The sequence below is a fragment of the Anabrus simplex genome, chromosome 6, assembly GCF_040414725.1.
Source record: "Anabrus simplex isolate iqAnaSimp1 chromosome 6, ASM4041472v1, whole genome shotgun sequence".
Taxonomy (NCBI): Eukaryota; Metazoa; Arthropoda; class Insecta; order Orthoptera; family Tettigoniidae; genus Anabrus; species Anabrus simplex.
In genome coordinates this window covers 140167196-140311374 of record NC_090270.1, presented here as the reverse complement: position 1 = coordinate 140311374, position 144179 = coordinate 140167196, and the positions used below count along the sequence as shown (strand labels likewise).

The window sequence follows — 144179 nt, the reverse complement described above, 5'->3', positions numbered from 1 at the left end:
ATTTTGTAAATAATATTCAGACATAAGAATCAAATGAAGTGATACAAAATTAATAAAAATATAAATTTACCAGATTCATCCATTTATCTTGCCACCTACTCCATAACTTTTTCTGGGCATTTCGCATTTGATAATTCTACTCTTCTTGGTCCCATAAATACTTCCTGTCTTGTACCAAAAATTTAGCTCTTCGTTCGAAAAATCCGAACCAATCTGGATATTTTGCAGCTCACAAGTATTCGTGCGTTCACTGACGAACAGAACCGATTGTAATGGATGCAGTCCAGCTTGACCCCAACAGTTTGGATCGTTCGGCCGTTTTCGTGCGTGCTCGTAGGAACTCCTCGTCGCAACTTTTCGCAGATTTCCTTTTCCAATGGATGAAAGCCCTTGCCCAGAGTTAGAATATGGGGCTGACAACAGGCGCGACTACGGACCCCCTACTTTTCCATTCCCTTTCCACGAAGTCTCGCCCAGCGCTAGGACACATCGTTCCGTTATCGTTTCCGTATGAAAAAAAGTAAGGGAGATAAGTGACAGGCAATACTATTTATTATAGTCTTAGTCATACACATTACTTCGGTTAGACTAATATAAATCTAACGAGTTGGCTACGCGGAACAGTTAGATTGCGTTCGTAAGATATTCGTGTCCTTTGACTCAGGTAGATAATACCGACTCCGAGCCGAATACAGCTGGGACGAGGCAAGATCGCGAGCCGCTACTGTTGTGAAATGGAAACAGTTTCAAGAAAAAAGAGGCATTTCACCAGAAAAATGGACTTCACAAGTTTGATATCGATGGAGAGTGATTAGCGTATTGGATTAGCTCCTGGCTGAGGTTCATATACCTACCGGTGGAAAGATCACGTGGCGTCAAGAAGACATGCGGCCAGGCTGACACGTGAGTGCTCAACCGAAGTGGGGCGGCACGTGATATGGTTCATAACCTGACAAGTTACAACTACAGTTTAAAGTTTAAGGCAATGCATACAAATGAACCATCGCCCTGTGAACTCGAAATACATCTTCCGTACGTTAACTTTTCTTAACTGATGCTCGAGAAACAGAAGGCAGTTGATATGGTAAAGTCACACATTACACCTTCCACGTTTTCAATTGCGAATTTGTTTCTGCGCTTGATCTACTGCGTATTTATCAAAGAGGACATGTTCAGCATTTGGATTGTGGCTAGAATGTAGGCCGAAAAGTCAGTAGCTGCGATTAGGGGCGATTATACATTTTTATTCCATTTTTGCCGGCTGAGACTAGGAATTATTTTAAAACAGGAATTTCTACAAGCCCTGTTGTCTTTCTTTTACTTTATTTAATTATTAACAAAATTATTAACAGAAATACGCACAAAATGTCGTTCGTTGCGGCTAACCGACTTGTATACCGCCACAGCAAGCAGTGGAGACTTTGCATGTGCTGTGAAGAAGGGTAGCAGGTTGGTGCTTCTTCTTCTTCTTCTTCTTTTTTTTTTTTTTTTTTTTTTTTTTTGTAAGGTCATGGACAGTGAGGTTTGATCAAATACACTAAAGACAATAGGCGACACTTCCGGATTTAACCTTGTTAAAATGGGAGACAATTCGCAAGTGGCGCTCCTAGTGGCGTAACCTGAAAATTCGCGCTAAATTCAAATATCAATGGAAATGTATATACGGAAATGGATCGATAAATTACGTCTAGAAAGAAAGTGTTGCTAAAATATTAATTTCAAAGTTGCTAAAGCAATTCTGCATACATGAATGAAGAATTATTATTTAACAGGTTATTACATATTTAAAGACTGAAATTAGACATATAATCAAGATGTGAAATGGACTGCTGTGAAAGGGCTTGATCTTTAATTTATGCATTACTTTTTTAGCTCTGGCATACCTGCCTGAACTTTCACGGCTAGATTTGACCTTTTTCTCATTTAAAAAAGCATTTACATCACATTAGGACATTTGCCAATAAAAATATCAGCAAATTCCTTGCACACATGATTCAATGAATTTTCATTTTAAGAAAGAAAATCTCTAAATTTAGCCGCAAAAACATTCAAAATTTCCCTATAAGCAATACTTGCCATTACATTAGGGTAAAGCAAATTTGCATCATTACATTTCTTAAATCACCCATATTTTCTTCAGTGCTTTACAACGCATTACGGCATTCCAAATGGGGTAACTTGAAACACAACCAGCCACACACATTATGCATATGCGTTTTCCCGAATGAAATCAAAACCCACAGATCACACCTACAACAACACATCGGTATTGAAGGTTAACTGCTGCTCTAATACAATAAAATAAGCTTATTATATTTTAAGGCAGTTAAAATATGGGTGGCACAGGTCAGAAGTTTAGGAAGTACGCTTTCTATAAAAATCTCTTTGTAATTGGAAGAATATATATGCAAACACAGTATTTACTTACATTTTCTTGTCACGAGGGAAACGGAAGACCGCGAATCCTTCTGCACTTCATAGTTATTTCAGCCAAACGCGGCACATATCTTTCCACTCACATTGACAGGAAATATAAAGGAATGACACACGCTACTATTTACTTATGTCAACTTAATGCAAACGCATAAATAACCCCAAAAACAAATACACGTGCTCTCCGTCACTCCGTTAGATAGAGCTCTAATCGCTGTCCCTCGATATCTCGCAGAGTGTCGCGTATTGTCTCTACTGTAAAAGCAAAGCAAAGTCACCTCCGTACAGGAGTGGAAGGTAAAGGCTTCCATCATTGTTAACCTCGGCACGTGATGGGGCAGAGTGGTTAGCTCTACGCCCGGCCGCCATTGCCCCCAGGAATTAACCTGGCACTCATTTTTGGTGTAGGCTGAGTGAACCTGACGGGGATTCGAACCCACGTCCTTCCGGGCGAACCGAGCACGCCTTTACCGCCTCGGCCAGGCAGCCCCTGTCTCTACTGCATTTGGTTTGATTCACACGCTTGCCGCGCGCATTCGTCAGTCTGGCAATCTCTTTAGTGTTCTGTATGTTAGTTTCTTAGTGTGTAATCAAACACTAAATGATTTTAATTGTATAATCATGCCGTACTTCTATTTAATTGTAATTTATGTGTAATATTGTTCCTTTGGTGAAAGGTTTATTTAATAGTATTAATTCAAAATCTCAAGAAACCTATTAATACCGCACCTGAATTGGTAAACTGTGAACCTTTACCTCTGAGTTGAAATTCGCTCAGAAAGCATTTAAAAAAACATAACACTTTGTGTTTTTTCCAGTTTTGATCTTTACAACCCCCCCCACTCAGCCGCTATATCCCACAAACCCGGGTACTTGTCTGTAGATTCTCCCCTACGTCTAATTCCCAATCGTCGCCACTGGAAAAAGTGGTATCAAACTTCCCTAAGTAATTTAAAAGCTCTTCAAGTCTGTCGAACACACAGGTTAAATACATTTTTTTTTTTTTTGCTAGTTGCTTTACGTCGCACCGACACAGATAGGTCTTATGGCGACGATGGGACAAGGAAGGGCTAGGAGTGGGAAGGAAGCGGCCGTGGCCTTGATTAAGGTACAGCCCCAGCATTTGCCTGGTGTGAAAATGGGAAACCGCGGAAAATCATTTTCAGGGCTGCCGACAGCGGGGTTCGAACCTACTATCTCCCGAATACTGGATACTGGCCGCACTTAAGCGACTGCAGCTATCGAGCTCGGTATTACAAATATTACCGTATACTATAAAATCATCATCATCATCATCATCATCATCATCTGTTTACCCTCCAGGTTCGGCTTTTCCCTCGGACTCAGCGAGGGATCCCACCTCTACCTCCTCAAGGGCAGTGTTATGGAGCTTTCAGACTCTTGGTCGGGGGATACAACTGGGGAGAATGACCAGTACCTCGCCCAGGCGGCCTCACCTGCTATGCTGAACAGGGGCCTTGTGGAGGGATGGGAAGATTGGAAGGGATAGACAAGGAAGAGGGAAGGAAGCGACCGTGGCCTTAAGTTAGGTACCATCCCGGCATTCGCCTGGAGGAGAAGTGGGAAACCACGGAAAACCACTTCGAGGATGGCTGAGGTGGGAATCGAACCCACCTTTACTCAGTTGACCTCCCGAGGCTGAGTGGACCCCGTTCCAGCCCTCGTACCACTTTTCAAACTTTCGTGGCAGAGCCGGGAATCGAACCCGGACCTCCGGGGGTGGCAGCTAATCACGCTAACCACTACACCACAGAGGCGGACATACTATAAAATAAAAACAAAAAGCAAAGTCACCTCCGTACAGGCCATGAAGGCCCTTGGAGGAGTGGAATGTAAAGGCTTCCATCATTGTTAACCTCGGCACGTGATGGGGTAGAGTGGTTAGCTCTACGCCCGGCCGCCTTTGCCCCCAGGAATTAACCTGGTACTCATTTTTGGTGTAGGCTGAGTGAACCTCAGGGCCATATGCACCTCTGGAAGTGGAAATCTCGTTTCTTAAATTTCTTCCTGACGGGGATTCGAACCCACGTCCTTCCGGGCGAACCGAGCACGCCTTTACCGCCTCGGCCAGGCAGCCCCTATACTATAAAATACCTGTAAAAAAATATTATTAGACAAGGGATAAAAATACACACTATTATCGGTTAACCCCCAAGTTCTAAGACATATTTATGTCAAAATAGTGTCAAATTTCCCTTTGAAAAAAATTAAAATCTTTCCATAAATGAAACTCAAATTGATAACGATTAGTTTATTTGCACCTAATGTCCGACTCGTTGGCTGAATGGTCAGTGTACTGGCCTCCGGTTCAGAGGGTCCCGGGTTCGATTCCCGGCCGGGTCGGGGATTTTAATCGCTTCTGATTAATTCTTCTGGCTCGGGGACTGGATGTTTGTGTCCGTCCCAACACTCTCATCTTCATATTCAGACAACATATCACACTACCAACCACCACAGAAACACGCAATAGTGCTTACATCCCTCCATATAGGGTTGGCCAAATCCACATGTGCGACGCAGGAAAAGAAGAAGTTTATTTGCATCTAACGAATCTCTATAGAATTTAGAGTCGACATGTGTAGGATTTAGTGCATCGAAAGTGGGGAATTGACTCAGGGCCTATGAAACTACCACCAGTTCTCTATAGTATTATGAGATGTGGCCTTCTACAATCTGCATGTCTCTCAGTCTTGGTCATCCATCAATACTTCACATCACAGTCCGCAAGGTTGCTAGATAACATCACGTCGCACATTTTGTATCACTAATTTCAGATGACCCCCAGCTATAAGAAATATTTATGTCAATATAGAACAATTCCCAGGAACTCTTAAGTATTGTAGCGTAACGGTTAGTGTTATTAGCTGCCGTCCTCGGGGGCCCGGGTTCGATTCCGGTACTGCCAGAAATTTAAGAATGGCAGGAGGGCTGGTATATGGCTCAAATGGTACACGCAGCTCACCTCCAATGAGGGTGTGCCTGAAAAGAGCTGCACCACCTCGGGATGAGGACACGAGTTTGTCCAACTCGCTGGCTGAACGGCCAGCGTACTGGCCTTCGGTTCAGAGGGTCCCGGGTTCGATTCCCGGTCGGGTCGGGAATTTTAACCTTAATTGGTTAGTTCCAATGGCACGGGGGCTGGGTGTATGTGTTGTCCTCATCGTCATTCGCCTACGGGCGTTACTTTATGAGATTACAAAACAGATCAACTTACTTCTGAATCTCCCCAAGTCATGGGATAATGGTCTAACGCCATACTAACTGGTTTACAGAAACGCGAGGATGGGAAAGGACCGGGACAAAGCGGCCGTGGCGCAGTCTGAGCCTGGTATGAACATGGAAAACCACGGAAAATGGTATTCAGGACTGCTGACGATGAGGTTCGAACACAGCTTCTCCCAAATGCAACCTCACAGTTTTGTAACGCGAACCGCGAATCCAATTCATTCGGTTCCCAGTCAGAAATTGAGTGATTTTTCATCAAGTGGTCACTAGACAGACGCCAAATGTGTCAATATCAATGTAATTACTCACGCCACTACTACTACTACTACCATAGATTTACTAGTAATAATACTTCCGTGTGGTTATTACTAGCCCAGTGTAGCCCTTGTAAGGCAGACACTCCGACGAGAGTGGTGGTGATGGTGGTGGTGGTGGTGGTGATTACTATTTTAAGAGGAAGTATCAGAGGGGGAGGAAAATGGAAGGGATCCGACACTTCGAAAAATGAAGGTGACGGCCAAAGAAGGACAAGGGCCACGATGGGCGTGAAAATGAAAGACTCCCTAAGGCTAGAATGCTTTAATACCGTCGGGGTCGGAAAAGAACAAGAGTTGATGCTTGTTGCTTGTTGTTTTAAGGGGCCTAACATCGAAGGTCATCGGCCCAGAACAAGAGTTGACCAAGGGAGGTCGGATAGGATAGATGAAGGTGAGGAGCCTGGCACAAGTAATTGGAAGCAATGCCAGGACTCAGCTGAGGGCCCCGTGGTTGCCAATCCACGCTCCCAAGTTAAAAGCCCCTGGGGTCCCTTTTAATTGCCAATATCTCCCGAATGCAAGCTCACAGCCGGATAAAACACATCTAGGCCATCCTGCCGAAGAGATACGGTACACTAAACTGAAAGCGACGGAACTCGAACTTTGGATATCTGAGTGGTGTATGTGCTCTTATCGCCTAAACTACGCAAGTTGATAAGATGAAACAGAACGGGGTCCTTCAGATCTCAGAGTTGGTGAACATGATGCCACTACAGACCTAGCATTTCATCAGATCGAGTCAACCTGTGCTAATTGCGTCACCTTAGCTTGTTTAAAAGACACCAGTATGTGAAGTACCTGACACTCAAGTAAATTCGCACATCAGACTTGGACACCATGGGCCACTTCTGCCTCTGTCATCGTGGTCCTTCTCATCTCTGGTTTTATGGACTGCGCCACGGCTGCTCGTGTCATTATTATATCAGACCAGGTAATAATAATAATAATAATAATAATAATAATAATAATAATAATAATAATAATAATAATAATAATAATAATAATAATATTTTTTCCTTTCTCCCACATTTGTGGGGCCGCGGGTGCGAAGTGTGTCGGACATATGTACTTCGCCCTGTTTTGTGGCCCTTCCTGACGCCAACCCTTTACAGATGGACGTGGTCACTATTGCGTGTTTCTGTTATGGTGGGTGGTGTAGTGTGTTATCTGAATATGAAGAGGAAAGTGTTGGGACAAACGCAAACACCCAGTCCCCGAGCCAAAAGAATTAATCACGCGCAATTAAAATCCCCGACCGGCCGGGAATCGAACCCAGGACTCTCTGAACCGAAGGCCTCAACACTAGTTGGGCTATAATAATAATAATAATAATAATAATAATAATAATAGTCTAATAATAATAATAATAATAATAATAATAATGGGCTATCTAGCCGAGGTGGTAAAGGCGTGCTCGGTTCACCCGGAAGGACGTGGCTTCGAAACCCGTCAGAAAGACGACAAATTTAAGAAACGAGATTTCCATTTCTGAAGGTGCACATGGCCCTAGGTTCGCTCAGCCTACACCAAAAATGAGTAGCAGGTGAATTCCTGGGGTTAAAGGCGATCACTTAGCGCAGAGGCCTTCATGGTCTATATCGAGTTAGCATTGCAATAATAATAATAATAATAATAATCATAATAATAATAATAATAATAATAATAATAATAATATCATACATCTTCATTATAGACCGTTATGCCTTTCAGCATTCAGTCTGCAAGCCTCTGTGAATTTACTAAACGCCAGCGCAATCCTCTATTTGTAACCAGTCCTGTGGCCTCGTTTAGTTCTATTCAGTAGCGGCGATTAGGGGGGGGGGCAGCAGTCGCCCCCCCCCACTTCGTGGAGAAAACATTACATTTTTGCATTTTTGATTACGTTTTATTCGAATGAAACTAGGATTTATAGGAAATATTTAAAAAGGCATTTGTGCAAGCCCTGTTGTCTTATTAGCTAATTCTTACCTTTATTTTCTTTATTAGGCCTATTAAAAACATTAGCGGAAATACGCACAAAATGTCTTCCGTCGCAGCTAACCAATTTGTATAGCGCCACAGCAAGTAGTGGAAACTTTGCATGTGCTGTGAGGAAGGTCAGCAAGGTTGTTTTTTTTTTTTTTTTTTTTTTTTTTTTTTTTTTTTTTTTTTTTTTTTTTTTTTTTTTTTTTTTTTTTTTTTTTTTTTCCCAAGGTCATGGACATTCTTCTGGCAGTCTGTCAGTTTCTTAATGTTTAGTCAAATACTAACTGATTTTAATTGTATAATCACGCACCGAGCTCGATAGCTGTAGTCGTTTAAGTGCGGCCAGTATCCAGTATTCGGGAGATAGTAGGTTCGAACCCCACTGTCGGCAGCCCTGAAAATGGTTTTCCATGGTTTCCCATTTTCACACCAGGCAAATGCTGGGGCTGTACCTTAATTAAGGCCACGGCCACTTCCTTCCCACTCCTAGCCCTTCCCTGTCCCATCGTCGCCATAAGATCTATCTGTGTCGGTGCGACGTAAAGCAACTAGTATAATCACGCTGCACTTCTATTTATAAATTTATAATTGTAATGCATGTGTAATATTGTTCCTTTGGTGAAAGTTTTTTCATTGTATAGTACTGAATCAAAATCTCAAAAAGAAAAAAAAAGAAATATTATTACCGCACAAACTGTCAACTTTTACCTCTCTGTCGAAATTCGCCCAGAGAGCATAAAAACTTACAGTTCTGTAGCATTTTTTTTTTTAGTTTTGATCTATATACACCCCCTCGCCCCACCCACCAGCTATATCCCACAAACCCGCGTACTTTTTTATTTCTGTACATTTTTGCCCCCCCCCCACAGACACACACACTTTTAATTCCCAATCGCCGCTACTGGTTCTACACCTCTTATCTTTAAATCGTTAAAAATAAGTCTAACCATCGTCTTCTTATCCCCCTACTCCAGTTACCCACCATAACAGAGTTAATTATTCTCCTAGGTAAACTATCCTCCTCCATTCGCCTCACATGACCCCACCACCCAAGCCGCTTTATGCGTACTGTTTCATCTATCGAGTTCATTCATAACTTAGTCCTTATCTCCTCATTCCGAGTACCCTCCTGCCATTGTTCTCAACTGTTTGTACCAGCAATAATTTTCGCTACATTTATGTCTGTTACTTCTTAATCTGCTTACCCTCCAGGGTCGATTTTTCCCTCGTACTCGGCGTGGGATCCCACTTCTACCGCCTCAAGGGCAGTGTCCTGGAGCTTCAGACTCTGGATCGAGGGATACAACTGGGGAGGATGACCAGTACCTTGCCCAGGCGGCCTCACCTGCTATGTTGAACAGGAGCTTTGCAGCGGGATAGGAAAATTAGAAGGGATAGACAAGGAAGAGGGAAGGAAGGGGCCGTGGCCTTAAGTTAGGTACCATCCCGGCATTTGCCTGGCGGAGAAGTGGGGAAACGACGGAAAACCACTTCCAGGATGGCTGAGGTGGGAATCGAACCCACCTCTACTCAGTTGACCTACCGAGGCTGAGAAGACCAGCCCTCGTACCACTTTTCAAATTTCGTGGCAGAGCCGGAAATCGAACGCGGGCTTCCGGGGGTGGCAGCTAATCACACTAACCACTGCACCTTAGAGGCGGATTCTGTTACTTCTAATTTATGAATAAGATATTGTGAGCCCACTCTCCTTTCACTCCCGTAAAGCAAGGATGGTCTGAAAACAGACCGGTGTAAAGGTAGTTTCGCCCGGGAGCTGAATTGCTTCGTACAGAATACTGTTGATCGTAACTGCAAGCTCAATGGATTCGCTTTATTGCACCTTGATTCAATTTCGCTTACTATACTACCGTCCGGCTCCATGGCTAAATGGTTAGCGTGCTGGTCTTTGGTCACATGGGCTCCGGGTTCGATTCCCGGCAGGGTCGGGAATTTTAACCATACTTGGTTAATTCCGCTGGCACAGGGACTGGGTGTATGTGTCGTCTTCCTCATCATTCCATCCTCATCACGACGAGCAGGTCGCCTACGAGCCGACCTTGTCCTTGGACACTTCCGGCACTAAAAGCCATACGCCATTCCCTACTGTACTACCACCCTGAGAGAACACACATCCTAAATACAGAAACATTATCTACCTGTTCCAACTTTGTATCCCCAATCTGCCATTCAATTATCTTGGAATTTTTACCTACTGACATCAATTTAGTCTTCTTCTTCTTCTTCTTCTTCTTCTTCTTCTTCTTCTTCTGACGCCGTCTCCCTCCGAAGGTTGGCGATCCAATTGGTTATGATTACACGCGGAACGGCAGCACGGAAGATTTCTATCGACGTATGCCTATACCACCGCAGCAAGTCTTTCAGCCAGGAATTTCTCCGTCTTCCCACAGATCTTTTCCCATCAATCTTCTTCCCTTGAATGATCAGTCGGAGAAGTTCGTATCGTTCGCCTCTCATGATGTGCCCGAGGTAGCTGAGCTTACGCTCCTTAATTTAGTCCTGGAAAGGCTTATTTTCATACCATACTCATTGCACCTATTTTCAAGTTCCAGTAGTATTAGACCAGGCTTTCGGCACAAACTGCCATTAAGACTAGGTCTTCAGCATAGGCTAGACTGCTTTACTGCTTACTACATTTCCACCTAACTGAATCTCTCCCTGCCACTTTATACCTTTCATAAGATGATCCAGATTATTATTATTATTATTATTATTATTATTATTATTATTATTATTATTATTATTATTATTATTATTATTATTATTATTATTATTATTATTATTATTATTATTATTATTATTATTTCCGGCTCCATGTCTAAATGATTAGCGTGCTGGCTTTTGGTCCACAGAGTCCCGGGTTCGATTCCCGGCCGGGTCGGAGATTTTTACCTTCATTGGTTAATTCCGATGGCTCGGAGGCTGGGTGTGTGTGACGTCTTCAGCATTAAAATTCATCATAGGTAGGACCCCATCTTCACAGGTCGCCTATACGGCGTCAGCTTGAAAGACCTGCACCAGGCCCCTAAGGAGGCCACGCGCCATTTATTTATTTATTTATTTATTTATTTATTTATTTATTTATTTATTTATTTATTTTTACGCGTTTGCTAGAATATGGGCAGGCGTGTTCATTTTCTGAAATTGGCGCAAAGTCTCTGCGAAACGTAAAGGATTTCTACTTTTTATTCTTTGACCCGGCAAAATCAGAAAGAAAAGTTTGTTCGTTTCACAATTTGCTTTACGCTGCACCGACACAGATAGGCCTACGCCTTACGGCGACGTTGAGATGGCTAGGAGTGGAAAGGAAGCGACCTTGGCCTTAATTACGGTACAGTACCAGTATTTGCCTGGCGAAAATGGGGAACCGTCTTCAGGCTGCCGACAGTGGGATTCGAACCCATTATCTCCCGAATGCAAGCTGATAGCTTTACGTTGCCACTTGCTCGGTCGAGATCCTAACGTCTAATGACTATACTAATGTCCGCCTCTGTGGAGTAGTGGTTAGTGTGAGTAGCTGCCTCCCCCGCCCTAGAGACCCGGATTCGATTCCCGGTTCTCCCACGAAATTTGGAAAGTGGTACAAGGGCTGGAACAGGGTCCACTCAGCCTCGGAAGGTCAACTGAGTAGAGCGAGGTTTGATTACCTCCTCGGCCATCCTCCAAGTGGTTTTCCATGATTTCCCACGTCTCCTCTTGGCAAATGCCGGAATGGTACCTAACTTAAGGCCACGGCCTTGTCTTTCCCTTCCAATCTTCCTATCCCCCCACAAGGCCCCTGTTCAGCACTGCAGGTGAGGCCACCTGGGCGAGGTACTGGTCTTCCACCCCAGTTTTATCCCCCCACCCATAGTCTCACGCTCAAGGACACTGCCCATGAGGCGGTAGAAGTGGGATCCCTCACTGAGTCCGAGGGAAAAACCAATCCTGGACGGTAAACGGATTAATAATAATAATAATAATAATAATAATAATAATAATAATAATAATAATAATAATAATAATAATAATAATAATAATAATAATAATAATAATAATCCCTGCGGTTAGGGGCACGCAGCTGTGAGCTTGCATTCGGGAGCTAGTGTGTTCGAACCCCATTGTCGGACGCCCTGAGGATGGTTTTCCGTGGTTTCCCATTTTCACATGACGCGCAGGTCGCCTAAGGGAGTCAAATTTAAAGACCTGCACCTGGCGAGCGGAACATGTCCTCGGACACTCCCGGCACCAAAAGCCATACGCCATTTCATTTCACCAAGCAAATGCTGGGATTGTACCGTAATTAAGGCCACGGCCACTTCCTTCCCACTACTAGCCCTTTTCTATTCCATCGTCGCGTAAGACCTGTCTGTTTCGGTGCGAAATAATATTAATAATAATATCGAAATACTTTTCTAGTAGCAAGAATCATTGCTGGTACAAACAGATGGGAACAATGGCAGGAGGGTACTCGGAATGAGGATATAAAGGCTAAGCTAGGAATGAACTCGATGGATGAAGCTGTACGCATAAACCGGCTACGGTGGTGGGGTCATGTGAGGTGAATGGAGGAGGATAGGTTACCTAGGAGAATAATGGACTCTGTTATGAAGGATAAGAGAAGTAGAGGGAGACCAAGACGACGATGGTTAGACTCAGAACTGAATGAAGCCACAGCACTAGTTGCAAATAGAGGATTGTGGCGACGTTTAGTAAATTCACAGAGGCTTGCAGACTGAACGCTGAAAGGCATAACAGTCTTTAATGAAATGGCGTATGGCTTTTAGTGCCGGGAGTGTCCGAAACATGTTCGGCTCGCCAGGTGCAGGTCTTTCGATTTGACACCCGTAGGCGACCTGCGCGTCGTGATGAGGATGAAATGATGACGAAGACGAAACATACACCCAGCCCCTGTGCCAGAGAAATTAACCAATCATGGTTAAAATTCCCGACCCTGCCGGGAATCGAACCCGGGACCCCTGTGACCGAAGACCAGCACGCTAACCATTTAGCCATGGAGCCGGACAGTCTTTTATGATAATTAATGTATGTATGTATGTATGTATGTATGTATGTATGTATGTATGTATGTATGTATGTATGTATGTATGTATGTAAGGAATAAATTGCTCGTTTTAAAATGATCGCCTGTTAATATACGTATTCTACAGTCTATATTTGGGAACATGTATTAGCTTCAAGTTCGTATATACCGTACTATATTTCATACACTATTGAACATATAAATAAAATATTTATGAATTATGTTGATTTTTTTACGTCCGGCTCCTTGGTTGAATGGTCACCGCAGTGACCTTACGCTGGTAGGCCGCGTTTGGTTAATCCCTCTTATCTCGGGAGCTGGGTATTTGAGATAGCCAGAAAATATGCAGTACCTCATATATATACAACATCAGACGAATACATCCCTCCACATAAGGTTGTGTCTGGAAAAGCTTAATCCAGGTGACTGGAACAATGCAGGCAGAGAAGAGGTAGAAGTTATTTTTATTTACAGTATAACAAATGCTTCCGTTCTTAGTAAGTGAAGGGCACCAGGTCATGAAACCTGCATGCTTTATGGTCCATGTTGTAAGTTCATTCCTAGACTATCAATTTCGCTCACCATTTAAAACATCGACTAAAGTGAAATACATACATAGTATCAACTGGCCGGCCCGAGTGGCTCAGGCGGTTGAGGCGCTGGCCCTCTGACTCCAGCTTGGCAGGTTCAATCCTGCTCAGTCCGGTGGTATTTGAAGGTGCTCAAATACGTCAGCCTCGTGTCGGTAGATTTAGTGGCACGTAAAAGAACTCCTGCGGGGAAAAATTCCGACACCTCGGCGTCTCTGTAAAACCGTCAAAAGTATTTAGTGGGACGTAAAAGAGGTGCGACATTTGAACTGTCGGTCTAAGCAATCATCTTCAAAAATTTTACTCCCATCTCAATTGGCGTAGGAGAAAATAAATCACGACACTTGTTTTTGAACAGTCTATAGGTACTGGATACTTTCCTCTGCTAACCAGAACGTCAACACAGTTGTGATTTCCCTAGGTCACCTCGTGGTCACCAACGCACTTCCTCAAGTCGAGAGTGGTGGTGATAATTTTTTTTAAGAGCAATAATAAGTAGGCAACCATCCTCTATTTACACTAATCAGTGGGGAAAAAATGGAAGGGGTCCGACACTTTGATAAATGAAGGTATCGGCCACAGAAAGGCAAAGGCCACAAAGGGCGTGAAAATGAAAAACTCCCTGGGCCTCGAATGCTCTAATACCGTCGGGATCGGAAAAAACGTGTGTACAAGGGAGGTCGGATAGGACAGACTACAGTAAGTGGAAACAATGCCAGGACTCAGCTAAGAGCCCCGTGGTCGCCAACTGCCACTCCCAATTTGAGAGCCCCTGGGGCCCTTTTAGTCGCCTATTAACGACAGACAGGGGATACCGTGGATGTATTCTACTGCCTCCACCCAGAAGAGGATCCCAAATTGAGAGTCTCTGGGGGTTACCCCTTTTAATCGCCTCTTATGACAGGTAAGCGACACTGTGAATGATGGTAGAAGACTCAATCTATAAACAGCTTATAGGTTTATTATCCTTAGTCTTACTCCTGTCAGCCCCGTGGCGTAGCGTGCCTGCCTCTTAGTCAGAGGGCCGGGATTCGATTCCTCGTCAGTCCAAGGATTTTAATTCTGGACTGAGGACTGTACAAATGTTCAATCAGATTCTTGAGACACACTGAAGAACTGGCTGATAAGAAAGGCAGCGAAACCGATCAAGAAAGCCGCTCTACGTTCAACTCCTTTGCTGAATGGGCAGCATAGTGGTCTTCGGTTTAGAGGCTTCAGTTCATGGCCCGGCCGTAGTGTTTAGCAGCATATAATTCGTCTGGCTCGAGGAGTGTATGTTTGTCTCAATACACTGCTCTTCATTTACATACAACACATCACACTACCAGTCACCACAGACACACGCAATATTGAATACATTCTTCTATAAAGGATTGGTTTCAGGAAGGGCATCCAGCAGGAAAACTGGCCTTAATCCACTTATACCATAAATCTCAAATAACTATGAAACTGCCATGAAGAAGAAGGCCACGCTGAATTCAAATATTTACAGGTCATGTAGCTGGGCAGTTTTATGTGCCACTAGGGTTCTCCTTTCATACTAGCTCTCGTACCGTCGTTGATGGATTAGTGTTTGCATAATTGCAACAGTATTCCCGAGTAACGGAGATGCGTGGCAGCACACCTCAACTAGCCAGGGCAATGTTATCGTTGATAAGTTTGTAAGATCGAAAATTATATTTTGCATAACATGAACAGTTTTTTGATGCAGTTAATAATAACGGAGAAGTTTAACATTTCCTGTTTCGGTTCCCCTAATATTGCTGCCCCACTAATAAAATAGTACATAAGTTGAATGTCTATAAGTTACAACTATTTACTTTCTATATACAAAGCGTACAAGGTTCTAGGTTTTGCAGGCCTTAGATCTTGCCAACAGGGTTACGTATAACGTGTTCCCATCGACGCGGAAGCCTAATCTCTGGATGGTAGGGAGTTAGCGATCGATTGCCTGCCGAACGTCTTCACCTGTTCGGAAGCGACTCCCACGCAGTTGTTCCTTTATCTTAGGGAGCAGTTCAAAGTCGCAGGGATACTTTTATGCGTAACCCACCCATCTTTCTGCACGACAGTGCAAGGGTGCCTGCAGATGCAGCAGGAGCGATGTCTGAGTTGTTCAATCGTTGGAGCTGGGAAGTACTCTACCACCCCTATACGCTCCGGAATTTAAGTCTCTGAGACTTTTGTATATCTAATCCTAGACAAAATTGAAGTATGAGGGAACAATTGGAAGTGTACAAACAAAATTGTGATTGTATTTATATAGGTATCATTCAAACAATGACCTGCATTTAGTGCTGCCGCCCAGGTAATAGATTTCCTATCAATTGTTTACCTATATTTTTTTATGTTTTCAGAGAACTTAGAAATGTATCGAAGAATTTGATCATTGTTTCCAATCCCTTACTCCTCGTCCTATAAAAGAATGTTTGCCCCAATTCGTCCTCTTTAATTCCAACTTTATCTTCATATTATGATATTTCCTGCTTTTAAAAGCTCCGCTCAAGCTTTTTCGTCTACTAATGTCATTCCACGCCATCTCTACACTGACAGTTCGAAACATACCACATAGAAGAGCATCTCGTCTCCTTACTTCCAAGTCTTCCCAGCCCAACGTTCGCAACATTTTTGTAACACTACTACTTTGTCAGAAATTGCCCAGAACAAATCGTGCTGCTTTCCTTTGGATCTTTTCCAGTTCTCGTATCAAGTAGTCCTGGTGAGGGTCCCATACACTGGAACCATACTCTAATTGGGGTCTTACCAGAGACATACGCCCCCTCCTTTACATCCTTATCAAAATCCCTAAATACTCTTTTAACCATGTGAATAAAACTGTAACCTTTCTAAACAACTTCGTAAATACCTCGTACGATAACACCAATGTAGTTCATTCGTAGGTACTTAGTGTTCCCCATGAGGTATCAACCCATCAACACAGTGGATATTCCGTCAAAAGTGTTTACGTTTATGCTACATGTTTCCAGCAGAAACACATTTATAAAATTTAACAGATAAAAGATCTGATACAAATATTGGTTTCTCGCCGAACATAAGCCATTACGGCCAAAATTACAGTTAGTATAAGTATTCCACTGCAGTTCATCCTTAAATTTTTCCACTTCTAGTGTCAAAATGTTATTTTTTCAGGTTGCCATTCAGTATGTGTAAACCATCACCGACCGCCCTTCATGTTGTTCTCCATGGTGCTACTGATCGAAGCTTTCAAAGTCCTTGGACGTGTCCTATCAGCACTGTAAGTACGATAACGTGACTGAAATCCATGACATTGCTATACTTTCTCTGTATGCTGGTAATGTATGTAACGTATTTTCGAGTTGTTATCGACTTCATAAAGTAAAAAAAAAAAAAAAGCAAAATCATCTCTGTACTGGCCATATAGGGCTGCTATAAGAGTGGGAGATGCAGGCTTGCATTAACCATAATCTCAGTATAAACAAGTAGTGTTAGGTTGCACTAGACCAATTAGGTATAATAATAATAATATTGGCTTTACGTCCCACTAACTACTTTTTGTACGGTTTCCGGAGATGCCAAGGGGCCGGAATTTAGTCCCTTAGGAGTTATTTTTACATGCCAGTAAATCTACCGACACGAGACTGACGTATTTGAACACCTTCAGATACCACCGGACTGAGCCAGGATCGAACCTGCCATGTTGGGGTCAGAAGGCCAGCGCCTCAACCGTCTGAGCCACTCAGCGCGGCAGATAAATTAGGTACAATGAAACTTTGTCGGATGAGCAATGAAGACGTCAGAACAACGCAGAATAGAATAGAATAGAATAGAGTACTCCTATCCCCCAGTTCCTTATCACCTGAAACTGCGGAGAGAGTAATCATTTGTTGTAATGCAAATTGTTTCGTGATATACATGCCTGCTTTTTTTCTTATTACAATTAATTTACCTGTTACTAAATTAAACATTAAAATTAAACTTAATAACTAATTACACCCAATCTCTAAATTATCTTTTTTTAATTTATTTATTTTTGTCCTAAATGTTCTTCTTCTTAGTCTTTTTACTCTCCAGGGTTGGTTCTTCCCTCGGACTCAGCGAGGGATCCCACCTCTACCGCCTCAGGACAGTGTCCTGAAGCTTGAGACTTTGGGTCGTGGGATACAACTGGGGAGGAAGACCAGTACCTTACCCAGGCGGCCTCACCTGCTATGCTGAACAGGGACCTTGTGGAGGGATGGGAAGATTGGAAGGGATAGACAAGGAAGAGTGGAGGAAGCGGCCGTGACCTTAAGTTAGGTACCATCCCAGCATTTGCCTGAAGGAGGAACGGAAAACCACTTCAAGGATGGCTGAGGTGGGAATCGAACCCACCTCTGTTCGTTTGACCTCCCGAGGCTGAGTGGACCCCCATTCCAGCCCTCGTACCACTATTCAAATTTCGTGGCAGAACCGGGAATCGAACCCGGGTCTCCGGGGGATGGCAGCTAATTACACTAACCACTACACCACAGAGGCGGACTTGTCCTAAATGTTAACAATGTAATATACTGTAAGTTAGTCTAGGACAACATGTATCCTACCCTTCATAAGTTGAATTAGTACTTACTTTATTCCCTTTTGCCACGTACATTTTTACTGTAGCAAAAAATGTTCCTATCCAGCCTGCTGCGATCCATTCTTTGTTTAATAATTTTATAATATTGTATATAATTATTTCTCTCTTTCTATTTTGATGTCACCGTACATCGTCCTCATTGTCCAGGTTGGGTCAGTGGTATTTATGTTCATGTACTCCGTCTTCTCAAAAGATATTTGCAATCCTGTTTTGTCTGCTGTTTCTTATTATTGTTACGGAGATATCCGTGGATCAGAAAGAGGTGAAAGAAGGTGCTGGGGTGAATGGGTCTATCTACAATACCAAAATTAATTTAAAATTTGAACTGAAGGTTGTATTTCTTCAAAAACAACAAACTTAACAATTTTTCACTTGGTGAAAATAACAATGATATCTCAGGTACAACGCCAAACAAGGGTGTAACACCCCAGAATAGGGAATTTAACAATTTTGGGCTTCAAGCCCTCGATTTACAAGTTCTGAGCTACGAGCTCAAGTTGACAAAATTTACAATTCAAAATGAGGAATAATTTAGTCAAGGGCAGAAACGCCCCCCCCCCCCCACCCCCCTCCCAATTCAAGAGCACTTGCTCCAAAAATTACAATCTCTAGCCTTCCAGAGGCACCCTTCACTATTACCAAAACTTATGAAAGAGCTTACATGCTCTCAATTTCTTACAGCCTACTCAAGGCAACATTACATCCAAGTCTTACACTCTCCGGTCTCACAAGGCACGATTTACAAATGGAAATAGTTTTAGACAGGGGTATCTAGTATCCAACCTACTGGGCCTTTGCGGAAAAAGAACAGGTTAAATAAATGGCCCGAACACAAACTGAATGGAGGCGTACACTTGCGCTGTTAGATAATGAAATATTAAAACCCTAATAGGGCTCTGGACCCGACGAAACCGGGGCTAGTCCCAAGCTACTGAGGTGACTCGCATGGAAATAAATTTAATACATTACAGTAAGAAAACAGTTACGAAATCATAGTCACCTCAAACCAAGATGAAGGAGAGCTCGAAAGGGTAACTCACTCTCTATCCCCGATTTACAGTTAAAGACTTTATTAAGTTTTACATTAGCCGAAAGAAAATTTACACTTTGGAAAAGTTTTGTTGCACAGTTAAGAATTCAGACCTTCCCCTCGGATAAGTCTGCGGAGGTAGCTACAGAAAAGAGAATTTAGTTGGCCATAACCTGGCTGATGTACTGCCTGCCGAAGAATGAGGCGTCCCGCCTCCTGCCTGAACACACACACTCAGAAAGACAACGATCAAGAGACAAGGAAACTTGAAAAGCCGCAACTTATATACCCTCAGGGAAGGTTCGAGAGGATTCTGGGCTAATCCGGACACACCCTCTCAATTTTATTGGCTGAACCCAAAAGTAACACTCAAAACCGAACAAGAAGCATGTGATAGGCTGAAAATGAATTACAGAAAATTTTCATTGGCCATATTCAAAACTGGCGGAATGAGACAGAAGTGTTGCAAACCTAGAATTACATAAAAAACAAATGAAAGTTGAGGAAACCTATAAACACAAAATTTCTTTCAATAACAACTTCCTTTACCTTGCACCAGAGTGCATGACCATAGTTTTTTGGTAATGACATCAGTGGAAAAATGTCCAAACTTCTTGATGTACGGCAAAAACAAAACCAAGAGAAATCCAATCAGTTTAGGAAACTTCAGAATAACACAATTACTTAATATTTCAGTAGTGACATCTTCTGATTAAAGTCTCAACTTTATGTAGTGGCCAGTTCACATTATAGTCGGTAGAAGAGTTCATTAAGGCGCTTATATTGAACGTGCGGAGTTGAGGTGTAGGCCTACCTCCCGGTACTATTATTATTATTATTATTATTATTATTATTATTATTATTATTATTATTATTATTATTATTATCTTCTGTGTAGTGTCTTTACTTTTTCAATGACTTCTTCCTGTCTCCTGCAAACCTCTGAACTCTATGATTTGTTGCCTAAATCTGTCTCAGTTCGCTCCCTTCCTCTTTCACCCCAATCACAACAACGTCAATTCTCATTTCCTGAAACTATTTTGACTCCGTTTTTCGTTGTTCGAAGAACTCAACGATTCGCTTTGTCAGCTGGTTTCTGTTCATCCTCATTAGGCGTTCACAGAACTGTACTCTTCTCTTCCCATCAGTTCAATCACTCCCATCTCCTGATACAATTCCATGTTAGATCTAAGTCTCCTCTTTCCCATTTTTCATTTTTGGGGCCAGAAATTTCCTGAACACTTCCTTTCTCTCTTTCTAATACCTTCCAGTCCACCGTTCCCAATCATATCCGATGTTTCTGCTGCGTACAAACATTCGGGTTTCTGTACGGTCTAAGTGCCTTTCTGCTGTAGGTGCCCTTCGTCAACTGACAGGGTAGTTCCATTCTTCTCACTCGTTCTTTAACTGCATCCTTCCCCGACACGATCTCGTATATTATTTCTCAGAAGTGCGTTAAACTTCTTACTCTCTTAATTCCCCCTTCTTTCAACTCAAAAAACTGGGAGACATCTTTAATACTAGTCTTGAACTCTGCATATTATTTTTTCTCCTAAGTACGTTAAACTCTTTACTCTCTTAATCATCCCTTCTTTCAACTAAAAAAAAAAAAAGAATAAAAACTGGGGGACATCTTTAATGCTAGTCTTGAACTCCGTATATTATTTCTCCTAAGTACGTCAAACTCTTTACTCTTTTAATCCTCCCTTGTTTCAACTCAAGAAAACTGGGGGACATCTTTAATGCTAGTTGAACTTTCTCTTCTCTTGTAGCCTACTGTAATTTTTCTTTTTTCTGGATTCTTCAACCCGTTTCCTGGCTGTTGCCAGATCGTTGATGAGTATAACTATGTCGTCTGCATAAGCCAAACAATCTATTCTTACGCTGTCCTTCCCTCGACCAATCCTGAACGCCTCTTTATCCGAAATTTCCTTCTTCCATTCTCTAATCACTTTTCCCAGGGCACAGTTGAACAGGATTGGCGAGAGCCCATCTCCTTGTCTTATTCCAGCCTTGATCTCAAACGGCTGTGAGGTCTTCTCCATGAACTCAACTTTCGCCTTGGTCTTGTTGATTGTCTAGCTGATCAGATTCTTGTCTTATTGTTAACTTCAAATTAATTACGAACCCTTCTAGGATTCTGATAAGTTTTTCTATCTATGGAGTCTTATGACCTCTTGAAATCCATAGACAGAGCTGCATATCGCCCCAAAATCTTGTAATGATGCTCTTAAATTTGAAAATCTGTTGGATGCATAATTTGCGCTTTCTAAACCTTACTTGGTACTCTCCCAGCTCTTGATCCATCTTCTCTTCTACCCTAGTTTGTAGCGCTAACTTATATTGAGCCGTAAATATAGAAATTATTTCATAATTGTTAACATCCCTCTTGTCACATTATTATTATTATTATTATTATTATTATTATTATTATTATTATTATTATTATTATTATTATTATTATTATTATTCAGTCTGCTTTACGTCGCACCGACACAGATAGGTATTATGGCGACTATGGGATAGGAAAGGCCTAGGAGTTGGAAGGCCTGGTGTGAAAATAGGAAACCACGGACAACCATCTTCAGGGCTGCCGACGGAGGAGTTCGAACACACTATCTCCCGAATGCAAGGTGATAGCTACGTGACACAAACCGTACAGCCACTTGCTCGGTTTATTATTATTCATCTTGAGTTCATACTGGCTTCGAACGATGTTGAGACAGGAAAGGACTAGGACCGGGAATGTTGTGACCAAGTTCTTATATTGAAGTATAGCCCAGGTGTAGAATAGGGAAACCATAGAAAACCATCTTCAGGGCTATCGACGGTGGAATTAGAACCCACTATCTTCCGAACGCAACCCGTACCGTGCATCCAACTCGCTAGGTATTGCCGTTATTAGTTATTACTGGCTTATTAATAATTATCGTAATAATGGTCTTACGTTCTCCAAACTACCTTTTACGGTTTGCGGAGACGTCATGGTGCCGGAATTTTGTCCTGCAAGAGTTCTCCTTACAGTAAATCTACCAACACCAGGCTGACATATTTGAGCCCGTTCAAATAACCACTGAACTGAACCGGGCTCGAACTTGGCAACTTGAGCTCAGAAGAGTTCGGAACACTTGCACGGAACCAGCCCCATACTGATTACCGAGGGATCTTGACAGGGTCATAGATCGGGTTGTAACACTTGCTTGGAATAGCGTGAATGATACTGTATTTGAATGCTCTGTTTAAAGGAGGGAAGCCATGTAATTAGCTTAGGTTAGGTTCTAACTTCACTTGCTGCGACTTCTGGGAAACAAAATAATATGGAATTATTATTATTATTATTATTATTATTATTATTATTATTATTTATTTATTTATTTATTTATTTATTTATTTATTTATTTATTTATTTATTTATTTATTTATTTATTTATTTATTTATTTTCCACTAATTGTAGGTAGGCTACAATTTAAGGATAGTGAATGGAGAAAGGGCATAGGCCCACATACACGAAAGTGCCTCCATCACCACTTAAAATTACAATATTCAAATATACAATTACATTCTACATAGTGTGCTTATAAACAGTTACCGTATTTACATAAGTATATTTACATAATACTCACAAGACCTGTTCAACATTCAAGTAATTCCACTCTCTCTCTAGAATCCCCACATATACTTTAACTAGGCCGACTCACTCATACCTACATACAGTCTCACTCACTCGGGATCCCATAAACTTGCATCCGTCCTCCCACTCATACTGAACATTCACACAGTAGAAAAATTACGTTATGCACAGAAGGTTTCGTTATATATTCATCCTTTTTACCTCGTTACAAATTTTTTATCTGTGGTGGGAGTTCATTCCACAACCAAGCAGAACGATTAAAGAAGCCACTTTGATATGATGCTCTCCTAAAGCTGTATTGTTTATGGTTGAAATCCGCCCCTTGCAATTCTTCTGAAATGGCGTATGGCTTTTAGTGCTAGAAGTGTCAGAGGACAAGTTCGGCTCGCCAGATGCAGGTCTTTTGATTTGACGTCGTGATGAGGATGAAATGATAATGAAGACAACACATACACCCAACCCCCGTGCCAGCGAAATTAACCAATCACAGTTAAAATTCCCGACCCTGCCGGGACCCCTATGACCAAAGACCAGCACGCTAACTATTTAGTCATGGAACCGGGCGTGTAGTCTACTGTTGATAGTAGACGAACGCAACTCAGGATCAAGCAAGTGAATAAACCACCGAGCTCGATAGCTGCAGTCGCTTAAGTGCGGCCAGTATCCAGTATTCGGGAGATACAGTAGTAGGTTCGAACCCCACTGTCGGCAGCTCTGAAAATGGTTTTCCGTGGTTTCCCATTTAACACCAGGCAAATGCTGGGGCTGTACCTTAATTAAGGCCACGGCCGCTTCCTTCCCACTCCCAGCCCTTTCCTGTCCCACCGTCGCCGTAAGACCTATCTGTGTCGGTGCGACGTAAAACAACTAGCAAAAAAAAATTTAAAAATGAATAAACCTCTCAAAACCACTTTACTGTCTTACAGGCAATCGTCAACTAACAGTTAGCAAACAGTAACATTACGGGTAAGTCCAATTTTTGCCTACCCTTTCCCTTATATTTGGCAGTTCCATAGTCGAAAGTAGCCGGCCCCGTGGTGTATGGGTAGCGTGCCTGCCTCTCGCCCGGAGGCCCCGGGTTCGATTCCCGGCCAAGTCAGGGATTTTTCTCTCGACCTGAAGCCTGATTCGAGGTCTACTCAGCCTACGTGATTAGAATTGAGGAGCTAGCTGACGGTGAGATGGCGGCCCCGGTCTCGAAAGCCCAGAATAACGGCCGAGAGGATACATCGTGCTGACCACACGACCCCTCGTAATCTGCAGGCCTTCGGGCTGAGTAGCGGTCGCTGGGCAGGCCAAGACCCTTTCAAGGGCGTTGAGTGCCGTCGGATTTTTTTGTTTTATAGTCGAAAGGATTCCCATTATCTCGAACCCCAATCAGAGCAACCCCGCACCCTCCACCTTTATTCTCGTGCAAGTGTCGTTGTCTTAATTGTCCAAACCTCAGATTTCCCACGACAATGACCATTTCGTGTAAGTGTCAGTAAATTCCATCTCCGTGCAAATGTCACTCCGTACAGTGTTAGAAACTCGCTCAGAAGGCCAACACTCTACCGCCTGAGTCACTCAGCTCGTCATCCTGTTTTGATATAACGTGCGTTGACCTCTCCGAAGCGTAAGTTCGTCCGTCCCAGTGTCGTTGATATTCAGCCCACTTCTTAAAGTCCATTTCAGCTTCCTAAATACGTCTTCTATGAGACTTAAAAAGGTTTCGGAGCCCCATAGTCGGTTTTTTTTTTCCCCCTTCCAAAGTCTTGCAAATTTCCAGGTGCGATTTCATATTCAGTGCCGCAAGTACGAGGTCATTAGTGTAAGTATAGACTTGAAAAGATGTATACATAAATTAAGGCCACGGTCGCTTCGTACTCAATCCTAGCCCTTCTCCACCCCATCGCCGCCAAGTGACCAGTCTTATTTGGTGCGACGTTAGACCACACATACCAACACACAAAATGAATATGGATATAATATATGACGAACTCGGTGAATGCTTTTAAATTTATGAGAAACCCGGACGCGTAAAAGAATCGTTTCCAGGATAAAACTGTCACTAAAGCGTCCCCCTCAAGGCCACCATTAGTACAATAGAAATTAACCACACATAAATTATTATTATTATTATTATTATTATTATTATTATTATTATTATTATTATTATCGTTAGTAGTTTAATGGCGCAATAAGTCAGGTTTCCGGTGACGATGGGTAGGAAAGAGCTAGGACTAGGAAGGAACTGGTCGTAGCTCTAAGGTACAGCCCATAATTTGCCTGCTATGAATGTGAAAAATCATGGAAAATCATATTGAGGGCTGCCGATGATAGGGTTCGAATCTACCACCTGCCGAATGCAGGCTTACGTCTTCACGGCCTGTACCATGTAACCAACTCGTTCGATATTATTATTATTATTATTATTATTATTATTATTATTATTATTATTCAGGAAATTCATACGGCAACGCCTCCTAAGATATATTTCATATATAGTCGACATTTCTCCTTATAATTTATAACTTAATTTATAATGTAGGATAGTGGTTGTTCATGGTGTTACTGAAATCGAATTTATTTTTGTAATTGGGAAGTCTTGACACGGATTCCTGTGCAAGTTGTTTGTCTTTCTTTACCCGTATGAAGATAGGAATTACGCATCTTGAACTAAAACTTCACAACAACTCTTTTTATGATTTGTTCTTCGACCTTGTTTACAGCAAAGACTACTCAATGTCAAGGATATCCAGCTGGCGTGGAGAGCAGCAACACCGACCTGATACTCAAAGCAGCAACTGATGTTTATGAAAGACGTTCTTCGAGTCAAACCCATTAGTCTACTGAGCATTATGGACTACCTCAGCATGGTTCCAAAATTCATCAACCATGAGTAGATGGTCATCCAACTATGTGCCACCACGCTCAAAGCTACTTACATTCGGAAATCTCTCAAAGTATCACGAATACTCAATACTGGCCGCGACTGCAGCTATCGAGCTCGGTCATTACCTTGTTGGTGGCATGCTGTGTACAGTGAATATTTTACTTATTCCTGTGAATTATCTTGGAAAATATACTAGTACTGAATTTTATTATTATTATTATTATTATTATTATTATTATTATTATTATTATTATTATTATTATTATTATTTGTAGTATATTATGTAAGTGTTATGTAAAAGAAGTTTGTACCATATTTAGTAAGTATTTGTATATAAACGAAATGAGTGTAATTAGACTTGTATTTTTGGCTCATTTTGATATATAAATTATTTTTACTACAGATTTATTTTAGGCACAAAATGAATGAAATTTTCAATATAGCTTCATAATAGGTTGTACCATTCAATAAATATGTTTGCGATGCATATTTTTTTTTTGTTTTACCTAAATTTTATTGCTAAACTTTTGTTTTGTTTTATTTTTAATTAATATTTTAAGGGTTTTGGCTGCCAAATGTTTACTAAAGGTCATAAATGAACTGGATAAGGCATCATTCGTATAGGCAATCATATTAGTAAAAAAATAACGAAAATTTCAAGTCTCTACCTACAATAATAGCTGAACTGTGAGTGATCAAACAAAAGCTTGCAAAAAACAGAAACTGGCCTTGGCGCTCAGCGATAGGAAAACAGTAATAGCACGCGGCGCTCAAAGGGTTTTGAACATGGAAACATCAAATAAACTAGTACAACAAACGAAGGAGATGACAAAACTATTTGAAAGTCGAATACTTACCGACCAAGTGGCTGTGCGGTTTGGGTCACGCAGCTATTAGCTTGCATTCGGGAGGTAATGGGATCGAACTCCACTGCCGGCAGCCCTGAAGGTGGTTTTCCATGGTTTCCTATTTTCACACCACACAAATGGTGGGGATGTACCTTAATTAAAGCCATGGTCGCTTTCTTCCCACTCCTAACCCTTACCTATCCCATCGTCGCCATACGACCTATCTGTGTAAAGTAGATTTAAAATTAAAAGTCGAATAAATACTAAAGTATTTATTTTTGAGGTGGAAATAAAAACCGGCCATTTGAGATTCCAGGATTGAAGCTTACACAGACAAAGCAGAAAAACAATTCCTGGAAGAGCGTTTTAAAAAACTTCATTTCAGAATTCGAAGAAAAACACTTGAGCGAAAAGAATGTTCTAGGTAATTAATATATACTACTTTTACCGGCCGGGAATCGAACATGGGGCCGCCGGGTGACAGGTGGACGCGTTGCCCCCTACACCGCGGGGCCGGACTCCAGAATGTTTAAATAAACATGCTGGTTCATGGTAATGGTCACCTCAGTGAGCTGGCCCAATCCATGATACGAGAAACACCCCCCAAACAACATAGACACACCTCCGCCTTGAACCTGACCTTGCACACATCCAGAATGAAATGCTTCATTTGGCCTTTGGTTCATTCGATGACGTGCGTCATTGGAATACAGGCGAAAACATGATTCGTCAGGCCTCATTACGTTCCGCCAGTCAGCTACTGCCTACGTTCGATGATTTCTAGCTCATTGAATGTGCCTTTGTGAGCAATAGCTAGAGCCCTACGCGGATATACAAAATAGTATCCGCATCCGCGAATGGTTATCTGCTTCCGCGAATGCTTATCCGCGGATATTGTACATATTTAACTACAGTATACTACACCCAAAGTATTGAAACGGATAGATCTGTTAACATAATACAATGGGCCTGATACCTGGCACCAGAACCCCTACAGCCACAGGTTAATGAGGGATTTTCTCTTGCGACAACTACTGACGAATTAACTTTTTTTCCTTCCTTCCATTAATTGCGGGTAGGAGCCAGTTACGCTTAGGTCAGATTTACTGTTTTATGATCTCAAGGCTCTTTATATAATAACCATTCTCCCATACCATTGTCAAGGGTCGCCTAACCACAAGCAAAGTAAGAGTATACCTGAGTGAAAATCAATAAACTTCATTATTTAGAAATTAACGGCAAAACTATCCGGACTGCCATACAGTTTGCACCCGCCAAGACACTAACTTTGCAGATATCCGCGGATCCGTGCAGGGCCCCAGCAATAGCCTCTTGCGAGGTGACCGACTCCAAATGTTCATTGCATGCAGTTTCCGTCACGATGTTCTCTCGCTAACAGGTTGTAATGGACCTTCATTCACTGACTGCAGCAATTCCTGTCGGATTTGGAAGCGATTTTGATTCACAAGTCATGAACCGCGTTCCCGGTCCATCTCAGTCAGGATATTTTTCTGACCACAAACGTCGTGTTTCATGGCCACGTGTAAACACGTTGAACAGTCCCCGTATGGCCATGGGAATGGCCAAATACGATTGCCCCTTTTTGCCACTCTGTCACATCCTTACATGATGACGTACACTGTCCGCTTGAAACATTAATGTCTCACTGATCGCTACTGATTTATGCTTCTGATTTATGTTTCTGTCTTCCTTGATCTGTCAGCGGCCTATGATACTGTCTGAAGCTCATCAAGATTGTACCTTGTCTTAATGTGATTACTCTCGTTGATAATGTATTGAGTAATCGATTATTCCAGGTATTCTCTGAAAATTCCAGGAGTAGATTTCACAAATTGAATAACGGCTTACCGCAGGGTTCAGTCTTGGCCTCTATACTGTTCAATTTGTACATCCATGATTTCACAGAAACTACAGATCGGAAATTCATTTATGCCGATGATGTAAACCTAACAGTACAGAGATCTACTTTCAAGGAGGCTGAGGATATACTGTCTGAAGATCTACGGGTGATGGATGAATACTTTAGGAAGTAGCCGCATTCCATCTCAACAACTTAAGAGGCTACTTATCAACCTAGGATATGGTTCAGGAATCAACTTTTGAAATACAATAGTACACCAAAATACCGAGGTGTAACATTAGACAGATCACTGACATATCGAAGTCACATAGAAAAAACAGCCGCCAAACTTAAGACCCGGAATAACCTGCTGAGCAAGTTAGCTGGAACTTCATGGGGAGCTGACGCCAATACTTTGCGAACTACCGCCTTGGCTATGGTGTATTCTACAGCTGAGTATTGTGCCGGAATATGATTAAATAGCTCTCACTGCAATCTAATTGATATCCAACTTCGCCAGGCTATGCGTATTGTATCCGGCACGCTGTACTCAACTCTAGTGCAATGGTTACCTGTCCTTTGCAATATCTCTCCCCCCTTCCGCCTCATATAAGGAGACAACAAACACTTAGTAGCTTATAGTGCAGAACAGTGAAGGATGAGGCCCTTCCTGTACATTAGCATATAAAGCAGCACACTACAACTAGGCTGAAATCAAGAAAACCAGCATGGAAGACAGCTTTGGACCTGTCATGTCCTCGGTTCAATCCCAGGAATGCCTGGAGAGAAGAGCGGAGGATGTCGTCTTCCAGTGGCTTATGTGATATCTCCACCCCAGCATGAAACTGGCTGCCCCGTGCTGTTTGGTCAACCCTGAACAGGATCCGACGCTGTGTTGGTAGGACTGGCGCAGCCTTACATCTGTGGGGATGGGTAGATTCTCCCTGCTGTGACTGTGGTGCTCAAGTGCAGTCTGTCAAGCACATAGTTCAAGAGTGCCCCCTACGTGCATTTCCTGGCTCTGTGGAGGAATTTTTTGAAGTAACACCAGAAGTGATTACATGGATAAAAAATTTGAAGATTAAAATATAAAAGTGAAGTCCTGATGCTGTCACCAACTTGTATATTTGCATATTTTGATTGTCATGTACACATCATACGCTAATAATAATAATAATAATAATAATAATAATAATAATAATAATAATAATAATAATAATAATAATAATAATAATAATAATAACTGATTTATGCTCACGTAGAAGCAGTGCGCGTGCGGTTGAGCACGGGACTCGTTCGCTTCGCCATCTGTACAGGCTTAACGATCCATCTGTGCGTGATCACAAGGGTGACTAATTTTTTGTCCGGTGAGCTTTTTACATCCTGACATCTTACTAATAACGAATCTTCCCCACTTATGCAATAATACATGTATACAGTACTGTTGGATTCAGAAGCATGGATACGAGAATTTGAATGTCAATAAAAAATCGATAGGTGAACCAACCTCACACCTAATCGCACCAAATTATAGTTGCATCACTGAGCAAGTTGGCCGTGCGGTTAGGATCACGCAGCTGTGAGCTTGCATTCGGGAGATAATGGATTCGAACCCCACTGTCGGAAGCCCTGAAGAGGGTTTTGCGTGGTTTCTCATTTTCACACTAGCCAAATGCTGGGGCTTTACCTTAATTAAGGCCCCGGTCGCTTCCTTCCCACTCCCAGCCCTTTCCTATTCCGTCGACCTACCTGTGTCGATACGACGTAAAGCAGAATTGTAAAGATCCCCCTTTTCGAAATGATAGGCTAAGTTTAAACGGGAGATTCCTTTTATTGGGACTAGAACAGTGACAAATAATATGATAAGTACATCACTGACGAGATGGCTAATTCAGCAGAAAAACATACTCTTCGCTGGCCACCATACCACTGCGAAACTTATCCTATCGAAATGGAATTGGCGCAAGTAAAGAACTATCTAAAAACGAACGTCTCATTCAGAAAAGAAGAAAATGTAGAATATAATTTCGGCTGCATACCAACACGCGACAATATAAAATTGAGCAAACTACATGGATCACATGAAGATAATAGAAAATGATCTCTGGAAAGTAGGCGAGATTCATCATGGCGACGAACAATTATTTTTAATACCTTTATCATCTTCAGCTTCTGTTTTGAGTAACAATAAAAAGAAGTTCCCGTTCCAACATATCATCGCCAAATGGTTCCGATCCGATTTTACCTGGACCATCCAGGGACGCGGAGGAATTGATGGAAGGAGAAACACCACAATCTGAGTATAGTGGAAAAGCCTGAAGGTATTTTAGGTATTTTAATTCTTCTTCTCGTCGTCTTCTTCTTCTTCCTCACCTGTGGAGTCGCGAGTGTGAACTGCGTAGTACAAGCGGATTTGGTCCTGTTTTACGACCGGATACCCTTCCTCACGCCAACTCTATATGGAAGGATGTAATACCTATTTAGTGTTTCTGTGGTGGTTGGTAGTGTTATGTGTTGTCTGAATATGAAGAGGAGAGTGATGGGACAGACACAAACTCCTAATCCCCGAGCCAGAATAATTAATCAGAAGTAATTAAAATCCCCGAACCGGTCGGGAATCGATAGATGAATGTACAACTAGTGACTGCTGTAGTTTGAGTTTAGTTTCCCAGATTTTCTCACTTTTATAGGAAAAATGCAGGATATGAATGTATTATTTCAGATTCCTGGGTACTTACCTTAGTCCAAGGCCCAAACAGTTACAATGACACTAACCAGCGAGTTTCTTATTCGCCGGTACAGCGGGATAGCAGTCTTGTCACAGAGCCCTAAAATACATCGTTATCGAGCAAAACAAGATTGTAGTTTTGCGAGATAGTTGATATGATTATCATAGCCACGGAACCTCCAGTTTTACGTGGAATCCGAACCACAGGGATATGATTTTCATTTAAAAAATTCCCACATGCTTAAGCCGAATTCGAACCGCGGTCGCCTTGGTATGAAGCCTCTGACTACATCACTCGGCTATTAAGCCCCTAATTATTATAATTTCCAACAACAACAACAACAACAACTCAAAAACACAATATATTCATGCTCCTGTCACTCTTGTTTATTAGTAGTCTGTCCAGTAAGAAGACCTGTCTCGTGTTCGATTGAGCATCTTACTTGTATGGGAATAGTCCAATGTAATTAGAAGTTATTATCTAAAAACCATCTTCCAAAATTTTATTATAACTATTAATTACAATACGATACATACTACTTAACTTTCCTAGGACATCTGAGATGGTGGTGGTGGTGGTGGTGGTGATTATTGTTTTAAGAGGAAGTACAACTGGACATATGAGGTAACTAGATTTAGGTTCCCAGCAAAATAGTCAAATCTTATAAATTAAGCTACAACTCTTCAGTACCAGTTGAAAAATGATTCCAACCACTTATCTTGTGGATCTTCTGGGGTTCTCTTCACAAACTTTCGACTCAATGGACAGCCGTGTTTCCCTGTAACAGACAAATTATTTATGAACGAAACATATTATCAGCTATTATTTTAAGAAATAAGTATGGGCATTTTTAAATATAAGATAAATGTGTAAGTTGGGCCTTTTATCACTTGTCGGTCTTATATTTGAGTTTTGGGTATTGTCTCCCTAATGTTAGTAATGTAATTAATTGAACATAAGTCCAAGTCTTCGATACTTTACTTCAGATGAAATTTGAAGCTTAATATATTACTAAAATGAAGTCTCCGTTTGATTTGATTCCAGTTCACGCGACCGATTAGAGTATAAAAATAAAACTAGCGCCCATATATAGAAACGTTCTAATAATAATAATAATTTCGTGTGGCTATTTCTAGCCGAGTGCAGCCCTTGTAAGGCAGACCCTCCGATGAGGGTGGGCGGCATCTGCCGTGTAGGTAACTGCGTATTATTGTGGTGGAGGATAGTGTTATGTGTGGTGTGTGAGTTGCAGGAATGTTGGGAACAGTACAAACACCCAGCCCCCGGGCCATTGGAATTAACCAATGAAGGTTAAAATCCCCGACCCGGCCAGGAATCGAACCCGGGACCGTCTGAACCGAAGGCCAGTACGCTGACCATTCAGCCAACGAGTCGGACAACGTTCTAATGAGAAAGACATGTTGAATACCTCCGAGCCGAGAATAAATGAGAGCAACAGCTAAATATCATTCATCGAACGAATAGCGTTACTGGCATCGCTCTTTTCTCAAACTGTATAGTCATAAATTCATTATAAAACCCACATTAATGTTTGAATTCTAGAGATCTGTTTCATTAAATCTTGTGTGTTTTACGTACTTTCTACTTCTACTGTATTAGTGAAATAAACGTTAGTGCCATAATTTCGCTCTAAAACACACAAGATTTATCTTTAGTGCTATACGAATAAATCTGTGAATGCCCTGCTACTCAGTACACTTAATGGGGTAACTATTGTTTGTGTGTATATACTGTAATATATGTTCAGTCTTCAACCCGAAGGCTGGTTGGATCCTCAACAGGTCCACCATTAGCTGCCATAGATGGCCTAGACATCACTGAAGATGAGTACTAGGGAAATGAGAAGTGAGGTAGTTTCCCGCTGCTTTCCTCACTGAGCCAGAAGTTGCTGTTACATATCAGTCTGCCAAGGAAGAATGGCATTACAAGCTCATACATGCTTGTAGGATGCTAAAATTTATTATTTAACCACCTATTCAATATATTAAATTTTTTATACAATTAGAAATTGATAATTGTTACCTTAAAAATGTGAGACATGTTTCGCCTTTCATAGAAGGCACCGTCAGTCACTGTACCTCCTCAAGATTAAATCAGGCACCTGATTTAAAATTAAAGTATAATTACTAAGATCTAATATTAACATTTTTACAATAGGAGTAGTCCAAGGAAAAGAATACAATATTTGGTATTAATGTGTATAACAACAATATCAGCCGTTGGCTGTTGATTACTAGTTGTGTAAGGAACATATACAGTGCTTAGTAGCAGTGGTCTGATGTGAAAATTATTTAAATGTATTTAAATTTATTTACATTTAAATTATTTAAATGTTCAAATCAGACCACTGCTACTAAGCACTGTGTATATGTACCTTTGCCACAACTAGTAACATTGAAGTATTGTATACATATTAATACCCAACTTGCATTCTTTTTCCTTTTACACCAAGTTAAATCACCAATTACTTATTGCAAGCCATAATTCTCGAACATAAGACTTCAACCAGATAGTTGTTCCAATATTACGACTTTACTTCGGAGTAAAGTCTCACTTAACATTCTCTCAAATTGCTGGTTTATTTTTCCTAACATTCCAAATAATGTAATATTTAAATTTTCAAATCAGACCACTGCTACTAAGCACTGTATATGGTCCTTACATAACTAATAATCAACAGCCAACGGCTGATATTGTTGTTATACACATTAATACCAAATATTGTATTCTTTTACTTAGACTACTCCTATTGTAAAAATGTTAATATTATATCTTAGTAATTATACTTTAATTTTAAATCAGGTGCCTGATTTAATCTTGAGGAGGTACAGTGACTGACGATGCCTTCTATGAAAGGCGAAACATGTCTCACATTCTTAAGGTAACAATGATCAATTCCTAATTGTATAAAAATGTTAATGTATTGAATAGGTGGTTAAATAATAAATTAATTAGCATCCTACAAGTATAGTATCTTCAATACGGAACCATAATGATCACTTGCAATAGCTCTGGGGCAAATATTCATTTATAGGAAGGGGAGTTAGGGATTGGAATAACTTACCAAGGGAGATGTTCAATAAATTTCCAATTTCTTTGAAATCATTTCGGAAAAGGCTAGGAAAGCAACAGATAGGGAATCTGCCACCTGGGCGACTGCCCTAAATGCAGATCAGTATTGATTGATTGATTGATTGACTTTCATAATGTCAAATCCAAGGAAAAGACTGAGACAGATCAATGAAAGTAACAAAATTGCTCTAGCCCATACCAGAAGACATGGTGCACTGTAAACACTAGATCTCTCCAGCAAAGGCATGGGGTAACTATTATTTCCCACTAAAACAATCATCATCAATAAACCATCTCACTACCGTGAGTGGTAGTAATTTAGTGTGTGTGTGTGTGTGTGTGTGTGTGTGTGTGTGTGTGTGTGTGTGTGTGTGTGTGTGTGTGTGTGTGTGAGAGAGAGAGGGGGGGGGGCATAGTTTATTTATGAGGAAGTTGGAATTACTTACCTGGACCATAGCCGTGGTGCGCCTTATCGAACCAGTGAGGTGGTGGGCCTTGAAATCGCCAGTGAAATGGGAAGCCACCACGAAACTGGTCTTCCTGAGATGACCAATGTTGACGCCAGTCATGTGAGAATCGCCAGTGACAACCATGATTATGATGATGGTGGTGACGATGCTGATCTGATACCTGTGATTCTTCTTGATGATGACGCCAGTGATGTGCAGCAGGGCTATGATGCCACCGATGAAATGGTGGCTGATGATTCCTTGGAGCTTGTTCGTCACTAGTAGTCATTTCTGTAGAAGCAAGTAAAATACAAAGTCCAGTCAGTCAGGATATACCGTATTTGAGGAACAGACACATTATAATATTTCAAATAAATAAGCAAATGATGACGTGGAAACATCGTAATTTACATTTAAACACCCTTTACTGCCAACCGACCGCGCCAATATTCGATCTTGCAACTTTCATCACAGAAGGCGAGTGCGCAATAAACTAAGGCTTGAAATTAGTCAAGAGATTAACTGTCTTATTATTATTATTATTATTATTATTTCCGCCTCCATAGTGTATCAGTTAGCACGATTAGCTGTTGTCCTCAGAGGTCTGGGTTCGATTCCCGGTATTGCCAGAAATTTAAGATTGACAAGAGGGTTAGTATGTGATTAAAAGGGTACATGCGGCTCACTCCATTGGAGGGTGTGCTGGAAAAGAGCTGCACCACCTCGTTACGAGGCCATTAATTTATATTTTCACATCATCAATTATTATTAATAATAAAATTATTTTATTATTATTATCACCATTATCATCTTGCTTAAAACTATTTGAGCTCAGCAAATTTCTGCGCAGTAGGTGCTACCTTACCTACACAAACCCGGTGGGAATATCTCCTCTAACGGTTAAGGGACCACCAGTGAATCGTGCAGTCCTAACCACCTGAACACAAGGAGGATCACGAATCAGAATATGCCCACTCCTGTTCCCTAGCGACTGATTATCCTTACTCTCAGGATCACTTACTTACTGGACCATTTAGCCAATGCCCAGGATTCACGAACTAGGACGTGGCTACAGTAACCCACACCACGAACCGTATTATAATATTTGAGTTAATAAATATTTACACTTAGTACGGCAATAAATATGTTGTTACCAAAGACTTAGGACGAAGTATATAAGGTTTGGCAGTGATTCCTCCGTACAGGAGTCCGCCGAGTGTGTGTCTGGAAGTGAACCGTAATTCAATAACTCTAGATCTTAAAGAGATGGTTCAGTACAACCATCTAAAAAGAAAGAAAAAATGGCATATGGCTTTTAGAGCCGGGAGTATCTCGCCAAGTACAGGGCTTTTGATTTGACTCCCGAAGGAGACCTGCACGTCGTGATGATGAAACGATGATGAACACGACACATAGACCCAATCTCCGTGGCAGCGGAATTAACCAATGATGGTTACAATTCCCGACCTAGCCGGGAATCGAACACGGGACCCCTGTAACCAAAGGCCAGCAAGCTAACCATTTAGCTATAGAGCCGGACAGAAAGAAAGAAAGAAAGAAAGAAAGAAAGAAAGAACGAAAGAAAGAAAGAAAGAAAGAAAGAAAGAAAGAAAGAAGCTGCAGATGCAAACTCGTATTCTCATCCTGAGGCGGTGCAGTTCTTTTCAGGCATACCCCCCATTGGAGGTGAGTTGCATGTACCATTTCAGCCGTTTACCAGCCCTCCTGGTATATAGAACCCGGGCCGCCGAAGACGGCAGCTAGCAACATTAACCATTACGCTACGGAGGCGGACAGCTGCAGATGTACAGTAGTAAGAACAAATATAATGCTAAGGAGCGTTTGTACTCACCTGTTCCCGTTGTAGAGTTCGCCTCGATTACGAATCCCACTTGCCGTGTACCTACTATAAATACCTCCCGCTGCATGATGCAATCTCTGGAGATAATATGTACACACATGACGAAACAATCCTCTTGATATCGAAATATAGTACGGATTTTAACAATTTCAAAGTACATCCAAAACCGTGCATATTAAGATGTACTAGGAATAAGGTAGAAAGTCGAAGATATAACGTTCAATCCCCTGCCATACGGACTATCATGCTGATCATTCATAAATTATTTTCTTGCATATTTTTTCCACCAACCATTGGAAAATTCTTCGATTTTACAGTGTTTCAGGAAATATTTTCTAACCAACTGAGTGGCACAGTCAGTTAGTCGTTGCCCTTTTATTTTCAAGATTCAATTTTGGATGAGGTTAGTGATATTTGAAGAAGTTTGAATGCAACAACATAGCGTCGGTAGCTTAGGAATGAAATTCAAACACTCTGGCCTCTCTTAAAATCTACAGCAATTGAATGGACATATTATTATTTATTTCTTAATTTGTTTACCCTCCAGGGTTGGTTTTTCCCTCGGACTCAGCGAGGGATCCCACATCTCCCTCCTCAAGGGAAGTGCCTGGAGCGTGAGACTTTGGGTCGGGGGATACAACTGGGAAGCAGGACCAGTAGCTCGCCCAGGTGGCCTCACCTGCTATGCTGAACAGAGGCCTTGTCGGGGGATGGGAAGATTGGAAGGGATATACGACAAAGAGGGAAGGAAACAGCCGTGGCCTTAAGTTAGGTATCGTCCAGGCATTTGCCGCAAACCACCGAAAACCACTTCTAGGATGGCTGAGGAGGAAATCGAACCTCCCTCTACTCAGTTGACCTCCCAAGGCTGAGTGGACCGCGTTCCAGCTCTCGTACCACTTTTCAAATTTCGTGGCAGAGCCGGGAATCGAACCCGGGCCTCCAGGACAGCTAATCACACTAAACACTACACCACAGAGGCGGACATTATTATTATTATTTTTATTATTATCGTTGTTGTTGTTGTTGTAAATGTGTAAGAGTTATTGGATTACTTGTAACGATTACATTTTCAGGAACTTTTACTTATTATCTCATACAAAAAGTAATTTTTACTTTAACTTACTTCTTGAAATAAAATTATAATCCTTACATTCTAGTAATCGTTAATTTCTAGTAATTATATACCGGTACATCGCACGGAAGCAGAAACGAAAAAAAAAATATTGAAGATAGCTTTTTCAGTTCTATTACAGTAAAACCAGCAACTTCACCAATGCTGAATGATGTACTTTTGCCTCTCCAGTTCTTCCAAAGACATCATACTTATCCCAACGATGTTGTTAAAATTAAACGTAGGTATTCCTTCAAATGCCCCTGTAAGGCGTCTTATCAGTAAATGTACTTTCCTCCCGAGAGGTCTAGGCTTAGCAATGAGAACCGCCTCTGTCGTGCTGTGGTTAGTGTGATTAGTAGGGCCCGTATTTTTTTTATAAATTGTATCATAAATATATCTTTCGTGAATCTGCATATGTGATAATATTGTATAACTGAAAATACACTTACCAAATGCATTTTTCTTTGTCTTCAATTACATCAAAATGTGATTTAAATTCTAAGTAAACTTCACGCCAGGCATTTCTTGTCGCATTTCGATCTTTATAAATGCAGTAGCATTTATAAAGAGTGGCCGATGACCTCGATGTTAGGCCCCTATAAACAGCAAGCATCATAATCATCATCATCAATTATGATCCACTTTGTGGAGAAAACATTACAGTTTTATTCCATTTTATCCGGCTGAAACTAGGAATTATTTAGAAAAAAACAATTAGTACAAGCCCTGCTGTCTTATCACCTAATACTTTCTATCATTTTTCTTTAATTATCAATAAAACTATTAGTGGAAATTCGTAAAAATGCCGTTCATCGCGGCTAACAATTTGTATAGTGCCACAGCAAGTAGTGGAGACTTTGCACGTGCTGTGAGGAAGGGTAGCAAGAGTATATACACATTTTTTTACCATTTGCTTTACGTCGCACCGACACAGAGAGGTCTTATGACGACGATGGGATAGGAAAGGCCTAAGGCTAGGGCTAGGAAGGCCTGGTGTGGAAATTGGGAAACCACGGAAAGCCATCTTCAGGGCTGCCGACAGTGCGGTTCGAACCCACTACCTCCTGGATGCAAGCTCACAGCTGCGCGCCCCTAACAGCACGGCCAACTCGCTCGGTGTTTTTTTTTTTTTTTTTTTTTGCTAAGGTCATGGACACTGAGGTATGATTCACCCGCATTCGTCAGTTCTGGCAGTCTCTTTAGTGTATTAGTTTCTTAGTAAGTAGTCAAATACTAAACGATTTTTAATTGTATTATCACACAGTACTTGTACTTTAGTACATGTGTAAACTTGATCCTTTGATGAAGGGTTTACAGTATAGTATTTAATCAAAATCTTTTATAAAATCTATTATTAATTTGGTAGTCTGTCAACCTTAACCCCCTTCTAATTCCCAATCGTCGCTACTGTATAAATGTCTGAAGTTTTGTCCCACAGCGCAGAGTAATCAGAATTTCAGAATCTACGTCAGCCATTTCTCATAACCAACCATAAATCCTACAAAGCAAGGCACTGAAAATTTTAACAACAAAGTAAAACAATAAAATACTACTATACTAATGCGTATAACTTGTGTCTAAGATATCTCTCGCGTTATCTCCTCTACAGCTGCTCGAGAGCTGCCGTACGATTAAAAAAACCGTACAGTGTGAAAGCACGCATTTAGCTGCGTGCGCCAAAGGAATGTCGCCGTACGGCTCCTTTCACACTACACGGTTTCGACCTACAACAGCCGTGACTTGCCGCTGGAATGGACGGCTGCCGTTGACTCAGTGGCGTACACAGCTAAATGCGTGCTTTCACACTGTACGGTTTTTTTAATCGTACGGCAGCTCTCGAGCAGCTGTAGAGGAGATAACACGAGGGTATCTAGACACAACTTATATACGCATTAGTGTCGTAGTGTTTTATTGTTTGCCGGGCTGAGTGGCTACGCTGGCCTTCTGACCCCAACTTGGCAGGTTCGATCCTGGCTCAGTCCGGTGGTATTTGAAGGTGCTCAAATAGGGCAGCCTCGTGTCGGTAGATTTACTGGCACGTAAAAGAACTCCTGCGGGACTAAATTCCAGCACCGCGGCGTCTCAGAAAACCGTAAAAGTAGTTACTGGGACGTAAAGCCAATAACATTGTTTTACTTTGTTGTTAAAATGTCCAGTGCATTGCTTTGTAGGATTTATCGTTGGTTTTGTGAAATGGCTGACGTACATCCTGAAATTCTTATTACTCTGGTCCATACTGGGACATAACTCTAGACATTTATACCGTAGTGTGATTGGGTATTGGACGTGTGTGCTGGGGGAGGGGGGCGAAATGTACAAACAACAAAACGTACCCGGATTTGTGGTGTATAGCGTGGGGGATGGGAGTAGGTACATAAACCAAACTAAACACCACACTAAAGAGATTGCCACATAGACGAAAGCGCGCGGCAAGCGAGTGAATAATACCCCAGTGCCCATGACGTTGGCAATAAAATATACCCCTGCCACCCTTCCTCACAGGACATGCAAAGTCTCCACTACTTGGTATGGCGCTATACAAATCGGTTAGCCGCGACAAACTACATTTTGTGCGTATTCCCGCTAATAATTGTATTGATAATTAAAGAAAAGAAAAGAAAGAGTTATCTGATAAGGCAACAGGGCTTGTACAAATTGCTTTTTTAAATAATTAAAATAAGTCCTAGTTTCAGCCACCTAAAATGGAATAATAATGTAATGTTTTCTTCACAAAGTGGGACGGGGCGACTGCACCCCCTCGTCCCCCTAATCGACGCTACTGCATTTATAAAGATCGGATTGCGACCAAGAAATGCTGGCGTGAAGTTTACTTAGAAATGAAAGCAGATTTTGATCTAATTTAAGACAAAGAAAAAAATGTGTTTGGTAACTTAAGTGTATTTTCAGTATATATTATATATGTATATGTAGTGTATATTATTACATAATACAGATTCACAAATATATACTTATGATACAATTTCACAGTTTAATGTTCAGTCACAAACTACTAATATTAAGAAATCATCCTATTATTAATATGACTCTCTTGTATGACTAGCATCAAACATGCACTGAGCTTCCCACGGCAAAAAAAAACCGTACGGCAAAATAACTGTTGCAGTGTGAAAGCAACATATCCACGGCAAAGAGCCGTACGGTTTTTTTTTTTTTGCCGTACGGTCGAAACCGTGTAGTGAGAAAGGAGCCTAAGGGAGACTGACAACATCTGTGCCATTTGTTTGACAAACGGTTTGCTGATTTGTCAGGTCTCCGAAAACATCAACGAAGAAGCCATCAGTTACTACTTCCCTCGTTGATGATTAAGAATTTGAGTCGTTGTATTTGCGATTTTACAGCACCTACAGATAAAGGCATGATTCAGCATTTCGGAAAGAGATCCATGATATTCACCTAGCCTCCGAAGAGAAACACTTTACTTCCTTCACAGATTTCAGGTCCTGGAAAGAATCCGTCGAAAATCAAACGAATTCTTCCTTCATAAGGTGCACTGCTGTGAAAACACGAGCAGATGGAACAAAATTGTACAGTTACTGCTGCCATCGTTCCGGTACATACGTATCAAAATCTACAGGCAAAAGACATGTTATAACCCAAGGAAGTTGCAAGGTAAATGGATTTTGCCCAGCAAGCATGAAAAATGACACTTCCGCAAAACGGAACATGTCAGGTTTCTTTTATAACTACACATGTAGATCATAGGTGATCTGGGGCATCTACGACTTAAGCAGCAAGAACGCGAAGTGATAGCTTCTAAAACTGCAGCTCATATTCCTATGGATACGATTTTGGACGAAGTTCGAAATTCTTTTGTAGTTGAGTTAGACAGCAGACATCTTATCACTAGGAAAGACCTGCATAATATCGAACAAAGTTTCAATTTGAACAGTGATGTGATGCGACATCAAGATGATGGTATTAGTGTTAGTGCATGGGTAAAGGAAATAGAAGAAAGTGGCAACATGTGTGTATTATTGTACAAACAAACAGGAGAGGAGTACCCTGGGCTCAAGAAAGAAGACTTTCCTTTGGTGATAATGAACGATGCGCAACGTAGTATGCTTGAAAAATATGGAAAAGACTGTGTGTGCATGGGTGGCACACATGGACTTAACAGTTATGGTTATGAACTTATTACGCTCTTAGTACTGGACGACTTAGGGCAAGGATTTCCCTGCGCCTTTTTAATTTCGAACAGGTCTGACCAAGGTGTGTTATCTAGTTTCCTACAACATATCCGAAAAGAAATGAACAAAATATCTCCCAATGTGTTTATGTCCGACATGGCAGATGCTTTTTATAATGCTTGGTGTGGTGTTATGGACATACCGAAGAAGAGATTATTTTGTACCTGGCATGTTGACAGAGCCTGGAGGAAGAACCTTTCAAAAGTGACAAACAAGGAAAAACAAGTTGAAGTATGCAAGTTGTTAAGAACAATCATGGAAGAAAGAGAATCGGCTTCGTTTGATGTTATGTTAGATGCTGGTTTGAAAATGTTGTGAAGATCCTGACACGTCAGAATTTGGCAGCTATTTTCGAGATTTCTATGTTCCAAACAAAGAGATGTGGGGCTACTGCTATAGAAGGCACTGTGATTTAAATACCAATATGTATATAGAAGCAATGCATAAGACAATTAAGTATACAGTATATATCTGCACGACAAGAGCGTAAAACACCTTGATAAATCGATACACGCCTTAATGACTTTTGTCAGGGACAAGGTTATTCATCGACTGGTCATCATCCACAAAGTCAAAATAACTTCTAAGATCACAGACCTTCGGCAAAGACACAAAGCAAGTACCACAATGTCTGAGGAACTTGTCATGGAAAACGATATTAACTCATGGGACGTGAACTCTTCTTCCTCAACTACGAAGGAAATGTACAAGGTGCGGAAGATTGTAGAAACATGTGACTGCGAGATTGTGTGCAACAAATGCAATGCATACAGGCACAAATACATACAGTGCATAATAGTCTTATTTGTACACCAACTTATTGCAACGAAATAACTGTTGAACTTTTATATACAATTATTGTGTTGTATTTTATTGTCATATCGTATTAGATACACTGATAAACAATGTAAGTAATAAAAAACAGATCTGTGATCTTATAATTTAACACAATTACAAGCAATCTACCATAACCGGGCGTTTCATCGTGCAACAATCTTGTTTGTACACTTACAGAAGAAAATGATAAGTTCACTAAAAAACATTTGTTACCTTGGATTTAATACCCCGATGAGTATCCTCTGACCTTGAGAACTGCCTTGCACCTTCACTGCATGGAATGAACCAGTTGCTCACATCTTTTTGGGTCGGTTTTACCGCATTCTTCGTTGACTATACTTCTTAACTGCTCAAGAGATTGAGGTTTCCTTGCATAAACCCTAATTTTTAGATCGACCCACAAATGTTTTATGGGGCTCAAGTCAGAGTATTGGGCAGGAGTTAGCAGTTGCATTGGTACGTTCCATATCAGCCACTGCTTGCAAATATCAGCTATGAGCTTGCGGTCATTGTCTTGCTGAAAGATGTAGCGGGACCTCAAACCAGTTTTTACTGCACTCTGTTTGATATTGTTCTTTAAAATGCTTAAATAACCCCATCTGCCCATGATGTCATTGATGATTTCGATATTTTCCACTCCACAACGCGACATGCACCTCCAAATCATAATTCATCTATCTCCATGTTTTATGGTGGGTAGCGTATTTTCAGATTTATTGGCTGTCTTTACTTTTCTCCATACATAAACTGTTTCCAACTGAACCGTATAGAGATATTTTGGTCTCATCGGACCAAATAACTTTGTTCCAAACAAAAAAAAAACAAAAAAAAAAACATGGCACTACAACCCTTGAAGGGCCTTGGCCTACTAAGCGACCGATGCTCAGCCTGAAGGCCTGCAGATTACGAGGTGTCGTGTGGTCAGCACGACGAATCCTCTCGGCCGTTATTCTTGGTTTTCTAGACCGGGGCCGCTATCTCACAGTCAGATAGCTCCTCAATTCTAATCACGTAGGCTGAGTGGACCTCGATCCAGCCCTCAGGTCCAGGTAAAAGTTCCTGACCTGGCCGGGAATCGAACCCGGGGCTTCCGGGCAAGAGGCAGGCACGTTACCCTTACACCACGGGGCCGGCCATAACTTTGTTCCGGAACGTACAATTCATGTTTTCATACTCTGCAAAATGTCATTCTAGCTTGTCGAATTTTCTTAGTAACAAACGACATTTTCCGTGGTGGTCTACCGTGATAATCATATTTCCACAATACCGTACGAATTCTCTTGACATTTTTTCTTCGTACTTCCTTCCAGAATTACGTGGATCTTGGCGCGCTTAATTGTAGATTCTGTTTTACTTGTTTCACAATATAACGTTCATCTCTCCTATTCAGTATCTTTTCTTTTGCTTTTATTGGCAAATTCTTTGTGGTTCCTCTATATTTGAACTTGTTCAACACATAGTGTATTGTGGAATGCGCTTTATTTATTTTGCGTCCAATTTCATCCAAAGAATACCTTTGCAATTCGAGAGATACAATTACATTTTTGTTTAGTTCGTCACTTAACTCCGTTCTTTTACCCATTATGTAACACAGGCCTGGTGCACTAACTGCGAAACTATACACACTAGCACTGCACAGATACACACTAGCTAAGGTGCATACACACTGGCGAGCATCTTGCGAGCCGAGCGGCTCATGGAAAACATCAAATGTCTGAGCGGCTCATGGAAAACATCAAATGTCTGAGCGGCTCATGAGCGCTGCTTGAGCCATTTGCTCGCCATATCAGTCTGAATTCCATGCAAAGATGTCTTCCATTACCAGAAGAACTTCCGGGTCGTCAAATGAAGTTGTCGTACTTTTTCGTAGGTTATAGTGCATTTGCACTCAGCGAAAATGTTATGAAACCGTACCCGGGAGATCATGCCTCTGAAATTTACAAGAGAATCTTCAACTATCGATTAAGCAGAGCTCGACGAGTAGTGGAAAATACCTTTGGTACGGTATATCAAGTTCAGTGTTTCAAGTTTTAAGAAAACCAATGCTTTTGGAGCCCCCCAAAGTCTGTAGTAGTTTTGCATAATTACCTGAGGATCCATTCCCTTAACTTATACACACCACCCGGTTCACTAGACCATGAAGCGGAGAGATTATTGAAGGAACATGCAGACACAATGAAGATATGACTTCCACGAGACAGCTACGAAATGTTCCTAGGAGATCTTCTGCTTATGTAAACAAAATTACGAGATGAAATAGCTGACTATTGCAAGAAAGAAGGAGCTCTGCCATAGCAAAATACATACGCTTGAAAAAGATAAAGAAAAGGAAAAATACTCTCTGTGTTTAGCGTCTTTCTTGGCTTATATCTTTCATTGAGGAGCCCCAAAGCTTCATACGCAAACCATCGGCTTTTGTAAATTTCCGTAGCTCCTTTAAAGCAAAAAAAAAGTACGAAATATGTATGATTGAATACGGTATTGTATAGGTACTACCTATTGAATTGCAACCTGTGTTCACTTTTGATATTTATTGGTTATTATATCATTACTTGTTTAAGCTCAGTACCCCGTACCAAAGCCTACTAGATACTAGAAGGCCTGGACAGCAAGCCAATTTCTTGCATTAAAAGCGGGGTAATAAGTTTTCTCTTTTCCACCGCTAGGTTCGCGTTTATGTTCTGTTGTTTGGCGCGAATTGTATGATTACGTGTGCTACTGCAACATGTTTTATGAGAAGAAATAACATATTAAACTCCATTTTATAAGGTAAGGTCTTGTCTAACATGAAATATGAAGAATTTGTCGTTTTTTAATTTATTTGATCTTACGATTTGCAATATATGGATGGTTGCTGAGATGCGTTTAACATTTGTTTAGTTATGTGCTTCCAAATTACTAACAAGGTGGTGGCGGTGATTATTGTTTTAAGAGGAAATACAACTAGGCAACCATACTCTATATAACACTAATCAGAGAGAAAAACTGGAAGGGACCCGACACTTCGAAAAATGAAAGTATCGGCCAAAGGAAGACAAGGACCACGAAGCGCGTGAAAATGAAAGACTCACTAGCTCTCGGAAACTTAATAGCGTCGGGGTCGGAAAAGAAATAGTTGACCAAGGAAGGTCGGATAGGATAGATGAAAGTGAGGAGCCTGGCACAAGTAAGTGGAAGAAATGCCAGGACTCAGCTAAGGGCCCCGTGGTCGCCAAACCACGCTCCAAAGTTCAGAGCCCCTGGGGCCAATTACCGTCAAGTTTCTCTTTCCATTCTGTAGGTTAAGGTGGTTTATTGTCGCGTGCCTAACTGCACATCTGACACATCGAAGAAATATATAGAAATATAAATTTTCATATTTTTCCTAAAGATCCGAGTTTACGGGAGAAATGGAGGCTTGCTATTTCTCTACAGGACCGCAGAAAATGATCTCCTTGGCCTCCGAATGATAATTCCAGGATATGTAGCTCGCTCTTTGTCGAATCAGATTACAGTGTAAGTACTGTGAAGGAAATCCTGCTCCCCGACAAAGTGCCAACGCAATTCGTCTTCTTTTTAAAAATGTATTAATATTTACAACACGGGCGTTAGGATATCTCGGAAAATGTAACCTTGTCCGAAAGCTGAAATTCCTTACTGCTCCAAACTTTAAAGAGACGTTTCAGTGCCGCGACTGTGATCAAGCACACATCATATACGTTATACTTACACAATTATTCAGGCCTGTTCCTGATAACAACGCAAAGGAAGTGACTAATGAGTGTGATTTATTAAACAAATTCAAGAGCAAGCCTCTGAGCAGAAAAGTGTTGAAATTATACAAATAGGTAAAAATCGGGTGAGTAATTCTATTTGGGCCTATTTCACTATTCTTTATTGTTGTGTGATAAACAAGTGCAAAATGAAATAAATCCATGAAGTGTAGTATGTTCCAAGTTGTTTTATATATTTATATTTGATTAACACCGAGTATAATGGTAATAAAATGTATTATTTCGCGTTATTGTATGAATCTTCAATAGGTATAAGGATATAGACAGAACATGAGAACAACAGAACATAAACGCGATCCAAGCGGCCATTGCCTGAACTACTTTGTTCGCCCAGATATGTGTCGGCTTGTCCAGGCCTTCTATTATAACGTAGGCAACGCCCGTGATCCCGTACGCACTTGCGAGGCTCGCAAGATGCTTGCAAGTGTGTACGCACCTTAACTAGCAGTGTTCCCGAGCGAATACGAGCAAGTGAACGTGTGCAAACAAGACTGTTGCAAGCAAATAGGCCACAACACAAATTATTTCACTTCTATTCTTTTAAAATAGTGTACCGAGACTTTTGATCGCTAACATCAAGTTCTCAACACATTGTGCAATAACTTATCCTAGTCTCGTGCATTGGTTATGTACTATTTAAAAATTATAATAATAATAATAATAATGTTATTTGTTTTACGTCCCACTAACTACTTTTGAAGGTCTTCGGAGACGCCTTAAAAATTATAAAGACATTATATCTGCTAAGTGGGGTGTACAGACAAGACTGTTATGCACTGTATGCAACTGTCCGGATTCCGCCGTCAAATGAAATATGTGTAAATATATTCATTTGATTTGCCGCGTGCAGAACCAACAACGAGAGCAGTTCAAGGAAGATGGTGTGACGGATAATCTAACGATGGACATACATGACGCACATGAAAATGAGGCTCGTATACTTACGGAGACATTGAAACAGCCTGAAAGTTCTGCTATGTCTGTATCACGGCAAATAAAAAAATAAATAAATAAATAAATAAATAAAAATTAAAAAAAACAGCAACTGTTGCAGACACTAACAAATATCATAAACGATACAGAGACAGACGAGGAAGTTAAGGCCATAGAAAAGCAAATGGCACCAATAAATGCCATACTGGCTGCTATTCGACAGAAGAAGAATAGAGAACAACACAGAATAAGCACCAGCGCTGAGCCATCTAACAAAAACATACCCCGCCAAAGACTGTTTCAAATAAAAAATCTATGAAAAAATCAGGAGAGAGCATATCGAGACCTACCACCCAAGAAGCACAAAACATTCCGGCAAATTTAGTTCTCCATGCTAGTGCTGAAAATTATGAAGATGACCAGACTTAATGTTAAATGTTTAAGGACAGGGACTATTACATTCTCTTAGTGATATTATCAGGGGCTGCCTGGCCGAGGCGGTAAAGGCGTGCTCAGTTTGCCCGGAAGGACGTGGGTTCGAATCCCCGACAGGAAGTCGTAAAATATAAGAAACGAGATTTCCACTTCCGGAGGTGCGCATTGCCCTGAGCTTCACTCAGCCTACACAAAAAATGAGTACCAGGTTAATTCCTGGGGGCAAAGGCGGCCGGGCGTAGAGCTAACCACTCTACCCCATCAAGTGCCGAGGTTACGGATAGTGGAAGCCTTTACCTTCCACCCCTCCAAGGGCCTTCATGGCCTGTATGGAGATGACTTTGCTTTGCATTTTTTTTTTTTAAGTGATAGAAATTTAATGCGATGAACTATTTCTGGGGAACTTGATGGTTTTGTTATCGTGAGTGACAATCAAAATTAACCTAGTTGTACAACTGATAGTGTTTAGTGATAGTGTTAATGTTTATTGTGTTACTAATTTTATCTGAATGTTTGGGAGCGAGGATCATTCCTTCATAAGACGCACAGCTGTGAAAATACGTGCAGATGGAACACAATTATATACAGTAGTTACCACTGCCGTCCGCCTCTGTGGTGTAGTGGTTAGTGTGATTAGCTGCCACCCCCGGAGGCCCGGGTTCGATTACCGGCTCTGCCACGAAATTTGAAAAGTGGTACGAGGGCTGGAACAGGGTCCACTCAGCCTCGGGAGGTCAACTGAGTAGAGGTGGGTTCGATTCCCACCTCAGCCATCCTCGAAGTGGTTTTCCGTGGTTTCCCCACCTCTCCGCCAGGCAAATGCCGGGATGGTACCTAACTTATGGCCACGGCCGCTTCCTTCCCTCTTCCTTGTCTATCCCTTCCAATCTTCCCATCCCCCACCAATGCCCCTGTTCAGCATAGCAGGTGAGGACGCCTGGGCGAGGTACTGGTCATCCTCCCCAGTTGTATCCCACGACCCAATGTCTCACGCTCCAGGACACTGCCCTTGAGGCGGTAGAGGTGGGATCCCTCGTTGAGTCCGAGGGAAAAGCCAACCCTGGAGGGTAAGCAGATTAAGAAGAAGAAGAAGAAGAAGAAGAAGAAGAAGTTACCACTGCCATCGTTTCTGTACGTAGGCTACGTATCAACATCTACTTGCAAATGACATACCAAAACCCAAGGAAGCTGTAAGGATGTCCGTTTTAAAATGGTGAGTGAAATTATTCAAATTAACTAATTACTTTTAAAAGATCCTGGTTACGTCACTGGCTGTAGAAATTAGCATTTCACGCCATATTGCTTCTTACTTGCATGTCCATCCCTCAGTCCCGTTTCCTGATACGGGGTCGTTGATGCATGGAAGTTTTACGGCTGCATGCCCTTCCTGACGCCTACCTTAGTTCAGGAGTTAATGAAAATGCAATGAACGAGGGTGAATAAAATTGGGTAAGGAGATGGAAGGAATCGGTTGTAGCCTATGAACAGGAACTGCCCCGGTATTTGTCTGGAAGTGAAAATGGCAAACCACAGAAATGAAATGAAATGAAATAAAATGAAATGGCGCATGGCTTTTAGTGCTGGGAGTGTACGAGGACAAGTTCGGCTCGCCAGATGCATGTCTTTTGATTTGACACTCGTAGGCGACCTGCACGTCGTAATGTGGATGAAGATGACACATACACCCAGCCCCAGCGTCAGCGGAATTAACCAATGATGGTTAAAATTTCCGAACCTACCGGTAATCGAACTCAGGACCCCTGTGACCCAAGGCCAGCACGCTAACCATTTAGCCATGGAGCCAGATACCACAGAAGACCATACTCAGGATATCTAACAGTGCAATTCGAACCCACGCGTCTCCCGATTGCTTGGCTCCATCGCCGTAGCGCGTTAGCACGCGCGGCCACTCCGTTCGGTATCACTTCTTACCTGTAGTATTTTTTTAAAATCTGAAAACAAAATAGTCGTAACACGTTGAAATATGGAAGATAATTTCGTTTGGCTAAAAGTATTTACCGCACTTATTGTCATTAATTATCACCTAAGTTTGGGTTTTCATTATCCTTTTCCTTGTGCATTTATGTTTAAATGTCTGTCAGCCGCTAAATCAGCTGATCATCTCTCGTAATGGAACATCTCTGTCTTGTGGAAAGACAAGATTTCTTCAGGCAGGAAGAGGAGGTGGAAGTTAGGGCATGCGCCCTCTCTGTTTGGTGCAAGGACTGGACTACCACTAGATGTTCGTCTTGAAGTGATCGTAGCTACGGACCCTCTGTGGATGGGGGCGGTAGAATAACAGCCACGGTATCCCCTGCCTGTCGTAAGAGGCGACTAAATGGGCCCCTGGGGCTCAACTTAGGAGCGTGGGTTGGCGACCACGGGGCCCTCAGCTTAGTCTTGACATTGCTTGTCCCAGGCTCCTCACTTCCATCTATCCGACTTCCCTTGATCAACTTGTGTTCTTTTCCGTACCCTTCACTCCTTTCACGTCCTTCGTGGCCCTTGTCTTTCTTCATTTTTCGAAGTATCGGAACCCTTCCAATTTTTCTCTCTGATTAGTGTTATATAGAGGATGGTTGTCTATTTGTACTTCCTCTTAAAACAATAATCACCACCACTCTGAGCTACGGCACCTTCAGTGTCACGTGGAAACCGAACCACAGGGACGGGACTTTTAATCTCAAAAATCCCATGGGTATTAGCCGGGATTTAAACTGAGGTGACTATGCCACTTGGCTATCATCTTGAATACACTCTCCAAAATATATATATTTTTATTTCTATACGATAAATGCTCTTTTTAATTAAGTCATCACCATTTTATTTCCATCTACGAATGGCCATACAGTCGGGCAAATCTCAAACAGGCCCGATTTAATTTCTCTTAGACTGCTATACTAACAACATAGGGGCAAAAGATCCACTGGGTCGACGCCCCGAACAAATAGAAAAAAAATACTAACAACATGGGATAACACAAATCCTAAGTACTTGAAATAATCCACCTGTTCCAGTTTTGTATTCTCTACCTTACATTCAATCCACAGGTTTCTTCCCTACTGACATAACTTAAATCTTGGAAATGCTAATTTTTAAGTTATACCTACTCTCTGCACTGCTTATCAGGCTCCAAGATATTAGATTACAGACTTTTAGCTTAGTTTGCAATTAACAGCAAGTCATCGGCATAAGTGAAGACTGCTTATTGCATTTACACCCACCTGAATTTCTTCTGGCCAATTTATACCTTGATCCATGCGAACTATGAGAAACAAGGCTGCTAGTTTACAGCCTTTGTTAAGTACTCTGAAGCAAGAATTCATTCTATAAAAGAGCGTTCCAACCTAGCGTAGATGGAGCGCGCTGTTGCGAAATCGACTCGTGAAGATCACGCTCGAGTGTGACTCAAACAGGGCGTCACAGTTTCACATTTTTCGTTTGTAATTTTGTAATTTTAAGTTCATTCATTAATTAATTAATATTTGTAGGATGGTAAAATAAATACAACATACCTTAAACACTGGCGTTGCTCTCAGACATTGGACGTACACCTTCTAACATTTCTGCAAGGCCTGATGTTCCCGCTTTGGATGAAACGGGTTCGGGATATGAACTTGAGGATGATCCGGACGATGAAGAAAGTCGTATTAAAAACTTTTCATCGTGGACATCGTCCTGTAATTCGTCTGCTTTCCACAAAACTCTTTCATTTTTCTTTACTTCGTTCACGTAATTTGCCCAATTGTCTTATATTTTTATGGCATAAAACTTTTAGTTCAGCATTTAGAACAAAACCATGTTCATTACCCACGTGGACTAAGGCAAATCACGGTCCTCGGCTTTTCGGTGGCCTAAGTCCCGAACTCACCCCTTCAAAAGCGGCCTGCCGTGCACTTTTCACTGTCGTATCCTTCCATGCCCAATATTTACCCACGATTCATCTGTGTAAATTATAGCTTTATTTTGTGCTCTTAAACGTTTTATCTCCCTGAGATATCTGTGCCTCCAATTAATAATTTCATCGGTTTCAGTGAAAGCTGCTTTATTACCCCGTCTTAAATTACGGAAGCCTATATCATGTAAGAAGCGATTCAACGGAGTTTTGGAAAATCGTGGCAAAGAATCTTTTCCATTTACGCGACTCAAAATCACGTTCAATGTCGGTGGCATGTTAGCAAATAAAAGAGTGAACCACCCGACGCATCCACTTCTAACAATTTCATCCTATTTAATTTTTCTGTCGTCCTTCTCTTTTTTTTCGAGAGAGAGTTCGCAAAGGACCATGTGTGTGTTCCTTCCTTATAGCATAGATTGTTCTTTCGGAACAACCTGTAGCTTTAGCTGTTTCACAGATTGCGCTGCTCATATTCATAGTCTTTAAAAAATAATCCAGGACACTCATTATAATATTGCGTTCTTTTCCCCTGAGTTTACCTACGGAACGTTTCTTTTTAATTTGACGATCCATTATACATCTTTCTGCACTTTTTCTTCGAACTAAGAACTATACATACGAGCACGAACTGACAACTACACAGACTACACAAACACAATCCATTGTCCTCAAGAACTATACATTTATCACTGGTCTTATCCGGCTCCATGGCTAAATGGTTAGCGTGCTGGCCTTTGGTCCAGAGGGCCCCGGGTTCGATTCCCGGCCGGGTCGGGGATTTTAACCTTCATTGGTTAATTCCAATGGCTCGGGGGCTGGGTTGTGTGCCGTTTTCAGCATTAGAATTCATCACAGGTAGGGGCCCCATTCTTATAGACGCGCAGGTCGCCTATGGGGAGTCAACACTGGAAAGACCTGCACTCGGCCTCTTCGGAGGCCAAACACCATTAAATATTATATATATATATCACTGATCTTTATTTAATCAATCTTATAATACTGATTAAATGAGCACCACTGCGCACGGCTGCCAGTATATTTAAAAGCTCAGCCAGCCGAGTCACTCGTGAAACGTAAACAAAACGAGACGTTCTCCCTGTCATAAATTAAAAGATAACGAGATAGGGACTTGAGGAATGATTTAAAAATAACTTCCATATTCGAAGAGTGTTTGCTTTGCTTTAACCACGCCATGATCCTTCTGCACATTTTCTTCGAAATTAGATCCCCACGCACGAGCACGAACTCACGAACCACACAAACGAAATACACTTTCCCTCAAGAATTGTACATATGTCACTGATATGTATTTAATCACTATTATACATACTACTGACGAAATGAGCACTGTACTGCATGCGACTGTCTGGAAATATTAAAAGCGCATGTTTGGGAGATGACTACCGGTACTTCAGCCAGACAGACAGCCAGCCGAGTCACGCGCGAAACCAAAATTCAAGGAGATATTCTTCCTGTCACAAATTAATAACTAAGCAAGATAGGAACTTCGGGATTGTTTTAAAAACAACTTCCATATCCGAAAACCATTTGCCTCGCTTTGACCCCCCATGCAAATTCAACAGGAAAGACGCTGGCCAGCGACTGACTTTTTCGTGCCTGCACATAAAATTTCCTGAACATGACTGAAAATAAACGCATATACTGCATTTTCTTATCATTTAAATTTAAAAATAAACTTATCTACATCGAGCTGAAATGTTTCTTTACCAGCAGTGAAAAAATTAGGAAAATAATGAATATAAAATAGGAGTTATGGCATGATAAGTTCTATGCAATGAAGATTTTGCATTTGGCGAAACTTTCCATTATATTACCATTTTCACACTAAATTATTTTTTTACAATTTTTTTTGTTAACGGCATCAAATGCGCCTTGAAATTCTGTACATAACACGATATTCACCCATTTTAACCGATAACATTCTGATTCACGGATATTTGGCAAACCCGCTGCGTTAGAGTAGGACAGCGCTACCCGCAAAACATGGGAGAAGGAAAGAGACGGAATTATCCCATTACTGCTGTACTGCAATTTAAGGTTGGAACGCTCTATACCATTCTCACTGTAACCCAATGATCAACAAGCCTTTGACTACCTATAATAACCTACCCCTGATCTCATAATACGCATCTCATTATGGACAACATCCATTTCCTCAGTACTCGTCAAATACCTTCTCTAGACCTACGAAACAGAACTTCCTATTCCTTTCCTTTGGTTAATTAATCACACATACTGAAAAACTAATCCTGACAACCCTCTGTGGTCTTATCGTACATTTTTTTTCTTCTAAAATGCCTTTGAATATCCTACCTGGTATCTTCTTCTTCTTCTCTTCTTAATCTTACCCTCCAGGGGCAAAAGATACACAGGGGTCAATGCCCGAAAAATGAAAATGAAAATCCTCACTGTTTCCAATCATTCAACTGTGTCACGAATGGGAATGGAACGAATGAAGCCCCCACACTTGCGGTGAGGATAGGAATGTGCTGGTTGCCAAAGCCAGTCACACTAAAGGCTGATAGATGAAATTAAATGATATTGGAGTGTGTCGCAGGAATGAAAGATGACAGGGAAAACTGGAGTATCTGGAAAAAAAAAACCTGCCCCGCCTCCGCTTGATCCAGCACAAATCTCACATGGACTGACCGGGACTTGCACCACGGAACCCAGTGGTGAGAGGCTGGCACGCTGACACCTGAGCCACAGAGGCTCTAGCAACCACATTATTGTACAAATTTCATAGCAAAATAAATGAACATCACAAAAAATGTTTTTAATCAGAATCCTACTATAGTATAACCAAGTGCATTACTGCAATCTACAGACTTACATAATGTATGGAGCTATCATGACATCATTCGCTTTGACTGCACGAGCGCCGGCAGTAATTACAAAATGGCTGCCTGTGAAGTTCTTGTTAATTTGTCATTTAATTTCTTGTTAAAGAGAAAATTTACTACAGCTAAAATCCACCAAATACTTCATTGTGCATAAGAAGATGTGTGTATGGGCACTAGACTGAAACATTTCAAAAATGAAAATAGAAGCATCCAAGATCAGCCCCATAATTGACGCAACAGAATGCAACATGGAGAGTTGGCATCACTAAAGAATACAGGTGGGTCAATGAGGCTACAACTGCAACAAAACTTGCAAAAGGACAAAGTGTAGTGCATGAAATGATAGTAAGCTTAGGCTTTGTAACCATCGAGAAAGTTGGCTGTGTGGTTTGGAATAGGTGCAAGTATACTTTGCATTTACATACCCATGGCAAGTAGGCAATAATTATCGGTCTTTGTATGTTAAAAGAACAGCGTAAAATTGCCAAAAAATGAATATATATTATATTCCATTATGGCAAAGGAAGAACTCTGTCTTCAATTCCATTTACCTTTTACTTTTACTAATGCAGTTTTTCTGGAATAGCTGTAACAAAATCAAAGTTATAGAGCTCAACTCAACATCAAAAATGAATAATAATATAATAATGTTATTGGTTTTACGCTATAGTGTACTAGCTACTTTTATGACTTTAGGAGATGCTGAGGTGCTGGAATTTTGTCTCACTAGTAAATCGAACAACAAACTGCAGGCGTATATGAGCACCTTCAAATATCACCGGAGTGAGCTCACTAACTTGAGCTCACATGACGTAACGTTTATACCATCTAAGCCACTCAGCCTGGCATTAAAAAAAGGAAGTGTGTGTTGCAATACTTAAAATTACACTCAGTGTAATTAAGGATAAGCAGATTCATCCTTCTCATTAGGACAGTGAAATTGAATACAAATACCAAATGTTCATCATCATCGTTTCCTTTCCCTCCCCATCTTTTCATAAAACATCCAATGGATTTTCTTTCTCTGGGTTGATGATGTTTAATATTGAAAATTCTTATACTTTGTATGTAAAGGGCAGGCAAAACTGTACCTCAAGACAAAACTAGAAAAGGAATCATTGTCCAAGGGGAAGAAATGATATTATTTTAACTGATTCTAAAGGGGATCAGTATAGTTATTGTAATAATAATGTCTTGTTTAAAAAAAAACAGGTAAAGCTTTATAACAGACATCACTGATATGCATTTTCTGAGTAATTTGTAAACATAAATATACTTTCAATATTTCTTTGCTGCATTAAATTACTTTTATAACTTTGTTGTTACTGAATTTTATTTCTCTACCTAAAGTAGTAACTTACTTATCATACACACAAGAATCAGAATACACCCAACTTATAATCGTAACTGCCATTATATGATCAGCAGGAAGAGGGAGCCACAGATGTCAAGTTTGGGAACCACTGGCTTAAATGATAACACTATCCAAAACTAATCTTCTAACCTAAATATTGCTGAGAAGTTTTGTTCCTATTTGGACAGTAGCCTAGTTACCACCGTACTCCATTTCTCCATTCTTATCAGGAGAGAAGATTAACAAAAACGAACAGACATAACAGCTAGTCTAGTATGCAATAATTTTTATAATACAATATTGAACTAAACCATTTTCATGTGATGCAAACTTGGACGATTTCTTTCAACCAACTCGTTGCACTGTGTGACGCTGAAGGCCCTTAAGGGGTTTCTGATTAGGCTGCCACTAACATGGGAAAACAGACCTCTTGTAACTGCCCTTAACATGGAGAACAGACATTGCAAGATGGTTTTCAGTGGCATTTCCTCACATCAGGGACCATCAGCCCACCTAAAGAGGTTCATCTACCTGAAGCTGTTGGCTTAACGAGACTTGCACCATGTCACCAACGTTGAAGTAAGGAAGATTCTTGGCGTCATATCGAAACCTGACAAATTGCAAGAAGCTTGCCTGAGATGGTATGGGCATGTACTACTGGTGAGGACATAGTGGCAAAAAGCACTGCAACTCAGCATAGAGGCAAACGACCATGAGGGCGACCCAAGAAACAATGGTTTGATAAAATCAAGGAAGACATGCGAGTGACCACTGTCAATAAGCAATATGCTGCATACTGTACAAAATGGAGAAAAATGTGCAGAAGAGCCAACCCTGCTAGGCAGGATAACATTTAGGCTGAACACAGAAGAAATCAATATCAAATAAAGATATTATATTCACACATTTATTTCATAGCATACATCTTTACATAGCAATATGATTCTCAAAATATACTGTACATATATATAAATTTTTACATATAATAAAAAGGCACAAAACAGAGGTATATGATAAAAAATATAAGAAAGCAAGAACTTTCATTAACAAGCAAAGGAAAGTTCTTATGAACAATATATCAAGATTTCCTCTTTTAAACCATAGAAAAGACACTGAGTGAGCAAAATCGTTAGCAATATTCATGAAAACTGTTGTTTCTTTTTGACAACATTCAAGATCAGACTGAAAGATCAAGTCATGCTAATCCTAGAATATCAATTACAACAGTTCACATTGATGAGAAAAATGTAACCATGTTTTGAGTTCTGGCACTAATTTAACTCCTCAACTCTTTTTGTAGCAGATATGCTGATCCTGAAAATGTTATGATCAGAGATGAATTTTGTGGTATTATAAGGAATTGTTACAGAAATGGAAAAAGGCACACATCAGAACAATTCTTTATATGACCATTTTTGTTGAACTGATAAGTGATTATATATAGTTGTTGGAGAGATCTTACAAGATAATATGCCTTGTCACTAACACGACTGGTATCGCCTGTTGTAGGGGCGAGGCAATGAATTGTTAACTCTGAACTCTGAATTCCCTTTATGTCTGCCTCTAAGTACAAGAGAATCTATTACTTACAAGCAGCTACCAATATTGATAATATTTATACCACTCAGTTTATATGCCTTTAGTGATGATTACAGAATCTAAATATCAGTACTGATTCTGCATAATTATTTTCTTTAAGTATATATCTCTATATATGTAGGTATTTAGTCATAGAAACCACATATTATTTATCACAGTCGCAGACATACAAAAATAAAGCATAGCTGTGAAAAACACGCCTTAAGAGTTAATGATTAAGGTCATTGAACTCTTTGTCAAAAACCACAAAACAGAAAACTTTAATACACATTTATACTATTTAAATGGAAAGGAACACCCTTCAGCGCCTTAATAGCTAAATAGGTGTTGATAAAGTCATGGATATAAAATGTCAGACTGTCATTTCCAAATCCCACTCATATCTTTCAACAATTTGATTTCCATATAAATTCACCGTTATTACTTTCTTTTAAATAGATTCACAGGTTTCAGCAAAACAAAGATTTGATTTCTGAGGGCAAAACAGGCCATAGACAATGTAAACAATGAACAGATACTGCAATTGTCTTCAGAGAGATGCAAAATGATTATCAACCCCAAGGATTTTGTCAAAGAGTGGGAAAATTCAAGACAAATGTACTACTATGATTGGCCTTCATAGAGTAAAAAAAATTATCAACTCATAACTGGAATTCCAGCGACAAGTCTTAGCATTTACAGCTTAAAATATTTTTCATATCCTTGAGAAACGAAAATCCTAAGAAACGGAAGAATATTTATCGTCTCCTGTAACACTTTCTCAAACAAGATCCAGTGCCCATAAAAGATCTAGGTACATATCTGTATTCTATGAGGATCAGTGCTTTGGTCAAAGCAATGGCTATTTAGTACAATTCAGTCTAGAAGCAGATAGAAATAGTCAGTGAAACAAAGATCTTCATAAATCGATATTGGGAGCGATGAGACAAAACCTTATACTTAAGGTCGTTTGGAGCAGGAGTTAATGTTTTTAACATTTCTGGACTGAAACAGCAGAGGGAACTGAAATGCAGATATTTTTTTTCAGCACTGTACTAGCATCAGATTAAAAGATTTTCAATATGGTAGCTTACAGAAGAAAGCTACAATAGTCAAAGAGAATGGTTTAATGGCATGAGAAGAATGTAAAAGAGCTTGCAAAACAATATAGGGTCATCACTTTGAGTCAGTCAGTTAGGCAAGGAGTATGCCATTTGAGCATCACCACACACTATTCTGGATAAAAGGGGAAGAAGTTCACATACAAAATGGAATGCGTACGAAACACCTTGGCTGTAACCTATGGCAAAGGACAAAAACATTACTTTCTTCAAGAATGATTACTGGAGTTTCCAACCAGATTTATTACCAGTCTACAAGGCAGGATTCACCTAAGAGAAATGTTCCCAATTTTTATTCTTAAGACTAGCCTTCCAGCAGCCTATTCTTCAACTTCAGGACAAGTTCAACGGTGATACCATAAAACCTTTTGGTGTCAGGAGTGGCATTCGGCCATAGAATACCACACAATTTCATCTCGCCTAGTCCCTAACCCTGTTTCACGACACGGAACTAACGGGTAGACACACATAATGATAGTTATAAATAAATCAGTATGGAATGATGGGAGTTCAGATACTTCTCGAGGTAAATCTGAAATTAAAAGAATAGGAATAGCATATTTTAAAACTGATTGGACAATATAACTGAACGTAACTCACCATAGGTAAAGAAGAATCTGAAAAAGTAGGGGTGGATTCATTCCCTAAAATTTAACAAGTTCTTGTTTCTACCGCATATATAGTGGAAACAGCTTGTCGGTCTCTTTATTCGTTGGTCTTTTTAGTTTGAGGTAGACTGTAGAAAAATGGACATTTATTTCCCTCGCATGTGTATGATGAAATGCAGGTTGACTGTCATATTCATCCATTGGAAACATGGAGCAAGAAAAAAAACATAATGATTAGCAGTTCTGTGATTTTTTTACAGTATAAATTGTGATATCAGTAATTTTTATCCGTGATGTGATCACAACTTCTATAACCTGATGTGATGTTATTTCTTATGATGTGCACAGCAGTAAATGAACCAGTTATGCCAAGTTAAATACTAGGAATATCTTACCTGAAAGAAGTAAAACGATTAAAAACGCACAAATATGCACACTGCCTGACAAAAAAGAAGAAGAAATGGTCGGATGTCACTGTAACTTCGTACATGTACACACCACAAGTGGAGTGGGTATGTAAATGATTAAAGTTGTAATTCTCTGTGACAAGTAGAACGGCCACCAGAGTGCATTTAGTGTTGTTACCAGACCCAGTAGGGTATATAATGGGTGTGAACCCCATCAGATGTTGAGTGATCACTGTGAAGGACACAGAGAAGCCGTGTACTTGGGAGAGACAGCGTTATCAGTATTTGACAGAGTTTGAAAGGGGCCTCATTGTGGGTCTCCATTTGGCTGGCTGGTCGAATCTTGCAATATCCAGATTTGTGGGGCATTTGAACGCGACAGTAGCCCGATGTTGGAGTGCATGGGAATGTGAGGGCAGGCATACTAGTCATCAAGGTACTGGTCAACCACACGTCTGACCATCACAAGGGGGGATTGCCGTATGTGCACCAAGCACCTCGTAACCCTTTCACATCTGCGCCTGTCATCTGATAACAAGTAACGGACTCCCTGCAACATTCTGTGTCATCCTGCACCATTAGTTGGAGACCAGCAGCAGGCAAACTAGGTAATTACTGTCCCATGCGTAGGCTGTCCTTAACACTACAATCCACACGGCTGCGTTTAGTGGTGCCATGACCACGAAGGATGGACTGCTGAGGAATGGTGTTGCATTGTGTTCAGAGATGAACCGTAGTTCTGCACTATCCTGAATGACCATCACCTCGGAGTACAGCAGCGACCTTACGAGAGGATCCATTCTTCCAATGTTTCAGTTTTACTCCTAACATTGTTGTGTAGGAAGCCATCTGGTATAATTTCAGGTCATGGCAGCAGTGATTGAGGGAACTTCGACGGCACAACAGTATGTCAGAGACATCCTGCATCCTCATGTGACAGTATTATCGTGGTGCCATTTTTCAACAGGACAATGCTCATCCACACAAAGCAAGTGTCTCTATGAACTGTCTGTGTGATGTTGAGGCACTCCCGTAGACAGCACAATCCCCAGATCTGTCGCCGATATAACATGTGTGAGACCAGCTCGGACATCAACTCCATCCCAGAACCAGTATCTAGGATACCAAGGACCAGTTACAACAGCTGTGGGCCAGCTTACCTCAAGAGAAATACAACAGCATTACGTCACCCTTCCCAAGCGAATCAGTCAGTGCATGCATCGAGGCAACATCATGCTGATAAGTGGGCTATTTTGCCGAGTTCTTTGTAATCAGTGAAATAACATCACATACCTTCTCAACACACGAAGTTTCATTTTGTTTCCTCCTCTCCTTCTGGGTGCTTCAATATTTTTTGTCAGGCAGTGTAGTTATATGTAATGTCAAGCAATAATATTTAATATGGTCAATATGTACTAATATGTGAAATGATATTTCAGTATATCGATGGTAATAACACAATTCATAAATATTTCTGATTTATAAATGGGCAAATTGAAAGGAACAGAATATGTAATTATATACTCACAAGAAATCAAGAGTTATGAAATGTGGCATCTTTAAGCTCCAGCAACTTGGGAAACAAATTCAAACAAAAGTATCCAATGAAATTAGTTAATATGTAAATTATAACAGGATTTTTTCACACTGCCAAATGCATGTTCAAATATCAAGATCTTCTGACCCTAATATTATTCTGTCTTTGAAATAATGCATATGCTGAATGCATAAATATTTAAAACCATTATGTACTCTTTAAACGTAAGAGTACCGTACCAACAGTAAACATCACTACTCTGCAGCACTGTTACATTATCTATTGACAATATTTTTCTTCTACACAAAAATTTCATTTTCAAATCACACACAAGAGATCAGGCTTATTTCACAGTTTACGAGAGTGACTAACTATACACTTACAAGTGTGTTACTAAAAAGGATACCCATTACACGACATGACCTGGAGTCTCTTGGTCTGCTGACCAACAAACATCTTCCTTGGAGTAGAAATGGGTCAGCACACTATATCCCTCACTACTGCCATTCTGCATGACTAGGGCCTCTATCTTCCCAGATCGGATTACACTGAGCGAAACCTGTTCCTATAAAATTCTGCAATTGTCATTCCAAGCCTTACTTCCCTCACACCCTATTGCTAGTGGTATCACATTCTTGAAAGTTTAGCCTCAAAACACATTTTATAGAAAATGTCTCCTAAGATATGATTATATGAAGAAATGCTATAAAATATGCATAGTGTACAATAATGTAACTTACGTTTTTCATATAATACTATCCAAAATGAAAATGGTTACCACAAACGTGTTTTGCAAGCTTATGATGTGTGAAACTGGAGAGAAAGCAAGGAACTTCGATAACAGCAAGCAATATACAAATTACCATTCTATTTAACCTGCTATGCCAACAATGATACTCATATTCACAGGTATGTTAACTATGGGTAACAAAAGATTTGATTATTCTGATAAATAATGATGAGCTATTTACTAAATAGATTATCCTATAGGAAAGTGTTATGAAAAATTAGAATAATATTTACTAACCTTCTTCACAAATTGAAGATCACTAAGGCATTGTGCAACAGAACAAACAGACATATCTATACTACTATGTAAATGTCAAATCTCATAATTTCAACAGGACATACTGATTCAATGAGCAAATAGTACCATACATTAACTACTATATTTACTCATGTAATTCTTGCCATTAAATAGTTCAAGCACTTGCATTTCTTATCATTAAATTAAAAAGTTAAAGCCTCCACATACAAAAAAAAAAAAAAAAAGTTGTTGAAAATTATCTGTACATGAATTATGTGAGTAAATATGGTAATTCTATTTGCATTTAAATTACACTTCCTACATTGTGAAAGAATTATTAAATAATACTGACTTTATGTGAAGAGAAGTGTCTTTTAGTTATTTCCTTGCCTGTTCATCTTTGAATTTTAAGATCTTCTATTTTCTGTTTGTAGACTACTCCTGAAAAATGAAACACTGCCTGGTTTGATGCCTAACATAAACATGAATGGATAATGGGCTAAAGTCTCACATCACTATACTGGAAGCACAAGAAAAGCAGATGTCTCAGTGCTGAACGTAACTTTGCAGCAAATGTTTATGAACAGTTTCATTGTACACTTCTGATAACATTGAGGAACACACTCTTAAATGAGTCTATAGAGATCATTCTTCAAACTCCTCCCATCCTCAATACGTTCAAACAGCATGATCTAAGTGGAATTCTGGTTAATGTAGCATACTTGTAATTTCACTGCTGGATAACTGCAGAGTTGGAAATATTAAATGATAGAACAGCAGCCAGTACCAGTGCCTCCTGAAGTTACACCGTATCTTGGAGGATCTGGAACATGAGACCTGTCTTGTTCATCTTGATCTTCTCTTGAGAATAACTTTTCAGGCTCCTCTCTCTCAGGGGACTTCTTGTCCCATGAACCGTCTGATTTGCTTTCCCATGGATTATCAGACGTCTTTGGTGAGGACTTATCCCACCAGTCGCTGGACTTCTCTGCTGAGCTGTTGTTCCAAGTATTACTGGGTTCTTCACACTGATTATCACGGCTATCACTGCCACCCCAGCCACTGCCCCCTCCACCTTCACAATTGTTGTCATCAGACATACTGTTGATATTCACCTATAGAAAGAAAATACATCACAGTAAACTACATACATGAAAGACATAGTAAATATTAAAATCTTCTACACAACACTGAAATCCAAACAAAGCAGTGAAGGAAAAAATTTTCATGTTCAGAAAAAGGACTAGGAAGAGAATACGAACTATTTAATAAGATTTTTAAAAAACTTCTGGCAAATAAATATATGAAAACAGTTCTGGAAATTGTAAGAGGACATAGGGTTCTGAAACAAAAATTGATCTCTAGCATATTTTATTTCCTCCTAGTGAATGCTCATTAGAAAATTGATAAAGAAATACAAGTTCTACCATGAGCAACTTCTGTGTCAGCTTATGCGTGCAGCCAGCCAACCTTTCTTGCTTGATAACCTTGGGCGGTGTGCTATCATAGCACACTGACGTGTCGCTTGCTCACATACGACTTTGCTAGTAATGGCTGCATATCATAGATAGCATCTCATCATCCCCGGATAATGTAGCGTCTTTATTCCGATTATCATGTGCTAAGGTATCCTGAACTGACTGGCATACAAAACTGAAACTGTAGTAGTAAAACTCCTCCTGGTTTCAGTGAGAAAAATGCATTTATTTTATGAAGCATATCGGTAAACACAGTACATTCCGCACATGTCAACGTACACCACACTGCAAAAATAATTACTGAAATGACATTCCCACGTAATTTAAGTTATGTAATAAAAGTAAACACTGCAAGAACATCCTGTGATACTGACAGGTATTAAAGGCTAAGTTTAGAACAGAGTATTCTAGGATATAGGTGATCAGAAATGTACACTGCTATTAATGCCAAACATCTTCTTTATGTTATTTAGATTTCCTGACTTTAACAGACCAGGCTTTTACAGCTCAACTTTAAAGATTCCTTGGGTCGTTGAGAAGATATGTTTAGTGATAACTGATTACTGTTAATTGTTTATGACTGTATTGTACATACTGCGAACATCAATATTTTTATTTAATTTTTGTAGTGTGTTTCACCCAGCACAGGATACAAGCGCAAAAACTCAGGAAAAAAAATTATTTAAATTTATCTTTCCTGATGCCCCACTTGTTCACTCCGTGTGGTCCACAGTCAAGTGCTTATGTCTGTACTCCGTTCGCTAACAGAGATTCTGATCGTTTCTGTGTACCCCATGCATTTTCCTTCAGAATTTTAAATGCTAATATTAACACACTTCTGTTGCGAATTCAGGGCACTACATCGCAGGACATATGAGAGATATGAACCAGTGACCCCTAATGATCAACCAAATGGTTTAGCGAAAAAATTGATGACTGATCCTCTCTTACATTTTTGGGTTTATTATGCCCATAAATTTTCCATAACATTTTCAGAAAGGCTTAGTGTATACATTTTTTAGTGAAATTAATTTTTTTGAAAGTCTGTGAATTAGCCTGCCTAGAAACAGGAATCCACGGAATACCATTTTTAAGACAGCCAATGTGGGGTTAGAACACACTTTCTCCAGAGTCCAGTTATTTTATTTTTATATATAAGTTCCAGACAGCATGTTATGCCCTGAGCTATGGTGTACAGTAGATTTGTTTTACTATTTAGTGTGTTGTCATTTTAATGACAATCAAGCTAATGCTGTAGCAGAGCAATTCTTTCAAGGTCCCAGCCAATAGGAAATAATGCAGTACAGTACCTATTACAGTCTTCAGTCACCACTGATCTGCTTTTAGGGCTGTTGCCCGGGTGGCTGCTTTCCTATCATTTGTTTACCCAGTCTTTTCTTAAATGATTTCAAAGAAGTTTTATCAAACATCTTCCTTGGTAAAGTATTCCAAACCCTAAGTCCTCTTCCTATAAACAAATATATGTCCCAATCTATTCTCTTAATTTCAATGATAATTTATATGGCCTCAGCTACTAAGATGCAGAATTCCATAAGTGGTGCCATCTAGGTGACCTGGTTGCCAATTTTGACATTCCTATTGTGCTGCTGTCTAGCAACAAAAGCAGAATTCTACTGGACAGCATCTATGACTGAGTTAACTTCAGGGTATTCAGATCTTTAGGCCTGTTCAGTCGTGAACTTATTATTTCATGATTTGAAAGGCCTAAAGGGCTTGAATACTTTGGTATTTCCAACTGGTGAAATTAAATTCTGGTTTGCTTCTAGGAACATTAAACGAACTGCCTGTAGCCAGATACCTGAAACAATTTTTCTTTTCAGAAAACCTGGCTTGGAATACTGGACTATTACAGAAAGAAGCTCAAGAAACTGGAGTAACGCCGATCAGGTGACGGAGTTGATAGCCATTCAACCTCCAACCGGCTCTTTTTCCCCTCTGTTATCATTTCTGAATGATTCATTGTCTACTCAGCCCAGGGCAACACATCTTGAGTCAACAAGGAGCCAGCGCAAGGAACTAGGTACTGAAAATGCTGGTAACGACTCTGTTATGGAATTCACTCCAAGAACAAGACCCAATCAAGAAATCACACAAAACTAAATGTGTCACCTAGATCTTATACATACCGACATTGTACAACATGGAGTGCTGAATGGACTTTATTTCCATCCCTCAAAAATCCGACTACCTTTACCGGGTTTGAATCCAAGGAACGACACTTAATGATCTACAGAGGGAGCTGATACGTCATTACAATGTAGGCACTGCACGTGCCCTAAATTTTTTCTCGTGAAACTGGCTGGCTTAACAATTTCCAACAAAGGCATACAATATAGAAACCGGGCATTTCATTTAACAGAAAAGGGTGGACGAATGTTTAGATTAATTTTCCAAATCAAACAAAGATGAAAGAATCAGCACTGAAAAAAAAATGCATAATGCAGACGAGGCGGAATTTATTGTGGATGTATCTTCTTCCTACAATGACAATGGTCTGTCGTAATGAAACATCTCTTAGGTGCCCGTCTGGTAACCATGATCGTTAGGGCGTTAAATCTATAATGGTCTGACATCGTGGTTAGCCGGTTTGAGTCCCGTTGGTCGAAAAAAATTGCACCATGGCAATCACGTGCCAAAAGCCTGGATCCAATTCCAAGGCATATGACGTTGTTGATGGTGATTCGTCCATCGAATGGCGACGTAAAGCTTTAAGCAGACCCCCTGGTGTTATACTACAGCAGTAGGCTACGTGCCGACACTCGATTTCACCCTCTCCCTACCTCATCATCCCACATTCAGATGCGCATGTAGCCCATGGGTGCACCAGGCGCGCCATCTCTAGGCGATGTTTCATCAGGCCACGTCACTGTAGGAAATTAGATGAACAAAGATCATGTAATGGTTCTGCTTTGAGCGAATGCAGCAGGAACTAAAGAGAAACCAACCCTGGTAAGAAAATATCGAAAGAAATGTTCATACAGCTACCGTACATCAGAAACGGATAGATCGCTGTTCTCCTGTAAAAGATAACATCTGTACCTAATATTGGTACAAAACGTAAGGCCTGCAAACAATATTTTACTCTGTACCGGTATATGAACACCTATTTATATATGTGTGTGTGAAAAGAAGAAGAAAACTGCATATATATACACAGTATTTGCAATTATTATGGTAATTATTAGGTGATTTCCAGACACCTATAACGGATCCCCACAATAATTATAAATACTGAAATAATCATTGTAAAATTATGTTGTAATTGGCGTAAATCTTTGATATAACAATAAAGCACTTGGCCGAGAGGTCGACAACCCCCTCCCCTCGTCTCCTTCACCAATGCACATCACACTCCCCTTCTCCTTAATCCTTCGCATCACCTCAACATACCGAATCTCCTGGCCAGAGAGAAGAGGTTACCTTCTATGTGGAATGAAAACTTTTAGCTTAGCTTATATATTGGGGTGTCAGATAGTAAGGTAAAATCGGAATGTTCCCTACTTAATAAAGTAAATTTGTGCCGTAAATTCAAGAATGAGGCAAACAAAAACACAATTAAACCATTAAACACAACTAAGTAACTTATATCTGTCAACAATGTATAGCAAACCCCGGCAATCCATAAAAGTATAAGATTTTACCATGCCGCTGGCTCTAATTTCATTACAGACTAGCTGTAGTACCCGGTGTTGCCCGAACAGTTTCTGAATGTTTACTTTTAAGATTTGTATTACCAGTTAGTTATGTGTAGGTGAATTTTTATAGAATTCTTGTTTGACTTGCAGACTGATATCTTACGATCTATAATGTAGTTTTAGAATTATTTAGTTGTGTTTGATTTCAAGATTTAGATTATTTAATTTTCGAGTAAAACTTTGTCCTTATGGAAGCTCGAATCGACTGGGAAGTATTTGATCCTGTCAAAAATTAATAAGTGATAACAATATGTATTTAGCCGTCGCACTATAGATACGATGTACAGGATTTCAACTGTCATTGAGACTGTCCCCATCTCGCCCCCCACCCCTAAAAGATAAAAAATCTGGATTGTCATCATTCAACTCCGTGACCCCAAAACTATAGATTTGACACTATTTTCGATTATTTTTATATCTCACTCCCCCCTCCCACCCACTCCAAAGGAGGATGAACATGAAATTAAAAATTTTCGGAGTGTCACTTATTCATTTCAACGACCACGAAAACTATTGATTCGATACTGGTCTAGATTATTTTTATACCTTACCCCCCTTTCCCCTGCCCGTAAGGGTGTTGTCTTACCCCCACGCAGTTTGTCTCCTGATACTAAGCCATAAGTGTACCAAATTTGGTTGAAATCACTCCAGCGGTTTAGGAGGAGTGTAACACATACATAAAAACAAACAATGACATATATATTATTTTTATATTTCACCCCCTTTCCATCCCCGCCCAAAGGAACCCTATGAGTGTCTTACAAAACAGTATATTTTTTTCCAGATAGTAAGTCATACATGTACCAATTTTGGTTGGCAGCTATGCCCAAACGTACATGCATAATCTCGCTTTCTAGAATCCTGTAGCTGACGTTGCCATGGTTAGGGCAGTTCAATTCTTTTATCCGATTCCAGAGCAGGGGTAGTGTGGTGAAAATATCTCCATAACAGTTGGTTTTCGGGCCCGTAGGGCTTACCGAGTTTTGTTCTTTGCGTCAAGGGGCTTAAAATGAGCTTTGCCTCGTCCTTGAACGATATATTCGATTTCGCCTATATTAGCCTATTATTTTTATATTTTTATATCTCCCCCTGCTCCCCCCCCCAGAAGCGAATTGTTTTGAAAATAAAATACAGCCCATGGTACTCACTGGCAATGTAGCTTTCTACAGGTGAAGTAATTTTTAAAATCGGTTCAGTAGTTTTTGAGTCTGTCCGTTACAAACAAATATACAAATCTTTCCTCTTTATAATATTAGTATAGATTATGTCAAAATTAACTTCCATGGGCACTTTCCATTAATACATCTTGACGGTGATCCCAAGAAACGAAATTCATGTTTAATGACTCAATACTAATGCAGTTCACCAGAAACAGTTAAGCTATCTTCGTCTCTAATGAGTAACTAATAATAATTTTATTTGCTTTACATCCCACTAACTACATTTACGGTTTTCGGAGACGCCGAAGTGCCGGAATTTAGTCCCGCAGGAGTTCTTTTACGTGCCAGTAAATCTACCGACACGATGCTGAAGTATTTGAGCACCTTCAAATACCACCGGACTGAGCAAGGATCGAACCTGCCAAATTGAGGTCAGAAAGCCAGTGCCTCAACCGTCTGAGCCACTCAGCCCGGTTAATGAATAACTCAAGAAGTTAAGAATTCTGCGAACACTGTAGGTCAAGCGGAGTAAGTTAACCTCAGTTACCACTGAACTGACCTCTACTTGGCACGAAGTGAAAAGAGTGTCATGGTTCAGAGTATGTGGAACAAGCGACGTCATTTTTCAACGATTCAAACAATACTCCTTCCTATCAAGTTGCCACACAGAGTGATCAAAATGTTCTGCAATGAGTTCTATTTCAGATTCAAATGCAGTTGCATTCCAGAGACATATGAAGTTTATGTCATTCTAGACAGCATTTAGCAATGCATGCAATTTGTAATGCAATGGAACAAGGCCGTGACCTGTTTGTTAGATACCATCCCAGCATTTGTCAGGAGTAAAAGTAAGAATTCACTTGTCTCCTGAATTGAGTTTACGTAAGTTGAGTACCCCTCGTTCCATCCATCACACTAATCTCATATTCATGGCAAAGCTGAGGAACAAACTCGAATCATTTCGGCGGGAAACTACTATGCTGATCCCTAGCCCATGGCAGTGGACCTTGGTAGTGAATGTAAAGCAAGTGGAATTGAGTGAGAGAACTTGCTGCTGAAAGAGCTAAAAAGCTATTTACATGAAACTTCAGCAGCGTAGCTTCGGATATCGAAGGTATAAAATAGTACAATAGACGTTTCACAACAGAAGGTATCCAGGCACCTCAATTTAGATTTCACGGTATATTAATGTATGGCTTAAAACAACCGTCTAGGGCCGATGACCTTCGGTGTTAGGCCCCTTAAAACAATAAGCATCATCAAGCAAAACAACCGTATATCAGCAGGACTATTTGCTAACTTTTGCGCTAAGTCAAACTTATTCGTTCTACTGTTGATACACATTTTAATGCCTGGCAGACACTAGCTATGAGGAATCTAGATACTTCCATAATCGCATAGTGGTATAGGCCACAGTCACCAACTCTCTTACCTCCGCTCATCTCCTTCTCCAAAACAAATATCCAGGACTGCAAGACGGCGTCACCGTCTACGAGGCCCGCCTCCCCCTTCATTTCAGGGGAGGAATGAAAACATTTAGTAGTAGTAGTAGTAGTAGTAGTAGCAGTGGGCCTGTCGTTTCACAGATTATAAAAATAAAATTAACCCGCCAATGCACGGGTTGGGTCTGAGAGACCCATGCGCTGGTATTTCCAACATTTTCTGATAGACGGTGATAGCTGCATACTTCCGGCTTCTGCTACCTTCCTTTTATCACCGGTGTAGTATTCCTGCAGACGAACATGGGAGTGATTGCTTTAGTACGTGAGCAGTGGTAAGTTAAAGTGCTCTGTGGGCCTGTGAGGCCCAACCCGTGCAGTCGTGTAAGTTTTTTTAAATCATAAGCATTTAGTCTTTCCATGTTAACCATGTACATAAAGAAGATTAGAGGGTGATTATATCTTAGCGTTTTGTCCAAATCCGTGGTTTAGCTAGCCTGGCTGTCTTTCACCTTAGTTCTTTGGGTTTTAAGTACAGAGGTGACACTGAAAATGGGTTGACCTGGGCTAATGAGTTCGTTTCTTCGTAGGTCTAAGAAAAAGGAGTGTTATGATTTGAGCAATCCAAGTGATATGGAACGAGTTGCCGCATTATTGGAGGAACCATTATCAGATGATGAAATTTACTGTGGTTTTCCTCTCGTCGATGCACAGCGATGATAAAACTGAGGAAAGTATAGAAGGAAAGAGGAAGCCTGTAATAGTCACATTCTATAATTCAGCTAAGGGTGGTGTAGGCTATGTAGACGAAAGGACGGCTCGAAACACCAGACTTTGGACAATGATGGTCGTCTATGCGTTGCTGAATATTACAGGCTGTAACGCATATTTAAAATTCAGAGTCAACAACTCTAACTCTCCAGACGCAAGGAACATAGCAATTTTTTTGAAGAAACTCTTGTTTCTTGTAACTGAAGAACAAATAAGAGAAAGAGCTGTCTGAATATATCTCCCTAAGAGCATTCGTGATGCTGCAAGAAGGATATCTGGGTTGACGGTAGAAACAGGATATGAAAATACAGAAAATAAAAGAGGACGTCGTGCATACTGTAGAGACAGAAAGACCCGCTACTCGTGCTGTTTGTGTAGAAAGTTAATGTATATTGAACTCTCCGTATTTGTGTGCAGTGAAGGTAAAGCTGAAATGTGAATGTTCCAGTGAACATTCTGGATCGTGAAGATTAGGTTATGACGATTTCATAAATTTTGACTTGATAAGTTCTGAATTTTGTGATCAAATAAAATATTGTGTGTAAATTTGCAGTGGTTAGAGAATTGCTTTGTAAAATGTTAAGTAAGTGTTAATCATCCACGGTTTTGTGACAGCAATGTATTTATAATGTTATCGGAATAGGAGAGAATGAATACTGAAAATAAAAATATATTAGCACACTATAAAAAAGAAATATGATGATGGGTCTGTGAGACCCAACCCGTTTACTCATGTAACTTTTTGTGACCCGTGCACTGGCGGGTTAAAGACCTTCCGTGTGCCTCGATTGATTGCAATAAAAAGGGTTGTGACTTTGGGGCAAATTGAAGTCAGTAGCGTGAGTTAAGTACGGCACCTTGCTATTTTTATAGTTGGGTCTCAGAATACACGGATGAATATACCTATTCAGTACGGCAGTGTATTACTCTCTCGCGTTCTGCTGTTAACGCCCGTCACGTGAAATCTTAATCTCACACTAAACATATGCTCTCCTTTGCCTACAATATACAGTACCTATCAAAATAATCCAAACTTGGTGATTTCCGTGTTTTTTTTAGTTTCCTTCATTGCTGCTGTAGGAAGAATTACTCAAGATCAGGAAATATTTGTTTCAGTCCTTACAACACATTGCGATCGAATCGGCTCGGTACAACTCGTCTGGTGTCAAAATCATACAATGTCACTCTCCTTGTTTGTTAGTGGCTTTACGTCGCACCGACACAGATAGGTATCATGGCGACGATGGGATAGGAAAGGCCTGGGAGTGGGAAGGAATCAGCCATGGCCTTAATTAAGGAACAGCTTCAGCATTTGCCTGGTGTGAAAATGGGAGACCATGGAAAACCATCTTCAGGGCTGCCAACAGTGGGGCTCGAACCATTATCTTCCAGATGCAAGCTCACAGTTGCGCACTTCTAACCGCACGGCCAACTCGCCCGGTACAATTTGTTTTAAAGCTGCAGATTGCTGCTCTTTGGACTTCGGTAACTGCGACTTTTCAAACAAAACGGGAAAACCTCTAACAACTGACAAAAACGAAGCGCGGGGCTCTCGGCCAGTTTCTTCTTCAGAGCTGCTGTCTATGCTCGAATGATGATAACACGCTTTAAACCTTGCTGACAGCCATCTGGTTTTGTTTATGTTTATACAGCTACAGTTAAAAGTGATGACTCTGATGGAGTACGATAACACTGATGTCATTCGTGAGCAGTAGCCAAGCGATTGCACAAGTCGCAGAACAAAGTATCTGCAGTTTACTTTTATTCAATCGAAAAGAAGCACTTGATCTTTCGAGTGAGGCACTTCACTGCTCCTGAGAAACTACGCCTGATCCTGTAATGATTAACAATCCACAGCTCCAAAACTTGCCCCCTCGTGGAGGGAAGTCAACCAGAGAAGCTTGTTTCATAAGGGATAAGTTAAAACATAGTGTATGGGTTAAAAGATTATTTCAGCTCAGAAGCTGGTTCAGTACCGAGGCAAGAACACCCATGAAAGCTGTCGATAACGTCGCTTTGTGAGTGTCCGTAAACCTTCTTGAAATGCTAATATGTCAAGTTCTCAGAATGCCAATTTGTAATAATATTATTACATTATTCAGGCCTATATGAGTGTTATAATAATTGTTCATTAAATTTGGATCAATTTCACACACTGTTTTTCTTAATCTGATAATTTATAATGACCTACCTTCAGTTTCAATTTTCTTCCCCTATTCCGTCCCATATACGCTTCTTCAAGCCATTGTCCATGTATTTCGGACCAGCTGAATTATATAAAAAATAATGTGCCTTCCCTAATTCAGTCAGCAGTTCGTCCTTCATTTCAGGACGTAAGGTTCAGTTCAAACTTACACAGAAAACCACAGCACTCCAAGAAAACTGAGAAGCGGGAAGGTGGAAAGAGAGAAATCGCGTCCGTGAAAAGAAGAAAATATCGTTGTCGAGCGAATACGGTTTGCCAGCACGGATCACGGAGAAGCATCGAAGGTCACGGCGAATGCCGTCAACGGAAGTGTAGGAACTCATCACTTCGTTTACAAGGTGACAAGTTTTATTTTCCCGGAAGATGCCGTCACGTCCCGATGTCTCTGTCACGTCCCGAAGATGTGTGTGAATCGACCTTTAAAATACTAATTTTTACCGGACGCGACAAGCTCCGAGTTCAAGCACGACATGACGGATACGCATGCCCCTCACTAAGAGATAAGGACACCAACGCTGCCAGTTCTAAAGATAAAATTTATAGCGCCATCTGACCTTGAAACCTATTTGGAGACTCTTTAGACCAATATTTTATTTATTTATTTATTTATTTATGCATCTATTTATTTATTGCTATTCGTTTTACGTCGCACCGACTCAGGTCTTATGGCAACGATGGGATAGACCAGGACTAGGACTGTGAAGGCAGCAACCGTGTCCCTAATTAAGGTATATTATACAGGCCTATATGATTACTATAATAATTGTTTATAATGTTACTAACTTCATTAAATTTGTATCAGGTTTGAAAATGGGAAACCACGAAAAACGTCTTTAGGTCTGCCGACAGTGGAGTTCGAACCCACCAACTTCCGAATGCAAGCTAACAACTACAATACATGGCCCAAAGCGCGCAAACAACTCGTTCGATTCGGGCCTTCCACTTTTCTGGTGATTTATTATTTTATACTAGTAACAGTTTTGAATTACTAAAGAAAATCTGCTACACACCTTGAGACATACGAATTTTTACTAAAGGACCCAGTATTGAAACGAAACAACAGACATGCAGGTATACTACGTCAAAAATATTCATGAGAGGAAATCAATTCGAGAAATGATAAGCGTTAAATAGCAATTTAATGATACAAAATTATTTACAATTACGTAATTTTCATTTTCTCCCTGGCCTTTCGCAGTTAACGTCGGGTCTGCACTTTATATGGATTTAGCCCAGTTTTACGGCCAAAGTTCACTATTGCGTGTTTCTGTTGTGATCTGTAGTGTAATGTGTTGTATATATATGGAGATGTTAAGATGAATACAAAAACCCAGCCCCCGAGTTAGAGGAATTAACGACGTGGATGAAGTACTCTGCCCAGCCGGAATCAAACCCAGGGCCCTCTACACCGAAGGCAGATACGCTGACCATTCAGCCAAGGAGCCGAACAATTATTTACAATTACATATGCAGTAGGTTATACAATTATAAATCAAGGAATTTTTATTCGCAGTTAAAAAAGAAAACGTTGAGACTCGGACGTGAACTCAAGTCACAAGACGTGGTGGTGGTGATTATAGTTTTAAGAGGAAGTACGACTGGGAAACATCCTCTCTTACCACTAATCATTAGGAAAAATGAAGACGTTCAATCCTTCGAAGAACGAAGGTTACGAGAAAAGGGCATGAAAATGGAAGACGCCTTAGGCCTCGCAAACCTAATACCGCCGCGATCGAAAGAGAGCAAGAGCTGACCAAGGAAGGTCGGACAGAAAAGGTAAAAGAAAATAGACTGGCATAAGTAAGGGGGAGCAACGTCAAACTCAGCTAGAGGCCTCCCGGTTGGCTACCCAACCTCCCAAGAATCCAAGATGAAAGCCCCTTGGGGTTTCCCTTTCAGTCAGCTCTTACGACAGATGTATTCTACGGTGGCGTGCCAGATGCGACCGTGCCGCATCACGCATGCGACCCGTGCCACTAGCGACCGCATAATCTGTAACCGTGTCGGATGCGACCGGCGTTGACAAGCAAATTGTCATTTGATAAGTTGTGTCATCACCCAAGATAAGGTAAGCTAAACGAAGTGCAATGCCATTTCAATAAGTCCTACAAGCAGCTACTGCCCCTACTTTACATAACACTTCTGGGGGAAACTCGTTTTACAACACCAAACATGGTGATGCGTTTACGTCTTTTCCCACCGGGCGAGTTGGCCATGCGGTTAGAGGCGCGCGGCCCTGAGCTTGCATCCGGGAGATAGCGCGTTCGAATCCCACTGTCGGCAGCCCTGAATATGGCTTTCCGTGGTTTCCCATTTTCACACCACGCAAATGCTGGGGCTGTACTTTAATTAAGACCAGGGCCGCTTCCTTCCCATTCCTAACCCTTTCCTAACCCATCGTCGCCTTAAGACCTGTCGGTGCGACGTAATGCCACTAGCAATAAAAAGATCCTAATTCTCTGAAATTATTTACGACTTTGGCCTACTCACTTATCGTGTCCTATTAGTGCCAGGAGTGTCCGAGGACGTGTTCGACTTGCCTGGTGCAGGTCTTTCTACCTGACTCCCTTGGGCGGCCTGCGCGTCTGGATGTGGGATCATGATAATGAAGTAGGGAGAGATGAAACCCGGTTTCGGCACGTAGCCTACCCCTTTCGAATAATACCAAGGGGGCTGCTCAATGCTTTACGTCGCCATCCGACGGACGAATCATCATCAGCAGCGTCATATCCCCTCACTCCGTCTGAACACTGAGAAAAGTGTTGGATTTGAATCCCGGCTTTTGGCATGCAATCTAGTGATTAGAAACTGTCTACCACCAATTTTCCTACCCTGCCGGCCAACATTCTGATAGTGATTTTTTTTTTCATCCAGGCTAAGTGGCTCAGACGGTTGAGATGCTGGTCTTCCGACTCCAACTTCGCAGGTTCGATCCTGGCTCAGTCCGGTGGTATTTGAACGTGCTCAAATACGTCAGCTTTGTGTCGGTGGATTTACTGGCACGTAAAATAAGACCTGCGGGACTAAATTCCGGCACCTCAGCGTGTACTTAAACCATAAAAGTAGTTACTAGGACGTAAAGCCAGCAACATTATTATATTTTTCTTTCGACCAACGGCACTCGAACCTGCTAACAACGGTGTCAGACCTTTATTTTCGAAAAGACCAAGTTAGCTACGTACAAGCAATTGCAGATCAATTGTAAGTGATTGATGGGTCGCATGCGGCACGATGCTTTTGCGCTCGGTTTTGGCACGATAATGGCCGGGTCGCACCCGGCACGGTCGCATCTGGCACGTAACCGTATTCTACCGCCCTAACCCACAGGGGGTTCTAGGACATTTCGTACCATGGACATTTCATAACACCGGACATTTCGTACCACTCTTAATGATACTGCACACTGTGTATCTGCTTCGTTTAATGATTTGTGCAATTTTGGCGTATGATTTGCCTTCTTCATACAGAGTTACTATTATTTTTCTTTCTTCCCTTGTAGTTTCCTTCCTAATTTTTCCCATTCCACCGTAAATCACCAGTATCAACTTCTAATATAAGCAAGGCCCCAGTGGCGGTTCGTGACATTTTACTCTGGCAGGGCTGTGCCGTCATCTCCTCCTCCCCCCCCCCCTTCCAATGGCCCAGTTTTCACTGTCCAGCACCACGATAATTGTAGATGAAATATAATAATAATAATAATAATAATAATAATAATAATAATAATAATAATAATAATAATAATAATCCGATGACACTGGCTAAACACTGTATGTATCTTCTTCCGATGCAGAACGATCATGTAGCGAAAATACGATTTCTGTACATAAAAACCGTACTTACACATCGTGCCTTGAAGTTCCACCTTCTGGTGGCATTTCTTGGGATGCGCCTTTTTACCACTTCGTCCAAAACAGCAGTTCGTTTCCCAGATTTTGAAAAAATTATGAAAACCCTTCTAAATTACTAAAAAAAGATCCTGACCTGCTTATTCTGAGTAGCGCATCGCTCAACAATTAAATTTAATTGATGCGCGTAGCAGTGCACAAAATGAGCGTTTTTGTAAACGACCTTGACCCTTGCTTGAACGCCAGTCTGCCTTCCACTCATTACTGAATGGCCGTCGTACGTCTGCGCAATGACTTTGTCCTGGAATACTGCAGAATACTTCTGCTGAGTGATTATCAGGCAACACAAAACTTATGAATTTTTCATTTATTTTGCTACCCAGCTCGTACCGTACAACAAAAACGAGTTAAGATAAGGTGGAACAATCGGTGGTTTCATCAACTTGAATTGCCACAAAATTTGTCTGAGAGATTTCTTCCGAAATCGTTTGATGGCACACGGCATAGATTGGATTCAGAAGCTCGTTCTGTATGGTATTAGATAACCCAACAAATAGGCTACTCTGTTATTTGCTCTTTCGATATGTTCTTTCAGTGTGCTGTCTAGCTCTGACATTAAATTGACTAAACCTCGAATAATGCCTGGTTTATCAGACAGACGTGGTCCCTGAGCGCTAGTTCAAACTTCCCACAGAACTTAATAGCATCAATTAATTTACTAAGAATGTATCGATTCTTCGAAACCTGTTCATTTGATTGTTTAATTTTAAATCTGTATGCGCTGTCTAATTCGCATCGAATATCTACTCTACCAAGCATAGCAAATTCAATACTAGCGTTTATATGTTTCTCGCTCATTTTATGCTTTTTCACTTTTTCACCTAGGTGTTTTATGTCTGATACCCCGAATGATGTCCATGGAGCGTCAACGACATTCATTGCTAAACAAGAGTAACAGAAGAACGCATTCTTTCTCACATCCGCACAGCCAGTCAGTCTGCTTATAAAGTGACGGACTGAACTTCCTAGTAGGCCTATATGCATTTTTGTTCTTGTGCAATATTTAAATTCGGCCTAGAAGACCCTAATTTCTTCAATTCTATCCTATGTTCAAAACTTAAATTCCCGTCACTACTTAAAATACTATTTTCAGAATTCATCTTCCTTGTCTTCCTAAATTAAGACTGTAACATTTAGTTTTCAAATGGGCAGGTAAGTAGGCCTACTAAACACACTAATGAAGATATTAAAACGACACTTAAAACTGAAGGTAGAATTTACAATGTTATTTAAACTATTATGGTACCGTAGTTTTATCTACTGAACACTTGCACAGCAACACTACACTACATTGGCATTTAAACACACACACATTAGCCGGCTAACAGCTACTGCAATCACGGCTACTCCTGTTTCACTGATCACAAACGACAATGCCATTCACGAGAACAAATAAACAATGCACGCCAGAATTCCTTTCGGCTTCCTCAATTCTCAAAGAAATGTGACCAACGTACAAATAGTGCCGTCACCTTATGATTAGATTTTAAATATTTATTTTAGCTTATTTTTAGAACTGAATTGTTTAAATAGTCAGTCTAATGGAATCCATTGTTTTGTAAGCAGTTTTGGAATTAACCTCTAACAACAGTTAACGTAAGACGTGTGGGAAAAGGCCTAGGTACATTGTAAAGTGGTTGGCGACATTGCTACGGGCTCTGCCGGACAGCCCATATAACCTTCAAGTATTAAATGCTCTAAGCATACACCCCGCCTGCACTCTTCCTTCCCCTGACAAGCCCAAATCGTCTTCCAAGGCTCCTCCCGCACCCCTCACTCTTGTTAAACTCAAGGAGCTTACTGGGGGCTCTCCTGCCAGCACCCGACCGCCTAATGTCTAAAGAGAAAACATTGTGCTGGACCAAAGAGAAAACATCGTGCTTGCTGAACGGATGCCACGGTCAGACAGTCTTTGCCTTGTCTTTGAAAATAAAAAAAAGTGAAACGTTTACAGCCAAAACAATAAAGATAACATTGAATAACTGAATAACACAGTACCATAAGTTAGACTTTGCTACATTGTCCATCTCTTTATATAATCAGCTACGGAGTGAAATTATGTTACGTGTTTTAGTAAAGGCGGCGGGGCGGCGCCCGAAAGCCCTTCATGCACGAACCGCCACTGCAAGGCCCATAACTGTGTTCACTCCTCAATGTTCAAGCCAGAACTGATACGTACTACTCTCTTTTGTTGGCAGCTTTCATCGGTGTGTGTAAGACTTCTGTCCAGGCACACCGCCGCTGGCCGGCTTTATTTTCCTCATCTCTTCATGTATGATCGGGATTTACTATACGTATTTTAGTGTATGTATGCACAATGTATCGTTTCAATTCATGATGGACCGAACAACGTACGCAGTTTGCTGCCGTGCCTATTTTATAATGACTAATAGGCCTCTGTGTGAACACTTATGTCCATCTGTGTATATTACTATTGTATTGTTTTGTTACAGGATTTATACTTCAAGAAATTGACTCTCTTATGATAATATTCACATAAACAAATGATAAGTATAGTTTAAAGGGCAATTATTACAATAATATAGAAGTTATCTTCAGCAAATGTTGTAAATTACGAATTGTTTCTGATTTCCAAAGTGTGTCTGTCAGGCTCATTATGTCCGCTGACGTGGAAATTGAATTCCAATTTGACATCAAATGGTACGGATTGTCCTGGCGTAAATATCTGAGGATTACGGGAAAACCGCTGGCAGGTATATAACTATCTATGTGGTAAGAAATGTCCTCAAAAATCAAGTGGTACGAAATGCCCAAGACACCCCCACAGGGGGGGGGGCGTGGAGCACAAGAATCCGGCACCTTACTTGGGAGCCACGCCCTACTCTGTTGACAAGTTACACTTGGAATTTTACTCCCTGTTATTCGTAAAGAAATAATTTTTCGGCTTTCCTATTAAGAAGACACTGCCTAAAAATCTGTGATCCCCACGTTTGGTAATCCCCTTAAAATTACCGGTGCACAGAAACCTTAAAACTCGCTTCATCGAACTTGGTTTACAAAATGAAAGTACTTTTCTCTGCAGAAGCTGAGAGAGAGAGAGAGAGAGAGAGAGAGAGAGAGAGAGAGAGAGAGAGAGAGACACACTTTCTCCTGTATAATAAAATGGTACGTCGGGTTTGTTCACAATACTTTTAGCCTTTATACTACGGTGCCACGGACAGAAGTGGGAAGAATATTCACAGCACGAAGACAGTAACAACTAATAATAACTCATCCATAACTATAACTGAGTCCGACTCGTTGGCTGAACAGTCAGCGTACTGACCTAGGTTCAGAGGGTCCCGGGTTGAATTCCCGGCCGGGACGGGGATTTTAACCTTAATGGGTTAATTCCAATGGCACGGGGGCTGGCTGGGCTGGGTATATGTATTGCCTTCATCATCATTTCATCCTCATCACGACACGCAGGTCGCCTACGGGAGTCAAATAGAAAGACCTGCACCTGGCGAGCCGATCCCGTCCTGGGATATCCCGGCACTAAAAGCCATACGACAATTTCATTTTACTGTAACTGAGACAGCCAGACTACAACTCTGCCATGTGCAAGCTCTGCAGGAAAGTTAACAAGCCTGACAGTTCGGAGGAACGTGCATACAGTAACATGATCACATCAGTGTCATGTCGCCGACGAATGACCAAGATGCTGTCAAGGGCGTAATGTTAGGACCTGCAGGGTCTGCAATGCAGGCGGGCCCGAGCTTTTAAGGGGCCCCACAGATTCTCCGAAAAATAGTAAAAATTATAGCCTGTCACTCCGCACGAAAATGATTAGGCGGGTTTGTAGAATCAGTAGAATTTCTTTTTTACAATTTGTACGTAGAGGAATGACCACTTAGTTGCATCTAGCAGCAGTTTACTGTGTTGAGTGTAACACAGCACAGTTGTAAACAATGCTTGCCCTTGCCGTCTCTCGCAACACTGCGACACGTTCCTCAGAAAAGACCTGCACCAAATTCTTTTTAAAAATAATTACAGCAATGAAAATTGATATAAAAATATTTTAGTAAGAAAATGATGCTTTCTTGACGTGTACTGCACCTGAGATCGTATTATGCACAAACTTTATACAAAAACTGGTACCGGAACTCTAGCCTAACGCGCTCTATCGGAGCGATCAGCTGCCTATGATTGGCCGTTTATTAATTCACTTAGCCTCCTTAGTGAGAGAACTTGTTGCTGAAAGAGCTAAAAAGCTATTTACATGAAACTTCAGCAGCGTAACTTTGGATATCGAAGGTATAAAATAGTACAATTGACGTTTCACAACAGAAGGTATCCAGGCACCTCAATTTAGATTTCACGGTATATTAATGTATGGCTTAAAACAACCGTCTAGGGCCGATGACCTTCGATGTTAGGCCCCTTAACCCGCCATCGGTATCGTTGTCCTCAGTTACGCGAAAGGTAGCGTGTATAGGGCCTCCCTAACATCGGCTTGGTATATGATTTTAGTTGTTATACGGGCTCTTCTCGGCAGTTTGAATAAATTATACTAGTATTTAGTTATTTAGTGTGTATATATATATATATATACATACTTACATATTTGCATATATCCACAATTGCTTATTACCTAATTATTTGTTACTACAATTTCGACTCGTACACTGTTTTCGTTCTTTTAGAAGGTAATTATAATTTTGTTTTATCAGACTGGTTTTATGTTAACCATTTATATAAATCTACATAACTATTACTAAATATTATCAAAAGTAACAAAAATCCTTGGCATTACAAATACACATTACAGTACAAAACAAATGTTATCATGATTTGTAAACCTCATTATTTTGTATCATTGTCCTGTTCACTCATTTCTTTCAACTTCTTGCGAAAAACATTCACTGCATACTACTTTTGTTAGTCCAGTGTGCTCTTTGCATATTGAGCGTTTGCAAGTATCACAGCGAGCTGACGTAAATTGTTTTCTTTCGGACTGGGCAGTAGGCACATCTTGGTTTCCGGCCGGGAACGTCTGAAAATATATACAGTAAATACCATAGCTCTTTTTTTGGTAATTATTATAAACAAGTTTTACAAAGTGTTCAATTAGATACTTGTAAAAATGGAGAAGTGAAAACTTTTAGCAATAATTACCTGGGGCTGCTGGTGTCGCATTTCTGACGGGAAGTTCTTGTCCAAGGATATTTTTGATGGAATGTATGAGACTAATCGGCAGGACATCGACGGAAGCACGTCTCAACAAATGTGGCTTTACGATTTCCAGGGCAAGATTTGTGATGTATTTTCTTCGTGGAATCGAATCTCCTGTATTAGAGAAATAAATAATCTGGGCATTGACAGTAGCCAGATCCAAAAGACCACAGAAGACTGCTAAAGTCCATCTGTTGTTTACCCTCTTCACGCTATAGTCTTTGTTCTTCCTGTCAACAACATCAACTCCTCCTTTCGTAAAGTTGTAAAATGTAATGACCTCCGACTTGTTGACATCTCCGGTCGCTGGGTCGATGGTATCATCATTATGTAAAGTGGACAGCATAAGAACATTTTTCTTTTTCTTGGGAACGTATGAAACTAATAGCGTGCTATTAGGTTCTTTGCCGAATGCAAATATACTACTTCCAAGAGGTCTGTTCTTGACATTCAAAAATTCTGGTGGCAATTGAGGTTTGTTTTTTCTTACTGTGCCAATTATTGTCATTCTATGGTGAGTAAAAGGTCATTGGCAAGTGGAACAGATGTATAGTAATTGTCCATAGTGATGTTCCTTCCTGACTGGTCAATTGGTTGAATTAGCCTCTTCACAACAGCGGATGCAGAATTGTCTGTAGCGTAAGCTAGTTGTTTATCGGGATAAATTTCCATATTTACAGTAAGAAAGGTCCTGGCATCAACCAAGGCATAGATTTTTATCCCGTATTTGTCTGCTTTGTTACTAATATACTGACGAAATTTACATCTTCCTCGGAAACCTTCAAGAATTTCATCAATAATTACGTATTCCCCAGGTGTATAGCTTGAAATACAACTACTGACGAAAATATCAAAAATTTGTCTAATAGGGGCCAGGTTGTCAATTATCGTACGAGCATTTCGAGTACGTTTGTCATCAAACCGAATAGCTCTGTACAACTGGTGAAATCTTTTTTCAGTCATGACTCCTCTAAAAAACTCGGGAGCTGTATCATTAGTTTCCCATATTTCTGATGTGTTTAGATGATTGCCTTTCTTCACACCTAACATATATAAAACACCAGAAAGGGCTAATAGTTCATCAAAATTGGTTTGTGGACAGTTCTTTTTACCATTTTTTATAAGAATTGGCCATTTAAGAAAGGTGGATATTTGTGAATGAAACAATCTCACTGATTATTTCATTAGGGAAAAAAAACTTTCCAACAATCTACAACTGCTTAACAATTTTTTGCATTACCCTTGACAGCTGGTAATTTACTAACTATATTTTGGCTTATAGTTTTTCCTTTCTTATTCGTTTGTTTGTGTACGTACTATTTCGTGTATTTATCCTTTCCAATGTACGGAAGTCCAGTGGGAGCATCACTTAGACAGTCAGATGCAAAGCCTTGTTCGTCATAATCAGTAAATACATCGTCCTCTTCGTCAATCCAGTTCAAAATAAGAGATTCACTAGGCCTATTAGCCATTATAATTTCACTGTGACACTTTTCACTAAAACATTACACCAGCACGGAATGCGCAAAAACTGTGACACCAAAGGTATCGAGGCTAGAATGCGCCTATACACTGCCTGTGACGCGACCGGTATCGTAGCGAGGCGCGGACTAACACTCCAGACAGAAGGCACTTCCCCCACTCCTCCACGTGACACGTGTGCGTGAATCATCGCTTAACGAAGCAAAACATGTGACTCATACACTCATTTGAGAATACCTGAAGTTTGAAAAGTTTGAGTCTTGAACCAAAAAACTTTTCTTAATAAGGAATGCTTTTGTTAGGGGCTACCTAACAACGATACCGATGGCGGGTTAAAACAATAAGCATCATCAAGCAAAACAACCGTATATCAGCAGGACTATTTGCTAACTTTTGCGCTAAGTCAAACTTATTCGTTCTACTGTTGATACACATTTTAATGCCTGGCAGACACTAGCTATGAGGAATCTAGATACTTCCATAATCGCATAGTGGTATAGGCCACAGTCACCAACTCTCACCTCCGCTCATCTCCTTCTCCAAAACAAATATCCAGGACTGAGAGACGACGTCACCGTCTACGAGGCCCGCCTCCCCCTTCATTTCAGGGGAGGAATGAAAACATTTAGTAGTAGTAGTAGTAGTAGTAGTAGTAGTAGTAGTGGGCCTGTCGTTTCACAGATTATAAAAATAAAATTAAAGACCTTCCGTATGCCTCGATTGATTGCAATAAAAAGGGTTGTGACTTTGGTGCAAATTGAAGTCAGTAGCGTGAGTTAAGTACGGCACCTTGCTATTTTTATAGTTGGGTCTCAGAATACACGGATGAATATACCTATTCAGTACGGCAGTGTATTACTCTCTCGCGTTCTGCTGTTAACGCCCGTCACGTGAAATCTTAATCTCACACTAAACATATGCTCTCCTTTGCCTACAATATACAGTACCTATCAAAATAATCCAAACTTGGTGATTTCCGTGTTTTTTTAGTTTCCTTCATTGCTGCTGTAGGAAGGATTACTCAAGATCAGGAAATATTTGTTTCAGTCCTTACAACACATTGCGATCGAATCGGCTCGGTACAACTCGTCTGGTTTCAAAATCATACAATGTCACTCTCCTTGTTTGTTAGTGGCTTTACGTCGCACCGACACAGATAGGTATCATGGCGACGATGGGATAGGAAAGGCCCGGGAGTGGGAAGGAATCAGCCGTGGCCTTAATTAAGGAACAGCCGCAGCATTTGCCTGGTGTGAAAATGGGAAACCACGGTAAACCATTTTCAGGGCTGCCGACAGTGGGATTCGAACCTACTATCTCCCGGATGCAAGCTCACAGCCACGCGCCTCTACGCGCACGGCCAACTCGCCCGGTGAAACGTGTATCGTCTATAATCTGTGATAGTAACTATGATAGTATGATGACTAGTTTCGTCGAGCTTTGCCCATAGAGATAAAAATATTTTCCCCACACATTAATGCTAAATTAATTAAAATTTGCTGTATGGCTAGTGAATGAATATTTATTTAATAATTGTAAAAGTTAAAGATGTGCAGTAACGAACTCGATTTCCCTTATCCGACTGCTGCTACTCGGGTGCTTGCCAGACTCGCTCAACAAAGACGCAGTTGTTTCCAACTTCCTCACTATATCCAGTATCGTGTCTCTCTTAGAGGAGGATTGCGCACACCATATTCTCTCCTGAACACCCTTTCCGTGACTACGATTGACTTTGTAATCCAGTAACTTAAAAAAAAAAAAAAAAAAAAAAAAAAACACGCGCTGTGGCAATGTGTACTGCATTTTGAACGAAAGCGCGGTAAATCAACAAGCAAGCCAGCAACAAGCAAAACTGAGGAAACAATTGATGCCAAACAAACCAGACAAATAATAACTTGCGTATGGTATGCACACGTTGGTAAGTTTCTTCATATCTGCTATCAGACGGAAAATGGGTTGTTTTGAAAACCACCCCATGTATGTTTCACAACTTAAACTATGTGAGGTTTCTCAATACAGCTAATATTAATGGAGACATTTGCCATTTCCTGTTTTGGCCTGCTTAATAATGCTACGTCACTGTATACTAATCAAATAGTATACAGCCTAGTGCATAAGCTGGTTATCGCTGAACAAAAACACTGATTTCGAGAAATTCTGTTCAGCCGTCTTCTTGTGACATCGTAAAAAACAAAAATTGAACAACATATTTTCGACTTTAGTATTCCTAATCCGAGATTTTTAAAAAATGTAGTAGCACTGCCTTCGTGATGTATATTACAAAGGCAGTGGTAGTAGCATGAGACGAATATGTGATGTGTACATACATTATAATTTCATGTATATGTTTACACATACACTGCACCTTTATCACCCTCATTCTTCCAAAACATACGCGTGACCATTTCCAAATCGTCACAAAGGAGGACACCGAGCTGAATTCAATCACTGATCAGCACCATGAAAAGCTATCTTCGACAATATCTTAGTCACACTTCTTCACCAGTATTTTGTAAACATATATAAGGCCTATATACAGTATATATCATAATTTCAAAGTAGTATTGGAAAAGATAATGAATTTTGAAACCTACGGTGGGAACATAATTTAACTATTAGGAAAAACAAATTGCAAAAGAAGTTAAGCTATTCCTTTCTTACTATTTACACACCACATTCCTTTTGTATTTTTATACTGAACTTGCCGTCTCCGGGAAGTTTTGCTGTTGTTCAGGACATCTTTGTACAGACTTAACACTCGCTTACAGTCCTCGGATCATGTCTCGAAAGTCGAACATATCCTGCTTGCATTCTTTCCGTGATATCCTTCAATAGCATCAACATTATGTCAACATCTCAATTTAATTTTAACAATCATTTTCAGACATGCTAAATTATATCCATATGAAGTAAGAGTTTTGTCATTGCTTAGAATTTAAAATTTCTGCATCGGCCGTGTTCACAGTAAAAAGGAAATGCAATTTGTAATTTTCTGCCATCTCTGTCTGTCTGTATGTATGCATACATGTACATTAGGAGAAAATGGCAGAACGGAATTTAATAAAAATCGGTATGTAAAGTTGGGGAATGAGGTACTACAATATAACTATGCATCATTTTATTCATGCTGAGTGAAATGGTAGGTAATTTAGGAGAGACTAGGCTGTTTACAAGTATCTATGTTGGTCCTATTGATACTTACTTACTTACTTACTTATCATATGGCTTTTTGCGGCGGGAGTGTCCTATCGATAAACACTCATAACACAAGTTATAGATAATTCAATTTCTTTTTTTTTTTTGCTAGTTGCTTTACGTCGCACCGACACAGATAGGTCTTATGGCGACGATGGGACAGGGAAGGGCTAGGAGTGGGAAGGAAGCGGCCGTGGCCTTAATTAAGGTACAGCCCCAGAATTTGCCTGGTGTGAAAATGGGAAACCACGGAAAACCATTTTCAGGGCTGCCGACAGTGGGGTTCGAACCTACTATCTCCCGAATACTGGATACTGGCCGCACTTAAGCGACTGCAGCTATCGAGCTCGGTGATTCAATTTCCTATAATTTGTCTTGTACAGACGCTAAGCATCGCTAACATGGAAATACTGTTCAATCGTGTTAACTGGCGATGGTAGCGCTTTTGTCGTGATTGTCTTACGGTGAAAAACCGTGTGGTCATCAGCCCATTTCGACAAGGAAATCGGTAAGGGTGATTTCCGACAAAAGAGTGGCGTTAAAAAAAGTTGCAAAGTTTGGGCTGGGAAGATTTGGGAGAAAGGAGACGAGCTGCTCGATTAAGTAGTTCCGAGCTGTCAGTGGAGAGATGGCGTGGGAGGACATCAGCAGACGAATAAGTTTGAGTGGTGTCTTTAAAAGTAGGAAAGATCACAATATGAAGATAAAGTTGGAATTCAAGAGGACAAATTGGGGGCAAATATTCGTTTATAGGAAGAGGAGTTAGGGATTGTAATAACTTACTAAGGGAAATGTTCAATAATTTTCCAATTTCTTTGCGATCATTTAAGAAAAGGCTAGGAAAACAACAGATCGGGAATCTGCCACTTGGGCGACTGCCCTAATGCAGATCAGTAGTGATTGATTGATTGATTGATTGAATACAAATCGTGAAGGAACGTCATGAAACAAGGAAGGTCTCTCATTACACTGGATGCCCTAATATCACAGAGTCGGAAGAAAACTAAATATGAAGGCCTACAATATCAAAAAGACCATTCAACTGAACAACAATAACATTACATTGACTAATATTTGTTGTAATGTTCTTTGCCTCTTCTGCTGCCACTCGTCTCAGATTACCGCTTCGTGTCCAGTAGAACAGTCTGCTTGAATACTGGCGGGAAGTATTAGATAACTTTCCTTTTTATCATGGCATTCCTCTAGTTCATAACCTACATGTTCTGATAACTACCGGTACACGACACACTGGTTCATCATAGTATTCCAGCTATTCGATCCCTGATATGAGGCGTTGCTAGGAATCGGAATCAACGGAAAACGGAAGAGCTGTCTTCACCGCTGTCTGAACGGGCCACCAACTCTGGCGCTTGGCATTGTTAGAACGCCAGCGTAGTACTGTTTGTGAAGTGAGAAAGTATGCCGTATTTCATTTGATCGAGCATTTCATACGACAGCAATGCTGTTAAACGCGCCATTCCAGTCGGTTAATATTGTATGCTGACAAGAATACTCACGTCATTGTAATGAGTAATGACTTATGTCGAGTTCAGTTTTCGTATTTGTCTGTTACAATATTGCAGCAGAATGGATGGCTGGGTTTTGATGAAACTTCGTATTTCAGCTCATGATAAGGTCGAGTAGGACGTTTTTCTTTTTTTTACTGTTTTCGGAGAGCTATAAATTGCTTCCCTCTCCCGCCCTAAAAACAGCAGGAGGTGTTTCCGAAGGTAACTCTTATGATTTGGTTTTACACGAAAATAGCCCATGGCGATTTTTTTGTTCTATACATTTTTCCGATTCAGCCCAAAATAAGGAAAACATCAGTGGCAATCGTGTGAAAGTTTAAATCCAAAACCAGTAACAAACTCTATAAACTGTAGAGAGTTCGAACCCCACTGTCGGCAGTCCTAAAGATGGTTTTCCGTGGTTTTCCATTGTTACACCAGGCAAATGCTGGGACTGTACCTAAATGAAGGCCACGGCCGCTTCCTTTGAATCAATAACTATATATATATATATATATATATATATATATGGAAATGCAAAGGGCCACAGAGAGCGAGGAAGCGAGTAAGTCACGACAAGCCTCTGAAAGGGGCAGGCAAGCCCATTAATGTACCGGTACCTCAAAATCTGGAGGAAAGTATGAGGGGCGAGGGGGGGAACATGTATCATGCACATGCTAAGCGATTGTCCAGTCAACGACGAGTACTACAGCTATTTAATAGTAACTGATAACCGAGCTCGATAGCTGCAGTCGCTTAAGTGCGGCCAGTATCCAGTAATCGGGAGATCGTGGGTTCGAGTCCCACTGTCGGCAGCCCTGAAGATGGTTTCCCATTTTCACACCAGGGAAATGCCGGGGCTGTACCTTAATTAAGGCCACGGAAGCTTCCTTCCACTTCCTAGGCCTTTCTTATCCCATCGTCGCCATAAGACGTGTGTGTCGGTGAGACGTAAAGCAAAAAAAAAAAAAGTAACTGTCCTATCAACGACATTTACGCACTAACAATTAACCCTTGCAACATGCCTAAGAATCATTTTCGGATCCTATTCATTCTGAATATTTAATAATAATAATACAATGTTATTGATTTTACGTCCCATTACCTACTTTCACGGATTTCGGAGACGCCGATGTGACGGTATTTTGTCACGCAGGAATTCTATCGACACGAGGCTGACGTATGTGAGCACCTTCAAATATCACTAAACTGAAAACCGCCAATTTCAGCTCAGAAGGCTACTCAGCCCGGCACAAACTTAACTTAACGAGGGATTTTAAAACCATACATATTTCATTCTCTAAACATGCCCTTTTCAGACATTCTACATATAACGTATAATGAAATAATTATTCTTTTCTATAGTGAATATCTACCCCTTAGTCTCGTTTCTCGACGCAAGATCGGGTATGAGGCGAGATGTATTATATATGTCATGTTTTACGGCCGGATGTCCTCCCTGATGCAAACATCAGCAAAGGAGGACACGAATGATGATAAATTAAATTGGGTAAGGAGATGGAGGGAATCAACTGTGACCTATGAATATGAACTGTCCCAGCATTTGCCTGGAAGTGAAAATGTGAAACCACAGAAAACCATTCTCAGGCCAGCCAACAGTAGGGTTTGAACCCATGCGTCTCCCGAATGCAGAGCTTGGCTCCATAGCCACAAAACGTAAACACGCGCGACCACTCCGCTTGGTTTCTTCTGTTCTATCGCAATAATTATTAGTTTGAAATGAAGTCATGAAAGACCCCATGTTTGCTGTATGTCATTGTTTGAATTTTTGTGCATATTATTTCCTATTTCTATCGTATATCATTACATTAAGATTTGTAAACAATATTGTTGCATTATACTGTCATTATCGATATTTTTTCTTCATTTTGGAAAGGCAGCGGTTATTCAATTGTGCTTCAGTTGTGTATTGAGCCTTGACATTGCAAGTTCTAATAAGGGAATGAGAGAACAACAGAATTACGAAAAAGCACAAATTGTGAAGAAAAGAAATTTGAATGATATCCCAGCAACATGAATAGGAAAGTCAACTAGCAGCAATGGAAAGTTCATTTGTCAAGAATATTCCATAGTAAGGGCGTTTAATAAAATGTGTGACTCAAATAAGATGGACTCAATCGACAGTGATTCGTAGTAATGGATACTATAATAAAATGATTAAAAATTCTTTGGAAATAGAGCATTAGTCATGTAATTAAGATATCAATACACATATATTTATAACACTTTGAATAATTTGTTGATGGCACATAAAATAATTGTGTAGAATGTTACAAATTCAATAAATTCGCCACACAGAGACCAAAATAAAAATCATTCATAATTACTACAAAAATTATACACAGCATATGATTTCAAAGCAGATATGCTGCGAGAGTTAAAACCTTACCAACAGGTAGACAAATCATCCGGCGGAAGGTAACATCGGATGGAGGAATACAGGCTCGAAAACCGGCCATCTGGCTATCCTACTAACGTGTTTATACACTCAAAGTCTCATTTCGAACGTACAGTTTATTTGCACATGTATTTTCATTTTAGTCTGAGGAAGAAGTGAAGGATTTATGACTTCTGTACCGAATCACGAATACTAAACGAATCACTATTTTGCAGTATGCTTCAATCGAATAGGTTTTCATTGCGACAGAAAATAATATATACACAAAATGATAATGATTACACATAACAAACTATTGTTTTTGACATTTGTCGCTTGACACAAGCCAAAGCAAAATGTAGCTTTCACTAAAATCTGTCCCATTTATGGCTGTGGCAGCATGGAAGCTGCTGAGGTATGGGTGGTGATTGATGAGTTATGCCGTTCGGAGCACTACTAGTGCGTCCCAATGTTATGAAAAGTGCTACTCATAAGACCGGTAGTACCACAATAGTACTTCCTGAACAATTTTTTAAAAATTTACGATGTTCTTTATATCGTACCGACACAGCCAGGTCTTATGGCGACGATTTTTTGACAGCTGCAGTCAGTTAGATTCACAATAACAAGAGGATCTTGGAAACAAAATTAGCTTGAATACTTTTTTTCTGAGAATTCTTTTTTATGTAAAGCTATTCAGAATACAGTCCCAAATATTTAATTTAACGAAGTAGTCTAGTAGGCCTAAGTTCATTTATGAACTATGTATATGACAAACTGAAACAGACCTCAGTAAATAATAAAAAATGCCTACAGCAGATCTCAAACAATGCTAATATTATTAAGTCGGCTTAATCTGGAACGCAGCTGCACCCTCAAATCGAGGGAGGTCTCATTCCCCCCCTAACGTATATGGTCCAGGCGACTTCCAGCGTTCTCTCTTTTTATGTGGAGAAGAAATTAGGAACGGCTAAACTAGAAACCAAGAATAAACGAGATGTTGCTCGACATTCACGTAAAGATGAAAATAGAAAACCGCGGCAAATAGTTTCAAAAACGACTGACAGTGAGATTCGACCTTCGTTTTTTTTATTTTAGCAAGTTGCTTTACGTCGCACTGACACAGATAGGTCTTTCAGCGTCGATGGGACAGGAAAGGGCTAGGAATGGGAAGGAAGCGGCCGTGGCCTTAAGGTACAGCCCCATCATTTGCCTGGTGGGAAAATGGGAAACCACGGAAAACCATCTTCAGGCCTGCCGACGGTGGGGTTCGAACCCACTATCTCCCGAATACTGGATACTGGCCGCACTGAAGCAACTGCAGCTATCGAGCTCGTTTCGAACCTTCGTGTAACCCGTGTCTGACACGTCGGACTAGAGACCGCCGTGCTTTTAAAGCGCTGTGCTAAACCACTTGGAATTATTATTATTATTATTATTATTATTATTATTATTATTATGCAAGCATTCAAGGCAGCAGGCCCTTGAACGAGTATTCTTCCTTAGATGTAAATTTCTACAGTAGGCCTAGCCTACAACTTCATAAATATAGGTAATTATAATAAAACATTCAAACACAAATTTCAATGAAGATAAAGTAGACCTATATTACACTAATTAGAAGAATGTGTGGGTCAGTCCACTAGCTTAATGAACCCCCGTTGCAATACTGACAGAAAGCACGTATTCAGGTTTCATTCTGTATAGAATAGTTGTTTTGAACCATATGACGGAAATGATGTAAGGTGCGGTCTGGACTCACGAGTCTTGGAAACGAGAACAACGCAGAATGAAAACTACGCCTCGACAATAGGAAGAACGGAGGGCGACGGGGACGAACAAGAGTTCCAGTTAACCCTACTCTCCGTCCACTAATGTAGTCTTGAATTACTAGTCACGTAAACGAGAACAGCGCAGAAAGGAAAGTTACTAACATTTCCTTGGACAAATACCCTTGGACTTCTTTAATAACTTCTTTAAAACATGCTATTCTATGAAAATAATGGCAATGGTGATACCACAGTCTGACTGTGGTGATACTTACAAGACAGAGTCTTCCCAAAAGCGAAACTCAGCAATTTCCAGCACAGGCGATGACACAAGCTTCATTGAGACTGGGAACGTCAGTGACGTATAAGCGTAGTTCCATAGTGCAGCCTATAGGTGACAGGAGCAAGCACAAGTTTGTTTTGTCACAAGCGGCAGGCCGACAGCTGTTCCAGATGTGTGTGGGATTCGGAGTAGTAGATGTTACAGGAGTTTCCATTGCAGTACCAATTTTAGCCACAAATGGCAAGACACGTGCATACACTGGTCATTTAGATTCTTAAAATAATAAAGTTCCATGATACACTTGAAAAGTTAAGACTGAACCAGAGTGGGGAAATTGAAAGACTGTAGAATTGGTTGTCTCTCATATCATTCCTGCAAGTTATCGGTATCTGAAAACAACCAAACTTGGATTAAATGTCTAATAATAATAATAATAATAATAATAATAATAATAATAATAAACTACGTAAGTAGCATTCCATATGAAAACAGACGGAAAAAAAGAGTAGTTTTACATTTTGAAGTAATATCTTAGAAAAATAAAGAGGTTGAAGGTATTCATTGCATTAAATATTGAATGTGGTAGATTTTTCAGACATAAATATTATGAGCAAACTATTAAAGATAGGACTTTCATGTTTTTACCATTATAAAGATAACCCTACATAGAATACAATAATAAATATTTTGGAAATTGAGTTATTTATGAACATGGTCTGAAAACATAATTATTATATATCACTGAATTCTCCACATTAAAAAACTATTTTGATAGCCACTACAGTTTTCTCTTCAAAGAAGGACTGCGTTCAAACAACTTGGGAGTCTTCCTGTCACTGTATGGAAAGTTACTTTATTTGTTCAGTTCTTGAAAGTCGCACCTGTACTTATGCAAACCTCCACCATGTGCAAACCCAAGGTGTAGGTGCAAACCTACACGAAGTGCAATCTGCACACTAGAGTTTAACACGCGCCACATTGCCTCCCGCTTGTTGGATAGCGCACATGTTTGTAGGGGGAGCTCACCCTCGCCATAAGTCTTTATTCATTTTTTGTTGTTGTTATATGTCATTCACAGACCCATAAAGCTGACAACACACGTTATTCAACTGCTGAAACTAAAAGCACTGATGCATTCAGATACTGTTTACATTGTGAAATAAAAATAAAATTAACATTTTCATTATTATCTCAATACCGCGAATAATCCACATGACTTAGGCTACATATTACCACTAAAAAGCCTTTATTCAGAATGATTAACTTTTGAACCAATAATAGCAAACGTGTGCAATCTGTTCTTAATTACAGAGTAATTGTAGGAGAATTTTCAGAATAAAAGTTGAAAAATGTATTTCAGCTGCAATCATACACACTGTAGTCATCACACCATATCCCGTGACGTTCTCCGAAGTATATTCTCGTAAATGTTATTGATTTCATTCCTAATAGTCTCACGGAGTTCAGCAAGCGATCGCGGTATATTCGTGTATACTCTAAAGAAGAAGAAGAAGAAGAAGAAGAAGAAGAAGAAGAAGAAGAAGAAGAAGAAGAAGAAGAAGAAGAAGAAGAAGAAGAAGAAGAAGAAGAAGAAGAAGTCCGGAGAGGTTAGGTCAGGTGATCTGAGAGAGGGAGTTTACTAATCAATACATACATACATACATACATACATACATACATACATACATACATACATACATACATACATACAGACATTACCATTATAGACTGTTTTGCCTTTCAGCGTTCAGTCTGCAAGCCTCTGTGAATTTGCTAAACGTTGCCACAATCCTCTATCTGTAACTAGCGCTGTGGCCTCATTTAGTTCTATACTTCTTATCTTTAAATCGTTAGAAACTGATTAACCATCGTCGTCTTGGTCTCCCTCTACTTCTCTTAACCTCCATAGCAGAGTCAATCATTCTCCTAGCTAACCTATCCTCCTCCATTCGCCTCACATGACCCCACCAACGAAGCCGGTTTATGCGTACAGCTTCATCCATCGAGTTCATTAATAAAAATTAGCCTTTATTTCCTCATTCCGAGTATCCTCCTGCCATTGTTCCCACCTGTTTGTACCAGCAATAATTCTTGCTACTTTCATGTCTGTTACTTCTAACTTATGAATAAGATATCCTGAGTCCACCAAGCTTTCGCTCCCGTAAAGCAAAGTTGGTCTGAAAACAGACCGATGTAAAGATAGTTTCGTCTGGGAGCTTACTTCCTTCTTACAGAATACTGTTGATTGCAATTGCGAGCTCACTGCATTAGTTTTACTACACCTTGATTCAATCTCTCATACTATATTACCATCCTGGGAGAACAAACAACCTAAATACTTGAAATTATCGACCTGTTCTGGCTTTGTATCATCCATCTGACATTCAATTCTGTTGAATTTCTTACCTACCGACATCAATTTAGTTTTCGAAAGGCTAATTTTCATACCATACTCATTGCACCTATTTTCAAGTTCCAAGATATTAGACTGCAGGCTTTCGGCATCATCTGCCATTAAGACCAAGTCGTCAACATAGGCCAAACTGCTTACTACATTTCCACCTAACTGAATCCCTCTCTGCCAATTTATACCTTTCATCAGATGATCCATGTAAACTACGAACAGCAAAGGTGAAAGATTACAGCCTTGTCCATCCCCTGTAAGTACCCTGAAACAAGAACTCATTATACCATCAATTCTCACTGAAGCCCAATTGTCAATATAAATGCCTTTGATTGATTTTAATAATCTACATTTAATTCCATAGCCCCCAGTATGGCGAACATCTTTTCCCTTGGTACCCTGTCATATGCTTTCTCTAGATCTACGAAACATAAACACAACTGCCTATTCCTCTCGTAGCATTTTTCGATTACCTGGCGCATACTGAAAATCTGATCCCGACAGCCTCTGTGGTCTGAAACCACACTGGTTTTCATCCAACTTCCTCTCAACTACTGATAGCACCCTCTCTTCCAAGATGCCAGTGAATACTTTGCCTGGTATACTAATTAATGAGATACCTCGATAGTTGTTGCAATCCTTCATGTTCTCTTGCTTATAGATAGGTGCATTTACTGCTTTTGTCCAATCTAACGGTACCATACCAACACTCCATGCTAGTCTTACTACTCTACGAAGCCATTTTATCCCTGCCTTCCCACTATACTTCACCATTTCAGGTCGAATTTCATCTATTCCTGCTGCTTTATGAAAATGGAGTTTATTTACCATCCTTTCCACTTTATCAAGAGCAATTTCACCAACATCATTTTCCTCCTCCTCATGAGCTTGGCTGTTCGCATCACGACCAGGAAGATTTCCTTTTATGTTGAGAAGATGTTCAAAATATTCCCTCCACCTCTCCAGTTATTCCCTGGGATCTATTATGAGTTCACCTGAATTACTCAGAACACTGTTCATTTCCTTTTTCCCTCCTTTCCCAAGATTCTTTACTACTGTCCAGAAAGGTTTCCCTGCTGCTTGACCTAGCCTTTTCAGGTCATTACCAAAATCTTCCCACGACTTCTTTTTGGATTCAACAACGATTTGTTTCGCTCTGTTTCTTTCATCTACGTGCAATTCTCTGTCTGCCTCGGCCCTTGTTTGGAGCCATTTCTGATAAGCCTTCTCTTTACGTTTACACGCTGCCCTCACTTCATCATTCCACCATTTTCCATCATTTCCCCATCTTTACACACAGTTGTCCCTAGGCATTCCCTTGCTGTTTCTACTACAGCAACCCTGTTTGCCACCCATTCTCTTTCTATATCCTGAACCTGCTTACTGTCTACTGTTCGAAACTTCTCACTAATCATATCCATTACTTCGGTACTTCTGTCTAATTTCCTCGTGCTGTAGATTTTCTACCCTTATTCGTTTGCAGACAGATTTCACTTTCTCTATCCTAGGCCTTGAGACACTTAGTTCACTACAGATCAGATAGTGGTCTGTATTATCGAAAAATCCCAGGAAAACTCATACATTCCTGAATTCGAAGTCGGTTCAGATATACCACAGTCTATTATGGATCTGGTACCCCTAGCCTCCCATGTGTAGCGATGAATAGCCTTATGCCTGAAGAATGCATTCGTAACTGCTAAACCCATTCTAGCACAGAAGTCCAGCAAACGCTTCCCATTCGCATTAGTTTCCATATCTTCCCCACATTTACCAATCACCCTTTCGTATCCTTCAATTCTATTTCCAACTCTCGCATTGAAATCGCCCAATTGCACTGTTTCGGGGTATTTGTGGATCGCAGAGTTGAAAGAAGGTGCCGGGACGAATGGGTCTAACTACAATGTCAAATTTAGTTAAAACTTAAACCGAAGGTTATATTTTCAAAATTCAAAACTTCACAATTTACAGGTACAAGTAGCCAACATTAAACAAGTTTAGGAACGACAAAATTGGTGGTATAAACAGATCGTGGGCTTCAAGCCCTCACGTAACTTTTCCTGAGCTCCTAGCTCAAATTTACAATAGGAGCACAATTTTTACGCAAGGGCAGATCTTCCCTAATACATGGAGCACTTGCTCCGTAAATTACAATATCAAGCCTCCCAGAGGCACCTTTACAACATTTGAAAAAGAGCTAATGTGCTCTCAGATTTCCAACCCTACTCAAGGCAACATAGCATGAAAATCTGATAAGCTCTGGCCTTACAAGGCCCTATTTACAAGTAGAAATCTAATTACACAGAGGTATCTAGTACCCAATCTACAGGGCCTTATTGAAAAAGAACATGTTAAATAAACGGCCCGAATACAATTTGAAGGGAGTCGAAGAATGAGCAACAACAGCAAAAAAAGAACCTATAGGGCACTTGGCCGACAAAACAGGGGCTATTCCCAAACTGCTGAGGTTGCCCGGATGGAAATAACTTTAACACATTGCGGAAACAAAAGCGTGGCACCTCAAACCAAGATGAAGGGGAGCTCGAGAGGGTATATCACTCTCTATCCCCGATTAACAGTTAAAGATTTTATGAAGTTATTACATTAGCCGGCAGAAAGTTACATTTTTAGAACAGAAGGTTACATAATTGGTAATTCGGACCTTTCCCTCGGGTTAAACTGCGGAGCTAGCAAGAAAGAAAGAAGGAAAGAAAGAAAGAAAGAAAGAAAGAAAGAAAGAAAGAAAGAAAGAAAGAAAGATGTTATGTGGCCATTACCTGGTAGAAGTTCTAGCAGCTGACGAAGAGGCCTCCCGCCTCCTGCTTGACACATACACTCAGTAAGATGACGATCAATTGACCAAGAGACGTGAAAATTCGCAGTTTATAAACCCCCGGGGAAAGTTCGAGACCATTCAAGATTAAACTAGCCACACCCTCTCGATGTTATTGGTTAACTTACAAGTTGCACTCAAAATCGAAGAAGAAGAAGAAGAAGAAGAAGAAGACTGTGATTGGTAGAAAATTAATTACAGAAATTATTGATTGGTTGGATTCAAAACTGGCGGAAAGAAAAGATAAATATTGCCAACCCAAAAATAAATGAACATCAATTAGTAAAAAAACTTATGAATACAAAACTTCTTTAAATCACCAGGGTGCATGATTATAGTTTTTAGTAGTGACATCTGTGGAAGAATGTCCAAACTTCTTGATGAATGGCAAACAAAATGAGTAGAAATACAGTCACTTCAGGAAACTTCACAATAACAAAATTACATCAGATTTTAGTGGTGACATCTTCTGAGTAAAGTTTTAAGTTGGTGTAGTTTCAATTTCACGGTTTCACCAATAGAGGAGTTTTCTAGGCGCTAGATTCAAATGCGCGGCGTTGGGGTGTACCTCCCGGTACAAGCACTATCCTATCCTTGCTGCTGACCCTGACCACGATGTCACTCAATGCTTCATAAAACTTGTCAACTTCATCCTCATCTGCACCCTCACATGGTGAATACACTGAGACTATTTTTTTTAATTCCTCCAACTGACAAATCTACCCACATCATTCGCTAATTTACGTGCCTAACAGAAACTATGTTGCATGCAATAGTATTCCTGATAAACAGCCCTACCTCATACTCTGCCCTTCCTTTTCTAACATCCGTCAAGTACACCTTATAATCTCCTATCTCTCCCACGTTATCTCCCCTTACCCGAATATCACTTACTCCTAGCACATCCCAATGCATCCTTTTGCTGACTCAGCTAGTTCTACCTTCTTTCTTCCATAAGCCCCATTAATATTGATAGCTCCCCATCGAATTCCATTTCGGTCGCCAAGTTGTTTCCAAGGAGTCCCTCGCCTGTCAAACGGGAGTGAGACTCCATTACTCTCATAGGTCCGAGTCTTGCATAAAATGTTCTGAGATCGGTAAATTCATGAAGCAGGATGCCACCCTACTTACACATAGTCCAAGTGAGGATCTCTTCTCTAACGGGTTATGGACCACCGGTTGATTGTATAGTCCTAGCTGCGTGAGCACAAGGAGGGCCATGACTCAGAATATGTTCGAGATACCCACTCCCTTTCCATAGCAATTGGTATCCCGACTCTCAGGACCACTTACTAGGCCACTAAGCCGTTGCCCATGGTTCACGAACTAGGACGTGACTACAGTAACCCACACCATGAACCACTAATTATATTATTTATTTATTTATTTATTTATTTATTTATTTATTTATTTATTTATTTATTTATTTATTTAGATGAAAGCTGGCTACAAGTTTCAGGGAATCGTTACTTGTCTACCACTGAACGAGGCAGACGAACCTTGTTTGTTTACATCGACTGATGACCATATCGCGAGTAGTTTACCCTGCACGATTCTAGGATAGGCGTTATAGCCTATGCTTCTTATATAGAAAATGAGTGGCAGGGGTCTGTGCAACAATATTATTTTAATGATCTTCATCGGAAAAAATTTAGACATTGAATTTCAGTCTATGGTAAGAGGCTCTACATTCAAAGTTCCTTTTAACAATTCTCTTTATTTGATGGCTTTATTCACAGAAATACGTGTACAGATCATCTTCAAAATTCCATGATGACGAAATTAAATGTTCATGGGGGCATCTAGTTTTATGTTTTATTGTATTTATGCAAACGCCAGCGAGTAGTTTTACTTAACTATAGTATCTATTAGACACACGAATAAACTACGAGATACATATATTTATGGAATTCGAATCCTAGTGACGTGACGATTAATTTCAAAAATCCCAATTGTATTGACCGGGATTCAAATCTCGGCCGTCATGGCGCGAAGGCTAGAGCGTCAGATTTTAGTTCTCCGCTACCGCTATGGTCAGATAACGAGCCTACTGCTAGAATGAACAGAGACTCGTAAATGAACGAGTCAGGAGATTCTAACCACAGTCATTGCTGCTCAGTCAAAAGTGAGCGATATTTGAACACTGCTGTGTGTGTCAACGTAAACTCTATGAGAGATTCGGTACACCCACTCAGTGGGTGATGAAACTGCGAGTTCTTGGCTGGTTTCTGCTTCACGTGTGTGTGCAGTGATGGCACAAAGAAGAAAGTCGTACACTTTTAAGGTGTGCCGAGAGCTAATGCATGTGCCAGCAGGGTACGAGAAAGCGAGTCACTTGAACTTCGCGTTTCCGAACTGTTCGATTTTGGCCATACTCGTTTTACTCTCTGTGAACACACAGCAATAACAGTTCGGTAGATTCATTTGTTCAGTAAAGATGAGCGTCTTTTCGAGTTTGGCTCTTTCACACGCACGTTGGTGAGAGTAGGCCAACTCGAGCAGGACCTTTCTCTTAAGCCGCGTATACATTTGAGCATTCGCCCCGAATGAGCATGCGTTTGCCCAGTTTTGCTCAGATGAGTACAGGGCGAACCGAATGGATCCGCATGCCTCAGCCCGATCCGAATGTTGTCGGTACCTCAAAGTGAGCACGTGCTCTGTTCGTGCTCAATGTGGACGGTTGATGACGAGTGGGGTAGGCCGAACAGTATGAGCCGACTGCTTCCGCTATGCATATGCGATCTCGCTCATGCAAGTGATGTGAAGGAAGAGTGTGAAATATTATTTCGTTGAAATGGGATTGTCCCAGGATAATTCTCTTATCCTCCTGGGGTACTACCACAAGTATCCCGTTCTATGGAACCCCAAGGACGAGTTCTATTACAATACCTTAAAGGACGATGCTTGGAGTGAAATTGCTGCCCTCATGCAATTTCCAAAAGATGAGTGCCGCAAGAAAATTGAAAGCCTCAAGGGGTCCTACCGGAGGGAAAAGGCATGAATGAAAAGAAGCAACATGACTGGATCGGGTAAGTACTGCAGAGTTTCTTTGTTCTTGCAGCTGTGTTAAACAGAATAAATAAATAAATAAAACTAAACTACCCGAACTTTTGAGATCAATTACATTTGCTTCATCACATTAATGCTGTTTCAGGACAGGACGAAGCTTACAAATCCAAATAGTTTGCGTTCAGTGCGATGGCGTTCCTGGACGAGAAAACTGAACCACGTGGAACACTCAGCATAAGTTTTGAAACTTATTCACCATTGTAGCCTCAGGTCAGGCAAAACACTAGACTACACCTAAACACAGACGGTGTTCTCGGTCCGCACGAGGTCCGAACACAGTGGAAACTTGCTCAACAGATTGGCATGCGGGTCGTGCTTGTGCGCTCCCCCATCGGCAACGCATGCTCATTCGGGGCGAATGCTCAAGTGTATACGCGGCTTTATAAAAGAGTGAACTAGTCTACACATCGTTTTGCACAGCTCTAGAGAAGGCATTGACGATCTCATCGTGTTGTTATGAATTTTAAAAATGATGGATATTATTTAGATTCAGTCGAATTTCTCTCCTGGTGAATCTTCTAATTGGTCTAATCATTACTATTTGCCTCTTTCGCACGGCGAACAGAATAGGTTCCTACCTATGAATACGTCCATAGCAGAGGCGCTCAGGCTGGGCATTTCGTCCCGCGGGTGGCCAGCGCTGTAAGTGGGCGGGTGGGCAGGCGATAAGCGTATGTTATTCAGCCACAGTGACGTTGTGGTTACGTCACAAGCCGTGAAGGTTGGGCGAAGTTCTCCCCTCTCCCGTTATCCCCGTCACTCTCGATCACTGCAGCGATACACGAGTTTGAAATGAACGAAAGAGGGCATAAATCCACGTCATTTTCAATTTACATTGGAAGAAATAAGTTATTTATGTTCATTGCAGTTTATGTATTCTGACCGGATAAAATAAAGAGGCCTAAAACCTCAAATATTTCTGTAACGTAGATAGATAGATAGATATTGGTGGCGAAGTTAGAGCTCAAGGTCCTCTCTTACACTTAACCACTAGATGAGTATACATATGCATAACTTATAATTTCGAATACAAATAAAACAAATATTATTATTATTAATAATAATAATAATAATAATAATAATAATAATAATAATAATAATAATAATAATAATAATAATAATAATAATAATGAAAGAATCCTTAATTTTAAACTACACAAAATAACATACACTTAAACGATGTAACTGCAGTAATCCATTCATTCATCCCTTCATTCACTCAACAATTATCCAGCAAGTTAGCGGAATCTACCCAGCAAATGCTCGCGGCAAGCCACTTTAAACTTGCGATGAGAAGGAGTGTCTCTAATGTTCGCAGGTAGCGAATTCCATGACCTAGACACAGAGATTATGAAGAAGCGGTTGTACACAGCAGTGCGCTTTACAGGTATGGCAAGAGAGGAGCCAGATCTTGTATTATGTTCATGATAGGACGAGAGGTAAGAAAAAGATGAAGACAGATCGTCGGGAGTATTAGTGGAAAGTACTTTGTGCAAAAGTGATAGCATGTGAAGTTCGCAGCGCTAGTACACTCGAAGCCACGGCAGCTCCTTATAATAAGGTGATATATGAGCATCATATCGCAGATTAAAGATATATATCATGCAGCTGTTCAGGTTCCAGTCCAGTTTCTTGTTACTGTCGCAGGTTATTTCAGTCAACACAGTGTCACAGTAGTCAAATATAGGTAGTATAAGAGAGCGAATTATTTGTACTTTAAGTCGAACAGAGAATTAGCGAACCGTTTCGGGGGATATAAGCATTTATCTATTTTATTGCATGTGCTTATCACCTGTTGAATCCAGTTTAGAGTCTCAGTCATGATAATTCCTAAGTTGGTCACTGAAGTAGAGTAGGATATGATTTTATTGTTTAAAATTATTGGGGAGGGAATAAAGGTTTCTACTGGTACTGATAATAATTTGAGTCTTATTTGGGTTCATTAATAAACTGTTTTTATTTGCATAGTCACTAAGATGTTGAAGGTCGGAATTTATTTTAGTAATTGCACTTACAATTGAATTACAATTTTCAGTATTAAATTTTAAGAGGTGTTATAGAAGCATTTCTAATATAATACCAGGTACAGAGTTAAGGTGGATCAGCTGTGGCTTGTGATTGCTTGGGTTCAAATTACCTGATAAACTCACCAACAATCCAATCATGTTTACCAGGAATAACATCAGTTAATTTATTTCAAGGCATACCATACATCTATTTGGAAGATAAATTTACATTGTTGTTGTACTTTACTGTAATCTTGGATAGTAAATATCTGTGTCCTCACTTGTGATGAAACTCCCTCGCTAGCTATTACCATTGGGCACCTGATACGTTTTAAATAATATTTTCAAATTCAGTAAACAGGGAAATTCAAACAATACTACACCACTGTGCAAAATCAAGCAGTAAACTTGTTGAATTATGTACATTTTGCTGAATGAATAACAGGAATATTACATTTTAAGAAATGGAAATACTGTCATTCCCACTGGCTACGAGGAATTGTAAATCGTAGCTTGTACGCTTAAACCCTGTACCTTCGTAAACTGTAACAAAAAATAGAACGCACTAATTTTTTTGAACGAATGAACATACGAAAATAAAACTGACAGTTTATATCGAGCGCAGTATGAATCAAACCCGAAAATCTTGAAAATGCCGTTTTCCTTCCGATTAGAGCGCATTTCGCTGAGAAGTGGAGGAGAGCTTCGTAATGACAATCGAACGTCTCTGTTCCCTTCCCTGCAAAGTGCGTTCGCTCTCACGCTTCACTGTGACCCTATGCTTACTACGTAAGCTGCCCGCATTTACGACACGTCAACCCGGCTGCACTGAACTAGCCTCAATGGACGCCCAGCTGAGCACCTCTGGTCTATAGTTTCGGAGCCATACATGAAACGGTGAGCGTTATAAAAACATGAACGTTTTACAATTGACATAACTTCTAGACAACACGTGCGACGATAGCGTTCAATATTCCATTTTGAAGAGGAAGGACGATAGTGTTCAATATCTCATTTTAAAGAGGTAGGGCCAATGTATCCAGCAACAAGCGTCTGACTTCGGTATGACGTCTTCTGGTGATGCAATAGTGAAAAATCTCTAGGTACTAAAATCGCCATGCCGCGCGGCTGTTGGTATACCTAGTTCTGGACTTCGACGTGGTAGCTCGTCGTATGATGTGTCGTTTGATTCGTCTAATTGAAATTTACAAGAATGTAGCAAAAAATACACACAAAACTGAAAATCTGAGAAAAGTGTGGTGCGAAGAAGCGAAAAAAATGTATTTTGTAAAATATTGGGACATATGGCTTGAAAATGATCGAACACCAAATAGTCCAAAATATCGAGAATGTTTCTTAACAAGTTAAGAGGGCCGAGCGTCGTGAGGGGAGTCCGTGCTGCTGGAGCCGCAGCCGAGCGCTTTACGTCGCACCGACACAGATAGGTTTTATGGCGACGATGGGACAGGAAAGGGCTAGGAGTGGGAAGGAAGCGGCAGTGGCCTTAATTAAGGCACAGCCCCAACATCTGCCTAATGTGAAAATGGGAAACCACGGAAAATCATCTTCAGTGCTGACGACAGTGTGGTTCGAACTCACTATCTGCATACAGCTGCGCGCCCCTAACCGTAGGACCAACTCGCTCGGTCCGGGCACACCGAGTGCTCCAGTAATGGAACATCACTTGGAACTCATGGTTTTGAAAGTGTGTAAATTTGTTCAATATTAAAACATCAAGAAGAGCCTCCGTAGCTCAGGCGGCAGCGCGCCGGCCTCTCACCGCTGGATTCCGTGGTTCAAATCCCAGTCACTACATGTGAGATTTGAGCTGGACCAAGCGGAGGCGAGACAGGTTTTTCTCCGGGTACTCCGGTTTTCCCTGTCATCTTTTATTCCAGCAACACTCTCCAATATCATTTCATTTCATCTGTCAGTCTTTAATCATTGCCCCAGAGGAGTTCGACAGGCTTCGGCAGTATGAACATGTCCCATCATTCATTCCATTCCTGACCCAGTCGAATGACTGGAAACAGGCTGTGGATTGTCATTTTAATTAAGACATAAAATACACAGTTCAAAAAATTAGGGGAACATGTTTTTGAACGTATGACATGCTCCACAAAACAATACCTCACACCCAGGTATATTACCAAATAAACCTTTATTCTTTACCGTTGAAGTATACAAAAGAACATCGAAGGATTCTCGTTCATTTTCAGAACACAAACGGAAATGTCTAAATAGGGGCGGAAACAAAGTGATAACAGTCCTCCAGGGTGGATTGTTATCACAGTCGGAGAGCCTCAGTATGGTTTATGTCCTCAACGAGCATTTATCATAGCTTGGCACCTACGTGGCATGCTCCGTACATGTCGACGGAGGTCACGTTGCGGTATCAGGTCCCATTCTTCAATGAGAGCCTGTTCGAGGTCTTGAAGAGCCTGTGGTGGAACAGGACGCCCACGAACACTTCTGTCAAGCCTACCCCACACATGCTCGATGGGATTAAGTTCGGGAATCACTGCTGACCATTCCATCTCTTGAATGTCCAGTTCTAAAAGACAGCTCTGGTGATGCGCGCTACATGAGCCCTGGCATTGTCATGCATGGGTACGAATTCAGGGTTAGCACCGGATGCAGCAACCAACACATGCTGTAGCAGCATCTGCTCGATGTACCACGGACGACGACAAGATCCGTACGGCCATCAATAATGATGCCACCCCACACCATCACAGAACCTTGTCCGAATCGGTCGCTTTCCGGACAACATTTGGCATGTACTGCTCACCACGGCGTCTCCATACACGTTGACGTCCATAACGCTGTGTCAGGGGAAATCTGGACTCGTCTGAGAACAACACAAATCTCCATTGGCGAAGTTGGCAGTTGACGTAGGTACGGGCAAACAGAAGGCGAGCTGCGCGATGTTGCTGCGTTAAACGGGGCACTCGAACAGGACGTCTGGGTCGTTAGGACACTTCTCTTAACCTGTTCCTCACTGACTGGTCAGACACCGAGACTTTAGTGACCCTCCTGAGGTCTTGTTGCAGTTTTCTGGCTGTTGCTGAACGACGCCACAACGCACAGATGGTCAGATATTGGTCACCCTGTGGGGTTGTCATGCGTCCACGACCTTGTCCAACCCTCCTTGTGAGCTGGATTGTCTCATTGTAGCGATTCCACAAGCGTTGAATAACTGACGGAGAGATATTGAGATCCACAGCAACACGACGAAACGTCCATCCTTCCTGGATCAAAGCGATGGCCCTTGCGACCTGAACCTCGTTAAGATGTCTCATGAGATGTGGTGGTTTACGTACAACGTGCTCAAATGTCCGCAGTAGTCTGTGTACCTCACGAAGACACACGGACGCACCGTTATTCACTTTGTTTTGAGGGGTCACCCGACATTTGAATGCATGGCTACGCCTACAGATGGAGTATAACTTCGATTTGACATATCCTGAGTAGCTAAGGTCTCAAGGTATGCTGTACGACCATTGGAACTCCATCTACCAAATTAACGTTCACATACCAGATGTTAAAAAACATGTTCCCCTATTTTGTTTTAACTGTGTATCAACAAAGAGTTTCAAACCTAGGCTGACTACAACTTAATTTTAAAAATAATGTTACGCATAAAACAGCGTTAATTTCAGGATAACCCAATAAATGCACGTGCACGCGCGTAAACACACACACACACACGAAATTCTATTCAACCATGAACGGCATTTACTAATTGCCATGTACATGTCTCTCTTCTGTTTACACAGCAGGAGGTACGGCCCGATGTTATTACCTGGGGACTTCTATAATCCTCCCTTTCACTTCTCCAAGTCCAATCACCCCATACAGCAGCTGCATGTAGGCAGCTAGATCTGAACACAGTGCTACGGGCTACACAACACACTGTGACTGTTCCTTGGTTCGTCTCCAGAGACAGGCCAGTAATTCACAGTCACCGGCAGTGGGCAACTAAACAGCAACAACTCAACAGTATTCAACAGCAGGACAATACTCACAACAGCGACTATTAACATAGATCCAATTACACTCAAGATAGTTGCTTCAATCGCTGACTTACGGCGAGCTCAGTCCACAGAAGTATACACACAGTAGCCTACTGTAGGGCAGTACAGTCTTCTGTCCCGTACGCGGTCTTCAGTCCAGTTACTCACTAAATACTCCGACAAAACAACCACAGCTCCTCGTTTAGACCTCGGTGGGACACTAGCGACAGACAATACCTCCGTCGCCCTCAGCCCAACCACCGAACCCCAACACACTAGAATATGACACTGACTCCAACACTGAGTCCCACAATGACTGCGAGTTCAACGCTGACTCCACCACGGAGTCTAACACTGATTGTCCGCGGCTAGCCTCCCTTTTTATAGCTCGGGTGATATGTACCAGAATATTCGCGACGTGGCTAGAGATGGAACATTCTCGTTGCAACTCCCAGAAACTCACAGGTAAACCAGCCGACGGAAACCACGGAAAGGCCGCCCCCACCCTACAGGCCGGCTGAGAGATCCCCGGTCGTCTGACTCACTAGCCCCTTCCAGGAAGTACCGAAAGGGGCTACCACTAGGCTGGCACATAACAGTACCTTTCCATTACACTAGGGACACGTCTGTGAGACGCACAGCAGGGGCCGCCAAACTTGGCCACGTTACTTAAAAAGGGGGTCAACTCTAAAGGAACACAATAAAGATAGGCTACGTGTTTGTATTAGATTATTACAGATGAAAAAGTTCCGTACAATTCAATACAGCCGTAGGATTCAACCTTGAGGAGTATTTCCCTCTTCCATTAACGCATGCCGCCAATAGAAATTTTTTAAAACAAATATAGCAGGAGGGGCATATGTTTTAACTTTAAGAAGGATTTTTAAAATGGCACTGTTGTAATTTGAAGATACGGCGTTTTTCGACTTTTATATTTTAATTTGGACTATGTACTTGAACGTACTTGATACATACTGTGCTTTTAACGTGTTAGAACTTGTTTTAAATTATTATTAGGTTTGTGCACACTATTATGTATACACCGTCTTATGGTTATTTTAATTTAGACTATTTGAAACAGATGAAAATGGTTCTTAGGAGCCGAAACATGTACTGTGGTTTTTGTAAATGGCTGTACTGATTTGGTGGATCTCCCCAACCATTATAATTTAAATAAGGTACACTCCGAGTGGAGAAATGGCGTGGAACGACATTATTAGACAAATTATCTTGAGTGGAGCTTTTGTAAGAAGGAATGTCAAAATATAAAAGTAAAGTTGGAATTCAAGAGGATACATTTGTGTAACCTTTCATTTATAGGATGAGGAGTAAGGGACATAACGTTCGATAAATTTCCGAGTTCTTTGAAAACATTTAAGAAAACGCTAGGTAAACAACTGATAGGGAATCTGTGCAAGAGTCCTACATGCAGATGATTGATTGGACTGACTGATTGATTGATTTATTGATTGATTGATTGATTGATTGATTGATTGATTGATTGATTGGGACCTAGCTGTATAATGAAATTGTTTATACTCCACCGTTAAAGCAGGAAGCACTACAGGGAAAAGGAATATTGTAACTGGCACCAGAACAAGAAACATGACCGAGAACGTGATAGTAGATAGCGGTATAGGAAGATACGAACCAAGGGCAAAAGAATGAGGTTATTAGAAGAAAGTATACAAGACACAACTGTTTGGTCTTGTTGAAGGAGTACATTCTGAGTAGTGAGTAGGCCTACAATAAAAAATGTATTTCAAGACTGTAAAATTTTCTTGTATCCCTACTGTTTATTTCATTCTAATATACGTTATATACAAATACTGCACCACGTAAATTCATTCACTGTAGCTCGAGTGCATTCTCCTATCTAATTTTCTATCATTTTCAGGGGATTTAAGGTGAGGGCCATTAACAGAATACCAGATTCGCAGCATCTGTACGCGACCTGAGAAGAATAATTTCATGTTTCTATCGTTCTTATTATTTTTAAAACTCTGCTGAATTCTTTGGTGACCTCAGGGCACTCATTTACCAAGATTTTTGAAAATGATTATCATCATCATTACAGTATACACATTTCAATTAACGTATTATGAGATGTTGACATTCTTGAAAAGTTGCATAACAGATTGTAAAATATAACAAATTCCATATTTTCATGAAGGATTTCTGAGGATGAAATTAGTTGCCAGGTATCTGATTTGTCATGCAGTACACCCACAAAACAATCAGTAGCTTGGGAAAGCAGATCAATCTTCCATTTTAAAAAAATATTTAAAAAATCTTACTCACTCACCCATTCACTCACTCACTGACTCATTCTTTATAATTCAAACAAGAGCTTTAAAGTTTCTTACTGCACAGCCTTGAGGAGACGAACGACCACTAGAACGATGATAAGGACCACGAAGACACTAAAGCAAGATTTGGTCCTGCCACTAATACTGCTCCGGTTGTCATTTGAGGCATCTATCGCTGAGGTAGGATAAACCATGGTATTGGTACCAGCTGTGTTATAGGAAGGCAAGGTGTAAGTCGTCGTGATTCCATTAGGAGGAGACATAGGTTCAGACGGAAGGCCTACAGGTCCCGTAGGGGGTGGGTACGAGTAAGGCCCAGGAGGCGGAGCGTAGAATCCTGCAGGCGGTGGTTCTGAATGAGGTGGTCCTGGATATGATGTTCCTGTAGGTGGAGGTGGCACAGGAAAGGATACTCCAGGTGGAGGAGGGGGTACCGAAAAGGATGTTCCAGATTGAGGAGGTCCAGAAAATGGTGGCGCTCCTATGGGAGGCTGTCCGTATGGATGAGACACAGGAGAAGTAATTCCAGGAGGTGGGTAGGTAGAAGGAAAAAGTGCTTCGTATGAAGGCAAAGAGTCATCTCGCTTCAATTGCCTTCCACCTCCACACGTGCAGTTTGGTCCTCTTCCACAGTAGCAGTTTGATGACATGATTCCTGAAAGAAAACATTTAACTAAATAGGAATCAATCCAGTAACATGTTCTGATTATGCCAAAGCAATACAAGAACAAGTAGTTAACACTTATGTTATGTAACGCCTCTATTCAGTGTTTATAGGAAACAACAAAGCCCTTGAACTTCAAAGATTAAGGTCGGTGTCAGGCGACGCCGTATCCTGGGAAGCGCTGAATGGGTCGCGCGACCCAGTGGTTAGGAACGTTTTTATTGTCCCTCGTCACGAAATGTGGCACAGACCACTACAAGTTTGCACGAGTTCGCGCTCGAGGTTGATAAAAAGGAGAAACACATAAATTTGTCTCAGTTTTCGATTCGTGTATTATAATTAATTTAATCTATAGCCTAATAATAATAATAATAATAATAATAATAATAATAATAATAATAATAATAATAATATAATCATTATATACCGTTATGCCTTTCAGCGTTCATTCTGCAAGCCTCTGAATTTACTAAACGCGCCACAATCCTCTTTTTGCAAGGAGTCCCTCGCCTGTCAAATGGGAGTAGGACTCCGTTACTCCCATAGGTCTGAGGCTTGCTTAAAATGTTCTGAGCTCGGTAAATTCGTGAAGCAGGATACTACCCTACTTACACATAGTCCAAGTGAGGATCCAAGGTGGATTGTATAGTCCTAGCCGCGTGAGCACAAGGAGGGCCATGACTCAGAATATGTCCCAGATGCCCACTCCCATACCGTAGCAACTGGTATCCCGACTCTCAGGACCACTTACTAGGCCACTCAGCCGTTGCTCACGGTTCATGAATCAGGACGTGACTACAGTAACCCACACCATGACAACAATAATAATACATACATTATCATTATAGACTGTTATGCCTTTCAGCGTTCAGTCTGCAAGCCTCTGTGAATTTACTAAACGCCGCCACAATCCTCAATTTGCAACTAGTGTTGTGGCCTCATTTAGTTCTATACCTCTTATCTTTAAATCGTTAGAAACCGAGTTTAGCCATCGTCGTCTTGGTCTCCCTCTACTTCTCTTACCCTCCATAGCAGAGTCCATTATTCTCCTAGGTAACCTATCCTCCTCCATTCGCCTCACATGACCCCACCACCGAAGCCGGTTTATGCGTACAGCTTCATCCATCGAGTTCATTCCTAAATTAGCCTTTATCTCCTCATTCCGAGTACCCTCCTGCCATTGTTCCCACCTGTTTGTACCAGCAATCATTCTCGCTACTTTCATGTCTGTTACTTCTAACTTATGAATAAGATATCCTGAGTCCACCCAGATTTCGCTCCCGTAAAGCAAAGTTGGTCTGAAAACAGACCGATGTAAAGATAGTTTCGTCTGGGAGCTGACTTCCTTCTTACAGAATACTGTTGATCGCAGCTGCGAGCTCACTGCATTAGCTTTACGACACCTTGATTCAATCTCACTTACTATATTACCATCCTGGGAGAACACACAACCTAAATACTTGAAATTATCGACCTGTTCTAGCTTTGTATCACCAATCTGACATTCAATTCTGTTGAATTTCTTACCTACTGACATAAATTTAGTCTTCGAGAGGTTAATTTTCATACCATACTCATTGCACCTATTTTCAAGTTCCACGACATTAGACTGTAGGCTTTCGGCACAATCTGCCATTAAGACCAAGTCGTCAGCATAGGCCAGACTGCTTACTACATTTCCACCTAACTGAATCCCTCCCTGCCATTTTATAACTTTCAGCAGATGATCCATGTAAACTATGAACAGCAAAGGTGAAAGATTACAGCCTTGTCTAACCCCTGTAAGTACCCTGAACCAAGAACACATTCTACCATCAATTCTCACTGCAGCCCAATTGTCAACATAAATGCCTTTGATTGATTTTAATAAGCTACCCTTAATCCCATATTCCCCGAGTATGGTGAACATATTTTCCCTCGGTACCCTGTTATATGCTTTCTCTAGATCTACGAAACCCGGTCTAGAAAGCCAAGAATAACGGCCGAGAGGATTCGTCGTGCTGACCACACGACACCTCGTAATCTGCAGGCCTTCGGGCTGAGCAGCGGTCGCTTGGTAGGCCAAGGCCCTTCAAGGGCTGTAGTGCCATGGGGTTTGGTTTTTTTTAGATCTACGAAACATAACCATAACTGCCTATTCATCTCATAGCATTTCTACCTTTCACATACTGAAAATCTGATTCTGACAGACCCTCTGTGGTCTGAAACCACATTGGTTTTCATACAACGTATACTCAACGACTGATCGCACCCTCCCTTCCAAGATGCCAGTGAATACTTTGCCTGGTATACTAATCAATGAGATACCTCGATAGTTGTTGCAATCCTTCCTGTTCCCTTGCTTATAGATAGGTGCGATTACTGCTTTTGCCCAATCTGAAGGTACCTTACCAACACTCCATGCTAATTTGACTACTCTATGAAGCCATTTCATCCCTGCCTTCCCACTATACTTCACCATCTCAGGTCTAATTTCATCTATTCCTACTGCCTTATGACAATGGAGTTTATTTACCATCCTTTCCACTTCCTCAAGCATAATTTCACCAACATAATCTTCCTCCTCCCCATGAGCTTGGCTGTTTGCAACACCACCAGGATGATTTCCTTTTACATTGAGAAGATGTTCAAAATATTCCCTCCACCTCTCCAGTGATTCCCTCGGATCTATTATGAGTTCACCTGAATTACTCAAAACACTGTTCATTTCCTTTTTCCCTCCCTTCCTAAGATTCTTTATTACTGTCCAGAAAGGTTTCCCTGCTGCTTGACTAGCCTTTCCAGGTTGTTACCAAAATCTTCCCATGACTTCTTTTTGGATTCAACAACTATTTGTTTCGCTCTGTTTCTTTCATCTACATACACCTCCCTGTCTGCCTCGGCCCTTGTTTGGAGCCATTTCTGATAAGCCTTCTTTTTACGTTTACAAGCTGCTCTCACTTCATCATTCCACCAAGATGTTCGCCTATTCCCATCTTTACACACAGTTGTTCCTAGGCATTCCCTTGCTGTTTCTACTACAGCATCCCTGTATGTCATCCATTCACTTTCTATATCCTGAACCTGCTTACTGTCTACTTTTCGAAACTTCTCACTAATCATATCCATGTACTTCTGTCTAATTTCCTCGTCCTGGAGATTTTCTACCCTTATTCGTTTGCAGACAGATTTCACTTTCTCTACCTTAGGCCGAGAGATACTTAGTTCACTACAGATCAGATAGTGGTCTCTATCATTGAAAAATCCCCGGAAAACTCGTACATTCCTAACAGATTTCCTGAATTCGAAGTCCGTTAAGATATAGTCTATTATGGATCTGGTACCCCTAGCCTCCCATGTGTAGCGGTGAATAGCCTTATGCTTGAAGAATGTATTCGTAACAGCTAAACCCATACTAGCACAGAAGTCCAGCAAACGCTTCCCATTCCCATTAGCTTCCATATCTTCCCCACATTTACCAATCACCCTTTCGTATCCTTCAGTTCTATTCCCAACTCTCGCATTGAAATCGCCCATTAGCACTATTCTATCCTTGCTGTTGACCCTGACCACGATGTCACTCAATGCTTCATAAAACTTGTCAACTTCATCCTCATCTGCACTCTCACATGGTGAATACACGGACACAATTCTAGTCCTAATTCCTCCAACTGACAAATCTACCCACATCATTCGCTCATTTACGTGCCTAACAGAAACTATGTTCCGTGCAATGGTATTCCTGATAAAGAGCCCTACCCCAGACTCTGCCCTTCCCTTTCTAACACCCGTCAAGTACACTTTATAATCTCCTATCTCTTCCTCGTTATCTCCCCTTACCCGAATATCACTTACTCCTAGCACATCCAGATGCATCCTCTTTGCTGACTCAGCCAGTTCTACTTTCTTTCTTCCATAAGCCCCATTAATATTGATAGCTCCCCATCGAATTCCATTTCGTTCGCCAAGTTGTTTCCAAGGAGTCCCTCGCCTGTCAAATGGGAGTGGGACTCCGTTACTCCCATAAGTCCGAGGCTTGCTTAAAATGTTCTGAGCTCGGTCGATTCATGAAGCAGGATGCTACCCTACTTGCACATATTCCAAGTGAGGATCTCTCCTCTAACGGGTTATGGACCACCGGTGGATTGTATAGTCCTAGCCGCCTGAGCACAAGGAGGGCCAGGACTCAGAATATGTCCGAGATGCCCACTCCCATTCCATAGCAACTGGTATCCCGACTCTCAGGACCACTTACTAGGCCACTCAGCCGTTGCCCATGGTTCACGAACTAGGACGTGACTACAGTGATCCACAAACATGAACCATATAATAATAATAATAATAATAATAATAATAATAATAATAATAATAATAATATACCGAACTAGTTGGCTACATGGTTTAGGGTCACGTAGCTGTGAACTTGCATTAGGAAATAATGGGCTCGAATCCCATTGTTGGCAGCACTGAAGATGATTTTCCGCGGTTTCCCAATTTTACACCAGGCAAATGCTGGAGCCGTATCTTAATTAAGGCCACGGTCGCTTCCTGCCCTTATCCCATCGTCGCGTCGGTATGTTGTTTGTTGCTATTTGCTTTACGTCGCACCGACACAGATAGGTCTTATGGCGACGATCGGTATGTTGTCTCAGACGATTATTCGAACAGGGAAAAGAAGAACACATGGGAAGGGAAGAGGTGGTTTACTACTTTATCATATTATCAATAAAAGAGAGGCATCAGATGAAAAAAATTGACACGTGGATACATCGTAAAACAAACTGGACATAGTTGTTTTCTTTTTCTGCTATTTGCTTTACATTGCACCGACACAGATAGGTCTTATGGCGACGATGGGACAGGAACGGTCGAGGTATGGGAAGGAAGCTAGTGGACGTCGCACCGACACAGATAGGTCTTATGGCAACGATAGGATAGAAAAGGCCTAGGAGTTGGAAGGAAGTGGCCGTGGCCTTAATTAAGGTACAGCCCCAGCATTTGCCTGGTGTGAAAATGGGAAACCACGGAAAACCATCTTCAGGGCTGCCGACAGTGGGATTCGAACCCACTATCTCCCAGATGCAACCTCACAGCTGCGCGCCCCTTAACCACACGGCCAACTCGCCCGGTCGACATAGTTTTCTCCGTTAGAATAGGATGGATCAAAATTCACTGGTTCTTATTTTCCTCTTCAGATAATTTAGATGTGCGAGCGCCGCTCTCTCTTTAGGGTTCATACTTCAAATGGACCGGTCCCTAAACTCGGATCGCGCCAGCAGGGAAGTGATGCCAAGTTAGTGACAATGAAAGAGTGTACAACCCGAACGGCGTTCTATCAGATGCTCCCACTGTAACAACGTTAAAGCAGGGAAATTACCGGGCGAGTTGGCCGTGCGCGTAGAGGCGCGCGGTTGTGAGCTTGCATCCGGGAGATAGTAGGTTCGAATCCCACTATCGGCAGCTCTGAAAATGGTTTTCCGTGGTTTCCCATTTTCACACCAGGCAAATGCTGGGGCTGTACCTTAATTAAGGCCACGGCCGCTTCCTTCGAACTCCTAGGCCTTTCCTATCCCATCGTCGCCATAAGACCTATCTGTGTCGGTGCGACGTAAAGCCCCTAGCAAAAAAAAAAAATCAGGGAAATTGAATGGCACTGAGAAACAAACAGAAAAATAAGTTGTATCTCGTCCTATGTTAAAGTGCAACGACGAGACGTTCTAAGAATTCCGCAGGAAAACGGAGAATGTCATCCACAGATCAGATGAACTCATCTCAAGTACCTCCTAACCTTCTTAAGCAACAATTCAGTCTTTCTAGACGAACCTATTGACAGAGAAAGTCACCGTGTTAATTATATGTTGCATGGTTCAGTTCGAACAACATAAGTTGACCCTGTATTTCAGTTACCTAGATCTACAATATACCTGTAAGTGAATATGGGTCTGTTAGTTAACGCTCTTAACATGTCACATTATCGTGAATAGGAAACGCTTAATAAAATCATGTTATTCAACACAGAAACAGTCAAGAATTGAAGAGTTTCAACTGTGTAGCATACATAAGTTTTCATTCAAGGTTGTGGTCGTGAGTCCCTGGACTGTCGATTGGCATTTAAGAGTGCTTAGATACGAGAACTTCACGCCAACACATTTATTGACATGTGGTATTTTCCTTCCCCAGGACTGAATTCCGGTGCTCCAACATCTCTTAAAACTGATAAGTTAAAGGGATCTTAAAAGCATAATACAATAATTAATGATATTGGCTTTACGTCTCACTAACTACTTTTCGGTTTTCGGAGACGCCGAGATGCCGGAATTTTGTCCCGCAGGAGTTATTTTATGTGCCAGTAAATCTACCGACACGAGGCTAGCTTATTTGAACACCTTCAAATACCACGTTCAAATACCGCCAGGATCGAACCTGCCATGTTGAGGTCAGAAGGCCAGCGCCTCAACCGTCTGAGTCACTAAGCCCGGCAAAAACATAATACAGCCTAGTTCATAAACACAAAAATACACAATGAAATTAGTTACCGTACTCGAATAAGGTAAAGAAAGAAAGAAAGAAAGAAAGAAAAAAGAAAGAAAGAAAGAAAGAAAGATAACTAAGTAGGCCTACTGTAGTAAGTAGGTTGTCAGCTTCTGTGATATAGGGGTAGCGTGTCTCTCTCACACAGAAGCTCCGGGTTTGATTCCCGGCCAGTCCAACGTTTTTAATGCTTAGTTGAGGGCTGGAACGCGGTTCGCTCAGAGATCAACTGAGGAGTTGATACATGAGACTGCGGACCCGGTCAAGAAAGCCTAGCAATACAGCTAAGTATGGCGTCTCACCGATCACATTGGACTCCGGTATCTGCAGCCCATCGGGATATGCAACAGTTGTCTTAGTAGGCCAAGGCCGTAAAAGGGCTATCTTTTACGGTTTTCGGAGACGCCGGGATGCCGGAATTTTCTCCCCCAGTTCTTACACGTGCCATTAAATCTAACGAAACAAGGTTGACGTACCTGACCCGGGATCAAACCCGCCAACATGGCCAAGGACCTTCAGTTTAACGTCAAATCCAAACTGGTAGGATGCCACTTTTTCAATTCAAAAATACCACATGCATTGGCCGGGATTCCAACTTCAGCCGCTTTTATGAGAAGCCAGTGACGATGCCACTCGTCTGTCACGCCCCTTGTCATTAGTCACAGACTTTCTGTATTTTCTCTGGAAGCATTCTACCCACCAACTTCAAATTATGTATAGCTTGTAGCCTATACCACATGATTAATACCCGGATACATAAAATGATGACCGAGCGAGTTCGCCATGAGGTTAGGGTCGCGCAGCTGTGAACTTGCATTCGGGAGATAGTGGATTCGAATCCCACTGTCGGCAGCTTGAAGCTGGTCTCTCGTGGTTTCCCATTTTTCACACCACGCAAATGCTGGGGCTGTACCTTAAGGCCACGGCCCCTTCCCTTCGTCGCCATCTGTGTCCGTGCGACGAAAAGCAAATATTGTAAAAAGAAAATAACCAGTGGCGTATACTGAGGGCTACCAAGGCTATCGTGAAACCCAAACTTCAATTGAGAACAATGGAAGTCTAAAGCACTTATAATGTAAGCATCTGAAACACTGTTCCCTTTACAAAACTTGAAAGCAGTGAGAAGAAACGTCGCACGTATTGCTGAGAGCAAGGCATCGGATACTGATATTGCAGCCCAGACTCTCGTGTCTCGTCCCTCTCCCCTCAACCAATTGCAGACGTTACTGGATGATGGCCCAACTCAAACTCAACGCTATCGCCAACAAATGGTAAATTTAAATCACGCGTTGATCGAAAGACGACCGGAATGAGCCAGAAGACATGGCAAAGTAATTTTGTTACACGACAATGCGCCGTCTCACACAGCAAAACCAGTGCAAGACACCTTGAAATCGCTTGGATGGGACATCCTTCCACACCCGCCGTACTGTCCCGATCTGGCACCATGACTATCACCGCTTTGTATCAATGGGGCACGCGCTCGCAGAGCAGCACTTCAGCAATTTCGAGGAAGTTGGAAAATGGTTCGACGAATGGTTTCCTGCAAAAGACAAGCAGTTTTCCTGGCATGGTATTCATTGCTTAGGTACCTGAAAGATGGGCGAAGTGTGTAGAAGTCGATGGTTAATATTTTGAATAAAGAAAAAAAAATCCCTTAAAAATTACGTATTATCAAAAAACCGGCAAAACTTTATGCATACACTTGGTATCTTTAAGATATTCCACGTTTCATGATTTCAAGGCAAAACAATAATGAATAACCGATCCTAGCCATGACTCAGCAACAACGCATCTTTCAAAGTTGAGATATTATTTTTGGCTGTGATTATCGTATAAATTTCGTCTTGAAAAATGCTCTTCAGATTTCTGACATCCTGTATTTTTCAATGTACAGCAGGGAAGATTTCAGTAAGTAGATTTAAAATACAGTCGAAATCGTTTATTGCGACATGGCTTTTAACGACGTACTGGATATAACGGCAAAATCTAACGGTTCCGTCTAAATCCTAATATAAGCAGCGTATTTTAAAAATTAGTACGACGTCGCTTATTACGACATATCGTATAAAACGACGTATTTTCATCACATTATCGCAGAAACGTATCGGCTATAACGTCCAATGTTGATTTTTATTTGTTACATATTTGGGATTTGCTGTAAAGCTTATTTTCAAACTCTTGTTTTTAGTAGAGTGTAGATTTCAAATCAGTCTCTGTTAAATAGTCAAGGCAAACATCGCTATGAAGATGTCGCAAAAGAAAGGGGAAGTGTTTAATACTGAAGTAAATCATGGCAATTAGAAAATGGGGAGAAAAACGTTAGTATCGTGAAGGATGATGATGATGTTTGTTGTTTAAAGGGGCCTAACATCTAAGGTCATCGGCCCCTAATGGTACGAGATGGACGACATGATTTGATAATTAAAATTTTAAAATGTACCACTAACTAGAGTTTAAAATAAATGGTGATGAAAAATGGTTATGAGATTAAAACAATCAGTGGATCTAATTCCCAATGCCCTATTTTCTAATAAAATTATAGAAAATACAGGTGACGATGGAACAAGGCATTGTCTGGAAGTACAGATATACACATATATAATTCTTGTTAGAAGTTAAAATAACACATTAAAATACGCAAACACGAACTAAAATAGAGTCAGTGGGATAAAAGCGCGATTAACACGAATACACTAAGACAAAGGACATTATTACACACGATAGAAAAGACTACTATCCCTCATAAAACGGATGACGAGCAGTCCGCTCGCAGGATGAAGGAGATGGTACTCGGGAGTTTTAGCCTACGACGCAGATCGACCAGGTCTACGCACTCCGTAAGGACATAACCATATATCTCAGCTGAGAGCAAATATCACTTGCAGGAACCTTGTAAGGCAACGGGGGCAGTACAACTGCCTCTTTGGCAGCCCTATCTGCTAACTCGTTCCCCTCTACATCCATGTGGCTTGGGAGCCACATAAACTTGATTCTGGTGCCGGCATCCGAACACCCGGCCAGCAGATCCTAGATCCGCTGTACCAGAGGGTGCCGAGGGAAACAGGTATCAATAAACTGTAGCGAGCTCAAAGAGTCAGTACACAGAAGAAAGTTTCGGCGTTCATCGGGCAGTGCGTATCTCAGGGCTTCACAGATAGCATAGAGCTCTGCTGTGAACATATTACAAGTTTCCGGGAGAGCAAAAAGTAACGTATCATTGTCGGCAACGAACGCAGAGCCCACCTTCGTTTCTGTCCTCGAACCATCCGTATAAACGACGACCGAACCTGAATACCGGCCAATAACGGACAGGACAGCCTCCGATAAATCGAAGGGTCGGTGTTTTCCTTCGGGCCAGTGTGCAGATTCGGGATTATTTCAGGTCGTCGTATTATCCACGGAGGTACCCCACTTGATTGCCTGACTAGGCAAGGAACCTAAGGTACATCGAACAATCTGTGACTGCTATCCAAGCGCATTCCAACCGGCCGCGTTGCTCGGGGATAAGCAGCGTACAGCCGACGGTCTCCATTGTGGAATACGCAAGAATAGCTTAGGTGAAGTGGCATCTGTCGCAAATTTGCAGCATAGGATAGAAGCATTTGCTGGCGCCTTAGGTGTAAAGGCGGCACACCAGATTCAGTGAGCAGGCTAGCAATGGGGCTTGTACGAAAAGCTCCCGTCTCCAACCTAACCCCGCTGTGGTGGATGCTATTCAATTTCGCAAGGACGCTTTGCCTTGTTGAGCCATATGTTGCACTGCCGTAGCCTAACACTTTTAACTGCCGCACATGTGGCTCCCACGATAATTTGTTATCGAAAAGGAGCCCAAGAAATCGGTGTCAAATACGGGAAAAGCGACATTTCCTAAATAAAGCTCGGGATGCCAGAGGTCTTTGCGGTTGAAAACCGAAAGCCATGTTCTAAAGTCCTAATAGCTTGCTGTAATTGTCGCTCTGCGACTGTTTTCATAGTATGCGAGCTACAGGGTCTTTTTTATGGCTTGCTCCGTGTGTCAAGGGAACACGCACGGAAGGCGATAGCCGGGTGACTCATTTGCCAAGAGATATATTGCTCTGAGTGGTGCTGCGGAGCCAGCTAAACAAAAAAAAAAAGACCCTGTATAATGCAGAGCAAAATCATCCACATACAGCTGAACCAGCAGCAGCGACAATACCGTTAATGGCAATCGCGAACAGAGTGACACTAAGAACCGATCCCTGTGGGACTCCATTTTCTTGAACGTGGTATTGCGAAGTTGCCCTCCCAACTCGGACACGGAATAGACGGAGAGACAAAAAATTCGCAATAAATACCGGCAAGTTACCTCAGAATCACCATATATGCAGGGCTGAAAGGATACCATATCGCCATGTAGTGCCATAAGCCTTTTCTAAGTCGAAGAAAACAGCTACCAAATGCCGTTTGCGGAGAAATGCACCCTGGACAGATCTCTCCAAGCGTACCAGGTGGTCAGCGGTTGAGCGAGCGGCTCGAAAACCACATTTGTACTCAGACAAAAGTTCTTGTTTCTCCAGACATCACACAAGTCGGCGATTTACCATCCTCTCAAATAGCTTACACAAACAGTAAGACCAATAGGTCTATAGCCTCCTGCGTACTTGGTATGTTTATCAGGCTTGAGGACAGGAATGACAATGCTCTTCTCGCCACTGAGGTGGAAACTCACCCTCTATCCAGATTTGGATGCAACACACGAAAGAGATATAACAGATTAAACTCACTAAGGTGTTTCAACATCTGGTTATGGACAATGTCTGGTCCAGGAGACGTGTCCTTGCAAAGCGCCAAGGCGCTGCGGAGTTCCCACTCCGTAAAGGGCACGTTATAGTCCTCTGAAGCTTGAGTTTCAAAACTAAGGTGATGAAGTTCTGCCACCCGCTTCAGAGCGAGGAAATCACGATGGTAATTCCCGGAACCAGACAAGTCCGCGAAATGACGGGCTAGATGGTTACCTATTGAGAGTGGTACTGTGACGGTACTGCCTGCAATGGAAATTCCCGGTACAGAAGATGATACTTGGGTACCCGAAATACGTCGTAGTCCACACTTGAGATGATGGAGTATGTGACATCATAGACGACACATATCTCTCTGACGAAGCTTTCTTACTTTGGCGAATGAGAACTTGCGCCTTGCGCGCCGAGTTTTTTTAAATGCTACCAAGTTGGCCACAGCAGGATGCCTACGATAGCGTTTATGAGCGCGACGGCGTTCTTTGATAGCTGCTGCGATTTCTTCGTTCCACCAAGGTACGAGTTTTTGGCGAGGAGTCCCTGAGAAGGACGGAATGAACTCCTCAGCAGCAGCAAGAATAACGTGTGTTATGTAAGTTATTTCGCCGTCTACGATCCGCCTGTTTCACGTCGTTAAAGACAGCTAGTGATGTGAACATAAGCCAATCAGCATGTTTAAGAATCCACCGAGGAGGAGCCTCGACGGATTTTTGTTTCAACAAAGTAAGAATAATGGGAAAATGGTCACTATCACAGAGATCATCGTGTGTATTCCACCAAAACAGCGGAACCAATGTTCGGCTGCACAGACATAGACTTAAGTCTATGCGAGAGTATGTGCCATAATGTACACATAAATGAGTTGGTTCACTTATGTTCAAAATACATAAATCCAGCTCTGTTACTAATGTTTCCAACTCCCTTCCCCTGGGGCAAGGCGTTTCAGAGCCCCGTATAGGGTGATGGGCGTTAAAATTTCCCAATAAGAGAAAGGGAGGTGGAAGCTAATCTACAAGATCCGTGACATCGTTTATGTTAAGAGGCTGGCCTGGTGGAAAATAAACATTACATACTGTTGCTATGACAGGCAGCGGTACCCGCAACGCAAGTGCTTCCACTGGGATTCTTAGAGGAACCTCTTCGCTATAAGTATCAGAACGAACAAAAATACCCACGCCACCGGACGCCCGGTAAGCATAATATCGTTCTGTGAGTATAGTCTGAAATTTCTCAAGACCGTATGATGACCAGGTCTGAGGTTTGTCTCCTGAATACAGACTATACTCGCCGCGAACTCACCATTGAGCTGACGCAGCTCCGCAAGATGTCTGTCATAACCGTTACAATTCCACTGTAACAGTTCCATAGTGTGGACTAAAAGAGAGTGTGTTTGGTTATGAGCGACAAGGTGCTCTTAAACCTAAACACTACCAATATCAACATCTACATCCGTAGATGACAGCTCGACGTCCATCCCGTTATCGACAGACGGTGGGACTGACGCCCAGAACTTCGACGCTTTCTGGGGACGGAAGTTCCCCTACGAGGGGAGCGCGCAGGTTTTGCAGCAGGCGTACCTGCTGGCGCAGACTCATACCCTCCAGATGGAGAGCATGATTTCCCCTTCGCAGAAGAAGTGCGGGAGCGCTCGGTAAGGGCGTTTCTCTTCTCCGCCTTCTTTTCGTGTTTAGATAGGCTGGGATATAATTTCCCAGCGCCGGTCGACGATGCCGCCTCCGCCGGCCTCTTAGGGGGGGACTTGACCTTCCCCCCTGCTGTGACGCCTTAGGACTGCCAGCCTGCACAGACTTCTCAGGAGCAACAGCCGCCTTGAGCGCAGCGATCTTCACAGCTAACGATGTCGTGAATGACGAACCTGGGAGACTCTGAGCTATTATGCTGTAGTCTAGTGTACAGGCAGATTTATTTGTGGAATTAAACTTACGGCGCGCTTCCTGATAGGAAAGACCTCCCAGGGTCTAGATCTCCTAGATCTTCTTCTCACTCAGATATGTCGGGCAGTTCCGATCTCGAGGAGAATGAAGATCAGAACAGTTAGTGCACCTGTACGGACTTGTGCACTCCTCCGCGCCGTGAGCTCCTCTTCCACATGTACCACACACACTGACTGATTCGAACAATGAGATTCCATATGTCCGAATCTCTGGCATTGATAGCATCGCCTAGGAGGCGTTATGTACGGCCTCGCATCGAAACGATAAATAAGTTGTTACCTTGACTTTGTCTGGTAACACTGACAACTAGAAAGAGACAATGAAGGCACCAGTGGCAACGACTTCACCGTTGACTTTGCGCGTAATGCGCCGGGCGTACGTCACGTCGCGGTTCTTCATGTCTTCCATCAACTCTTCGTCAGTGTTCAAAATAAGGTAGCGGTGGAAGATGACTCCGCGAATCAGATTCAAGGATTTATGCTCCCCTACTTTGACGGGGATTTCGCCAAAGTGGTCGCACTTAAGCAACTGATCGGCTTGCAGTGCTATTGGTGTCTTCAAAAGCAGACCACCATTGCGAATTTTCTTGAGATCCTCAAGCTCGCCGTAGACGCCGTCAATGTGCCTACTAAAAAGGATCGATTTTACCAGCTTAACATCATGCCCATCGGTTCTGGTGGCAACCAGAGAGGTGGTGGTGTGATTATTGTTTTAATAGGAAGTACAACTAGGCAACCATCCTCTATATAACACTAATCAGAGAGAAAAAATGAAGGGGTCCGACATTTCGACAAATGAAAGTATCGGCCAAAGAAAGACAAGGGCCACGAAGGGCGTGAAAATGAAAGACTCCCTAGCCCTCACAAACCTAATAGCGTCGGGGTCGGAAAGAACAAGCGTTGACCAAGAGAGGTCGGATAGGATAGATGAAAGTGAGGAGCCCGAGACAATTGGAAGCAAAACCAGGACTCAGCTAAGGGCCCCGTGGTCGCCAACCCAACTCCACAATTCAGCGCCCCTGGGGCCCCTTCTAGTCGCCTCTTACGACAGACAGTTGATACCGTGGGTGTCATTCTACCGCACCCACCCACAGGGGGAAGCAACCAGAAACCTAGGGAAACTGGAACCCATTCCTTCACGCTGCGCATGTTCCTAGGTGGTTGAACTCCTCAAGGAATCAAAAGTTAAAGACTTCGGTAGGGGATTACCTTGGGCAGGTCGAAGATGTTTCGAAGCCATGCCCGAAATCATCCTCCCGAATACCACCCACTCCGATCAGCGGTCTCTAGCCGAACCAAGCAGCCAAGGCAATACCCACCTGGTCGTAGCCGGCATTGCCCGGGGTCCGATGTTGGACGATGCCTAATACGGAATGACTGAGGCAATGAGCACTAGGACTCCCTCCAATCACCCGCAATAGCATGTACCACGTAGCGTGTACAGAGCACTAAATATAAGATAAAAACATTAAAAAACAATTAATAATAATATGTCCTGGCATTCGGCTGTGTGGGGACCTGTGTTGACAGGCGGATACTACCGCACGGGTACATGACGCTCCCACCTGCCGATCCCTGGGTGGTCACAAGCGGGCTTTCGGGTGTAATCGCACACGGAAGAGGCCCATCTCCGAGCAGCACGCACATCAACAATTTTGAATCGGTCTACAACTAACCCTCATAAAAACAATATATATATATATATATATATAAGAGTTTTGTCTGTACACTGCTCCGAATTTAAAAAGGATGGTATTTCTGTATCAGTCCTGTCCACAGTAACAAGGAATGCACTTTTTCCGTAATTTCTGTCTGTCTGTCTGTCTGTCTGTCTGTCTGTCTGTCTGTCTGTCTGTCTGTCTGTCTGTCTGTCTGTCTGTCTGTCTGTCTGTCTGTCTGTCTGTCTACGCACCACGAGAAAACGGCTGAAGAGAATTTAATGAAAATCGGTATGCAAAGTCGGGGAATAAGTCGCTACAATCTAGGCCATAAAAAATTTTGTTCACGCTGACTGAATGGTAGTTTAGGGGAAGGCCTAAAATTAATTCTCAGATATTTATGTTATTAGTGGTTGTACCTTATTGAAAATCAGTATGCAAAGTCCGGGATTAAGTCGCTATGATCTACGCCGTAAGTAATTTGATTCACGCTGAGTGAAATGGTAGTTTAGAGGAAGGCCTAAAATTTAATTATCAAATATTTATGTTATTAATGGTAATATCTTAACGAAAATCGGTAGGTGAACTCGGGGAATAAATTACTACAATCTAGGCCATAAATAACTGTATTCACGCTGAGAAAAAAGTAGTTAAGAGGAAGGCCTAAAATGGAATTCCCAAATATGTATGTTATTAGTGGTCCTATATTAATGAAAATCGGTATGCAAAGTCGGGGAATAAGTCACTATAATCTAGGTCATAAATAATTGTATTCACGCTGAATGAAATGGTAGTTTAGGGGAAGTCCTAAAATGTAATTCCCAAGTAATTATGTTATTAGTGGTCGTATCGATAAATATTACATAGCTATAGTTATATAGTATTAAATTTCCGATCATTTATGTCTTATGCATTGTTACCGTACCGGCTATTATCACAGAGATATTCATGAATTTGGATTTTTGTTACTAAGTCCTTATCAGTGCCGAGTCATGAGAAAATGGGTCAACAGGATTTAATGAAAATCGGTATGTACTAAGTCCTTATCAGTGCCGAGTCATGAGAAAATGGGTCAACAGGATTTAATGAAAATCGGCATGTAAAGTTGGAGAATAAGGAACTACAGTCTACACTATAAATAATGTTATAAGACGCCCTAATATCACAGAGTCGAAAGAAAACTGAATGTGAAGGCCTACAATATAGAAAACTCATAAAATTTATCAACAAGAACATTACATTGACCATTGTTTGTTGTGATGTGCTTTGTGTCTTCTGTTGCTGATAGATAGAATTACTGCTGTCCGCCTTCATGGCTAAATGGTTAGCGTGTTGGCCTTTGGTCACAGGGGTCCCGGGTTCGATTCCCGGCAGGGTCGGGAATTTTAACCTTAATTGGTTAATTTCGCTGGCACGTGGGCTGGGTGTAGGTGTCGTCTTCATCATCATTTCATCCTCATCACGACGCGTAGGTCGCCTACGGGCGTCAAATCAAAAGACCTGCATCTGGCGAGCCAAACTTGTCCTCGGACACTCCCGGCACTAAAAGCCATACGCCATTTCATTTCAGAATTACTGCTTTACACCGAGGTTTTTTATTTGCCTTACGTCACACCAACACAGATAGGCCTTATGACGACGATGGGATAGGAGAGGGCTAGGAGTGTGAAGGAAGCGGCCTTGGCGTTAATTAAGGTACACCTCAGCATTTTCCTGGTGTGAAAATGGGAAACCACGGAATAGCATCTTCAGGGCTGCCGACAGTGAGGTTCGAATCCACTATCTCCGGGATGCAAGCTCATAGTTCTTCTTCTTCTTCTTCTTCTTCTTCTTCTTCTTCTTCATGTGCCATGTCCTCGCAGAACGTTGGCGATCAGTAGCATGATCTGTTGTTTGTTCATAGCTGTTCTGAACAGAGTAAGCTTTGTCACCCCAAACCACTGGCTCAAGTTGCCGAGCCATGATGTCCTACTTCTCCCCGGACCACGTTTTACATTAATTTTCCCTTGGAGTATTACTTGCAGAAGGTGGTATTTAGAGTTCCGCATCATATGACTAAAGTATTCTAGTTTCCTTCTCTTGATGGTAGTGAGAATTTCTGGTTCTTTGTTCATACGGTGCAAAACGTCTATATTGGTCATTTTAGCTGTCCAAAGTATCTTCAGCATCCTTCGGTACGTCCACATTTCAAATGCTTGCAATCTCTTGCACATGGTCTCAGTTAGTGTCCATGCCTCAACGCCGTACAACAGAATGCTGAAAACGTAGCACCGGAGTAGTCGTGTCCGTAGTGAAATGGAAAGGTCACGGCTTGTCAAAAGTTTCCTAAGTCTCTGAAAAGAAGTTCTGGCCTGCTCAATTCTGCATCGGATCTCGTGAGTAAGGTCCCAGTCATCATACATCCCAGGTATTTAAATGTTGCCACTCTCGCGATCTGTTTCTTCGCTGTTGTGAGATTACCTCGAATGCCATCTTCTTTCCTACTTATAACCATCCACTTTGTCTTCTTTACATTAAGCTTCAAGCCCATTGCGCTGCTGGCTTCAGTGACAGCATTAAGTAGTTCCTGTAGATCCTGGAGATTGGTTGCAAGTAGCACAGTGTCATCGGCGTACCTGATGTTATTTATGATGAAACCATTAACCACAATTCCTTGAGTCTTTCCGTAAAGAGCATCTCGAAAAATATTTTCTGAATAGATGTTGAAAAGCATGGGGGAAAGAATACAGCCTTGGCGAACTCCTTTCATAACTGAGACTTCTTCCGAGACACGACCATCAACTCTTATGCCAGCACACTGGTTCCAGTAGAGATTACCAATAATACGAATGTCCCGTCCATCAAGTCCTAATTCCCGAAGAATGTTCATAAGTTCATCATGGCGGACTGTATCGAAAGCCTTTTCGTAATCGATGAAACAAGCAAAAACATCGCCATTGACATCCCGACACCGTTGGACTAATACCTGCAGACTGAATAATACCTCTCTAGTACCAAAACCAAAGCTCATAGTTGCGTGCCCCTAACCACACGGCCAACTCGCCAGGTCGTACCGAGTGTAACAGTCTGCCTGAAGATATGCGGGACGTAGCTGGGGAGTTAGATAACTTTCTTCTTTAGCATGCCATTCCTCAGGTTCATAAATTTTCTGATACTACTGGAACGTAACACACTGGTTCAGCATAGCATTCGAGGTATTTAATCCCCACTTTGAGGCACTGGTTGGAATGAACAGTGTGCATATTTAACGGAATAATGGCAGATGAGTATTCACGGCTGTCTGCGGCGTGGTCATTCCAGTTCTGGAACTTTGGGCTGTTAGATCGGCACCGTAGTACTAATTGTTATAAGTGAGAAAATGTGCGGTTTTTCATTTGATTGAGTATTTTATATGATAACACTGTTTTTAATCTCTACTTTCCTACTGACGTTTCTGTAATGACCTATGTTGACTTCAGTTACGAAAGCCACAAAGTCAGTCTTTCTGAGAATCCCGTAGCGTAGCTCGGGTACATCAGCTAGTAAAAAATAAAGAGGAGACCATGACCACATGACCCTTTTAGTCGCCTTCTACGACAGGCAGGGATTACCTGTGAATGTATTCAGCCCCTCCCATCCACAGGAGGTCCAACACATATCAAGCCGCAATCCATGTCCGCGCCTAGGTCGCCCCTTTTAGGCGCCTCTTACGACAGGCAGGGGCAGCCGCGGGTGTATTCTACATGTGCGTTCCCCACACGTGGGGGTGTGCATCGTGAAGGAATTGGGTGTATCACACTCAACGATTTCTACGATTTGGAAGGGACAGAGAGAACATCTCATTTGTTAGCCAAGATCGTGTGCGACATTACTGATCAATTTACATTGCTGCTACTTATTTCATCGCTCATTATTGTATATTTTGCTGGTATGTTATTGCTGTATGTCTTTGCTGGCAGGACCTAGTCTTTACAGTGCACTATGTGTTCTGGTATGGGCTAGAGCAATTTTGTTACTTTCATTGATCTGTCTCTGTCTTATCCTTGGCATTGACTATACGAAAGTGACTGAGGTATCAGCGATGCCAGTAATGCCATTCCTTCTGCAGCCAGTCCCTGCTATGAATGGTGTGAAAATGTTGCGCATAGGGTCGGCTGGTGCATGCATTTCAGTGGGCTTGGCAGACTGATATGTAATAGCAACTTCTGGCTCGGCGAGGAAAGCAACGGGAAATTACCTCACTCCTCATGTCCCTACTACGCCTCTTCAGTGATGCCTAGGCCATTTATGACAGCTGATGGCAGAGCTGTTGAGGATCCAACCAGCCTTAGGGCTGAAGACTGAACATACATACATACATACATACATACATACATACATACATACATACATACATACATACATACATACATACATACATACATACATTATTGCTGTTCGTACTGTGTAAACATTAGAAGATAGGCCTAATAATAATAATATTAATAATAATAATAATAATAATAATAATAATAATAATAATAATAATAATGGCTTTACGTCCCACTAACTACTTTTCCGTTTTCGGAGACGCCGAGGTGCTGGAAGTTTTATTCCAGCAAGAGTTCTTTATACGTGCCAGTAAATCTACCGACATGAGGCTGGCGTATTTGAGCAACTTCAAATACCACCGGACTGAGCCAGGATCGAACCTGCCAAACTGAGGTGAGAAGATCAGCGCCTCAACCGTCTGAGCCACTCAGTACACCTGGTGCGATCCACTGTTCAATAGGACTAACCTTTTAGGCAGCGAATTCAATTTTAAGGGCCCTAAGCGTATGATATCCTGTGACTTGTTCCATATTTTCTTTTGCTACATCGCCAGCTTAAAAGAGAGAGTGTGATAGTAAAACACAGAAAAGCATCTTTTTTGGGAACACTGTAGGAATTACAAGAAAATATTTACAAACTTTTTTCTAGGAAATCGAATTTTAAGTACGCTCGCCGACTCCATTATTTAATAGAACTAACCGTTTAGGTAAGATATTCACATTTAACGGCCCCAGTTGTAAATAATTTTCTAGAGACTTGCATCACATGTAATTTCCCTGCAGAGCCCCTTTAAATTTTAACATGTATTATTCACAGAAGAATGGAAAGACAAGTTGAAGCGGAATTGGGAGACCGGGCGAGTTGGTCGTGCGATTAGGGGCGCGCGGCTGTGAGCTTGCATCCGGGAGATAGTGGGTTCGAGCTCCAACGTCGGCAGCCCTGAAGATGGTCTTCCGTGGTTTACCATTTTTACACCAGGCAAATGCTGGGGCTGTACGTTAATTAAGACCACAGCTGCTTCCTTCCCAGTCCTAAGCCTTTCCTATCCCATCGTCTCCATAAGACCTATCTGTGTCAGTGCGAAGTAAAACAAATTGTAAAAAAAAAAAAAAAAATGTTCGGAGAACAGTTTGACTTCAGAAGAAATGTAGGATCTCATGAAGCGACCCCGACTTTACGTCGGATCTTAGAGGATCAAATTAAGAAAGACAAGCCTACGTACATGACATCTGTAGATTTTTCCATTTGTTTTCCACGGAGGTACATTCCAGGTATCATTAATGAACAAGGGGAGTGTATATGCGAAGATCTTGAAAAGGCAGAAGTATTCACTCAGCAGCATGTAAAGATTGTTGGTTACAAGAATAATGTCCAAATAGAGAAGGCCACTAATACCAAAGAAGTATTAACATTTATCTATGATAACAAGGACATTTACAATAAGATACAAAAGTTGTAAACTAGAAAAGCAGTTGGAATTGATAAGATTTAGGCGTATATACTAAAGACAAAGGGTTGGGATATAGTACCATATCTGAAGTACTTATGTGATTATACTGATTATTGTTTGCATGAAGGAGCTATACCAAATGAATGGAGAGTTGCTATAGTAGTCCCTATGTATAAAGAAAAGGGTGATAAGACAAAGCTGAAAATTACAGGCCAGTCAGTTTGACATGCATTCCTTGTAAGTTTTGGGAAAGCATTGTTTCTGATTATATTACATATGTTTGCAAAATTAATAACGGGTTCAATGGAAAGCAGTTCAGGTTCAGGAAAGGTTATTCCAATGAAACGCAACTTGGAGGATTCCAGCAAGGTATAGAAGATATATTGGATTCAGGAGGTCAAATGGACTGTATCGCGTTTGACCTGTCTAAGGCATTTGATAGGGTAGATCATGGGAGACTACTGGCAAAATGAGTGTAACTGGACTAGACAAGAGTGACTGAATGGGTGGCTATATTTCTAGAAAACAGATCTCAGAGAATTAGAGTAAGCCAAGCTTTATCTGACTCTGTAACAGTAGAGGGGAATTCTTCAAGGCAGTATTATTGGACCTTTATGATTTCTTATATATAGAGATATATAAATGATATGAGTAAAGAAGTAGAATCAGAGATAAAGCTTTCTGCGGATGATGTTATTCTGTATAGAGTAATAAAAAAGTTACAAGATTGTGAGCAACTGCAAAATTACCTCGATTATGTTGTGAGATGGACAGTAGGCAATGGTACGATGATAAACGGGTTTAAAAGACACATTGTAAGTAAGCTGAAGATGGTTTTCCATAATTTCCCATTTTCACACCAGAGCTGTACCTTAATTAAGGCCACGGCCGCTTCCTTCCGACTCCTAACCCTTTCCTATCCCATCATCGCCATAAGACCTATCTATGTCTATCTATGTCAGTGCGACGTAAGACAAAAAAACAATGCGTTTCCTTCTGTTACCAAGTTACTTTGGACATGTCAAGTTATGGAAAAAAACATGTTGTGGACATGAACATGTCAAGTCGTGGAAAAAAACATGTGGACATACTCAGTTTTAGAACAGAACAGAAAATGTATGGTTTAATATTTAAGGAATAAGAACAGCTATGAAACAAAACACTATTATGTATTAAATAGAGATCATGAAATGTAAAATGTCTCATTTTTATTTTATTTTTGTGGACATGTTGAATTTCGGAACTAAACTAGGTGGTGTTGTTTATAGCGTACTAGTGGCAATGACAAGCTCAAGGTTTGGTACGTCAGAACATCGACCAAGCGTTTTCAGCTGCAGCCGCTAGATGTCAGGTTCATGACCTGTTTCGCGACTATAGTTGGGCCCACGAGAGTTGGAGTCTGACATTTGAGCGGCGAAAGCAGCAACTGCGAAGTATGTTGCGTTGTCATAGTTACCTTTATCTGTTGCATATCACCCTTTCATACAGGCTGAATATTTAATCAAATATGTAGGCCTAATGAAATTCAATAAACATGGACCCGTTCCTAAGCTCTTGCTAATAATTCCAGCATTTAAGACAACACGTCACTGCCGATAAATATGAGATTTTATAATCACTAAACTCACTATAACCTCAACAAATGCACATGTTAAATAGATAATAGAACTGCACAACTAGCCACCGATTAACTTACAAAAATAAACTAACAACGAAAATAATATTCAGGAAACAAACACGTAAATAATTACATAAACCAGCAACAACTAACACAGCTAACAACAGTACCACTCCGAATAATATCACAAAAGCGATCGAGAGCAAGCCAATCCACGTGGCATTAGCTTCCATAAATATGGCATCTCTGCTACCGTTGCCTTAGCAACAGACCATTTTCGAGCAGCGTTAGTCAACTTTTTCTCGCCGGTGGCGCTAAACGTCAGACTCCAACTCTCGTGGGCCCAACTATAGTTTACATGGCTTTGAATGCAAACAGTACGTAGTATAATAAGAGTTTTGTTAGAAAAGAAAAACGCGTGTCAACCATCTGTGAGTGCTAATATTTCCAGCAGAAATTATTAACTGTTTCCGAGATTGTATAGTTAAGCTGCGCAAATAAAGTGTGTAAATATAGCCAGTAGCGGCAATTAGTGGGTGCGAGGGGGGGGGGGGGGGAGGGGCGAACATCCCCTCCGCACTTCGTGGAGTTTTTTCTTTTTTTTTCACTTTAGCCGACTGAAACTAGGAATTATTTAACTGACCATCAAAAAAACTTTCCCTTTTGTAGCTTTCTTCTTTCTGTTTTGACGTTTATACCCTCCCTCACTATATTCCACAAACCGGGTAGTTCTTGTTTTGTGTACAATTTTTTCCCCTACACTTCTCCCAATCGCCGCTACTGAATATAGTGAGTAAAATCTCGTGTAGACTGGAGCAATACTGGTGAATGTTTTAGGTATTTCTTCATACTTTTCTTTTACTCGTTTACATAGATTTAAAATGGTGTATTAACGCGATTAATGCTAACATACTTTATAATCGCAGTCTTGACGAATATTTAGGATACAAAGAAGTTGAAATAGAAGAAGCAAGCAGAAGCGATAAAGTCGCTAACAAGCTTCTCTGGTTTTTATTACGAGGACTATCGACAACTTAAAGGATACCCGTCGCATTCTACTTTATTTGACAGTTAAGTGGGGCACAACTAAACACCCTCACAACTAAAGTAGTATCAGTAGTTGACCAACTTGGGTTCCAGATCATAAGAATTGAAACTGATAATTCCTCAGTTAATGTCAACATGAAGAAAATGAGTAATGGATCACTTCTTCCAGAAATGGCACATCCTTACGATGGAAACAGACCTCTTTGATAGCATTCATATCTTGAAAAACTTGCGATCTCAATTTGAATTCTTGGCGAAAGAATTCGACCATTAAAGCAAATTAATTTCCAGTTCCTGCCTAAAACAATGCACGGAAGGGTCATATCGTGAAACTTGTTAGGGGCCTAACGACGAAAACCCTGTTCAGACTAACTTGGAAAAATGCATGTATAAAGGGCCAAATATACAGTATGTTTCCTACATCTGTCACAGATGCAATGAAGAGTTTGCCTACTGTTGCTTGTGAGGTGGTGAAAGATCACGAAAGTCTACAGAAGACCAGAGACTTTCTTGAGATAATAAGAGATGGGCATGACATTCATGGTATGTGCAATACGAAGCAAGCATATGCTGTATAACTAGGAACAAAGACACACTTGTCTTTTTTTCTGAGGTGGATGATGAGACCCAATTGGCTTAGGAATACGTTTTTGACATTTGTTAAAGAATTTCACCGCAATATGAACAAAAACAAAATCAGCATGGAAACTTACGAAGCACTCTCGTCATCACAACACAGTCCACTTATAAAATGTATTCGGTACTTGCTGTCAGTGGGATTTCATCGTGTATTAAGTAGGAATTTATCTAGTGACGATATAAAAGTCATGTTCAGCCACTTGCGGAGAAAAGGAGGTTTCAACAACACGATGAATGTTAGATCTTACCTCTATGCATGTAAACAACGATGAAAACAGAAATAAATTATCTGATTCTTCTAATGCTGAAACACAGACTTTCAAAGAACTGGATTCCGCCAGGGCACAGTGAGTAGTTCAAGGGACAATTGCTCAGGATTCCGATTCCTCAGGATATTCACTCCTAGACTCGCCTTTTGAAGGTAGGCTACTCACGGCATTTTCCGACTAGAACAAATTTTCATTTTAAGAAAAATGTTGTTATACCGTATGCAACTCAGCTGACACCAAGCATTGTCTGAGCTACGCTTACGGGACAATTAACAGTTAGTTAATCCTTTACCGGGCGAGTTGGCCGTGCGGTCAGGGGCGCGCGGCTGTAAGCTTGCATCCGGGAGATAGTGGGTTCGAATCCCACTGTCGGCAGCCCTGAAGATGGTTTTACGTGGTTTCCCATTTTCACACCAGGCTGTACCTTAAGGCCATGGCCGATTCCTTCCAACTCCTATCCCATCGTCCCCATAAGATCTATCTGTGTCGGTGCGACGTAAAGACACTAGCAAAAAAAAAAAAACAACAACAACAGTTAATCTAATTTATCAGCAGAAAAGTATTTGTTTCTTTGTTTTCAGAAACACCGGTTAACATAGAACTCTAGACTTCAGGGATGATTGGTGGCCAAGGAGTCAATGTTCTTCTTGCTTAGAGCTTCTGTCATCAGCTGTCAGTGACAGTCCGTTGATGTACTTCATTAAGGCACTAGATCAGGGAGCCTCGAGAAAGGTTGTGTATTTTCTGAAAAATGTTCTCGAGAAGTATATTCGATAAGGAGGTGGAAGGAATCGTCTGCGGCCTATAAACAGGAACTGCCACGGCATTTGCCTGGAAGTGAAAATAGGGAACCACAGAAAAAACATTCTCAGAACAGCCGACGGTGGGGTTCGAACCCACTCATCTCACAAGGACAGATCTTAGCTCCATAGCCGTAGCGCGTTAACATGCACGGCCACTCCGCTCAGTTATAGCCGTTTTAGGTGTTCCAAAATACAGTAGTAGGGTACGGGAATACTTATTGATTGAAAGTTCCACAGGGATTCCAACAAGATAGTAAGGAACAAGTCATATTCCAGGAAATGAAAATGTATTGTTTACACGAAACATTTTTCATTCACATACAATTTCCTGGACGCCTCCGTGGCTCAGGAGCCAGAGCGCTGGCCTCTCACAGCTGGGTTCCGTGGTTCAAATCCCGTGAGATTTGTGCTGGACAAAGCGGAGGCGGGACAGTTTTTTTTCTCTGGGCACTCTGGTTTTCCCTGTCACCTTTCATTCCAGCAACACTCTCCATTACCATTTCATTTGTCATTCATTAATCATTGCCTCAGAGGAGTGCGACAGGCTTCGGCAGCCGGCACAGTTCCTAACCTCGCTGCTAGATTGGGGCTTCATTCATTCCATTCCTGACCCGGTCGAATGACTGGAAACAGGCTGTGGACTTTCATTGTTTCCTCCTTCCAGTCAAGTTAACATTTCCTGTAAAGATTCCTGGAATGAAAACCACCTTCTTAATGTCAAAAGCCACGAAAATAAACGCCCATGCGTTGTGAATTCCAATAAGAAATAGTACGGTCACATTTCTTTCTTTCTTAATCTGTTTACCGTCCCGACTTGGTTTTTCCCTCGGACTGAGCGAGGGATCCACCCCTACCGCCTCAATGGCAGTGTCCTGGAACTTCAGACTCTGGGTCGGGGGATACAACTGGGAAGGATGACCAGTACCTCGCCCAGGCGGTCTCACCTGCTATGCTCAGCAGGGGCCTTGTGGAGGGATGGGAAGACTGGAAGGGATAGACAAGGAAGAGAGAAGGGAGCGGCCGTGGCCTTAAGTTAGGTACCATTCCAGCATTTGCCTGGAGAAGTGGGAAAGCACGGAAATCCACTTCGAGGAAGGCTGAGGTGGGAATCGACCTCAACTGACCTCCCGAGGCTGAGTGGATCCCGTTCCAGCCCTCGTACCACTTTTCAAATTTCATGGCAGAGCCGGGAATCGAACTCGGGCCCCCGGGCGGGGGGGGGGGGGCAGCTAATCACGCTAACCACTAAACCACAGAGGCGGACACGGTCACGTTTACAGTGCTAAATACCCGCAATGCGAAAACAAATAGGTTAATGAATGAATGAATGAATGAATGTCTGTCTGTCTACCCCTTAGTTCCGTTTTGATCCTACTACTTGCCGGAATGGTCAGCGTTCGGACGAGGGATTTTAACTGAGTATGGTTCAATTTTCTGGCTCGGGGACTGGGTGTTAGTATTCGTCTTAACACACTTCTCTCTACATACAACTCACCACCAACTACCCGTACTACAGAAACACGCAACAGTGAATGCATCCCGCCACATCACGGGGCAGAAAGGCCATCAGGCTGTAAAACTGGGCCAAATCTACTTCTAGTGCCCATCCCAATAAATAGGGAGAGACAGGAACAATGGCACCAATATCGTGTTTGTAAGTGTTGGAGATTGTAACGGAACATACTTCAGCTAGTCACCATCATAATGAAAATAATTTAGCATACAGTACCAGTATAACCCACGGTATTTAAATTGAGAAAAATTTTAATTTACAGAACCTGTTAATATGTAACCGAGGTTGGCGACAGATATGCATACATTATACAGTTATTACTGTACGTAAGTTGGCAGACTGTTTCGCATATACGAAGGGAGTACCTATATGGAGCTTATATCCACTGTGTCTCTAATTAAAGCATAATCGAGTAACCCTCAGTGATCTTGCTGCATTATATACACGGGGAAGAACAGAATAGGTGCCCCCAAAATAGGCCTCTTTGAAAGTTGCAAACAGTATTAAAACACTGTTTAGTTTATTCTGTATTTCCTGCGCATGATCTCAACAGCAAAAGCAACAAGTTAAATGTAGCAGTAAATTGACAGTCAGGGAAGAAATATTATTTACACATCATGCCATTAGTTGTAATCATATAAAGGACATGCTTAATTAGCCCGTAAAAACACAGGCATAGAAGGTCACACGCATGCATATTGACCAAGGACGCGAAGAAAAGAAAGAATCGTAAAATACGTACATTCAGACAGTAGGCTACTCACTTGTTTGTGCTCCTATTCCTCCAGTGGAGAGTTCTGTCACATGTTACTACGAAAACTTCTCACTGTCTTAACTTGTTCTACTAGTTTTATGGATCTCAAACTCTAATTCTTTGACTTAGTCACTGTTGTGAAGATTACTGTAGACAGGAATTTCCACCCGCATAAAAGTAGTTGGTTAAATATCTACGAATCAACTACCACGAATAAGCCACGAAGCTGCGCCGAGTAGAAAACAAACAAATCAGCAGTTCACACGCCCTACCGAGAGATAGCGCAACCTACAACATTTACGCAGCTCATCGATCGATATCTCGACCTGTTTCGACTACGGATTTCCGCGCATGCTCTCAGCTCTCAGACAGTACCTACACGTCTCATGATGGGCAGCCGGCAGCAGTTGTCCACGATTGTATGGCATGTTAGGCAGGTTGCTCTTACAGTTAGCCAGTGATCTTCTTCTTCTTCTTCTTCTTCTTCTTCTTTACTGTTTACCCTCCAGGGTTGGTTTTTCCCTCGGACTCAGCGAGGGATCCCACCTCTTCCTCCCCAAGGGCAGTGTCCTGGAGCTTCCGATTCTGGGTTTGGGGATACAACTGGGGAGGATGACCAGTACCTCGCCCAGGCGGTCTCACCTGCTATGCTGAACAAGGGCCTTGCGGGGGGATGGGAAGATTGGAAGGAATAGACAAGGAAGAGGGTAGGAAGCAGCCGAGGCCTTAAGTTACGTACCATCCCGGCATTTGCCTGGGGGAAAAGTGGGAAACCATGGAAAACCACTTCGAGGATGGCTGAGGTGGGAATCGAACCCATCTCTACTCAGTTGACCTGCCGAGGCTGAGCGGACCCCGTTCCAGCCCTCGTACCACTTTTCAAATTTCGTGGCAGAGCCGGGAATCGAACCCGGGCCTCCGGGGGTGGCAGCTAATCACACTAACCACTACACCACAGAGGCGGACACAGCTTTAATATACCCTAATAAAAAAGTTCCGCACCTAAAAATCCTAACCCTGATCATCACTGTTGTCTGCTGCATAGAAACTATCAGTACTAGGGTATGCATGTCTACTTGGGCTGTGCGTGTTCGTTTACCAGCGTTCTTCAAAACGATTGCCATTAGCTAAAATACGCACTTCTAGTCTTTCAGCTAAATATTACTAGCTAATTTAAGAAGAAATATTAGTACAGAATGCTCCAGTGCGTCGTTTCATATCGTGCGACCGGTCACTATACCCTTGTACACAACACATTTTAACTTTCACCACAGAAACGACCGAGTGCTATCAAATAGGAGGAATGAGCTGGCTAGCTTACAGGTCCTCTTCGACTTATCCACCGATCTGGAAACATTTGGTAAAGACAATCTGTACTGCACCTTGTTCTATGTGCTGGGCACCCATCGTACTGATACTACAAGTTCCTCCTCGTCTGCAAACGGATATCCTCCAATATCAGATGAAGTTCATGTGTTAGGAAAGTGACATAATTGAGGGAAGTCACAAAACATCGATGAAAAATAGTTCCATGAACTGGTGCTCCACTATTGCGCACCATACATTTGCACTCCATGGACGCTGATGTTCCACTTGGGGAAGCCAATAGGGATTTTCTACTACATATTTAAGACCAATTCGGCCATGATTTGTAAACATTGTTTCGTCTGTAAACAAGATATATGGCAAGGTCGGTGTACCATGTTTCAATAAACATTCACAAAAAATGACCTGATTCTGAAAACTGTTTCCATGTAGCTTTTGGTGGAGAAGAACATGTTACTGATGGAACTTATTAGGGTGCAGAGTACGTGGTACGTTAACCCTTACTAATGACGCTTTCCTATGCGATATCTCGGAACCTAATGTGTGGATCTATTTTTTATACAACAACGATTGCTAGAACATTAATTTCATCTCCCCTTTCAGGCACTGGTTTTGTTCCGGAAACATTTTCAAGGAATAACATATCCATTTTCCTTTAATTGATAACATTTTTCAAATAGTCATCGAGATCATTGTCATCTGCACGGATATCTCTCAGCTTACACATTTCAAAAAGCACAGCATTCTTTATACATTCCTCATACAATAGGATCGTGCCGGCCTTTTCAGCATTTGTAAACACCATCGTCTATAGTCCTTCGAGCATGACTTCTGTGCGGTACTATAGAACACTGAGTAGGAAATACCATACCAGTATATGACAGAAAGGAAAACAGAAACAAAGTATCAACGTACGCATTGGTATGGTCGATGTAGGAAGAGAGAGCCTACAAATAAATCGGACTCAAACCGTCACGCCTATCAACTACGAGAGAGCACTCACTTCCTCTTTCAATACGCTATGAGTAGAGTATTAATTACATAGCAACTCTTCACAATATATGAAACCCGAGTTCTTAAAGATGACAAAATAGATCTTGTGATTATTCGCAGGTTATAGGAAAACTATTAATTACAAAATGCAACTAATTTTAACAGCGTTCGTGTTCTTAAATCGATTTTTTAAAATCCGAAACTCGTCTATAGATCGATAGATTTGTGTAAGGAGCAAGACCAACTGCTTCTATTTCTTGGTGATAATTATCACCAAGAAGAAGAAGTAGTAGTTGCAAATACAGTAGTTGGTCTTGTAAGGAGGGAGCTTTCCCGGTTCCGGTAGTACTGCCAACTGAATAGAAATGAAATCTGAATTGAATCGATAATATGCTCGATCGATATGAATTTTCTCAACCTTTATTATCTTAAGCCAAGAACTGTGTCAGACACACATTATGTAACATTTCTCGATGCGAATCTTGTTCCTAGCATGAATTTATAATAGTCTACTTACCTTGGCATGAATTCTATAGTTTGGCTTTGCTGTGTAAACAACAACAGTACTAGTACGTACAGTGTACGCCAGATGTCGCACAGCGATGCATAAGCGATTCATAGTTTGTTTCAAAGGTCGCCAATACGAATCTCGAAGATTGCCGAGGTCGACCGATTCAGCACTAGGGTGTAAATATATCCAGAAAAAGTGTGCCGGTAATATATGCAACATGGAAATGCTGTAGGGAGCGCCATCCAACAATTGATGCGCGGTACTGGCACCTTTGCTCTGAGTGTTGGTGTAAGATTGCTTTGTTGAGTGGCTTTTTTCCTTTACCTGTGAACTGAATTGGTGCTCATGTATCCTTTCAGACATGCTGGGTAAGGTTGTTAAAGTGCTGTGTTCTATGCTTTTGCTTCTTGCTGGTTTTTGCTTTATTCAGGTGTACCTAACTTTAAGGGTGGGGGCGATAATTTATCATCATGTGCATCCACGGGGGAGCTCAGCGAATATGCGAAAACTGGGAAGATCCCAGCCAGCGTAGCTGCCATGTTCCCTAAATGGCATCCTGCTGTGAATGGAATGAGGAAAGTGATAGGGGAACAACTCGTAGAAAGGCGACAGGCGAAAACCAAGGAAAAGCTTATAGCAACTGCTAACTCCGTTGGTGTTCTAGCCACCCTGCCCAATGAGGGCAATTTAAATCAGGAAGACTTTGTGCCTCAGCCGATGCAACCCCGGAAAGCGGCTGAGCCACAACCCCCCTCAAGTTCTGCCCTCTTTCAGCCTTCTAGGCCTACTGAGAATACCACTGCGACTGCGTCGCGAAACGAGACAGGCCGAACTCCCACCCCCCTCCCCTCAGGAGGGGAGGGCGAGGCCAAGGAAGTTCAGACCATGAAGAAAGTCTCTGTGCCCCCCATAGTGGTCGCTGATAAGTCGGAGTATCAGCGCCACTATAATTATTTGAAGTCACGCTGCACTGGCGATATTCGTGTGATAAATTAAAGTTCCACGCCGCCAATGCGGAGGACTACCAAATCATTAGGCAATATTTCGAGGAGACAATAGAGCTTCTATACTCACCAGCTGGCGAGTAGGAGGCTCCTTAAAGTGATCATCAGGAATATTGTTTCTACGCTAGGCGTGGACTGGGTTAGAGAGAAACTTGTGGCACGTGGGTACCAACCTCAGGATGTGTATCAGTACACTCGTCGAGATGCAACAACCAAGAAGTTGATATCCCTAAGTGTCATGAGTGTCACCCTCCCTAAAGAGAAGTTTAGTGAGACCATCTTTTCGATAAAGTACTTGTGCGAGTCCTCGGTGAAAATTGAGGCTTTTAAGGGTCGTGAAGACCCTTTCCAATGTTTCCGATGTCAGCGGTGGGGGCATACTGCTAACTATTGCAAGATGCCTTTACGCTGCGTCAAATGTGGTGAAAACCACTCAGCTGCTGCCTGCCCCCTCACTCCGGAGGCACCAGCTAAGTGTGTTAACTGCCTGGGTGAGCACCCCGCCTCTGGGAGGGGCTGTCAACTGTTCCGTAACATCATGGAGCAGAAAATGGTACGAGAGTACCTGAAATCCGCGGAAAACAGGACTCTCCCTCCCTCAAGAGAAATCGCCCCAACTTCTCTTTTGCTGCTGCAGCCGGAGGAGCCCAGGCCCCCAACACCACATCGAACGCTGTACCCCAAGAGGAAGAGTTGCCTATCTCCGATCTGTCGGGCATAAGCGAGATTTTGAACCTCGCGAGGCAAATAAGTTTCTCTAGGCTCCTGCCTATCTTAAAAGACACTGCGACCAAGATAAGATCCTGTCAGACAACAATAGACAAGATTGGAGTACTGATCAGTGCTGCCATGCAGTACTTCTCAGAACCCTAAATCGCGATTGTCGTTCTCTGACTATGGGCCTTACAGTCTGTGCCTGGAATTGTAAGGGTTTTTCTGCTCAGAAATACGAACTTGAGTCGTTTATTTCTGAGCATAACATCGATATCCTCTTGCTGGGAGAAACGTGGCTTAAAACTCATATGCCCTTCAAAATTAAAAACTTTTGCAGTCTACCGCAAAGACAGAGCCAACAGAGATGGCGGGGGTGTGACCGTGCTGATGTCTAAACTTACTTATCATGTCTTAGGCCCCCTCCCTCTCGGCGTTATAGAGTCTCTCGGTATCGAGATTAGACCTGATAACTATCATTATGGGATTTTTGCTGCCTATCTACCCCCCTCCCCAAAGCTCCGCTACACACTGCGGAGATCGTTGTTTTATTAAATAATCCAAGCCATATTTGTTCCATTATAGGGGTGACTTGAATTACAAGCATACTGACTGGAACTCCAGGACGATAAATCCTAAGGGGAGAATACTACAGTAACATATGAGAAATACTGACATCAGTGTATACGCCCCCACGGAACCCACTCTTTTGCGGACTGGGGTGGTCTACCTGACGTCCTAGATGTAACAGTTACTAAATTTTATAATGGGACTAAAGACTTCTTAGTCCCAGACGAGTTACATTCGGACCACAAGCCTATAATCTTCAATCATACTTGGGTTAGGCTAGATGAGCCATCTTTTCGTAAAGAGATTTTAGATTTTAACTACCACATGTTTACGTGGCATGTTACAATAAAAAAATTAATATTTTCCCCGTTACAAGCAAGAATGAAGTCGACCGTGCTATTGTTCACCTTAATAATGTCAATAATGCACGGAAATACATCATTAATTCTGCTAAAAAAAGGCCGCGCACTTGCTCACGCGTGACAATGGCGCTGGTTACATTGTCAACTCTGACAATAACAGCAGACGTAATTTACCGCCAAATAGCGATGTTACAGCTAGCCACAGAGTCCAGAGTATTAACCCTCCGTTACACGCGCCGCGGAGTGAGACTCCGCACTTTATTATTCTTTGGTATCATAGGCCGAAAATGCAAGGCAGAATGGGCTGCCTTCTTGTACCTTCCTTTGGCAGCAATACAAAGGCCGTGACGGCGTGAGAATGTCTGAGTAATCGCCGAGCTGTTGATTACGGAAGTTTATATTGTCAACTGCAGACTTGCGGAGTCTGAGTCCGCAGGCGTGTATTGGTGAGTTGTTAATATTACTCACTCTTTTGGTAAGTCATCCATTCTTCCGTTACTATTTATTATAAAATTATACACATTTATTACCTACAAGTGCAGTAGTGGGTTCATTTTTATATATTTTCTACTTGTGATTATTTACAGTGGGATAAACACGATATTATAAAATGAGCTATGAATAATTATTGTGCGTCCTCTTTCCAAGGAGTTGGTGCGATTTATTCCGAGAGTTATGGATCAAATCCAGCAGTCATTGGACGACGATGAAGTTGGTGCAAGTGATTATAGTGATCGGGACGTCGTAAACGATAGTGATCATAATTCTGAGAGAAAACAGTCCACGTACGAAGAGGTCGTGACTGAAAGTGAGCAGCATGGAATATATGTTGGAAAGGACGGGGCCGAGTCGAATCATCGCCCTGCAGTAGAAGGGTCAGGCAACCTGAACATAATATTATAAAACATTTCCCTGGAGTAGTAGGAGTTGCCATGAATACTGAGACGCCAGTTGAAGCTCTGCAATTTGTTCTTTACCGACGAAATGCTACAAGAAATGGTAATATGCACAAATCACTATATATACCCTTGTGTCATACAAATCAAGGAACGACAAAGCTGTATTGGTTCTATCTACTTTCCATGAAGACCATTCTATTGATGACGATTCAGATGGATCAAAACCCTCAATGATTACCTTCTATAATGACACGAAGTCGGGCGTTGATAAGGTGGATGAAATGAAATGCACTTACTCCATGGCAAGAACATCACGACGTCGTGACTTCTTCCGTGCGATATACTGTACATCAAGTAATAGAATGTAACGATTACAATTTTATTCCAAGGAGTAAATTAATAACCAATTATTGTTAATTTACAACTAGTTTTGCTAAGTCCTGTGATTTGCAGTTGATAACTTATAATTTATCCTAAAGGACTGAAATGTT

At 41.4% G+C, this 144179-nt stretch overlaps 1 protein-coding gene across 3 annotated transcripts; it reads right to left on the bottom strand.

Annotated features, from left to right (window-relative positions):
* Positions 1-31637: 31637 nt before the first annotated feature.
* Positions 31638-137526, bottom strand: LOC136876202 (uncharacterized). 3 transcript variants are annotated; one of them, XR_010860549.2, is made up of 5 exons: positions 137323-137526; positions 109441-110038; positions 92742-93138; positions 34704-34997; positions 31638-31942 (listed from the first exon to the last, which is right to left on the bottom strand). XR_010860549.2 is itself a non-coding variant. In XM_067149952.2 (3 exons), the coding sequence occupies exons 1-3, from the start codon at positions 36632-36634 to the stop codon at positions 31848-31850; spliced, it is 465 nt and encodes a 154-aa protein (XP_067006053.2). In that variant the 5' UTR covers positions 36635-36649; the 3' UTR covers positions 31638-31847. The 3 variants fall into 3 exon arrangements, 1 of the variants encoding a protein (XP_067006053.2); XR_010860550.2 differs by lacking the exons at positions 31638-31942; positions 34704-34997 and adding an exon at positions 56886-63379; XM_067149952.2 differs by lacking the exons at positions 92742-93138; positions 109441-110038; positions 137323-137526 and adding an exon at positions 36559-36649.
* Positions 137527-144179: the final 6653 nt, after the last annotated feature.

Bases quoted from the DNA above. Each gene is read 5' to 3' on its own strand.
- LOC136876202 (XM_067149952.2), bottom strand. From the start codon at position 36,634: ATGCAGCGGGAGGTATTTATAGTAGGTACACGGCAAGTGGGATTCGTA. The intron at 34,998-36,558 runs GTGAGTACAAAC...TTGCTTCTACAG, and splicing joins GAACTCTACAACGGGAACAG to AAATGACTACTAGTGACGAA. The intron at 31,943-34,703 runs GTAAGTAATTCC...TGTCTGTTACAG, and splicing joins GCACCACGGCTATGGTCCAG to GGAAACACGGCTGTCCATTG.